Raw genomic sequence first — 109,508 nt, 5'->3', positions numbered from 1 at the left:
AAAGAAGTGTCAGATTTGGAGATGACAAAGCCAAATTCAAGGAGTTTGCTGCTCAGACGAGCATACCATGCATGGGGGGCCTGTTTAAGGCCGTAGAGAGCGCGATTAAGCTTGCAGACATAAGTGAGAAATTGAGGATGAACAAAGCCACTTGGTTGAGACATAAACACTGTTTCATCCAATGTACCATGAAGAAAAGCATTTTGAATATCTAATTGATGAACCGACCAACTGTGAGAGAGGGCAATGGAAAGAACTAACCTGATGGTTGTTGGTTTGATAACTGGACTGAAAGTCTTGGAATAGCCCAAGCCCTCGAGCTGACTGTAGCCCTTGGCAACAAGTCGCGCTTTGCGTCGCTCGACCGAGCCATTTGACAGGTATTTGGTTTTGAAGATCCACCGGCAGCCCACAACATGCTAAGAGGGGGAGGGAGGAATTAGGGTCCAGGTATTGTTGGAGAGAAGGGCTTCAAATTCGGGTTGCATCGCGCGACGCCATTCCGGGTATTTTGAAGCTTCAGTGACAGAGGAGGGTTCATCGGGAGGGACACGGGAGGTGAGGAGGGCGTGAGGAGGCGGCCAGGCAACGATACCGTCGGTCCGGACTTTGGGAAAATGGAGGTGGGATTTAGATCGGGTGTGCATAGAGTGAGGGCAGGGAATAGGGGAAGAGGAGACGACGGAAGACGCGGGAAGTACAGGCTCACGAGGGGGAGATGAGGGCAGTGGTAAGAGGGGAGAAGTGGGTCGAGCTGGTGAGGTATGAGGAGGAGGGGAAGGTGCAGTGAAATCAGGGGAGGAAGGAGTGATAGGATTGGGACTGGCAGTGGGAGAGGGTTGTAAAAGGACAGAAGAGGAGGGCAGAGGAGTAGGTGATGAACGAGAGGGGAGGGATGGGAGGGATTGAAAGGGAAAAACAGTTTCATCAAACAAAACATCTCGGGAGACATACATACGAGAGGTAGGGAGATGATAGCATAAGTAGCCATGGTGATGAGGGCTGTACCCAAGAAAGACACAAGGAAGAGACCGATAGTCCATTTTGTACCGATTATAGGGACGAAGATTAGGCCAACAGAGACAGCAAAAAGTTTTCAAGAATTTGTAATTGGGCTGACGGTTCCACAATTTTTCAAAGGGCGATTTGTGATCTAACACCGTGGTGGGTAAGCGATTAATTAGGTAGGCAGCAGTAATGAAGGCATCAGACCGAAATTTCTGAGGAGCGAAGGAATGGGCAAGAAGGGCAAGACCGGTTTCGACAATATGGCGATGTTTCCTCTCCATGGAACCATTTTGAGAGTGGGCATAAGGACAAGCCAAGCGATGTGAAATGCCAAGAGACTGTAAGACAGTACGAAGGGAACGAAATTCACCACCCCAATCAGATTGTAGGGCACGAATTTTGGTATGAAGTAAAATTTCAACTTGAGACTTGAAGGATAAAAATATTTTGACGACATCGGATTTACATTGTAAAGGAAAAACCCACGTAAACCGACTGAAATCATCAACAAAAGAGAGGTAGTAGCGAAAACCCCCCTAGACACAGTGGGGACAAGACCCCATACATCAGCAAATAAAAGTTGGAGAGGAGCAGTCGTCCAAGATGGAGAGGATGAATACGGTAGTTGATGAAGTTTGGCCTGACAGCAGGAAGAGCATAACCCGGGTTGTGGAGAACGCGTGACTGGAAGTGAGAGCTTGGAGATGATGCGGTGGACTAATTGCATGGAGGGATGACCCAAACGAGTGTGCCATTGAGAGGGAGAGAATCGGGACCCAGTATGAGCTTCATAAGAAGTGGCGGGAGGGAAGACATACATGCCTTGACTAGTAGGTCCGCGCAGAAGAATTTTCTGGGTACGACAATCCTTCACAAAGAAACAAGAGGAATGAAATTCAAAAAATACAAAATTATTTTCACAAATTTTTTTAACAGAAATTAAATTCTTAGAAATAGATGGAACATGATACAGATGAGGGACGAGAAGAGTGCCCGAATTGGATGGAAGAACAGAGCTGCCAACATGATGAATAGGGAGAGATTTACCATCACCAATGCGAACTTGATCATCGCCTTTATACTCCGTAGGATTGATGGATAAATTGGAAAAGTTATGAGTAAAGTGATGAGTCGAGGCCGAGTCAGGATACTAGTTGTGATCAACAGGAGGAGTAGAAGCATGGGAGGGAGGAGTGTGAGAAAAAGGGGCAGAAGTAAGGTGGGCCGCTAAGGAAGGAGGTGGGGCCGCCTGATATGAATGATCAAAGCGGTGGTAGCAGTGTAGGGCCAGATGACTTGGACGGTGACAGATTTGACACGGTGGACGATGGGGGGAAAAAGGGGAAGACGGGGCACGACCGCCAGAGTGACCACGCCCACGGGTGCGGGAGCCCCCTCTGCCGCGAGAGCCGTGTCAGTCGAAACCCCTGCCTCTGGTGCTGGGGTTCGACGGGAGAGACACAGCGGCATTTGCCGAAAATTCAGGGGAGGTCGGGAGGAGAGTTTGGTGATGGAGGAGGCGGGATTTGTGGCTAAGGAGATGGCCGTAGACATGGGAAGGCGAAAGGGGATCCAAACAAGTCGTGAGGGACGTTACAACAGAATCAAAATCGGTTTTGAGACCAGCCAGCAGGTAGGTGATGAAATCCGAGGAGGAGAGGATCTTGCCGGCCGCCGCAAGCGTGTCTCGAAGGAGTTTTGCTTTCTGATAATAGTCGGTGATGGAATCCGACCCTTTTTTCAGGGTCGTGAGTTGATATTGTAGGTGCATCACGCGAGCCTGAGATTTGGAGGCGAAGAGATTTTCAAGGATGAGCCAGATGTCTTGGGAGGTGGAGGCTTCGACGACATGGGCGATTAGGGGCTCAGAGAGGGAAGAAATGAGGACAGACATGAGGGCTTGATCGTGTTGTTTCCAAATGGAATAGGAGGAAGGGTGGTCGGCGGGAGAATCAGCGAGAGCTTTGGGGGCAACGACGGAACCATCAATGTAGCCGAATGCGTTCTGACTGTGGAGGTAAGGCATGAGCTGAGCCTTCCACAACAGGTAATTTTCGTGGTTGAGTTTGACAGTGAGGAAATGGGAGGGGGGCGGGAGGGAGAATGTGGGGAGATTTGGGGATTCAGCCATGGGTGACGATGGACGTGAGTCCTTACATGGCTCTGGATACCATGTTGAAAGAGATGAAGATACGATGGATCAATTGATAAAATTGTTTCCCTCATTAGAATCTGATTACAAGATGATGTTTTTATACAATACAGAGAGTACTCTAGACTCTTCTGGAGTACATTACATATGATACAGTATTCTAGACTTTTCTGGAATGCATGGCTCGTTGACACCTTCGGGATTCTTCTGGAGGAGCTACTGAGGTGGAGAGCTGAGTGTTGTTGCTGTTGCTGAGTTGGCCTGGTGCTGCTGAGGTGGAAGTCTTCATATTGCTAATACTGTACCTTCGCGATGACCTCCAACCATCTCATTTCTTTTGAACTCCAGGCAGTGTCGGGCGACCTGAAGATGAGTTCAGATCATTTAGAAGAAACAGAGGGGGGGTTAGTCCACAATGAAGTGGAATGAATTCCCCTCGCATTACTTAGTTCATTAAAAAACTAGCGTTAGTGTAGAAAGACTTGAATTGAAGTGAAATTACACCATTTCATTCGCTCAGGCAAAAACGGGGGAAAGCTGTCTCCCACCTATTTTGCGAATCACCAGCTTTCCACGCGCGTTGCTTCTTCCCCCCCCTCCCCCCCGCTATTCTGCTCTCCCTCTCGTCGGCCTCTCCAGACGATCTCTGCTCCCTCCGCGATCGTTCAGCAAAGTATTTTTTCCTCCCTCTGCCCCCACCCCCGTCGGCCGTCCTCCCTTTGCCCCCACCTCCGTCGTAGAGCCCCTCGGCCTCCCCCCCCCCCCCCCCCCCCCTGCGATCGTTCAACAACGTATTTTTTCCTCCCTCTGTCCCCACCCCCGTCGGTCGTCCTCCCTCTGCCCCCACCTCCGTCGCAGAGCACGGGAGACCGAGCCTCTGTCGCAGAGCCCCTCGGCCTCCCACTCTTTCCCCCCCGTCGGCCTTCCTTCCTCCCTCTCTCGACCTCCGTCGAAGATCACCCCGTCGGCCTTCCTTCCTCCGTCGCAGAGCCCCTCGGCCTCCTGGCTTCTCTTCTCTCTCGGCCTCCCTATTTTCTCCCTCTCAGCGTACCGTCGGAGCGTCACCTTCGTCGCCGTTGCCCGCCGCCATCGCCGTTGCCTGCTGCCGTCGCCGTTGCCAAGCCCACCGCAGAGGAAGACGAAGATGATGTTTAATTTTCATCATCATAATTGGTTTAATTATCCAATTAATTAAACCATTAGTTTTTCATTTTTTGTTAATATATTATTAATTAATAATATTTAAAATATATATTATGTTATTGATAAATTAATATATTTATTTATTTATTATGTATTTTTTATTTTTTATTAAAATAGTGAGTTTTAATGTTATACTATATCTTATGTTATTACAGAATAATTTATTTATTTATTATATTCACTTATGTTATTTTTAAGTTTTTTATTTATTTTAAATAATTTATTCTAGTCACGCGTAATTAGTATATTAATTTATAATAAACTATAATCATTAATTGGTTTAATTATCCAATTGTTATAATTAATTAAACCTATTTATTATATTCTCTTGTGTTATTTTTTTATTAATCTTTTATAATTTATTCTAGTCACACGTAATTATTGTTTTAATTTATAATAAATTATAATCATTAAGTAATATAATATAGTTTTTCATTAATTAGGATATTAATATATTCTAATACTACACGTTAAATCACTTATAAGTGTAGTAACCACATTTATTTTTGTTAATTATATGTTTAGGTATATGTTCTATTTAAGTATACTATAAAAGGTTACTTATTCTCTTTTTTATATCATATTTTTCATTTAGGGGCACTAACACTGGAATTTGTTTTCCAGCCACTTGAACTCGTCTATACTAACACCCAAACATGAGTTGAAGTTGAATCAATTCATTTTACTTCAATTCAATTCAAGTTCATCGTAGACTAACCCCCTAGAAGAAGAAGAAGAAGAAGCGATTGAGGAATAAAGAATGTTACCGTGTTGCTTTCGTGCTTAATATACAGCAATCCGATATTGTGATCCTCTCTTGGTGATTTTGACATGCGGAAAAGAACGTCTATTAGAAGATGCGGAAGCTGGTTTTCCAGCAGCATCTGATCATTACTCAAGTCAATCAGGGGAAAGGGATTTGAGCTTGAGTTTGATCTAAACATGGGATCATTGTCGCAGTAATCAAACTGAAATTTTGGATCGCTTCCATGGTAAACTCGATTTATCTCTATGAAAAAAATCCCATCAATCACCATTAGTTGTAGGAACTTATCTGGATCAGTTGTCCATCTATCATCTAAATCACTATACGACTTCATTAACCGCAATGTCATAGGCCTCAATGCTGCCGCATAATCTTCAAAAGTTTTTCTTGATCTCCGGAGTACATGCGATAGAGCTCTGTGGTTGTGTTTCTCCATGGGCATCAGGTGAGGTGCGCCGTAGTGGTAAGGGCCAAACGATACCAGATTGGGCGTATAAGCCTCGGGATTTTTGTTTCTTATATAAGTGGGTATACGGTAAATAGAGCACTCTCCCCATTCTTCCAACATTTCCTGTCTAGACATGTCGACAATGGTATCTGCCTTCATTGTGTTAGCAATCTGCCTCTCCTTTAGCTGCACTTGGGCGCGGCAGATTTGTTCCATATCATTTCTTAATTCCTCATAACAGGTTTTGGGACGCGAGATCAAATCATGCCGCAGCTTTTGCAGAAGCTCCACAACCTTCTCATTATTGGGGAGGTCTGTGTATATGATTCCTTCGGATAGAAGAAGAGAGACATCCTCGGCCCTCTGGGCGAGAGAGGCAATGAATTCTATGTAGGCGCTAATTTCATGGCCTGCACCTGGGTGTAGACGCTCAAAGGCTACCATTACATCAGATCGATACAGATTTACTCGTGGCAGGCTTAGAATTCCCGTGCCCTTGATGAACTTGATATCCATGACAGAATTCCACTCATCTTTCTTCTTGATCATAATGCCTGCTCTGTGTAATTCAGATGCAGATCTAAACCTCTCAGCTAGTCCTTGTCCGCCTTCGCGAGTCCTAGAGTCCAACCCACGTCCTCCTTTCACGATCCAGGTAGTGTAGGTAGCCCTGAATATGAATTTGGAGTTGAATGGACTTAAAAGAAGAAGATTGAGGAATCACAAGATCAACTCTGTTTTTCTAAATTTAATTTGTCATTCAGTAAGTATAGAGTTGACATTGGTTACCTCCTTGCGGCCCTGCTTCTCTCCCGCTGGCATACCTTGTCTGAACATGTCGGCGAGCCATAATAATAGGAACTCTGGAAGCTGGTTTTCCAGCAGCAGCATATCATCAATCAAGTCGGTGAGGGTAAAAGGTGATAAGCTGTAGCTATACACGGGATCGTTTTCACAGTAGTCAATCTGATGTTCTGGATTGTTTCTATATTGATAAGCTCGAGTTGTCTCTATGAAAAAGATCCCATCAAGCACCATTAGTTGCAAGAACTTATCTCGGTCCTTCCATTTCTCATCTAAATCTCTGTACGACTCCATTAACCGCTTGGTCATGGGTTTCAATGCCGTCACATAATCTTCAAAATATTTTCTTGACCTCTTCAGTACATGCGCCAGAGATCTGTGCTTGTGCTTTTCCATGGGCAAGAGGTGAGGCATACCGTGGGGGTAAGGGCCGAAGGACACTAACTTAGGCGTGTAAGCTTCATGATTTCTGTCCCTTATGTAAGAGGGTATACGGTAGATGCAGCAATTTCCCCATTCTTCTGCTTCTTCCTCTGCAGACATGTTCATCAGCTTGTCAAGTAGCTCCATGTCAACAATGGTGTCCATTTTCCTGGTCTCAGTGATTGGCTTCTCCTTCTGCGTCACGTGTGTGTAACGTTTCTCTGAGTAGTCTGCAGTTTCAACAGAACGTTGTGTCTCTAATCTCTTGGTCTCCTCCATCTCGATCGGTGACAGCAGGAGCAATTTGGTACTGTCCTTTCTTCTCCGTCTCCTAAGTGATGATTCTCTTATGTAGAGAACTCACCCCGGCCAAGAGCAGAAAAGAGGCCGACGCCGATCCAGAGCACCCACTAAACGATGAAACAACTCTGCACTAATTTTTCTAGAAATCTGAGAGATAGTTTTGAACAGATACAGAATTCGGCCTCTTGCCCCGTTTTTAATATGAGGAGACTATGAGTGATTATTTCCTTTCCTGCAAATCGTAAATTCAATGTGAACGCAGCTTCTTCTTTCTTTTTTTTTTCTTTCTTTTTGTCTTTTTCTTTTTTATACAGAGATGTTTGCCACTTCGTTGGCTGATTGGACTTCTTTTTCTCTTCCTTCTTCTTTTTTATAAAGAGATGTTTGCCACTTTATTATCTAGATCGAATCAGCCTTTTGTGTTTCCCACTTAATGCAATAATTGAACGCTTCCAAACCACCAACTGCAAAATTATCAGCAATCAATACATCTTCCTTCCCACAATCAGGATTAGACATTCGTTTGCTCTGTGAAGCTCCTCCCCACTTCTCTTCTTCCTCCACTCATCTCTCAGGACAAATCTGGAAGAAATGGATCGTGGTCAATGGGTGTGATAAGACAGAACTGCGTAGAAAGTGCTGATCAGGGTGAGGACATTTAAGACGCCCATAGAGCTAACAAAATTGATCATATCCCACGGGCTCTTGAAGTACGTCTCTTGAAGTTGTTTTTTCCACAGATCAAATCGGCTCGGCCTCATCTTCATCTTGTAGTATTCCTGTATTTCCGACAAGTACTCCAGGTTGTAACGTAGCTTTTGCTGGAAAACTGCACTCTCGTCGTTACCTGGAGAGACGAAGAAGATGAGATAGGCACTAATTTCGTAGCCTACACCATGTTGATGCTCGAATGCCATCATATTCAGCAACCAGATTTCACTTGTTCGATTCACCCAGAGTTTTCGGTGGCTTTGGATCCCGACTTTCTCAGAAAACGCACTGCCCATCAATGGAAGACTTTTATCCTTCCTCCTGAACACGATGCCATCTCTAGGGTAGAATCCAATCATCCGTTTCCTCTGGTAATCCAGGAAGTGTAGGGGCTCCTGGAGGTGGATCCAGTTGAAATCCATTAGGGATTAGTGGGATGAATCAAATAACATCAATCTACTCTCATGTTTAATCTCATACCTTGCTGATAAGCTCCTGATCAAGCTCTTGCTCTTCCGGTTTGACTTTCTGGAGTTGTCTTTCCCATCTTTCAAATTTCAGAAATTCCAGCACTGCCTGCTCCTTCTCCTCTGACTGTTGTGCAGGTTCTTTTGTTAGGAGAGAGAGACTTTCCAGTAGAAAATTTGGTAGCTGGTTTTCTAGCAAAATCATGTCATTTAGCAATTTACAGAGGGCAAAGGGTGCTCCACTGGAACTGAACAGTGAATGATTTTCGCCATAATCAAACTTCTGGTGTTGATCTTTCTCTATATATACACGATACATCTCCAACCAAAAAACTCCATCAAGCACCATCAATTGCAAAAACTTATCCTGCTCTCTCCATTTGTCATCTAAATCTCTGTACGACTCCATTAAACGCTTTGTTATGGGCTTCAACAGTCTCAGATAATCTTCGAGAGATTTCTTTGATCTCTTCAACACAAACGCCAGGGTTTTGTGCTTGTGTTTCTCCATCGACAAGAGGTGAGGTGCGCCGTGGTGGTATGGTCCGAAGGATACCAACTTGGGTATGTAAGCCTCGGGATCTAAGTCCTTTATGTAAGAAGGTACACGGTAAATACAACAAACGCCCCGTTCTTCCGCCACTTCCTCTTGAGATATGCTCGTAAGCTTCTCCAGCAACTCGATGTCTATAATGGTATCCGCTTTGGTGGTTTCTGCAATCTGCTCTTCCGAGTGATGTGTTGTTTCGACAGGAATTTCTGTTTCCTTCGATAATCTCTTCGTCTCCATTTCGATGACAGCAGGTAGCAATCTGCCACTTTTTTCTTCCGTCTCTTAGCTGATGAGTTCCCCAACCAGATGACTGTGGCACTTCAAGAAATGAAACATCCGATTGCAGCCACTGAATCGTGAAACATGACTACATTCTTCTAGAGATGTGATAAAACAATTTATAAACAGCCAGAATTGGATAGCGATAGCTCCTTGTCTTGGGTCAAAAAATTGGCTCAGGAATTGGTCTATTCACCACATGGTACTGATAATAGATTAGGTGTGCTATGGCACACGAAACTACACTTGATTGCATGCACGTTTTATGTTGTGATATGAAATGGGTAAACCGAGAAACCTACTGGGAGTCTGGGAAAAAATTTACATGGATCTACCTATTGCTAATTTTATTATATGTCTGTGTTCGCATACAAAGGGGATCGTTCATGAAGAGGTGTGACGGTAAGTACAATAATAAGGAATTTACAAAAAATTACGGTGTGCAAGGGTTCTATCTCTAGTTTAGTCCTTTTATTTAATCTCCTCATATACTAATCTTTCTTTGTCCTGTACCTGATCCAACAAGAGGACTTGTGTGATCTACCCATATGGTCAGAGGAGAAAGGACTAGTTGACGATTCCCAAAGGTGGGTGCTTCATTTCTTGCTTCGCTTTTTTTTTATGTGATCAAGAAGGCCATAATCAATCTATGTCCTTGATACTCTCACAAAATAATCTCCTATGAGAACATGAATGCTTATCTTCAGTCAAATTCTTGGATAGGATTTAAAAATAGAAGAGGCTTCAAAATTGATTTCAAATGGTCACAACTACTCATAATGTCATGGGAGTTAAATTTGATCTTAAAATTACTTGGTACACATTCAACAAACTGAGATATAAATATTCAATAAGGATTTTAAATGAACAAGCACTAAAGTACTTAGCTTAATGAAGAAAACTATTGAATTTGAGAGAGAGAGAGAGAGAGAGAGAGAGAGAGTTTGGGGTTAAATAACATGATTCCCAACATTAAAAAACTAGCTATTATAAATGGATAAGGCTATTTTTGGTATTTAATAAAAATAATGAAACTAGGTCCAAAAATTATGAAAAAGATAATCAATAAATCCTTATTTTTTCTACTGAACATATTGATAGGTTGTTTATAAAGTTTAAAACCTACAACTTTCAATTATTGGCCTAACATTTAAAACCTTTGAATTTCTACAATATAGGGTTCAATCCTTTTCTCTGTGTTTCACTCCTCTTGCTTTTGCACCCTACAAGGGTCGAGTCTCTTTTTTTGTTCCAAAACTTTTTGTTAGGTGCATTTAAATCCTTTTTTTTCTTCTATTTTTCACTCAAATAGGGTTGAATGCTCATGTTGGAAGATGGGTCCAAGCCCACACCAAAGAAGGCCCACACGTCCAAGAGAGGTGACATCATGGTAAATAAGAAGAGTTTTTATAAAGATGGCATAAGGATGTAATTAGTTAAGGAAGAACTTGTTTACTTATATCTTTTCTTATATGAAGCTTGTAGCCCTAAGAGCCTTATGGACATCGTAACATCCTCTCAAAAATTATAAGTAGAGGCTCTTAACTTGGGGTAGAGCATTAAAGCTCTCTCCCCTTCTCTTAAGTCATTCAAGCTCTCTCTTAGTCTAAAGACTCTCTCTCTCTCTCTCTATCTCCCTTTCTCTCTTCTCTTCTCTTCCTATTTTCTTCTTCTTTCTCTCTCTTACTTTGCTCAAGACTCTAATCATAAGATCCTAAATTCAAGATGGTATCAGAGTGGGAAAATATTTGAGATGGAAAAGGAAAAGAAGATGGAGAAGAAAGGGAGAAAGAATAAAAAGAAAAAGAAAAAAGGGGAGTTTCTCATTTTTCCTTTAGTTTTCTTTACCAATTCATGTTTTTCATTGGATGTTTAACACTCTTATCGTATGTTACATATAGAAAATTATATATCGTCGGAAAGATATTTAAGTCTAGTTTCCAAATCAAAAATAATATTTGAGATCAGATTTATCTAGAAATAGAAATCAATATCTAAAACAGCAAAGGTCAAGGACAAGTTTTGTGTAGCAGCAGAAAGCTTCAACTTTCGAGTCGTTTTATGCCATAAAGAATGAGACTTTATATGGAGAATTATATATTAAAATAAATATATGTAAGTCTATTTTCTTACCTATTCAACTAATTCTCAATCTAAATATTTATATGGAGATTTTGATCTTGGAAGAGTCAATGGTCATTCTAGCCAAAGGAGAAAGAGTACTCAGTCCAACCAAATTACAAAGTCTGAAATCTATGAGATTATTTATCTCAAAAGAAGTATATTTTATTAATATATGTTATACTTAGATGAAAGGTATTTAAGTCTAGTTTCATAAAGAGAAAATTTTATGTCCATCTGTTATATATTTAAGGAGATATTCGCATTGAAACAATCAAAAGTCATGTTGGTAACTTGTTGCATGTGAAGATCCGAACTTAACCGAATTTTTTGCTTCATTTTTTGAGTTGTTGTTATTGATCAACAATATCAAGAAAATATCTCATAATCTACCCTTGGAAATTTTCTGTTTGTTAGCTAACAATATCTAGAAAAAATTGTTAAGCACCTAGCTTATACTACCCAAAAGACCGACCTGTTAGGTAGCGGAAAACCAAATACTTAACCCAGGACCATAACATCACACCCACCTTCATGAGCCGACGCCCACTCTTGCGACATTGGCCCGACCCACCTTTTGTGACCCTAATTTTAATCCAACCTCTAGGTCGCCCCCTCAGCTAGGTCACCCCCTCTGCTAAGTTTGCTCACGCCAGGATTCGAACTCGCGACGTGAGTGCCCGCTCTGATTCCAAATGTTAAGTACCTAGCCAATACTACCCAAAAGATCGGCCTGTTAGGTAACGGAAAACCAAGTACTTAACCCAGGACCATAATAAGAATCTTTAGAAGATCATCTTATTTTCATAAACTTTCCTTGATTTATTTGTCAACGAGAAGAAGTATTCCTATTCTAAATTATGAACCTTTTTGGCCAACCACGAATTTTGTGAGATTTTGGTTGTGATTTGGAAATATTACAAGAATCTAATTTGATATCCTTGATTATTAAAGCAAGGGAAGATTGATTTTTGGGTAAGTGGTGCCATAATACAAGGGAAAGTTTCCTTATTTATATTTGGAAGTGGCGTATTTTATGAAAGATCTTCTCAAGATCATGATTTAGTGGGTAATTTGATTATCATCCTTTTGATTAAGAAATATATGATTTTTGGCCAGCCAAGAGTTTTCTTAATTAAGTGCATGATTAATTGACTAAAGTCAATAATTGAGTTCAAGTTGAAATTAAAAGATTGGGCTTGGATTGTTCCTTGAGTTGAGTTGGTTCAAGTTGTGACTTACTTGGGAAACACTTTTTCCAAGGAATTTTTATATTCGCTAGGAAAAAAAGTACTTTTCCTATGCATGTAACATTTCTCCTTGGTTACTATATGCATGTAATACTTCTCCTTTGTTGCTACGTGCATGTAACATTTCTCAGAAAGATAGGATGCTTCTACCATAATTTTGGCTTGCTTTAGAGATCTCTCCATCTCCATTTCGGTTATACAAACATCACCAAGGAAAATGATTTTCCTTCTTATTTATTCCGTACTAGTCTGTATATAAATCAAACTCTAGAAAAGAAGTCGAGCAGATGAAGCACTGAATAGTTTTAAATATCCAAGTCTCACATCCAACCTTGAGGAGTCTATATGTAAGAAGTTTTTTATGAGAAACCACGTGTGTAGGGGTGTCATGGCTAGTACATAAGGAGAACTTTCATAAAGATGACATAGAATTGTAATTATGCAAACTAGTATATGTCCTTTTATGTCATTTTTCTTTTAAAGCATATAGCCCTAAGGGTATTGTAGTCATTGTAAACACATTCACACAACTATAAATATAACCTCAAGGATGGGGTAGAGCATTCTGGCTCAAATTCGTCCATACACCTCTCTTTTTTCCTCTTCATTCTCTCCTTTGGTTTCTTCTCTCCTCTCTCCCAAGAGCTAGAGTTCCACTCCTCTCTCCTTCCCTTGGGATCTCTTGGGTTTATGTGTTGGCCCTAGAAATCAACATGGTATCAAAGCGGGAAAAATCTGAGATGGACAAGAGAAGAATATGGAGAAGAAAAAAAAAATAGGAGTTTCTTGTTTTCCCTTTAGTCTTCTTTACCGGTTCCTGTTTTTCATTGAATGTTTCACTCTAGTACTTTGTATTTCATATATCAAATTATATACCACTGAAAAAATATTTGAGTCTAGTTTCCAACTCAAAAAGAATCGTTGAAATCAGATTTTTCTAGAAAGAGAAATCAATATTTCAAGTCACAAAGGTTAAACAGTAGAAAAATTTAGTATAGGAGCAAAAAGTAAATATAATTTCTGTTTGCGGTTTGCGTTTGCCCCATTTTTAATGTTACCTTTCAGAATTATGATGTGAACTCAGCTTCCTCTCTCTTTGTTTTCTCACTGGAATAAGTCATTTGTGGATATTTTATGTATTTAAAAACAGTGCCATGGACCAGAGATTTTCGACTCAGAGTTAGGACTCTGATTCGGATACAAAAAAAATCCACAACCGAATCAGACCGACCTCTTGCAAATGTCATATGAACGCACCTTCCTCTTTCTACTTTACAAAGTAAAATATCATGGTTAACTTCAAGTCTTCTTTGTTTTTTTCACTGGAATCAATCCACTTGCCTCATTTCTCCATATCTATGTATTTAACAAAAATACTGGGAGAGTCTTCTGCAGATCTTCCCTCCCCCTCTTCCTCTCTTTGTTATTGCTGCCCTTCTCCGTCCCCATTATGAATAACGACGGAGGAGCAGCTGAAAACCTAAAAAGCAACATTCTTGTACAGAAATTTTAACAGAAATTGCCAAGCAGAGAGTATTTATTATAATCATGTCAACTCTACAGAAGGATGTGATCCCACTTTTTCAGCCTTTCATCCGACCACCCTCTCTGCGTGTCTCCAGAGGCGGAGAGCTTCCAAATAGAAATCAGTAGAGGTTTCTTCAGAATCACTACAATGGAGACGACGGGCATCATACACTTTCAAGATTAAAAATCATAACTTTTTTTTTTTTTTTTGGGTTATGTAAATGCATTCTCAAAGCAGCATTAGGTGATAGAAGAAAGCCAGCTAAAAATGAGAAGAAAAGAGATTATTAAATCTAAAATAATAAGGGTAGAAACATACCATCAAGATTTAAGACTTGTAGTAGTTACGGACAGTGTAGTTGGTGCTAAGCGCAGAGAGAGCTAAGAGGAAAATGGCTGCACCAAGAGACATGAAGCTCCATGGACTCGTAAAATATTTCTTTATAAGGTTAACTTTCCACTCACGGAGCCGTTTGTTCCACTTCTTTATGTTCTTCTCATAGTATTCCTTCATATCGACTCTTAATTCCTCATATGAGGTTTTCGAGGTGTACCTCATTTCATGACGCAGCTTTTGCAAGTACTCTGGAATCTTCTCGGCATTTGGATGGTCTGAGAACATTAGTCTTTGAGATTGAAGCAACCGAACATCCCTAGGCGTTTGGAGGAGAAAGCCGATGAACTCTATGTAGGCACTAATTTCATGGCCCTTGCCTGGGTGTAGATGCTCAAAGGCCACCATATTCAGCATCCTACTTTCAGCTGACATTCTAACATGGACTAGTGGCAGGCTCAGAATCCCCTTATCCTTATCGAATGTGATGTCCAAGTTGGCCAAGCGGAGATTTTTTATATCTTTCTTCTTAAATACCACGCCAACGTTGTGTAATTCAGATGCACTGTAGAACATCTTGCTCAGCCGTCGTGTGCTTTGGCGATGGGGTCCGACTATACTGTTTCTTAACTCATCAAGGGAGTGTAGGGGTCCCTGAAGTAGGGAGTTGAAGGTCATTGAGAGTCAGCTTTCAAGTTTTAATCAATGGGGATTAAAGATAAAACTTATCTCAGATTTATTTTTCTACATAAAATTTACCTTGCTCTTTACCTGCTCAATGCCGTCTTGCTTCTCCTGCTCCTCTGTTGGTTGCGTTGTCTCTTTTGATGCGAGGGAATTTGTTCTGGTCGAAGATCCTGGGACTTGCTTCTCCTGCACCTCTCCCGATTGCATCGTTTGTTCAAGCCTTCTAATTAGAGATCCAGGGAGCTGGTTTTCCAGCATAGCCATATCATCATCCAAGTCAGTGACTGCAAAGGGTGCAGCACTGGAGCTAAATATGGGATCATTTTCACAGTAATCAGACTCGAATTTTTTATACTTGTTTACATATACTCGTCTCATCTCCAACCAAAAGAATCCATCAAGCACCATTAATTGTAAGAACTTATGTGGATCCTTCCATTTCTCATCCAAATTTCTGTATGACTCCATTAAGAGCTTTGTCAGGGGTTCGAGTACTTTGACATAATATTCAAAAGATTTTCCAGATCTCCTGAGTACATGAGCCAGTGCTCTGTGCTTGTGTAATTCCATTTCCATGAGGTGAGGTGCACCGTGATGGTATGGCCCAAAGGATACTAGTTGGGGTGTGTATGCTTGAGGATTTCTTTGCCTTACATACCAGGGTACACGATAAATACAACATTTTTCCCACTCTTTCGCCTCTTCCTCTTTGGACATAAGCTCCAGCTCTTTCAGCAGGTCCATGTCAACGATGGTGTCCTCTTTCGCAGGTTCATCAATCTGTTCCTTCAGCTCTTTCAGCAGGTCCATGTCAATGATGGTGTCCTCTTTCGGAGGTTCAGCAATCTGTTTATCCTTTTGCATTACATGTATGTAACGTTTCGGCAAGTGATCAGCTGTTTCTACAGAAATCTTCGTTTGATTCCCTAATCTCAGTGGCTCCATCTCAGCCGGTGAAGAACTTACCGCAACCAGCAAGGTAAGGGATTTGAGCAATCCGGTGCTCTTGCTTCGTCCCTCTCTCGATTCGCGTATACGGAGAAGTCTCGGAGCAGCAGTCGGCACCTACTGAATAACGAAAGTGGATTCGTGTTTCTTGAGATCTGAGAAAAATATTTTGACGACAGAGAATCAGGCCACTTGCCCCATTTTAATATAACATGTGAACGTAGCCGCCCCTACAACCTTCTTCCGGCCTGCTTGGTCTTTTTTTTCATACGAGAAGAAGAGTAACTCAACTCTAGTCACCTGCAAATAATAAACAAAATGCGAACGCAGCTTTGGTCTCGTCGACTTGTATCATTTCTAGATATTCTATGTTCAACGGGGCTTGGCCTCTTATCCATGTCATGATACCCAAGGAAAGCATAAAAACGAAATGACCCAGCCAGTTTTTGTGGTTTAATAGACAAACGGCAAAAAACAGCCTGTTCTTCTGCTTCTACTGAAATCTCTGTTTGCTCGAGTAATCTGGTATTTTTGCCAACAAATTTTTAATTCGATGAGAAAAGGAATTCTTGAAAAAGTTTCCCGCTTGTGGGAAACACTTTTTCCAATGAATTTTAAGCGAATTTTGGCTTGCTTTAGAGATCTCTCCATCTCCATTTCGGTTATATAAACATCACTAAGCAGAATGAATTTTTCTTCTTATTTATTCCGTACTAGTCTCTATATAAATCAAACTCTAGAAAATAAGTTAAATATCTAAGTCTCTCCTCCAACCGTGAGGAGTCTATATGTAACGTGTGTAGGGGTGTTATGGCTAGTACATAAGGAGAACTTTTATAGATATGGCATAAAATTTTAATTATACAAACTAGTGTAGGTCATTTTTCTTTTAAAGCATGTAGCCCTAAGGGCATTATAGTCATTGTAAATACCTTCACACAACTATAAATATAACTTCAAGGCATGGGGTAGAGCATTCAAACCTCTTCCTCTTGGCTCAAATTCGGTCCATATACGTTTCTTTTTCCTTTTTATTCTCTCTCTTGGTTTCTTCTATCCACTCTCCCAAGAGCTAGAGTTTCGCTCTTCTCTCCTTTCCTTCAGATCTCTTGGGTTTATGTGTTGGTCTTAGAAATCACATGGTATCAGAGCGGAAAAATATTTGAGATGGAAAAGGAGAAGAATATGGAGAAGAAGGGAGGAAGAAGAAGAAGAAAAATAAGAATAAGAAAAAGAAAAAGAAAGAAAAAAAAGGAGTTTCTTGGTTTTCCCTTAGTTTTCTTTACCAGTTCCTATTTTTTATTAGATGTTTCACTCTATTACTGTGTGTTTCATATATCATATTACGTACCATTGGAAAGATATTTGAGTTTAGTTTCTAACTCAAAAATAATAGTTGAAATTAGATTTTTCAAGAAAGAGAAATCATCATCTCAAACAACAAAGGTCAAGCAGACTAAAAGTTTCATGTAAGAGTAGAAAGCATGTATAATTTCTTTTTGCGGTTTGCATTTGCCCCATTTTTAATGTTACCTTTCAGAATTATGATGTGAACTCAGCTTCCTCTCTCTTTGTTTTCTCACTGGAATAAGTCATTTGTGGATATTTTATGTATTTAAAATCAGTGCCATGGATCAGGGATTTTCGACTTAGAGTTAGGACTCTGATTCGGATACAAAAAAAATCCACAATCGAGTCAGATCAAGCCCTTGCAAATGTCATGTGAACGCAGCTTCCGCTTTCTACTTTACAAAGTAAAATATCATAGTTAACTTCAAGTCTTCTTTGTTTTTTCACTGGAATCAATCCACTTGCCTCATTTCTCCATATCTTGTGTATTTAACAAAAATAAATGGGAGAGTCTTCTACGAATCTTCCCTCCCCCTCTGTTGTTCTCCTTCCCCATTATGGATAGCGACGAAGGAGCAATTGAACACCTAAAAAATAACTTTCTTGTACAGGCCTTCTAGATATCATATTTTTAAAAACAGTTAAAAAATAACTTCCTCGTACTCAGCTTCCTCTTTTCATTATAGAGATTAAAGTAAAGGGTTTTTTGACCAAAATAACAGTTTGAAAAAACTTATTTCTAAAAACAACGATGCCATCAACTTAGTTGCAAAAATACCAAACTTTGACCGGTCCACTGTACATGTGGACAGTGAAAGACGACACGTAAGCTGACTACTTATGTGTTGCCATGTCATCAATGTGATACGGTATATGAACACATATGTTGCCATGTCATTACATTTGACACGTCATCTGCCATGTCAGTTGCCACGTCATTGCATGATAAAATTTTAAATAAATTTTAAAAAAATAAAAAAATCAAATACACTTTTTTACCTTATATATAAAATAATAAATTATTACAAATTTTAATAAACAATTAAATTTTTAACTCTTACTTATTTAACACCATTTAATATCAATTAAAATATTTATTAATGAAAAAAAATTATTGTTACACTTTTTATTACTTTATATTTTAAAAAATAAAATAAAATAAGTAAAATAATTAGATTTAAAATATTTATAAATAGAAAAAATCTTACTCTTAAGTCTTACCCACATATTATAGATTTAAAATATTTATAAATTAAAAAATATATATAAAAAACTATTTTAGAGTTTAAAAATATAATTTATTTGTATACTTTTTGTCACCTTATTTAAAAAATTATAATATTTACAAATTTAAAATACTTATCAATAGAAAAAATCTAACTCTTACCCATTGATTATGGATTTAAAAAATCTTACTCTTAAGTCTTACCCATATATTATTGATTTAAAATATTTATAAATTACAAAAATATACAAAAAAAAAGTTATTTTAGAGTTTAAAAATACAATTTATTTGTATACTTTTTATCACCTTATTTAAAAAATTATAATATTTATAAATAGAAAAAATCTAACTCTTACCCATTTACTCTGGATTTAAAATATTTAAAAATAAAAAATATATAAAAAATTTATTTATATGCTTTTTATTACCTTATTTACAGAATAATAAATTATTAAAAAATACATTAGTTAATTAAAAATCTTACAACACCTTTTATTATCAATTTAAAATATTTATTAACTAAAAAAATTAATGTATCGATAAATTTGTAGGTTTAAAGCCCTCGATGGAAGCATTGAAGCAAAAAATGTTAAATTTTGGTCAAAGCACAAAGGAAAGTAAATGTTGTATAATGATGTCAAAGAGATCGTTAATGGGAGCCATGGCGTCCCAACATATTTGACATGGGTTCAAAAGACTGAAATTACATTTCTTGAACCAAGTTATAGCACACCCAATTTTTCTAACAACCTTCAGAGGACGAACCAAATAGACTCAAACTATAAAGCAAACCCAACATAGAGGACAAGCCTCATTTATTTAGCAAGATAAAATTATCTGCAATTGACAGAAATTTCATTAACATAAAATCAAAAATTAAACAGTAAATCACAAAAAAATAAATACAGTAATTAAACACCTAAATTCAAATCAACATTATAATTAAACACAGTAATTAGATTCAATTAACAAACGCCCTAAAAAATCACCCTGCTAAATCGGCTTCTGAAATTCAAATTCGGGTTTGGAGGGTGAGTAGGACTTCGGTTTTGAGAGAAAGGGCGGCGAGAGAGTAAAATAATAGGGTATTAAGAGAGGGGGCGCTAAGAGGAAATTATAGGGCTCGGTTTTGAGAGAGGGGGCTACGAAGAGAGGAAATTATAGGGTTCGGTTTGGAGAGAGGGGGCGATGAAAAGATGAAATGATAGTTTTCAGTTTTGAGAAAGGAGCGGCGAGAGGATGAACAAAGGGGAACGGAGAAGAAGAATGAGAGATGAGGCTGAGACGAAGTCTGGGTTGAGGCGAAGAGAGAGCGGTTGAGAGGGGGGTGTCGACCGGCGGCAGCAGGGGAGCGGCCAAGGACGAGCGGCGGCAGCAGGGGAGCGGTGAGAGGAGAGGGGCTGAGACGAGAAGCAAGGAGAAAGATCGAGGAAGAGATTAGAACGAAAAACATAAGTGAGGGCCGCCTACGTGGCCCTAGATGACAGGGCAAAAAGACAGTAATATATAATGACGTGGCAGATTACGTGGTAGCTCATGTGTTGGAATAATAACGTGGTAGCTCATGTGTCGGAATAATAACGTGGTAGCTCATGTGTCGGGATAATAACGTGGCAGCTTATGTTTTAATCTACTCACGTTATACTGATGATGTGGCGATATGTAAGCAGTCAAAGTTTACGGGTCGTCTTTGACTGCCCACATGTACAGTGGACCGGTGAAAGTTCGGTATTTTTGCAAATAAGTTGATACCGTCGTTGTTTTCAGAAATAAGTTTTTTCAAACTGTTACTTTGGTAAACTCTAAAGTAAATGGTAAACTCAAGTCTTCTTAGTTTTTTTCATTGGAATCAGTCCAGGTGCCTGAAGTCTTCTTTGTTTTTTTCATTGGAATCAGATGAAAGCGCTTTTAAATACGTCTGAAAAAGAAACTGAAGTCTTCTATTGCAATTTCAGCTTGATTTAATAATCTCTCCATCTCGGTTATGCAAACGGCAGCAAGCACGATAAAAAAAATTTCGTATTTATTCCACACTGGTCTCTATATAAATCTCACTCTAGAAAAGAAGTCAAACAGCCGAAGCACCCAGTAGTTCTAAATACCCAAGTCTCTCCTCCAGCTGTGAGGAGTCGAAATACCCCAAGTCGCTCATCAGCTCATTTCCTTCACATTTGTTACTTATTCGATTTGGCATCCTACCTAACTCCATTCAAATTCCATGAATTCTAGCTTTTCCGATTGGCTGCATAACATTTATTCCTTCACTAGCCTGTTATAAAACCTTGAAACATGACTACACCTTCATATTTTATAAAACAATTTTTAAATAGCCAGAATCCAGCCTGCTTGGTCAGTTTTTTAATGCGAGAAGATGACCCAGCCAGTTTTTTAATGCGAGTTTTTTCAATGGGACTTGGCCTCTTATCCATGTCAAGATACCCAAGGAAAGCATAAAAACCAGATGACCCAGCTAGTTTTTGTAGTTTAATAGACAAACCGCAAAAAGGCCGGTTCTTCTGCTTCTACAAAAATCCCCGTTTGCTTCAGTAATCTCCGCCTCTCCATCTCAATCGGTGATTAACTTACAGAAACCAGCAAGATACGGTATTTGAGCAATCTGGTGCTCTTTCTCCGACTCTCTCTCAATTCGCGTATACGGAGAAGACTCGGTCCAAGCAGCAGACGACACCTACTGAATAATGAATGCGGATTTTTGTTTTTCTTGAGATTAAAAGAAATTAACCTGTGAACGTAGCTTCATCTTTCTATCGTAGAGATTAAAATAAATGGTAAACTGAAGTCTTCTTTGTTTTTTCACTAGGATCAGTCCACTTAGCTTAGCTGAGTGACTTCACCCGAAATCCTGAATTTGCATTGTTAGGATTGCTACGTTGTTTGTAGCTCTGTTATAAAACCTAGATGGAATGGGCTACTTCTAAAATCTGGACAGGGTGTGAAGTTACCTTTCAGAACTCAGCTTCCTCTCTCTTTGTTTTCTCACTGGAATGGGTCATTTGTGGATATTTTATGTATTTAAAAACAGTGCCATGGACCACTGATTTTCCACTCAGAGTTAGGACTCTGATTCGGATACAAAAAAATCCACAACCGAGTCAGATCGAGCCTTTGCAAATGTCATGTGAACGCAGCTTCCTCTTTCTACTTTACAAATTGAAATATCATGGTTAACTTCAAGTCTTCTTTGTTTTTTCACTGGAATCCATCCACTTGCCTCATTTCTGCATATCTTATGCATTTAACAAAAATACTGGGAGTGTCTTCTGCAGATCTTCCCTCCCCCTCTTCCTCTCTTTGTTATTGCTGCCTTTCTCCGTCCCCATTATGGATAGCGACGGAGGAGAAGCTGAAAACCTAAAAAACAGCTAGATATCATATTTTTAAAAACAGCTAAAAAATAACTTCCTTGTACTCAGCTTCCTCTTTTCATCATAGAGATTAAAGTAGATGGTAAACTGAAGTCTTCTTCGTTTTTTTCATTGGAATCAGACGAAAGCGCTTTTAAATTCGTCTAAAATATAAACTGAAGTCTTCTACTGCAATTTCAGCTTGATTTAGTAATCTATTCAAACTTCATTAATTCTATCTTTTCCGATTGGCTGCGTAACATTTATTCCTTCACCAGCCTTTTATAAAACCTTGAAACATGACTACACCTTCATTTTTTACAAAACAATTTTTAAATAGCAAGAATCCAGCCTGCTTGGTCATTTTTTAATACGAGAAGGCGAGTGACTCAACTCTGGTCTCCTGCAAATAATAAATATAATGTGAACGCAGCTTTGGACTGGATCACTTGTGTCATTTCTAGATATTTTATGTTCAACGGGACTTGGCCTCTTATCCATGTCAAGATACCCTAGGAAAGCATAAAAACCAGATGACCCAGCCACAGTTTTTGTGGTTTAATAGACAAACCGCAAAAAAGCCGGTTCTTCTGCTCCTCCGGAATCCCCATTTGCTTCAGTAATCTCCGCCTCTCCATCTCAATCGGTGATTACCTTACCGAAACCAGCAAGATATGGTATTTGAGCAATCTGGTGCTCTTTCTCCGACCCTCTCTAGATTCGCGTATACGGAGCAGACGGCACCTACTGAATAATGAAAGTGGACTTCGTTTTTCTTGAGATTAAAAGAATGTAACCTGTGAACGCAGCTTCCTCTTTCTATCATAGAGATTAAAATAAATGGTAAATTGAAGTCTTCTTTGTTTTTTCACTGGAATCAGTTCACTTAACTGAGTGCCTTCACCCGAAATCCTAAATGTATTCCAAATAGTTTTGTATGTCCCAAACTTTGATTCTTCTATTTTTCCTTTAAATGGAGAGAATTATATTGAGTGGAAGGAGAAAATTCTCCTAATAATTATCAGGGTGCATGGATATTGACTTGGCACTTCGAGTGGATGAACCTCCAAATCCCACGGAATCCAGTACCCAAATTGAAAAAACATTATTTGAACTTTGGGAGCAGCCTAATAGATTAAGTTTGATGTTTATTAAGTCTCATATTGGGAAGAGTATCCGTGGATCCATTCTAGAATGTGCAAAACCCAAGGAATATCTTCAAGTTATTTATGAATAGTTTGAGACTTCCAATAAGGCATTAGCGAACACCCTGATAACCCAAATGTACTCCTTTCTCGGGTGAAGCATATAAGTTTTATCAAAAGTAACATCTCTACTAATAAGAAACTTGGGTGACTTTGGATCAGTACACCATAATCAGTACCCCCCCCCCCCCCCCCCCCCCCCCCCCCCCCCACCCCCCACCAATTGTGTAATTCAGATGCAGAGTAGAATACATTGCTCAGCCGTCGTGTGCTTTGGCGATGGTGTACGCCTATATCGTTTCTTACCTCATCAAGGAAGTGTAGGGTTCCTGAAGTAAGGAAAAAAAAACAATAGAAAGAGCGATCTCAAGATCGTCGCTCTGATACCATGTAAAATTCTTTATTTCTGATATGAAAATATACATTCAGAATACGTTTACATATAAGGGAACGAATCCCGTTTAAAATTACAGATCCGTTCTTGTCGGATCAAGACCAGTTAATCTCAGATCGTAAGACCCGTTAAGTTCGGATCTTCAACAGAGTGGAAGGAGAAAATTCTCCTAATAATTATCAGGGTGCATGGATATTGACTTGGCACTTCGAGTGGATGAACCTCCAAATCCCACGGAATCCAGTACCCAAATTGAAAAAACATCATTTGAACTTTGGGAGCAGCCTAATAGATTAAGTTTGATGTTTATTAAGTCTCATATTGGGAAGAGTATCCATGGATCCATTCCAGAATGTGCAAAACCCAAGGAATATCTTCAACCTATTTATGAATAGTTTGAGACTTCCAATAAGGCATTAGCGAACACCCTGATAACCCAAATGTACTCCTTTCTCGGGTGAAGCATATAAGTTTTATCAAAAGCAACATATCTACTAATAAGAAACTTGGGTAACCCCCCCCCCCCCCCCCCCGACACCCACAGCCGTCGTGTGCGCCTATATCGTTTCTTACCTCATCAAGGAAGTGTAGGGTTCCTGAAGTAGGGAGTTGGAGGTCATTGAGAGTCAGCTTTTAAGTTTCAATCAATGGGGATTAAAGATGAACTTATCTCTGTTTTATTTTCTACATATAATTAAAGATGCAGGGAGCAGGTTTTCCAGCATACCTATATCATCTTCCAAGTCAGAGACTGCGAAGGGCGCAGCGCTAGAGCTAAACATGGGATCATTTTCACATAAATCAGACTCGAATTTTTCATCCTTGTTTACATATACTCGTCTCATCTCCAACCAAAAGAATCCATCAAGCACCATTAATTGTAAGAACTTATGTGGATCCTTCCATTTCCCATCCAGATTTCTGTATGACTCCATTAAGAGCTTTGTTAGGGGTTTGAGTACTTGGACATAATCTTCAAAAGATTTTCCAGATCTCCTGAGTACATGAGCCAGTATTCTGTGCTTGTGTAATTCCATTTCCATGAGATGAGGTGCACCGTGATGGTATAGGCCCAAAGGATACTAGTTTGGGTGTGTATGCTTGAGGATTTTTTTCCCTTACATACCAGGGTACACGATAAATACAACAATTTTCCCACTCTTTCGCCTCTTCCTGTTTGGACATAAGCTTCAGCTCTTTCAGCAGGTCCATGTGAACGATGGTGTCCTCTTTCGCAGGTTCAGCAATCTGCTTATCCTTTTGCATTACATGTATGTAACGTTTCTGCAAGTGATCAGTTGCTTCTACAGAAATCTCCGTTTGGTTCAGTAAACTCTCCGTCTCCATCTCAGAATGGTTTTACTGAGTCGTCGTCTCTCATTTGCAGAGAAATCGCCCCCAAGAAAGAAGTTGGCAGGACCCGTTGATTGAAAACTTTGCAGCACACCCTGAAGACAGAAACTATACATCAAAGGTCACTGCTTTTCTTTCCCGTCTTCTTTATTCCTTGCATTCGCTTTTAATTATTGAGAAATACTCCAAGCATTCTCAGCCTTTTCGTTTTCTTTCCATAAAGTGATGTTTGCCATAAAGTGATGTCTCAACAGTCCTGTTTTAATGGTTAAACTTTTTCACATTGTGAATTCCCAAATCTTTGAAATTTCTTCAATTTATATGGGAATCTTACCATTTTAGACCCTTTATACTTATTTTCAAGTGTTTCTTCTCTACAGCTCTGCACCAGCGAAAATCTTAGGAGAGAGAGTGGGGTTCTCCGGGGGAGGCGGAGAGCCTCCCTTCCATGTTTCCAGTCATACGCCCAACAAAGAGTTCCCATGAGATTACGTTATCTTGAGCTTAGTTAAAACTCTTGCTTGGTTGTAGCATGCGTTTGAGAATCCTCCAACTAGGGGTCTATGTTCGAGTAGAGTTTAATTTAAATATTTCGAACTCGAGCTCAAGCCGAGCCTAGCCTCAAGCCTAAAATTGTTATCAAGCTTGAACCCAATAATTTTAACCGAGTTCGAGCCGAGCTCGAGTTTCAACATTCATTTAAAACTTTTAAAAAATTACATGTCTCGAGTTGAAACTCCAACATACATTTAAAATTTTTCAAAAAATACATATCAAATAAATTGTATATAAAATTATACATACGTTTTACATAAAATTGGGCATAAGGGTGGCATCGAATCCAGTTGAGTCTGAACCTTTCTGTGTTCAAGCCGAGCATTGATTTAAAGATTTCGAACTCGAGTTCGAGCCGACCTAGCCTCGAGCCTAAAATTGTAATCGAACTCGAGTTCTAACCATGTTCGAGGTTAACCTACATTTAATACTCTACATAAAATATATGTCAAATAAATTATCTATAAAATTATGCATACATTTTTAAAAAAAGAATGATAGGGGAGGTTCGAGATTGAATCTCGATAATGGATTAGAACTCACCAATATTAATCTTTTTTACCCCAAATGTTGTCTAGCTTATTTTGTAATTTTTGGCCATAAATTTATTATGGCCTCCTTAGTGCCCCTGATTGAAAATTTATATTCTAGGAAAAAGTAGAGATGTTTTTCCTAGGATACATATTTCTAGAAAAACCTTTAAATAAAATCCTATTACTATTAGAGACTTACTAGAAAATTACCAGAACTATTTTAAAATTTTATCAGGAAAGTTAAATGGACCTCTTATTGCCTCTTCTAGTGAAATAAATAAAAATTAATAAGCAATCTAATATATTACTATACTTATTGATAAAATTTTAATCAAATAAAATGTCAAACACAAAATTGCTATGAAAATTGCATCATGTTAAAAGTATTATAGCATTAACTGTCAAATACTTATTCAAAATTTTTCTATACGGTTTTCTAGCCCATCTTGGCAAGAAAATTTTACTTAAAAATTATATAATTTTTTAATAAGAATTTCTAATTAGAAAAATATTTTCAAAAAATGTGAGGCACTAATAGTCCTTATATTTCTACTACAAATATATTTTCAATATTTATTGAAAAACTCACTAATAGTTCTAGAAACATATTTCTACTAAAATGTCTGTTCGATTTCTTGAAGAGCCATGATGAAGGGACATATCTCACACGTGCGAAAATCGTCTTCACGAGGGGGGGGGGGGGGGTGGTTATATTTCCCAACACGGGTCTCGACTCTCACTCTGGTTTTCTACCGAGACGATGCGGAACGAATTGGACGGTTTGCTATGGTTTCTTTTCTAGTGCATTTCCATGCTTCTTTGTTACCTTTCGTGGACCTAAACTCTTACGTCCATAGCAGATTAGAATTGCATTTAGTGAGACGCATAAATTATGGAATCGTAGAAGCTGGTTTGAAGAAAGTCTGAAGTTTAAGAATCAAAGTTAAAGAGTCTGAAAAATCCAATCCAGAACAGGAAATTATGTGACCCGGAACCACATGACAGAAATTTATTAGAACTGCAGCAAGAGATGAACTTGAAGAGTCTTAACGTTGTCGTGGACTGCACAGTCGAGAAGCAACCCAAGAAAAAAATGATGTTTTAAGGAATTGTAGGTTCGAGAGATGAGGAAACTTATAGAGAATAATAAAAACTGACAAAAGCTAATAATGCATGAATAAAGCAGCATATATAGGCCCTGGTAACGTTTACAACAAGTTCAGATAAAAGTGTGAAAGTATAACTGGTCAATTTTATTGAAGGAGGACGAGATAAAGGAGGGGGAAAACACATTGCATAGATGTCTAAATGAACATCTACAAATACAACTTAGATTGTAAAAGGATCCACATTAAGCCCATTACTCTGGTCAATTAGGCATTAGCGAACACCCTGATAACCCAAATGTGTTCCATCAAATTTACTAGTACCAAGGGTGTGCATGAACACATCTGCATGACTGAAATCGAAAGAGATTGAGATATTTGAGTTATTTTTTGTCCACTTCATCCTTAACTCGCTTCCGTTTGCATGTGCACCGTAAAAAATCTCTTATAACACATATAAGGATAAATGGTCAATTAATTAACTTTTGACCATATGTGTATAAGAGGAAGAGAGGCTGCATCAGGAGATGATCGAAAATGTGTATTTGACAACTCGAGCTAAGAAAATGATCCTATTACATTTTCACTGGTCATGAGTTGGACATAAATCTTCATTATGGAATGATGTCATAAATCTACATTATTAACGAAGTGTTCTCGTACCAATAAAAATTATAAGAAACCAGAATTTCTAATGAAACCATTGTTAGCAAAATTGACCGTATCCCATGGGCTCTTCAAGTTTTTTTTTTTTTTTCTGACATATCAAATCTGCTCAGCCTCATCTTCATCCGGTAGCATTCCTCTATTTCCGATTGGTACTCCAGACTGTAACGTAGCCTTTGCTGGAAAACTGCGCTCTCCTCATTACCTGGAGAGGCGATAAAGATGAGAAAGGCACTGATTTCTCCATGGTTCCGCTCAAGCCAACTCTCTTTATTTTCCAGCTACCCCAAGTAGGACAGATATTTAAAAAGGTGGTTGGAACAATACGTAGCTCATCCGAAAGAACTCAATGGATTCATCCAGCTTTGAGGTCAATTCAAATTTTGAGCAAGTATTCAAATCATGCCAAGGCCAAACATATGCAAGTTCTAGTTTGGCTCACCTCGATGCCACCCCACCCCTAAATAATTTTAAACTTAAATAGGTTTTTTAATATTCTTGCAGCCAAAGGACAAATAATAAGTCACCACCACGCATCTCATTTTATAAATCACTGTTTTTTATAAGAAAGAACTGTGTAGTAAGTGCTGATCGTGGTGAGAAGGTTCAAGAAAAATATAGAGTAAACAACGTCGAATAGAAGCCATGGTTTACTGAGGTAATTCTCTAGAAGTATTTTTTTCCACTGATCAAATCTTCTCGGCCTCATCTTCATCATGTAGTATTCCTCTATTTCCTTTTTGTACTCCAGACTGTGACGTAGCTTTTTCTGGAAATGTGCAGTCTCTTTGTTATCAGGAGAGGCCACGTAGATGAGATAGGCACTGATTTTGTAGCCTACACCATGTTGATGCTCGAATGCCATCATATTCAGCAACCATATTTCACTTCTTCGATTCACCGAGATTTTTTGGTGGCGTTGGATCCCGACTTTCTCAGAAAACTCACTGCCCATCAATGGAAGACTTTTATCTTTCCTCCTGAACACGATGCCTTCTCTAGTGTCGAATCCAATCATCCGCTTCCTCCGGTAATCCAGGAAGTGTAGGGGCTCCTGGAGGTGGATCGAGTTGAAATCCATTAGGGATTAGTAGGATGAATCAAATAACATAAATCTACTCTTACCTTGCTGATAAGCTCCTGATCAAGCGCTTGCCCTCTCGGTTTGACTTTCTGAACTCGTCTTTCCCATCTTTCAAATTTCAGCACTGCCTGCTCCTCCTCTGACTGTTGTGCAAGAATTTCCAGTAGAAAATTTGGTAGCTGGTTTTCTAGCAAAATCATGTCATTTTGCAATATACATAGGGCAAAGGGTGCTCCACTGGAACTGAACAGTGAATGATTTTCGCCATAATCAAACTTCCAGTGTTGATTTTTCTCAATATATACACTATACATCTCCAACCAAAAAACTCCATCAAGCACCATCAATTGCAAAAACTTATCCTGCTCTTTCCATTTGTCATCTAAATCTTTGTACGACTCCATTAAACGCTTTGATATGGGCTTCAACAGTGTCAGATATTCTTGGAGAGATTTCTTTGATCTCTTCAACACAGACGCCAGGGTTTTGTGCTTGTGTTTCTCCATCGACAAGAGGTGAGATTCGCCGTGGTGGTATGGCCCGAAGGATACCAACTTGGGTATGTAAGCCTCGGGATCAAAGTTCTTTATGTAAGAAGGTACACGGTAAATACAACAAGCGCCCCGTTCTTCCGCCACTTCCTCTTGAGACATGCTCGTAAGCTTCTCCAGCAACTCGATGTCTATAATGGTATCCGCTTTGGTGGTTTCTGCAATCTGCTCTTCCGAGTGATGTGTTGTTTCGACAGAAATTTCTGTTTCCTCCGATAATCTCTCCGTCTCCATTTCGATGACAGCAGGTAGCAATCTGAAGCGTTTTTTTCTTCCGTCTCTTGGCTATCCAGATGACTCTGGCGACTCAAGATATGGACTACATTCTTATAGAGATTTGATAAAATCAAGTTTTTTTAACGGTCAGGATCCTACATGAGTACTACAGTAAAAACTGACTGCTTTTGACTGATTACATAATCCACGTCCACGTCATCTGCCATGTCAATAATTGACACACAAAAACCCTTAAAAGTCAGTTTAAAATATTACATTTATCTGTACATTTTCTACTACCTTATATTTATTATTATAATAATAAAAATAATAATATATAATATGTAATATATATATATATATATATATATATATATATATATATATATATATTAACTAAAAAATATTACTCTTACCTATTTAACACCTTTTATTATAGATTTAAGATATTTTCTAATTTAAAAAATAATTAGTAATTTATTTTTTTTAGGTTTCAAAGATCTTTTTTGTCATAACACATTTCATTAAATTTAATATTAAAATAAAATATAAAATATAAATATTAAATTTTTAAAAAACGTCTTCAAATATGATTATCGATTTAAAATATTTTCAAATTTTAAATTTTAATGAATAAAATTTTACTCTTGCTTCGTCCTTCTCTCTATTTCGCGTATAAGGAGAAGTCTCGGAGGAGCAGACGGCACCTACTGAATAACGAAAGTGGATTCATTCGTCTTAGAGATTAAAGTAAATGGTAATCAACCCACTAGCCCCATTTTAATATAACATATTTAAAAGAAAGTTCAACCTTCTTCCATGGAGTATTTTAAAATAGCCAGAATCCAACCTGCTTGGTCATTTTTTAATACGAGAAGACGAGTGACTCAACTCTCGTCTCCTGCAAATAATAAATATAATGTGAAGACGGCACCTACTGAATAATGAAAGTGGACTTCGTTTTTCTTGAGATTAAAAGAATGTAACCTGTGAACGTAGCTTCCTCTTTCTATCATAGAGATTAAAATAAACGGTAAACTGAAGTCTTCTTTGTGTTTTTCACTAGAATCAGTCCACTTAGCTGAGTGCCTTCACCCGAAATCCTAAATTTGCATTGTTAGGATTGCTACGTTGTTGGTAGCTCTGTTATAAAACCTGGACGGGGTGAATTTACCTTTCAGAATTATGATGTGAACTCAACTTCCTCTCTCTTTGTTTTGTCACTGGAATCGGTCATTTGTGGATATTTTATGTATTTAAAAACAGTGCCATGGACCAGGGATTTTCCACTCAGAACTCTGATTCAGATACAAAAAAATCCTCTTTTCATCTCAGCAGTCCCCTCCCTTCAACCTTCTTCCATGGAGTATTTTATAAAACAATTTTTAAATAGCCAAAATCCAGCCAGCTTGGTCATTTTTTAATACGAGAAGACGAGTGACTCAACTCTGGTCTCCAGCAAATAATAAATATAATGTGAAGACTGGTTCACTTGTGTCATTTCTAGATATTTTATGTTCAACGGGACTTGGCCTCTTATCCATGTCAAGATACCCAAGGAAAGCATAAAAACCAGTTGTGGTTTAATAGACAAACCGCAAAAAAGCCGGTTCTTCTGCTCCTCCGGAATCCCACTGCTCCTAGAAATGTGAACGTAGCTTCCTCTTTTCTATCGTAGAGATTAAAATAAATGGTAAACTGAAGTCTTCTTTGTTTTTTCATTAGGATCAGTCCACTTAGCTGAGTGCCTTCACCCGATCAGTCCACTTAGCTGAGTGCCTTCACCCGAAATCCTAAATTTGCATTGTTAGGATTGCTACGTTGTTGTTAGGTCTGTTATAAAACCTGGTCGGGGTGAATTTACCTTTCAGAATTATGATGTGAACTCAACTTCCTCTCTCTTTGTTTTGTCACTGGAATCGGTCATTTGTGGATATTTTATGTATTTAAAAACAGTGCCATGGACCAGGGATTTTCCACTCAGAACTCTGATTCAGATACAAAAAAATCCACAACCGAGTCGGATCGAGCCCTTGAAAATGTCTTGTGAACGTAGCTTCCTCTTTCTACTTTACAAAGTAAATTATCATGATTAACTTCTTCAAGCCTTCTTTGTTTTTTCACTGGAATCAATCCGTTTGCCTCATTTCTGCATATCTTATGTATTTAACAAAAATACTGGGAGTCTTCTGCAGATCTTTCCTCCCCTCTTCCTCTCTTTGTTATTGCTGCCCTTCTCCGTCCCCATTATGGATAGCAACGGAGGAGGAGCTGAAAACCTAAAACACAACATTCTTGTTCAGCCCTTTTAGATATCATTTTTTTAAAACAGCTAGTAGACATGTATTTTTAATTGTAACCAAATTTCAAATACGACCCCAGAAATTTTAACAGAAATCACAAAGTAGAGAGTATTTATTATAATCATGTCAACTCTACATCAATCGACCTTATCACCTCTGCTTCTGTTCTCGACATTTCTGATCTCCATCCACTACCATCCAAACCAAGATGAACCACACGTACAGAAGAAGGATGTGATCCCACTTTTTCAGCTTTTCCTCCGACTACCCTCTCTGCTTGTCTCCAGAAGCGGAGAGCTTCCTAATAGATACCAGTAGAGTTTTCTCCAGAATCACTACAATGAAGACGACGGGCATCATACACTTTCAAGATTAGAAATCATAACTCTTTTTCTTTTTTGGGTTATGTAAATGCATTCTCAAAGCAGCATTAGATGATAGAGGAAAGACAGCTAAAAATGAGAAGAAAAGAGATTATTGAGTCCAAAATAATAAGTGTAGAAACATACCATCAAGACGTAAGACTTGTAGTAGGCAAGGACAGTGTAGTTGGTGCCAGCAAGTCAAAACAGCCGAAGCACCCAGTAGTTCTAAATACCCAAGTCTCTCCTCCAGCTGTGAGGAGTCTAAATACCCCAAGTCTCTCATCAGCTCATTTCCTTCACATTTGTTACTAATTCGATTTGGCATCCTACCCAACTCCATTCAAACTCCATGAATTCTAGCTTTTCCGATTGGCTGCATAACATTTATTCCTACACTAGCCTGTTATAAAACCTTGAAACATGACTACACCTTCATTTTTTATAAAACAATTTTTAAATAGCCAGAATCCAGCCTGCTTGGTCAGTTTTTTAATGCGAGAAGATGACCCAGCCAGTTTTTTAATGCGAGTTTTTTCAATGGGACTCGCCTCTTATCCATGTCAAGATACCCAAGGAAAGCATAAAAACCAGATGACCCAGCCAGTTTTTGTGGTTTAATAGACAAACCGCAAAAAGGCCGGTTCTTCTGCTTCTACAAAAATCCCCGTTTGCTTCAGTAATCTCCGCCTCTCCATCTCAATCGGTGATTAACTTACAGAAACCAGCAAGATATGGTATTTGAGCAATCTGGTGCTCTTTCTCCGACTCTCTCTCAATTCGCGTATACGGAGAAGACTCGGTCCAAGCAGCAGACGACACCTACTGAATAATGAAAGTGGACTTTCGTTTTTCTTGAGATTAAAAGAAATTAACCTGTGAACGTAGCTTCATCTTTCTATCGTAGAGATTAAAATAAATGGTAAACTGAAGTCTTCTTTCTTTTTTTCATTGGAATCAGTCCAGGTGCCTGAAGTCTTCTTTGTTTTTTTCATTGGAATCAGACGAAAGCACTTTTAAATTCGTCTAAAATATAAACTGAAGTCTTCTACTGCAATTTTAGCTTGATTTAGTAATCTCTCCATCGCCATCTCGGTTACGCAAACGGCAGCAAGCACCCAGTAATTCTAAATACCCCAAGTCTCTCATCCAGCATTGAGGAGTCTAAATACCCAAAGTCTATCATCAGCTCATTTCCTTCACATTTGTTACTTATTCGGTTTGGCATCCTAGCTAACTCCATTCAAACTCCATTAATTCTATCTTTTCCTTCACCAGCCTTTTATAAAACCTTGAAACATGACTACACCTTCATTTTTTATAAAACAATTTTTAAAAAGCCAGAATCCAGCCTGCTTGGTCATTTTTTAATACGAGAAGATGAGTAACTCCACTCTAGTCTCCAGCAAATAATACATATAATGTGAACGTAGCTTTGGATTGGTCCACTTCCTTCACTTGCGTCATTGCTAGATATTTTATGTTCAACTGGACTTGGCCTCTTATCCATGTCAAGATACCCAAGGAAAGCATAAAAACCAGATGACCCAGCCAGTTTTTGAAGTTTAATAGACAAACAGCAAAAAAAATCGGTTCCTCTGCTCCTCAGGAATTCCCGTTTGCTTCAGTAATCTCCGCCTCTCCATCTCAATCGGTGATTAACTTTCCGAAACCAGTAAGATATGGTATTTGAGCGATCTGGTGCTCTTTCTCCGTCCCTCTCTCGATTCGCGTATATGGAGAATATTAGACTTGATGTCTAATAATAATATGAACATCATAGAAAATAGATCTTAAATCCTCCATAATTCCATTATCATAAAAACCATACATATATCATAGAATTGAAATAAGAAGAATAAAGAGAGCGTACCTTTCATCTTGAAGAATATAAACAGAACTTGAAGTGCACAAGATAATCTTTTATACTTCGTTTACAAGTGATAAGCTTGCTCCCGTTCAGCCAAACCGGGTGTGCAAATAGCCTTAGCCTCACTTGTAAGACCATGGAGGTTTATATAGATTTTCAAAGGGTGCACTAATGACTTTTCATAAGGATACATCCTCTTAGAAGAGATACATCCTCTCAGGAGGGATACATCCCCTCAAGAGAGACATATCTCCTTAGTCCCAAGGGATGTGTCCACTAAGTCAATGCACCCATTTAATCTACCTCTACAGGGGGATGTGCTGGCCATTATTCCCTGTACTGAACATCCAATGACGACATCTAGAAGTGGGCCCCACGCCTCTAATATCATGGTAATTTTATTTTATAAATTATCTATTTGAAACCATAATTCTAACAAACTCCCACTTGGTTTCAAATCCATTTCAAATTTCGATTTTCAAAAAAAATCATGAAAAATCAATTTTTGACACATAAAACCATACCAAGACCATAGGCATTACCTTAAACACTTTAATATACATGTGTAGTTAACCCGGGCCTACACAATATATATCTTAGATATCCAAGGCTGGGGAATAAACCAAATTCATACTTGTCAAATTTGCCAATTCAGCGGTCTCCATTCATAGCATACTCGGACCTGAACTCAGGGTAAAGCTCTGTACCAGTTCGAGTATTAGCCACTAAGGTAACTGTGCCTAATCAGTACCATAGGCCTGAATAATTTAGACATCCAACCCTACCTTCCTATTGAGACCCTTTCGTATATACATACAAGTATATACCTAATAGAAAAGTTGGACATCAAGGCATCTCACCGTCCATAGCATACTCAATACTTGAGGAGCTCAGGGTAAAGCTCTATACCAGCATGAGTATTAACCGTAAAGGAAACTGTGCATATGCAGTCCCATTGGCCTGGATAATTTAGAGACTCAACCGCCATTCCCTATTGAGACCCTCACATATACACGTACAAGTGCATACCTAATAGGGAAGCTGAATCTCAAGGCATACACTGAGTACTCATATTATCTCACAAAAGCATATGCATTCTTTCATTCCATGGAATATAAATCACAATGTCATAACATACATAGTATTACAAATCATTGAGACCACAATGCATACAAAACAATGTTCTCCCACTTGGTCTCATCAATTATAAACAAATCAAACCCATGTTCCCCACATGGAAAGTGAAACTGGTCACGGGAAGACACTTGGTTAGTGGATCAGCTAAGTTATCCGGAGAAGATATCTTATAAAGAACAACTTCCTCCTTCCTCAGCATGTCTCGTATGTAGTGGTATTTTTCTTCGATATGTTTAGCCTTGGAGTGACACTTCGGATCTTTTGTGATAGCAATAGCAGATTCATTATTACAAAAGAGAGGAATAGGTCGCTCCACACAGTCTACCACTAGAAGACTTCACAAGAATTTACGAAGATAGACAACTTCCCTTGTAGCTAAGTTCATAGCCACATATTCTGCCTCCATGGTGGATTGCGCGACACAATCTTGCTTCTCCAAGAAATAGCACCTCCTCCAAACATAAAGATAAAACTAGAAGTAAACTTTCGGGCATCAACACATCCTTGATAATCTGAGTCGGAATAACCAACCAATTCCAACTTGTCCGCTTGATAAGTCAAAGCATATGACTTTGTTCTTTTTAGATTGCGCATTACCCATTTTACCCCTTCTCAGTGAGTGAAACCTGGATTAGCCTGAAACCAGCTAAGAATCCCAACAGCATAAGCAAGATCAGGTCTTGTACATAAAAGAGCATACATAAAACTCCCCACAGCAGAAGCGTATGGATACTTAGATTCGTCCAACTTATCTTTGAGGCAAGAAGGACAATCCACATGGCTCATCTTTTTAGTGCTATCATAAGGTACTTTACCTTGTATACAGTTAGACATGTGAAACCGATCCAGAAGAGTGTCGATATACTTCTCTTGAGACAAACTCAATTTTCGCAAAGATCTACCCCGTAGAATTTTAATGCCAAGAATATAAGAAGCTTCCCCAAGGTCTTTCATATCAAATGTCTGAAACAACCATGTCTTTATACCTTGGAGTAACTGAATATCATTCCTGGCTAATAAAATATCATCTACGTATAAAGTAAGAAAAGCAATGCGATCTCCCACTGTTTTTATATAAACACAATGATCTTCTGGATTTTCGAGTAAAACCATATGCTGTAATTGCTTTATTGAACTTGATATTCCATAATCTTGAGGCTTGTTTCAAACCGTAAATAGACTTGTCCAACTTACACACTTTTGCTTCAGTTCCAGATCTAACAAATCCACGTGGTTGTTCCATATAAATCTTCTCATCCAAATTTCCATTTAGAAAAACAGTTTTAACATCCATTTGGAACAACTCGTAGTCATAATATGCTACCAATGCCAGGAGAGCTCGAATAGATTGTATTTTTGCAACAGGAGAATGTTTCATCATAATCAATCCCGTATTATTGAGTAAAACCCTTGGCAATAAGACGAGCTTTGAATCTTTCAACTTTACCTTCAACATTTCTCTTCCTTGTAAAAATCCGCTTGCACTTAATGGGCTTAACTGATGTAGGAGGATCAACAAGTTTCCAAACTTCATTTTTATACATAGAGTCCATCTCTTCTTCCATTGCCGACTTCCACTTGTCGGAATCCACATCAAGGAGTGCTTCCTCGTAAGTGTCAGGATCAGTAACATCTTCATTCAACCTTGTTCTTTCATAAGTTTCTCCAGCATAGGTATAAAAATCTGAAGATGATAAGAGTTGACTAGGTTTTCTTTCTCTAGTCCCTCTTCGAATATCCATTTGGGTAGAATTTTCTATATTAGAAGGAGATTCAGAAGAAGACATTTCAACACATTCTTCCAAGTGAGACTTCATACCTAAATCTTCATCACAATCAAATCTATCCTCAATGAATTTTACATGTCTACTTTCAATAATCACCTCTCCTTAGGATCATATAACCTATATCATTTCGAATGTTCAGAGTACCCAACGAATAAACATCTTCGAGTCTTAGCCTTCAATTTGTCCTTAGGATCAAGTTTTAAAACATGAGCAACACATCCCCATACTTTAAAATGGTTAAGACTAGGAGTTTTGCCTGACCATACCTTATAAGGTGTTTTCTCAACCGACTTTAAAGGCACTCTATTTGAGATATAGGTAGCTGTCAATAATGCTTCGCCCCAAAAGGATATTGGCAAATTTGCAAGTGCCATCATAGATCTGACCATCTCTAGTAAGGTTCGATTTCTCCTTTCAACAATACCATTCTGTTCAGGTGTATAAGGCATGCTAAACATATGGATAATCCCGTTTGACTTGCAAAATTCAGAGAATAACTCCGAACAATACTCTCCACCTCTGTCGGTGTGCAATGTTTTGATATTCTTTCCTGTGGCATTTTCTACCTCCAATTTGAAGGTTTTGAAATAATCTAAGGCCTCATTTTTTCTATGCAGTAAATATACTCTTCCATATCTTGAGAAATCATCTATAAATGTGATAAAATACGAATGACCATTACGAGTATTCACATTCATATGTCCACACATATCAGAATGAATAATATCCAAAACATGAGAACTTCTTGAGCCTTTGGATGGAAAGGGTATCTTTGTCATTTTCCCATATATACAACACTCACAAATAGGAAAATCATTATGTGAAAGATTTTTCAATAATCCTTGTGTCACAAGTCTTATAATTCTATCCTTGTTTATATGCCCTAGTCGTAAATGCCACAAATACAATTCATTTTCTTTAATATCCAAAGAAGTAGAAACATTGAACACCATATTTCCACTAAGTTGCAATTGATATAGACCAGAATTTCCAAAACCTCTCAAAATAACTTTATCATCTTGTAACATAAGAAACTTTCCATTTCCAAAGTAAAATGTAAATCCAAGTTTCTCAAGACAAGATACAGATAATAGACTTCTTCTCATAAAAGGAGCATAAAGACAATCTTCTAAATCAAAAAACTTATTATCAACAAGCTTTAGCCGGTAAGTTCCCACGCCTTCCACAATGGCCTTTTCATCATTTCCCATGTAAATAAAGCTTGTTTTGTCCTCAATCTTTCTTAGCTTCTTGAAACCCTGCAACTCATTCGATACATGAACAGTTGCACCAGAATCAGCCCACCAACTAAAAGGCTTGATATAAATAGTACAAGTTTCAAGAGATAAGGACACACTGGTGTTGTCCTGTTGCCCTTCTTGCATGGTTTTTAAAGCACTACAATACTTCTTTATATGTCCTGGCTTATTACAGAAGAAGCAAACACGTTGATTTGCATGTACTTCAACCCTTTGTTGATTGACCTTTTTGTCCTTGAAGTTTTGAAATCGAAAGTTCTTTCCCTTCTTCTTAAAATTCTTTTCTTCGGCTTCAAAACTACATTAGCACTAGGTGAAGGTTTGTTTAACTCAATACTTGGATTGAGTCTTTCGGACTGGTGGTCGATCATATTAACCAAATCAAATATAGTCCACTTTGTCTTGGACAAAGAATAAAAGTCTTGAATATATTTGAGAGATTTGGGTAAAGAGTTGATAATGGTGACCACTTTAGTTTCTTCATCCATTGGTCTACCATGATATTGTAACTCATCTGCCATGGCAAGCATGTCATTTACATGTTTTCTCACATCAGCATTTTCTTCCCATTTGGCACGAGTGAACTTTTGCCATAAGTTATTGATGTGAGTAGACGACTTTTTACCATATTTAGCCTCAATCTGGTCGAGAACCTCTTTTGTAGTGGGGACATGAAAATAAGTCATCAAGAGAGTCTCACTTAGAGCCCCAAGAATATGTGACCTAGAAATTTCATTAGCATTATCCCATTCCTTGAATTTTCTGAGGTCCTTCTTATTCTGTTTCAGATTATCAGGGTAGTTTATTCGGGAAGGTCTTTGAGGAGGAGTATCCACTTTGATAATCTTATCAAACCTATAGCCTCGTAGCATTAAGTCAACCCGTTGTGACCAGTTCACATAATTAGTCCCATCAAGTACATTTTTCTTTAGGGACTTAGCACAATTATGTCCACTACTGGATATTCCTGTCATCCAGAAAATATTTCAATATTTGGGAGAACATACATAATTATAGAATCATTTCAACCATCTAGTACTCCCATTTACCCTTTGGGGATTCATGAGAGTTACTAGGCAAATCATTTCACACATGATAAACAACCAACAATCACAAACCAACAAACAAACAAATAAATTAATTCATACTTACCCTTTGGGGATTCATATGAATTAATTTACAACATACTAATCTAATTATACAATTCGCATTACCCTTTGGGGATTTTGCTAATCATATAATAAAATTAGTATAACTCATAAAACAAATTATACTCAAAATAAACACACATAAAATTAACTTAATTATATAATTTACAAAATCCCCAAAGGGTAATGCATTTTTTATAAATTAAATTAATTTTCACATACAAATACATAAATATATAACAAGGCATGCAATAACACTAATTATAAATACTTTAAATAGCCAAATAATATGGAAATCCTATTCAAAATACAATTCTGGGTAATAATAAACCCTTAAAACACATTCTGGTTCATTATATTAGTAAAAACCCGGTTTGGTTCATGGTTCTGGGTCATCACCGACCCGGACCGCACAAGCCTGCACCGGCAGGCCCGCGCACAGTAGCCCGCGCAGCAGGCCCGCCTGCGGCGCCAGAATCCAATAAGCCTAAATTAGGCTTATTTTCATTCACTAATAAATAGCCAAAAAATCCAAAGAAAAATATGGAAAAAAATAGAAACCTATAATCTATCTCTATGATACCAGAAGAGGCATTAATCACTTGTATTTGTTAGACTTGATGTCTAATAATAATATAAACATCATAGAAAATAGATCTTAAATCCTCCATAATTCCATTATCATGAAAACCATACATATATCATAAAATTGAAATAAGAAGAATAAAGAGAGCGTACCTTTCATCTTGAAGAATATAAATAGAACTTGAAGTGCACAAAATAATCTTTTATACTTCGTTTACAAGTGATAAGCTTGCTCCCGTTCAGCCAGACTGGGTGTGCAAATAGCCTTAGCCTCACTTGTAAGACCATGGAGGTTTATATAGATTTTCAAAGAGTGCACTAATGACTTTTCATAAGGACACATCCTCTTAGAAGAGATACATCCTCTCAGGAGGGATACATCCCCTCAAGAGAGACATATCTCCTTAGTCCCAAGGGATGTGTCCACTAAGTCAATGCACCCATTTACTCTACCTCTACAGAGGGATGTGCTGGCCATTAGTCCCTGTACTGAACATCCAATGACAACATCTAGAAGTGGGCCCCACGCCTCTAATATCATGGTAATTTTATTTTATAAATTATCTATTTGAAACCATAATTCTATCTGCCCAAGTAGCAGACGGCACCTACTGAATAATGAAAGTGGACTTCGTTTTTCTTGAGATTGAAAGAATGTAACCTGTGAACGCAGCTTCCTCTTTCTATCATAGAGATTAAAATAAATGGTAAATTGAAGTCTTCTTTGTTTTTTCACTGGAATCAGTCCACTTAACTGAGTGCCTTCACCCGAAATCCTAAATTTGCATTGTGAGGATTGCTACCTTGTTTGTAGCTCTGTTATAAAACCTGGACGGAATGGGCTACTTCTAAAATCTGGAAATCTGGACAGGGTGAAGGAGCGGTTCCCTGTGTCTCCTTATATTAAGGCAAGATCAGAGGAAAACAATTTACCCCTATATACTATTTCGTCAGCTCCATTCAATCGCGGTTAAATCTAGTTGAACCTGATTGGACCAGACTCAGTCACCTCATTGGAATAGTTCATCCCTTTTAGATATCAATTTTTAAAAAACAGCCAGTAGACATGTATTTTTAATTGTAACCAAATTTCAAATACGGCCCAAGAAATTTTAACAGAAATCGCCAAGTAGAGAGTATTTATTATAATCTTGTCAACTCTACATCAATCGACCGTATCACCTCTGCTTCTGTTCTCAACATTTCTGATCTCCTTCCACTACCATCCAAACGAAGATGAACCACACGTACAGAAGGATGTGATCCCACTTTTTCAGCATTTCCTCCGACCACCCTCTCTGCGTGTCTCTAGAAGCGGAGAACTTCCAAATAGGAATCAGTAGAGTTTTCTCCAGAATCACTACAATGGAGACGACGGGCATCATACACTTTCAAGATTAGAAATCATAACTTTTTTATTTTTTGGGTTATGTAAATGCATTCTCAAATCAGCATTAGATGATAGAGGGAAGACAGCTAAAAATGAGAAGAAAAGAGATTATTGAGTCCAAAATAATAAGGGTAGAAACATACCATCAAGACTTAAGACTTGTAGTAGGCAAGGACAGTGTAGTTGGTGCCAAGCGCAGTGAGACCTAAGAGGAAAATGGCTGCAACAAGAGAGATGGAGCTCCATGGATTCTTAAAATATGTCTTTTTAAGGTTAACTTTCCACTCACGGAGCCGTCTGTTCCACTTCTTTATATTCTTCTCATGGTATTCCCTCATATCGGCTCTTAATTCCTCATATGAGGTGTTCGGGGTGTACCTCATATCATGACGCAGCTTTTGCAAGTACTCTGCAATCTTCTCGGCATTTGGATGGTCTGAGAACATTAGTCTTTCAGATTGAAGCAACCGAACATCCCTAGGCGTTTGGAGGAGAAAGGCGATGAACTCTATGTAGGCACTAATAACATGGCCCTTGCCTGGGTGTAGATGCTCAAAGACCACCATATTCAGCATCCTACTTTCAGCTGACATTCTAACATGGACTACTGGCAGGCTCAGAATCCCCTTATCCTTATCAAACGTAATGTCCAAGTTGGCCAAGACGGGATTTTTTATATCTTTCTTCTTAAATACCACGCCAACGTTGTGTAATTCAGATGCAGTATAGAATACATTCCCCAGCCGTTGTGTGCTTTGGCGATGGCTTCCGACTATAATGTTTCTTACCTCATCAAGGAAGTGTAGGGGTTCCTGACGTAGGGAGTTGAAGGTCATTGAGAGTCAGCTTTCAAGTTTTAATCAATGGGGATTAAAGATAAACTTATCTCAGATTTATTTTTCTACATAAAATTTACCTTGCTCTTTACCTGCTCAATGCCGTCTTGCTTCTCCTGCTCCTCTGTTGGTTGCGTTGTCTGTTTTGATGCGAGGGAATTTGTTCTGGTCGAAGATCCTGGGACTTGCTTCTCCTGCACCTCTCCCGATTGCATCGTTTGTTCAAGCCTTCTAATTAGAGATCCAGGGAGCTGGTTTTCCAGCATAGCCATATCTTCATCCAAGTCAGAGACTGCAAAGGGTGCAGCGCTGGAGCTAAACATGGGATCATTTTCACAGTAATCAGACTCGAATTTTTTATCCTTGTTTACATATACTCGTGTCATCTCCAACCAAAAGAATCCATCAAGCACCATTAATTGTAAGAACTTATGTGGATCTTTCCATTTCTCATCCAAATTTCTGTATGACTCCATTAAGAGCTTTGTCAGGGGTTCGAGTACTTTGACATAATATTCAAAAGATTTTCCAGATCTCCTGAGTACATGAGCCAGTGCTCTGTGCTTGTGTAATTCCATTTCCATGAGGTGAGGTGCACCGTGATGGTATGGCCCAAAGGATACTAGTTTGGGTGTGTATGCTTGAGGGTTTCTTTCCCTTACATACCAGGGTACACGATAAATACAACATTTTTCCCACTCTTTCGCCTCTTCCTCTTTGGACATAACCTTCAGCTCTTTCAGCAGTTCCATGTCAACGATGGTGTCCTCTTTCGCAAATTCAGCAATATGTTTATCCTTTTGCGTTACATGTATGTAACGTTTCTGCAAGTGATCAGCTGCTTCTACAGAAATCTCCGTTTGCTTCAGTACTCTCTCCGTCTCCATCTCAGAATGGTTTTACTGAGTCGTCTCTCCTTTGCAGAGAAATCGCCCCCAAGAAAGAAGTTGGCAGCACCCGTTGATTCAAAACTACGCAGCACACCCTGAAGACAGACTCTATACATCAAAGGTCACTGCTTTTCTTTCCCGTCTTCTTTATTCCTTGCATTCGCTTTTAATTATTGAGAAGTACTCCAAGCATTCCCAGCCTTTTCTTTTTCTTTTTCTTTCCATAAAGTAATGTTTGCCATAAAGTGATGTTTCAACAGCCCTGTTTTAATGGTCAAACTTTTTCACATTGTGAATTCCCAAATCTTTGAATCTTCTTCAATTTATATGGGAATCTTCATTCTTATTTTCAAGTGCTTCTTCTCTTAGTAACAGCTCTGCACCAACGAAAATCTTAGGAGAGAGAGTGGGGGTCTCCTCCGCCTCCCTTCTATGTTTCCAGTCATACGCCCAGGAAAGAGTTCCCTTGAAAATCAACACTCCACTACGAACACAAATGTACTATAAAAACTTAGACATCATTTATAAAAAAAAAAAAAAAAAAACTTGTAAATAAGAGATCGATACGTGTATAAACACCAAAACACTTGGATAATTCCCATCTTTTGTAACAATATTTTATCTAGAGGTTTCTTAAAAATGTGAATTGTAGAAAAAAATATTTCAAATCAGGCGCATTAAATTTCTAGTGTCGTGTTTGTATTTCCATCTTATCGTTCTTTGATTTTTCTCACCCTCCAGAAACTGATGTTCGTCTTGTCCTTTCATCCTTGAAAAGCCTGTCCAATCTAACTTTTTCTTTTGCCCCATTGTTTTTCAATAATTGCCCTGCCCTGATCCATCACTCTCCTTCGTATTTTCTGAATGTGAGAGGGTTTAAATCGTATCTGTAACAGGGAAGAAAACAGAAGCGATTAGTTAACTCCTTTGCTCCCATGATCATGCCTTTTTATTTATTCATTCATGGTAACGTAGCTTTTGTTGGAAAACTGCACTCTCGTTGTTACCTGGAGAGGCGATAAAGATGAGAAAGGCACTGATTTCTCCATGGTTCCGCTCGACCCAACTCTCTTTATTTTCCAGCTACCCCACGTGGGACAGAGATTTAAAAAGGTTGCTGGAACAGTACGCAGCTCGTCCGAAAGAACTCCATCGATCCACTGATCACAGCTTCGATCGGTCAACGCACTGGCATCCGCTTCCTTTCTTCTTCCGTCGAGGAGCATGGGACCAGGGGCGGAGATCTGCCGGAAGCCGCCGTTCTTCGCGCTCGTGTGTTGCTTCTATTATCTTCTGCTTCTCGCGTCGGCGCTGCCCGTGACCCATCCGCTCCGAGAAGTGGTGGAAGAGGTGAACGCAGACGGACCTTTCGTCGGCGTCGTGATGGCCTACGAGGCGGAAGAGCGCGCGCTCTTCGACTCCGGATTCTTCCGGCCCCGCAGGCGATTGCCATGGATGGATCTCTCTGGTCAGTAGATCCCTCACTTTCACCCCTGCCAAAAAAAGGCGTAAATCTTGCTGTCTCTTTCGGTTGTCTGATCGAGGAACATTACAGGGCGGAGATTCCACGTTGGAACCATTTCGGACGTAGATGTCATTTGTGTAATGTCTGGACAAAGAAGGGTATTTTACTTTTTCTTTATTTATTATTTTGGTTTAAGATTAAATAAAAAAATATTGTATATTTAGATTTCTTGATTTGTTCATTATGTAGTTAAACGCGGGAGTTACTGTCCAAATCCTGATAGACGTATTTGATTTGAGGGGAATAGTGCATTACGGGACCGCCGGAAGTTCCAATGATTCCTTGTCTTTCGGCGACGTTAGCGTCCCCAAATACATCGCCTTCACCGGCTCCTGGGCGTGGATGGTGAATCCTTTTTCGCACTAAATCGATGCGAATTCCCATCCAGTTCTGATCGGAATTGCTTCTGGGTTTCTTCTGACTTGTTGTTTTTGCATTGCATTGTCCACAGAAATTAAACTCAGACAAGGCCGAGCTGCCGGAGCTCACCATTGGGGCTTACAACATTCCCGCGGCAGGCAAGAACTTCCTCTCGCGGGTGCAGTTCAAGCCGGAGGAATTCTACTCCGTCGGACGATCCATGGAGGAGGTTTTCTGGCTCGAACCCGATGCTTCCTGGTACCAACTCGCGGGGACGCTTCGGGTAATTAAGTAGACGGTTTATCATTATTCCCGACCTCCGTTTTTCTTTTCTTAATAAATCGCTATTTCTGTTCTCACGAGTCGGTTCGATTTGCGTTTTCAGGATTTGAAACTGCAGCAGTGCGAGAACGCGACATATTGCCTGCCGGAGACGCCCAAAGTGGTCTTCGGGCACAGGGGTTCGACGGCCGATATTTTTGTTGATAACGCTGCTTATCGAGACTTTCTTTTGAACACATTCAACGTCTCCACTGTCGACGAAGAAAGCGCAGCCATCGTCATGGTCCGTCGCCTGTCTCAGCTCTCTCTCTCTCTCTCTCTCTCTCTCTCTCTCTCTCTCTCAAACCGTCACTCCCGAGTTTATTTACCAGTTCCGTGTACGCCTAATTTGTTCTTGTCTCCCTCGCTTTTTACTTGCAGACGGCCAGGTCCAATAGAGTTCCCTCTATTGTCTTCCGAGGAGTATCGGATTTGGCTGGAGGAGGTTCCACTTGGTCATCAACGAGTCTCAGTTCCTTGGCGTCGATTAATGCTCTCACCGTCGCCGTCGAGTTCATATCTCTGATAAGCAAAGCTGCGCCTGCTTTATAACCTCTCCTAGGAGGAGAAGACCTCCGACTGTTGCCGATTATCAAGCTGAATTTCACGTAAAGCTGAAACATTTGTCCTCACCAGATCGCATCTTCTGGCGAATCAAATAACGCCTCGCCCTTATCCGGATTCGGCTGGTCAGTCTTCATCCCGGATCTGATTTTCTCCCCTTAATCCAGAATTCGGATTCTCACCGCCCAAACCGCCTTTACCTAATCCAGCCGGTTCGCGAGTAGCCCTTGGTTAGAACCTGGCTGGGTTCAGCTCGATTCTAAAGCATTTCGAATCGTGTTTGAACAGCTGTTCTCACTCGTTTTATGTAACTGAGTCGAACTAGAGTGAGCCGAGGTTTGGTGCACGAGCTTGTGAGCCAATTTGGTAACTAAATAAAAAAAAAATCGCCTTTCGGGACTTGTCAGCCACGGGAGGGGAGCTTCGTTTTTGACATTTCGTTTTGATTTCGAAATCGAAATTCTCAGTCTCATAAACTCTCTTTTGAAACTTTATGGACCAAAATTGGCAATGCATGTTGTCATATTTTAAGATGATGGTGTTGATTCAATTTTGGATCCAATGGTCAGATTAAGATTAATTGAAATGTGTTTTCTAAAAATATTTCTTTTACCTCTTTATCTCTCAATCGATTGTAACTAACTTTTGGTGTTGCCAAATAATTATTTTTACCTAAAAGGTAAGTTTCTCCAATTTTTTCCTTAAAATTTTGAGCTAAGGTCTGGTTTTATATAAAAATCAATTTTTTCTTGTGTCATCTATTTCTCCTTTATCATTGCTATTTTTCGTTATATAAGACTCTAAGGTAGCGAAATTATTTCAGTCATTAATATTATTTCAATTTGTTGATGGTTGTTGGTTTAGTTTTGGATCTAATGGTCAAATTAAGATTGATTTAAATATGTTTTCTAGAAATATACTATGTGGTGAAAGCTATACTGAATATTAATTTAGTTGAACGAACCTTATTTGAGATTCATGATTATTTTATAGCCGTGTGTAATGTGGAAATTAGTAATAGATAAACTATTTTATGTTTTAACTCTACGAGTGTTTCCACAAGTCACATGTCACGTTCTTCATGAAATTTAAATTGGTTAAAGTTAATGACTTATGCGGAACATTGGAAAATTATTTTGAAGAATGTGTCTATAATTGTGAAGAAACTTCACAATATATTTTTTTATGTTTTAGAATGGCAGAAAGTGAGTAATTTCATGAGATAATGCTATCAGTTACTTGATTTTTTGTTTTTTTTCTTAGCTCAGTAATTTACTATTTATATAGAATTTTATGCAGATAGCATCGCAGTCAAATTTATACATAATATTTTGTACGATTTATTATATATATATATATATATATATATATATTTTTTTTTTTTTTTTTTTTTTTATATACAAAATTTAAAATATAGGCACCTACTCGAACTAAAATTATTTGGCAGCTCTGATGCCACCCCTAACGATGAGTCACGCATCACCATCCTCCATCCATCCTGCAATGATGGGCCATGTCGGTGCGGTACCTTCCATGGATCCGCTCTCAAGTCAAGCCTCTTCTTCCCCTACTAAATATCCCACGTGATACACGCTGCTAACTGAACGCAGGTGTGAATCATTAAAGCTGCGATTGGTTAATGGATCGAGCTCTATCAGGTACCTTTTTAGATCTACGTTCAGGAATCCGGATTTACCAGTAGTCTAAGGGTCTTAGCACTGGAGTCGAAGAATCTCTTCGTTCATTGACGAAAATGGAACCAGAGGCGAAGTTCCGTCGGCCGCCACTGCTCGTATCTCTGTTCTTCAGAATCTGTCTTTCAGAATCTAGACTTACTAGTGATACTCACTTGCTTCCGCTTCCTCTTCTCTTCCGTTGAGGAGCAAGGAACAAGAGGTGAAGATCCGCGGCCCCGGTGCTTGGATTTTTGTTCTTCAAAGCTGTGCTTCTTCCTGCCTGCGAATTCCTTCCCACGGTTCGAAGGAGATAGATTTTGCAATATCCGTACGAACAGAGTGGTTAGTTCATAACGAATTTGAATTGAAGTGAATAATTGAATTGAAGTGAAATGAATTGATTCAACTTCAACTCATGTTTGCGTGTTAGTACAGGCGGATTCAAGTGGCGGGAAAACAGATTCTAATATTAGTACACCCAAATGAAAAATATGATATAAAGAAGATAATGAGTAACCTTTTATAATATACTTAAATAGAATATATACCTAAACATATAATTAACCAAAATAAATGTGATTACTACACTTATAAGTGATTTAATTTGTAGTATTATAATATATTAATATTCTAATTAATGAAAAAATATATTATATTACTTAATGATTATAGTTTATTATAAATTAAAATAATAATTACGTGTGACTAGAATAAATTATACAAAAATAACATAAGAGAATATAATAAATACACATAATGGTTTAATTAATGATAGAAATTGGATAATTAAGGGGGGGTTATTCCACAATGAAGTGGAAATGAAGTGGAAAATTGAATTGAAGTGAGATGAATTGCTTCCACTTCAACTCATGTTTGGGTGTTAGTCCAGGCCAGTTGAAGTGGCTGGAAAACAGATTCTAGTGTTAGTGCTTAAAAAACAAATTCCAGTGTCCTTTTTTAAATAAATAAGAGAATGAGTACATAATTAACCAATTAATGATTACAATTCATTATAAATTAATATACTAATTACGTGTGACTAGAATAAATTATATAAAATTAATAAAAATTAAAAAATAACAGAAGGGAATATAATAAATAAACATAATAGTTTAATTAATTATAGCAATTGGATAATTAACCAATTAATGATTACAATTCATTATAAATTAATATACTAATTACGTGTGATTAGAATAAATTATATAAAATTAATAAAAATTAAAAAATAATATAAGGGAATATAATAAATAAACCTAATGGTTTAATTAATTATAAAAATTGGATAATTAACCAATTAATGATTAAAATTCATTATAAATTAATATACTAATTACGTGTGACTAGAATAAATTATATAAAATTAATAAAAATTAAAAATTAACATAAGGGAATATAATAAATAAAAATAATGGTTTAATTAATTATTGCAATTGGATAATTAACCAATTAATGATTAAAATTCATTATAAATTAATATACTAATTACGTGTGACTAGAATAAATTATATAAAATTAATAAAAATAAAAAAATAATATAAGGGAATATAATAAATAAATTTAATTGTTTAATTAATTATAGCAATTGCATAATTAAACCAATTAATGATTAAATTTTATGATAACTTAATATACTAATTACGTGTGACTAGAATAAATTATTTAAATTACATAAAATAGTTAAAAATAACATAAATGAATATAATTAATAAATAAATTATTTTGTAATAACATAATATATAGTATAAAAATACTTAATAAATTAAAATAAAACACATGACAAAAAGGTATAAAATGACAAAAACTTTCCTTGCATCCTCAGTATAATGACATTTGCCATATGCATCGATAAGACTATTTGTGACATAAACATCAGACTCCAACCCCATTTTGATAGCATATGAGTGGATCTCTTTGCTCGCATCAATTAACTGCAAGCTAGCAATTGATTTCAAAATAGTGGACAATGTTGTCTGGTTACAGTTAAACCCTTATTTTTGCATCTCACAGAAAAGTGATATGACTTCTTCATCATTCAAATTTTGTATGTAGGCTGAGATTATAGAATTCCAAGAAATTAAATCCTGCATAGGCATCAAATTGAAAACCCTTCTTGCATCCTCCATAAGACCACATTTTGAGTACATATCAACAAGTCCCACACAGACAAATACATCAGTATCAAAACCCACTTTGATCAAATGTGAATTAATTTGCCTACCCAAATCGATCATTCCCATGCCTGCACAAGCTTTAAGAATACTAGATAGAGTGAACATGTTTGGAGTTGTGCCTAACACTTTCATCTCTTGCAACAATTCCAGTAACGATCATGGAAACCATGAAGAGCACAACCTGCAATAAGAGTGTTCCATGAAACAATATCAGGTAGCAAAATTTTCTCAAAAACCATCATAGCAGCTTCGATATCTCCTAATTTAGCATAAATATCAACAAGTGCATTGGCTGAAAAGGAATTAGCATCATATCCAAGTCGTATCAAAGATCCGTGAATCCTTCTACCCTGAGATAGGTCCTCTGAACCTGTGCAAGCATTCAAGCCGCTTGAAATACTAAACTCATCAGGCATCACTCCAAAACTAAACCCTAAACAAAAGCAACTCTTCAAAACTAAACCCTAGACCTTAAAACCCTAAAAGTCCCAAACCCCAACTCTAATCCCGAAATTAAACCCTATCAACACGAATTTGAACCCTAAATCCCATAAACCCTAACCCTACATCCCAAAATTTGGCCACAATCAAGATAAATTACGCACGAAAATTCAAATTAACTCAAACACAACACTAAATTAGTTGAAAAAAAATTAGGGTTTCGGATTACCTTCTAAAATTTGGGGGAAATCACCGCCGAATGGGGAAATGTAAGCCCAATGGAAGAAATCGACGCCTAACTGTCGAAAATCGAAGAAGATTGAAGGAAATCGAAGGATATCGAAACCGAAATAGGTTAAATCAAAAGAAATCGGGGGAGGAGGAAAGAGCAGAGCGAGAACGAGAAGGAAGAGGGAGGCTGAGAGTGAAAAGAGATGGAGGCCTAGAGGGAAAAGAGAGAGGGAGACGAAAGAGGGAGAGGGAAGAGAAAGGCCGAGAGATAAAGAGACGAGAGAGGGAGATGGGGCGAAAACGAAAGATAACAAGAGAGAGGGAGCAGAGACAGCAGAGGGAGCAAAGAACGAAGACGAGAGCCGAGTGAGACGAGCAGACGAGCGCCAAGCAAGAGGAGCAGAGCGAGCAGAGAGAGCGAAAACGAAAGAAGAAGTCGGGCGAAAAAATTCGTCGGGAGACGAAGGCTGAGCGAGAGGAGAGGAGAAGAGGAAATGGGAGAGATTTTTAGTTTCGGGGGGGGGGGGGAGAGAAAGAAGCGATGCCGTCGCTCGCGGTAAGTGGATGATTTGAAAAAAAGGGCGGAATCAGTTTTCTGTCGTTTTTGCCTGAGGAGATGAAACGGTGTTATCTCGCTTCAATTCAAATCATTCTGGACTAACACCTTATTTGTGATGACTTAGGTAATGCGAGGGGGAATTCATTTTACTTCATTGTGGACTAACTCCCCCTAAACCAATTAATGATTACAGTTTATTATAAATTAATGTACTAATTACATGTGACTAGAATAAATTATTTAAAATAAAATAAAAATTAAAAATAACATAAGTGAATATAATAAATAAATAAATTATTTTTTAATAACATAAGATATAGTTTAACATTAAAACTCACTATTTTAATACAAAATAAAAAATACATAATAAATAAATAAATATATTAATTTATCAATAACATAATATATATTTTACATATTATTAATTAATAATATATTAACAAAACAAAAAAAACTAATGGTTTAATTAATTGGATAATTAAACCAATTATGATGATGGTTTAATTTTTTCTAACTTAAGAAAAATTAAACATCGTCTTCCTTAGTGTTGTCTTCTTCAGCGGCGGGCCAGCGGGCAATGGCGACGGCGACGGCGGTGGACAACGGCGACGTTCCGATGGTACACCGAGAGGCTCGGGCTCCTGTGCTATGCGACGGAGGTCAAGAGGGAGTGGAGGGAGAGGAGAGGGAGGCCGATGGGGGTGGGGGAAGAGGGAGGAGAAAAAACATTGTCAGGATATGAAGTCCTTTTCGGGGGGGAGAAGCAACGCTCGAGGAAAGTGGTTAATTCGCAAAATAGGTATGAATCAACTTTCTCCCGTTTTTACCTGAGTGAATGAAATGGTGTAATTTTACTTCAATTCAATTATTTTTACATTAACGCCATTATTTGATAAACAAGGTAATTCATTCCACTTCATTGTGGACTAATCAAGTGGTTCGATGAAATCACTAAGAAAAATTATGAGTATGAGCCAGGCGCGAAGTTGGGTAAAGGCAATCCTAAAATGATTAGTTATTATTTTTTTAATTAATAAATTAAAGATATGATATTATGTGAAATTAGTCGAATATCCATCCAATAATGATTAGCTAATTTAAAAAGTTTATTTTTTAACTAATAAAATTAAGATAAAAATAAGAAATATTTATTATTTTTAATAAACAATTATTTTTATTAAAAGCAAAGTGTTTAGGATTACTTTATTTTCAATTTTTATTCCGTAAAATATAATACCAGAATTCGTTTGAAAATGTAAGAAAGTATGAAAAACTATTTAAGTCCGTTCCGTTCCTGGCTCGTGCTTAACCGAAACGCCGAAGAAGGCATTCGCGGGACCCATCTTACGAACCTATAAGAGAATCTTCATCATTATCCCTTACGTGTCGCAAACGTATTGCTTTTTTCCTAGTCTTTTTCCGATTTAACGTTAAAACCAATGGAAAAACTCCACGTGGATCATTGGGGTCCACGTGTTCTTAGTTCATAAGGCCCAGCTTCGTGACTGGATATTAATTCCACACGTGCCTTACGTATACGGACTTCCGAGGTCGTAATCTCCCGCGCTCAGTCCCCTCTTTAGCCGCCTTTTTTCTGTCCTCTCGCTCCTCTCAATCTTCTCCGTCCCCCCCCCCCCCCCCCCCCAAAAGTGAAGTTTCCTGGCATTGTGCGTAATCTGTTCTCTTCTCGCCTGTGACAGAAACCTCCGACGTCAGGCGATCATTTTACGTGCCTCGAAGAACTCACCAAGAGATGCTGGAGCATTTGTCAATCCCGAGAACAATGCTTATATAGAGGGAAAAACAGACTCTGCCAAGGAATGAGTGCGAATAATATGATTTAACTAGGTCTAGGGTTTGTGTTTTCCTTCTCTGGAAGTTGTTGAATCTGATTCTTTACTCGGGAAGCCGTAGGTATCGGTGCAGCTGCGAGCTACGGCTCGGAGATCAGTTCAGTGAGAGGGAACGCTGTTGTTGGTTTCGAATCGAGTTGTGTTGGGCTATGTGGATCCTTCCAGCTTGTCCGTCGGTTTCCGGCTTGTGTGTGAATGTTAGGGTTTCGCATCCGTCCATTTGGTTGGCGAGGATTTCTCCAGGCTCGTGTTCGTTTTGTGCTCGTTCCGGAATTCAGCGAGGCATGACGCGTGTGCCGTGTAATTCCAATTCCACCTCGAAGTTTAGAGCGATGGCAGAGCTGGTAGAGGACAAAGAAACTACGGAAAGGATTGTTGCTCCTAGAAGAGGGGCCATTCTTGCATCAGATTTGAGGGCAGATGACGAAGTCGAGCACTCAAGGACATTCCTTGAAGCCCGGACAGAGGAAGGTCAGTTTCTTTCTACATTAAAATCAAGGGTGTGTCATTCCTAAATTTTTGTTTGGAGTTATTTTAGTCATAATGGAACCTGTGGTCTATTGAACTGTGATGGAGTTTTTCTGTACTTGTGTCGTGACAAATTGTTCGTGCGTACCCAATCCCCTGATCCATCTTACGGGATGGTTATTAGGTAGATTGAGCCTGATGCTTCTACTTGCCAGATGGTTGAATGTGAGAGGAGCTGAAATCCAGATGAGGGCACTGACTTTAAGAAGGATAAATAACTGCTAAAAACTAACTCGAAGCAAAATAAAACAGGTATTGAAATTGGTATCGTGAGGTGAATTTCTTGATTCTTTGGTTTTGAATTCAATCCTATTGTGTGGTTTTGGTAACTGACTCATGGCGACTTGGGGCACTTTGTCATTGATGTACTGATATAGAATCATGTTAAGTAACTGCTCAAACTGAAACCAATCACTCTATTATGTGTTGAGTTTGTGAGGAAATATGTGCTACATTTGTGTGTGGGTAACACCCCCTGAATCCTTTCCGTGCATGCATTCTGCTATGAGGGAAGAGCTAAACAAGATGGCAGCTGATGTGATCGAAGAGGTCCTTAATCGATTGTGACTGTTGGCCACTTATCAGTGGTGCAGTCCACCAGCAAAGCTTGCGGAATTTGTTCTCAGTTTTTTCCAATTTTAATGTTGCTTACACACACAACAACCCTTTCCCAGGTGAGAGTTGAACCCAAGACCTCACAATAGAAACTCCCCTATAAGGCCATGCCATTGGGCCAAAGGCTCAATCTACAATATGTTCTCAAATATGACAAGTGCAAATAGGTTCACTGAGGTGGACCAAGCCACAGAACAATCTGATAATTTCTTTCATTTATCTTTCTTTGTTTGGTTCGTTCTTCTCCATTCTGCGTAGAATTGCTGCTCTGTACAAAACATATCTGTTGGTTTTTCTTTATTTTTCCCTTGGAATTTCATACTTTCTCTTCCTAAAGTCTTCAAATGTCTACAGTGGAGCCGATGGTTGTGGTTGGTTAGTGACCCCTTCTGTCACATCAGACAAGCTTTCTCATCTGGCTCTTCAATCATATCTCATTCGGTCTTTAAGACTTTTTCATTGATGGTAGTTTATCCAAATACTCATTTTCGCAGCTGTGGGTTGATCCACAAAACTTTGCAGAGTTGCTTTCTGGGATTACGAAGGAGATAGAAACTGGTAGGCTGCCTCCAAGTATTGCTTCTGGGATGGAGGAAGTATACCGAAATTATCGGAATGCGGTAAAGAACTTACTTTCTAAACCAGCTGGATGACTGAATCATATGTTATCAACTTGAAGCAGTTTTTAGGACCAGGATGCTTCTTATATAACGTCTAAAATTATTTCTCTATATCTACTAAAATTTGGCATCCCTTTAATCTACATCTTATTGATTTGCTTCGAGATCTTATGGGATTTCTTTTGTAACATTCAGGTTTTACAAAGTGGGCATCCTGAGGCAAGGGAGTTGATACTGTCAAACATGGCTGTTACATTTGACCGCATCCTATTGGATGTTGAGGTTCATCCATTTGCTTAGTGCTTTTCATTTAGTGGTCATTAATATGTGTTGGCCCATTATCTTATGGCTTGGAAATGATACTTTTTCTTGATTTCCTGATAATATGTGACATCTTTTTTACAGGATCCTTTTGTCTTTCCTCCTCACCATAAAGCCATCCGAGAACCCTTTGACTATTTCATGTTTGGTCAAAAGTATATCCGGCCATTGCTAGATTTCAGGTTAGTTTGAGAATTTCTGTAGGTTTCAGTAATGTTAATCTGCTGCTCTGGTTGTGAAAGTTAATGTTTTTGGTTTGGTAGCATGTATTTCTGGAGAAACACTTGAATAATTTGCCTTGTAGATAGCCCAACTAATTTGTTCAATAATTTTTTTCCATGGCTGTTTGAAGCAATTGACTGATGCCTCTCAGATTTGGGCTCTAATTCAGGATGAGTTTTTTCTTGACATTTTCAAAGAAAACTATGTTTGAAGTTTCTCTCTCTGTGTTTATGACCATGATATTTATTTTACTGCTTCAGAAAATCATATATCGGCAACGTCGTGCTTTTCAACGAAATTGAAGAGAAGCTTCAACAGGTGCTTATTTAAATTTATTTTATGATGTTTGTTTCAAAGCAATCAGAAAGTGAATTCATTGGGAAAGTTCAAAGAGACCGAGTATACTTGAGAAAGAACAATGCGAGTGAAGTGCAGAACATAGAGAGGATATACAAGATTTAATAAAAATATCACTAGCATCTTAGTCAGGTGAGTTTGTACCGCTGTTGGCACATGGTTTATCACATGATTATAATAGAATCTTTTAGATTTTTTTGAAAACTAATTTCTTTTAGGGTTTGATCACATGGTTATAGTTGATAATGGCATTAATCATGTTTAGACCTAAAACCATGGGTAATTATATTGTATTTCAATACGGTAACCTCACCAGAATGGGATGCAAATTATTCAAATGACCTGATCACCCATTTTGATGTGCAAGTCAGTCTGGATCTTATTCTGTCATATTCACACTCAGAACTCGTCAAAAAGGGTAAAAATAGCTATGGCACATCCAAAATAGACGAATTAAAAAATTAAAAAATAGAATATACCGGTAATTTTCTCTTATGCGGCTTAATTAGCATATTTTTCCTCATATAATTACTTCGATGTTGTATTTCTCTATTTTCCTACATTCTAAATGCAGCAAATGAAACCCAAGTGTCTGCCAGGGGTATAATTGCCTTTTCTCTTGTTTTTATGATGGACATTTTTATATTACAAGTGTGGCCCCACCTCGTCTCCTGGTGTCAGGAGAGAGTAGGGGCGTAAAGTTGTATTCCCAATTTGCCATGGAAAGTGGGGGGATTCATTGCAGAGTAGCTGTACAGAAAGAGGGCTAGGGAGGCCTTTCACTACCCCTTCATTCAGAATGGGATTCGAGGGGGTTGAGAGGCAGAGAAGACAGCCCCACTCTCTTGGCTCCTTTCCCCTCTCTCTTAATTGGTGAGGAAGTAGAGGGGGTGGACAGTTTATCCAACCATAATTTTAATTTCAATTTGATTTTAAAAAAAAGTAATATGACTTTTTGCTATATCCTTGTGGTACAGTAAGGCTGAGGCTATATCTGGCCTGTAACGTTTAATTAGAGTATCATTTTTGAAATACAGTATCTAAGAGTCTACTTGGAATTATAGTGTCTGACAAGCTCTGTTTGTAAATTACTCTGGAACGTCTTAGCATATTCTACATTTCTTCTGAACTGACTTCATTAAGGGTTTAGCAACTGGCTGCTTAATGAAGAATCACTTGCTATTCTTCATTAATTATGTTGAGTTTTATGCTTGTTATATTGGAATCTTCTAAATTATTTGTCAAAACACTCATAGGTAATTGCATCAGGCTTTAGATATCAAATTGGAGCCAAAAAATAGGATTGCTTCTTCATTTACTTCAGTTTTTGTTTTCACATTGGCACTTTTTAGCATTGGTCGAACAGTTTTCATTGGCCCAGAGTCCTCATAAAAGATCAATTGATTGAAGCATTTATTACAGTACTTTGTTGATTCCTTCGTCCTGAATGTTTATACACATTTATTACTTTCTTCCTCTAAAAACTTGGTAAGTAAGGAGAACATTTTCAGTTTCCTTAACTGTTTGCTAATCTCTGTTATTCTGAAACCTTCTCATCTATTCCGTCTGAAATCGCTGGAATCAAACTTGTGATCTCTTCTTGGAAAGTCCAATTCAAATTAAAAGCAAACCTTACTCTAAAATGGGTATAGTGAATCAAAATCACATGGAGCTGTTTTTCGTAGGATGACAGTGGGTGGGGTAATTGGGGAACCAATCCCACTCTGTCTAGTGTAAATCATGGAAATTTGGGTATAGTGAATCAAAATCACATGGAGCTGTTTTTCGTAGGATGACAGTGGGTGGGGTAATTGGGGAACTAATCCCACTCTGTCTAGTGTAAATCATGGAAATTTGGGATTTTACCATGGGGAAAAGAACAATGTTGGAGAATGTTAGGGTCAGACTTGTGGGCTTTGTTCTAGTCTTTTTAAAATCCAATGAATCGGGTATAATGAATGAACTTGAATTAGCAGTTTTTTTTTATTTTGAAGGATTGAAGTAGTTTCTTAACATCCCCTTTCAGGATGCATAATAACGTTTGCAATTTAGATTATGTTTTGGAATGGTCATGTCATGAATTCAGGAAAGCAATGACACAAGAGAGAACAAGAGAAGGATTGAAACTGCAACATTAAGAGAAAAAAGGCAAAGTGACAAGTGCTGAGGATGTGGTGAGTCCTGGTCAACAATGAGCGGTTGCTGACCAGTGTACAATCTCTCCCCTTATGCCCCGAGGCTTGAGGCTTTGCCCTCCCTCCAAACTCTTCATTTTCCCCTTATTTCCAATCGATCCTGCATGTCCACAAAATCACTAACTATCATTTTTAAAAAAAGTTTAAAAGGGAGTGTAATAAAAGACTCTACATTTAACAAAAAATTAATGCAAAGGTGATTATGTTTGGCTCCTTCATATTGTTCTGGTACTGCAAATCCAATATGTTTGGCATGGTTTGTGGTACATTTCTACAGCATTCTATGTGTGACAATCTTAACCGGAATACCAGCATGTTCTCTTACTGTTTAATCATCCACGCGTTACAGTGACCAAGTTCTTCATTTCAAATGTAACAGTTTGGAACATGCTTGTAAGTTTTGAAATGTAGATAACTTGTCAGTTCTGAAATGTGGATAAACTCGTCAGTTTATCTTGAACATACTTGTTCATTGTGCTCCAAAATCTTATCTTTACGTTGAGGACGACCTATTAATATGTCGATTCTTATCTGGATAATGACATTTTCCATCACACAAATTTGGAATTTATTTACTAGTAACTACTGAAAAATTTAAAATTGTCTGTTGACATTTTTTGAAATCTTGCATCTGTCACTGATTTTCCTAATGCATGTATGAATGTATAATAAACATTTTTGGTTACAGGGACACAATATAATTCTAATATCTAACCATCAGACTGAAGCAGATCCAGCAGTAATTGCATTGCTGCTTGAGAAAACACATCCAAATATTGCTGAAAAGATGGTAGGAATTTTTTTCCTGACCTATTGATGAAAAGCTTAGCAATTTTTGAGGCAAATTACCTTGAATAACTGAAATCTTCTGCCTCAGACATTTGTTGCTGGTGATAGGGTTGTGACAGATCCTGTTTGCAAGCCATTCAGCATGGGAAGGTGATCACCAGTTCTTGCTGTAATTGAAGCAACTCTTGTTGTGTGTTTTGTCTTTATTGAATGCTAAAAAGGCAACTGGTTACGTATTTGATTACCAGAAACCTCATCTGTGTGTACTCAAAGAAGCACATGTACGACAATCCTAAGCTCACTGAGATGAAGACAAGAGCTAATACTCGTAGCCTAAAGGAGATGGCTTTGCTTTTAAGGTATGCTCCTCATGTGGGAGCTTTATGATTTTTAATTTGAAATCATTCTTATACTGACAGCTTTATATAATCATGGTTGCTTCTTTTATTTATTTATTCTCTTATTTTATTGTATGTGTGAGTTTTTATACCCATTTGAATTATGTTCTTACTGATGAAGGTCTGGATCACAAATAATCTGGATTGCTCCAAGTGGGGGACGAGATCGTGCAGATCCTACAACTGGAGAGTGGTTTCCAGTAAGTTAACCTGCATCTTGTGTGGGATATGATTAAATACTTCTGTTGTGTTTCCTTTTTCTCTTGTGTTATTATGGAGTGTTTTCAAAATTACAAGCCATAATCTCGTTCCAATCAGTCATGTTTCTTTATTGATGTCGTGGATCACATCATAGAATTTTGTGTTGCACTTTTTGCTAGTCGTTCTTTTTCATTATATCGTGAGAAGTGTCAAGTGGCTTTTGTTTCTCCTTGGGATTAACTTATTTGAAGAGAAATTCATGTCAATGTTGTCAGAATTTTGTTTTATTTGATTGTCAGTGGGAAATGATGACACTATGAAGAGGGACTATCTTACTAATGTGGCTTGCCAAGCGCTGCTTATTGTCCATTAGACTATTTGTGTGAGGCAGAGTTAGACTTTTAGAATACTTTTCTTCTAGAAAGCTACTTATCTGTTACTTAAAGTACACATCCAATATGGGAATTCCACTAATGCTGTCATTTCAAACTTGCAGAACTGTAGTTCTTTTCTGAAATAAGAGATTGGAAGGCAAAGTAGCTAAAAAACTGTCACTATAAATTTCTAGACAAAATCTTCGAAGTATGTAATTTATTCATCTTCATCCTCTCACATTTCAAGATATCTCTTGTGTCAAATATATGATGATTTTATGCAGAGAAATGGCCTAATATATCTTAGCCAATAAAAGGAGAAAAGTACTTTTAATTACAAAGAATAGAAACAAATCCAAAACTTCATCAGTCGTCCTTAAGTAATTGAAACTCAGAAGTTTTTCATGTTATGTTAATCTATGTGAATATGGCTAGATTTACATTCCTGATTAAGTGATTTTTACAATTACCCCGGATAAAGCATTAGAAATATACATGTGAAGTGGTAGTACAATCCCAAAAACATAAGTTTTTCATTTATCACAGTAAATCAGATTTTATAAGACTATGGAATTTGTTGCTAGATTTACATACCTGATCAAGTGATTTTTACAATTACCCTGGATGTCGCATTGGGAATATGCATGTGATGTGATATTACAAAGCCAAAAACATAAGTTTTTCATTTATCACAGTAAATCAGATTTAAAAAACTGAAATTTGTACAAAATTACATCAAATTTAAAAGACACCAGTATGCCCATAAATTTCAAAATAGATAAGATTACTATTTGATCAAATCCAGTAAAATCGAGGAAGATAAACTAGAATAAAATAAAAATTATAAAAATGATTTCAATCATAATTGGTGGGTGTATTGGGGCCCGAAGGGCATACTGGTGTCCCCACCAATTCTCCTGCTGTTGGAGAACTTGACCCCATCGAGTTTGGCATGGGTGTTTGGATAAGACCTCAACAAAAAGGATCCTGGATTTATTCGAATGCAAACCAAAATTCTCAATTGTGTAGTACACTAGCAAGCACAATTAGACCAACGGTACTGAAAAAGGTCTTGTTGATGTTATGTAATACTGTATACAATAGTAATATTCCATGTGTGTCATGTGTTGCTATGATTACTGCTTAAAATACTAAAATGCTAGGACCTTTTAGCATCAGCAGTTAATACCAGGTAGACATCTTATATGTTAGCAAACTATACTTCAGGTAGACATCTTATATGTTAGCAAACTATACTTCAGGTAGACATCTTATATGTTAGCAAACTATACTTCTCTACAACTTAGATGTCCCTAATACTTAATAATTAGAATTATTGTGAAAATTGTAGCAATGCCATGATAAAATGTATATGCTATGTGCTTCTCTGGAAGTTCTCTGAGAACATCTTTATGGAACATGTATTGTGCTTGTTTGATATATTATTTATTTTATTGACTTTCTGCCATGTCTTTGCCAATCACAGTACAAATGATTCTGTAGAAGCATAACAAATTCTTGTTTTTCAAGATTTAAATCTTATCCATTGCATCTAACTTCACAAGCAACACTTGTGTTAGACTTCTTATTCACTATGTATTCCTCATGACTAGTTTCTTTCTGTGTGATTCCTCTATTTTTTTGTGGTACTGATATAAAGGGAGACAGGCACCTTTTGATGCATCCGCTGTGGACAACTTGCGGAGGCTTTCATATCATTCTGGTGTACCAGGGCATGTATATCCTCTAGCACTGCTGTGCTATGATATCATGCCACCACCACCCCAAGTATGCTCCTCTCTATATTCTTGTGTTTTTCCTTTTATTTTGCTCGGCAACTGGCTTAGTATGTAGCATATTTTCAGGTGGAAAAGGACATTGGTGAACAGAGATTGATTTCCTATCATGGTGTTGGGTTATCTGGGGGTCAAGAAATGAACTTTGATGACATTACAGCCGGCATTGAAAACCCTGAAGAGGTTAGTTTTGTTTTTTTCATTTAAGGATGTGCAGGTGGTGGGTCACTGAAATTCATTTTGGCTCCTACTAGTGGCACCACCCTCTCTAATCTGGCAATCGAATAAATGTCCGTTTTAACATGTCTTTCTTAGCAATTACTTAAGAGAGTAAAAGGAGACTGAAAAAATATTGGCCATCAAATGTTTTCGGTAAACTCACATTGATGGGACAATGGCACATTGTGAATCATGTGTTCTGTGTCATACATTGCATTCAAGGACGGAGTGCATTTATTTTTTCTATGAGACAAGATCATGGTGTTTTAGCAAAATGGTCTGCCTGAGTTCAAATTATTTTCTTTGGTGATTATGCTAGATTATGGTTCCAGAGATGCAACAATAACTAAGTCAATGTATCTCAAAATGGTAATGAAATTGCAAATAGACCTGCAACCTTCAATGGCGGCAAGCTGAAATATGAGTACTATGTTTTCTTTTCAGGCTAAGGCAGCTTTTTCACGAGCTTTATACCGTTCGGTGACGGATCAGTACAATGTACTAAAGTCTGCTGTGCATGGCAACCAGGGATTTAATGCGTCAAATTCAGATGTCTCATTATCTCAGCCATGGCAGTCTCCATGAGGGGCTTGCTTTGCCTTAGGTACCATCCTAGCACTTTTCCTATTTAACATGGTTCTTAAGATGATAACAAGGCACCGAAAGTAACATCGGAACACAGCTGCTAAGCATTATTTCTTCTAGACCTCTGAGTGCGTTGTTTGGATCCTCTCCTCAACGCCTCAAAGCTTGTGGGCATTCCCAATTGGACAAAGCCCCATGTGGAGAACTGTGGACAAAATGCTGGAAAGGGTCGTCTGATCTTCTACACATTTTTCTACTTGAAATCTCAACACATTATTTGTTTCTAATTTTTATTTCCTCGTCCACCAATGCAGGTGGAATTATCGTGTAAAGTTTGTACTGTATATAAGCAGCATAGAATTTGTTTGTTAAAGCTTTGAATTAGTTCAAAACTCTTTCCAATAAATTCATTCATTTTGTTTTTCCTGGAATTGATTAAACGTCCCTTTTCTGCTAGTTGGAAAGCCTGCGACCAGGTCTTCGATGTGAGGCCTGAAGAGATATTAGTAATTGCTGGGACAAAGGGGGTCTCACCCTTCTTTTATTTTGGCAAAGAACCCTAAGAGATACGAGGAAGGATTAGAAGAAATCGATACTGGATTTCACCAGTAGCTACAAATAGGAGGAGAAAGATGAATTTCTCGTCACTTAAACGAGATTTGCAGACGCCATAACAGGTTCAAGAACACTTACAGATGGAATAGAACTCAAAAGGGAGACATTCAACTGATTCCAAAATCGAGAATACAAATACTATATTTTTTACTCCATTTTCATTGAACTAAGTATTTGAACTTTCGATTCTCCAAAAAAAAAGAAAAAAAAAGAAAAAAAAAAGGGCAATGAGTGCAATGGAGTTGGAGTAGGTTGAAAACTAACATGGGCCTGTGCATGTGACATGGAACATGGAACTACTCGCTTAACAAGTTTGGGATCAACGAGGTAAAATGTTAGTGAGCACTTGCATCCTATATGGGCCAATGTATCTCATGAGCTTGCTACTAATATTTCGCACAAATCCTCTTAATTATATAGAATAATAAGTGACATATTATTTAATAAAAATAATTTTCTAGAAAATAATTCTTTAATGGATGTCTTGAGTTGAGAACTCATAACAAACCCGTGGGCCGATAAATGGGCCACGCTCCCCTCCTGGATCTTACAAAATGGAGGGAGAACAAACTCCCCTTGAGGCCCATAAGTTGGCCTATCTGTTTTGTAAATAATTCTTCAAATTTAATGAAAATTATATTAATTTTTCAAATAACATGATATGGAGGTCATATTTAGAAATTACTTAAATTATTAATTACTGTAGGATAAAGTGGCCGAACCAGTGAGTCACGTACTCGCCTTATCAATGGCCCAAACGTGAGCCCCACCTCTCTGAAAATTAGTTTTCAACCGCCGAGTGTTCTCACTCGAGCGCGTCTTGTTTGCGGAATTTTTCGACACGTTTAGCCGTTTATGGTTTACTTTTAATTAAATACACAGACTATCGAACGGATGAGAACAAAAGTTGAGATCATCCAACGGTGAAAAAGTTAATCTTTTCGGTGCCTTTAAGATGATACAAGTTAAAGACCAAGGTGACGTATAAGAGCAGACTGCAACTCCGAGAGAGAGAGAGAGAGAGAGAGAGAAGAAGAGAGTCTCTCCGTTGTAAACTTCTCCAATCGTTCTATCGCATTCTTCAAGTTCAAGGTACAATTTATCTCCAAATTTTTCTTTTTCTTATTTTCTATGATGAGTTTTCCCTGGTCAGTGGTTTTGAGTGGTGGAAATTGTGATTTCTTTCAGTTTGTCTGAGTAATTTGTTGAATTTTGATGCTTTTTGTGGGAATACTTGTTTGTGTGGGACTTGGGTTGGTAGAATTGGTTGCAGAACCGCCGGAAGATTTGTGCTTGGTTCTTCTGAATGCATGTGTTTGTGACATAGGTCTTCTTTTCAGTACCAGACATTGAGTTTATTGGATCGGTGAACCTTTTTTTTTTTTATCTTTTTTATCTAGCTTCTTCTCCGATTTTATTTGTGGCTTTCCTGCTCAGCTTGCTGTGTTTGCTGGGTATGATCGCGAGCGAATGGTGGTCTCTTGTTCATAATTTTACTTGTCTTATAAAAAATTCTGATGCTTTTCGGGACTTTCTGGATTTTGTACTCTTAATGGTTTTGGAATTCTCAGAAGTTGGAATGTTTGGAATTTGTGCAGGTTTTTCTGTGCCGACGGCCCTTTGGAACCTGATAGAGATTAGGGTTTCCCTTTGGTGGCTCGACAATGAGTGACAATCTAATGGAGAAAGTTAGTGCCTTTGGCGAGCGCTTGAAGATTGGTGGGGCTGAGGTTGGTAGGAAAATGTCAGCTGGCATGACATCCATGAGCTTCAAAATGAAAGAGCTCTTCCAGGCACAAAACCAAGCGGACAAGATTGTTGAAGAGGCAACATCCGAGAACCTGGATGAACCTGATTGGTCTACAAACTTAGAAATTTGTGACATGATCAATACCGAAAAGATCAACAGTGTCGAATTAATTCGTGGTATCAAGAAACGAATCATGTTGAAAAATCCCAGAGTTCAGTATTTAGCTCTAGTATTGTTGGAAACGTGTGCTAAAAATTGTGAAAAGGCTTTCTCTGAGGTGGCAGCTGAGAGAGTCTTGGATGAAATGGTGAAATTGATTGATGATCCTCAAACTGTAGTCAACAACCGGAACAAAGCTCTTATTTTGATAGAAGCATGGGGAGAATCAGGGAATGAGCTTCGCTATTTACCAGTTTATGAAGAAACATATAAGGTATTGAAGTTCTTATATGGTTATGAAGCATTAATGTGCAAATTGTTGTTATTCTCATTATTACTGTTTTGGGTCATTCTTTTTATTTTATACTTATGTTTTTTGTGTTGTCTTTTTCTAGAGTTTGAAGTCAAGAGGTATTCGATTTCCTGGGCGTGATAATGAGAGTTTGGCACCTATATTTACTCCAGCACGCTCTGTTCTGGAGTTAGAAACAGATATGGGTGTGTTTCCACAGGCCCCCACTGAGGTTGCACCTCAAAGTTTTACTCCAGAACTGACAAAAGAAGCATTTGATGTTGCTCGGAACAGTATTGAACTTCTTTCTACAGTTTTATCGTCTTCTCCACAGCAAGATGTTTTGATGGTAATTTAGTTTTATTTGATAGTGTTATCAAATTATAGATATTCCAGCGAAAATATTTTAGAGAGCTGACCACCATATACCTCAAGGTACATGTGGAAAAGAATGGGTCATGGAGTTGGAAATTTGAACTTATTTTGACTTCTGATGGAAGTAACAAACATAATACTTATGCATTTGCATAAAAAAGTAACACTTTATCAGATGTTTCAAGTGATATGACCTTTTTATAAAGAAAAGATGTATATCTAAACTTTGTTGTAGAAAAAAAAAGTATATTCAGATCATTTATCAGCTTATTGCTGCCATACTGTTGATATTGATGCAGTATCGAGATTTTCACATCCTTGTCTGCTTGTGAATGTGGAATGAACAGAAAAAATAGGACTGCAGTTTTGAAGTGCTATAGAAACTAACATGTTTAAAAGAATCTATCTTTTTGTTGTTATTCTATTCTATTCTTTCTTTGTACAGTGGTTAATACATTAATTACCCTTGGCCCAGGTCAGGATTAGTTTCTGGTTCTTAGGCTTATCTTATTTTCCGGTAACAGGTCAATGCCCAAAAAAAACGAAACTGTAGAATTTACTTTTCTACATGAGGCCTATATTAAAGTCGGAAGGAGTGTTGTTCATTACTGCGGTTTCCTTTCGATAAGGTTTGGTTTCTTAAAGCTGACTAGCAGTTATTTTTGTAATAGAAATGCTTTGCATATAACTATTATTTGGAAAGCTTATTCGGTGAACCACTTTGGTGGACATCAAAGGCTCTTGTTCACACTCTAAAAGGTACAAACATTCTCACTTTGAGGTCATTCAAACTGTTTTTGTGGTAGCAAGAGGACTTCTCTCTTGTTCTTTATCTATTTATTCTCTTTCTGCTGGAACCATCAACATCTTTCTAAAACCTAATGTCAGAAAATAAATCTTGCCAAAATCACCCATCTGAAAACCTAATTATCACTGGGAGTTAAGTCTCAATATCAAGGGGTTTTACAAATATAGAACCAAAAAAACCCTCAATTATTTTGCTGTTTGAGTATTTTCTTTGTTTGTTTGTCTCTTCATTAGATCATTCATTTCAATGAAAGAAAACAATGCATGGAAGAGATGGAAATAAAAGACGAAAGAAAGTAGGAGACCTGGTTGGTCCACTACAAATTTGACCCTTGAATGGGGCCTGCCACCAGCACTGTATCATCTTTATTTATTTTTTAAACACTGACAAGGAAGGTAACTTTGAACAGGACAATTAGAAAAAATGAATCCATATTGATATTAGCTCATGGACTTAATGTAGAAACTGTTGGAGACCATAATTTCATGATTTTTCTAGTAAGCTGGGGAACCTCAAGGTTTAGATCTTGGAGCTACAACTCTTTTTCTAGTGCTCAATATTTGGTTCTTGAATATTTGTGTCTCTGTAGAGAATAGAAGGTTTTTTCTGTGAAATAGGTGAAGCCTTTCTATGTCAGAAAGAAGGATGATAGCTTATTTCAAATCATTAACATGCTGTTTGAGCCATTTTCTAAGTTTCATAAATAAATCAAAATATTTTTACCAAAGTGGTGTCTGAAGTTTCAGTTAATGGAAGGAGAGAGAAAATTGAGCTTTTCTTTCAGTACGCCAAAGTTGCAGAACAAGTTGCCCAAAAGTGCCCATGCTTATTTTGATAGAGACTCGGAATCAACTCCTATACAACCTGGCATCCAAACAGTATCTTGATTGTCTCTGTGCATTACCTCTATAGCCCTCCTTGGTTTTGAGTAACACATGGATCTTGTTGCAAGTTTGTGAAAGACAGTCTAGTTTCCTTGTGCCTTTCAAGCATTACATTGATGTGAATACCTTGTTCCCCATTTTTTTGACCTTGTACATCTAATTTAAATATTAAGTGTCAGATACAGATGTATTTGCTGGAGTTCCTGCTGACCATCATTAACAGATAATTTGACATGATCAATAATTTTTATTTCTGTCTCTAGGTGTCTGATTTCTGATATTAATTTATAGGTTGGCTGGAATGCTTTAATTATCTTCATCATACTTTGCTTTAAATGAACATGTACAATAATAAGTAGTACCCATCTCACTTTCTTTAGAAAAAAAAAATATACTGGTAACATGTTGTGTATCGGTTTCTTGGTGGCCCTTTATGTTCTCTTTCTTTCTAACCCCAAGGCAATTTTAGTTGTAGTTTGCATGGTTTTTGCCCAATTTTCTGGTTATGTAGTTGCATGGTTTGCTCTTTGTGGTGATTACTTCTTGCTTTGAGGTCCAATGGTCATCTCATTGTGGAGCTTGATGATCTTCTGGGACAACTTCATATGTTTTCATTGACATGATTCAAGTTGCAACCCTCAGAAGGAAAGATTAGGTTCATCCAGTAAAGTAAATGCTCTGGCATCTGGGATCCGTTTAATTGACTTTTTTTTTCCAACATGCAGGATGACTTAACAACGACTCTCGTGCAGCAATGCCACCAATCACAGTTCACAGTCCAAAGAATCATAGAAACAGCAGGTGACAATGAAGCCTTACTCTTCGAAGCACTGAATGTGAATGATGAAATCCAGAAGGCCCTCTCCAAATATGAAGAACTGAATAAGCCTTCAGCAACTTCCACAGAGCCAGAGCCTGCCATGATACCTGTTGCAGTGGAACCTGATGAATCTCCTCGCATGGGTAAGGAAGAAGCTTTAATTAGAAAACCTGCAGGATCTCGAACTCGTGGGGGAGAAGAGGATATCTTAGATGATCTTGATGAGATGATATTTGGAAAGAAAGGTAGCTCGTCGGACGGCCAGGGCCCCAAGAAGCAGCAGCAGAAAGACAATGATCTCATTAGCTTTTGATGTTTCACCCCCATCTCATAGATTGTAGGTCTGTGGATATTGAAACTTATAAAAGCTGCTTATTATCAGAAATACGTCAAGAGTGATGGCTCATTGGTTTTAGGGCACTGGGTGTTGGTTTACAATTTTCCCTTTTACATTGTTGATTTGGATGTTAAAGATGAGCAAATACTTGAACCGATTTGTGTAAATTCTTAACCATGTTACTGGTATATGGTAAAAAGACAACACTAGATCTCGTCCTGTCTGTGTTAAGAGTTGTTTGTGCCCGCAGTGGGGGATCCTCTTACAACTTATACTGGGAAATACTTAGAAACAGAGGCTAAACTGTGTCTTCTCTCCCCTTTGGAAGTAATGATGGGTTGAAGGAGAAAATTGCCCTAAATAAAAAGGTGGAGTCCCAAGAGGAGAAACAGAGGCTAAACTGTGTCTTCTCTTGCTACAATGGTTGAAATGTGAATTCAGTTCAACTAAGTAGTTAAACCTGGTAAATCAAATTTTCAATGGACTTGACACTACTAGAATTGAGGTAAATGCCAGCTCGATTTTCCTGGTGATCTAATGTCACCAGAGAGATCAAGGTTCTCTACTAATTTCCACATCCCCATCACTATATGCAGATGTAGATTCGACTCACACAGAAGGGAGAAAAAAAATCAGCAAAAAGGCAAAATATTTTAATGGATTTGGAAGTCGCCAGTTGCCAGTTGCCACAAGCATAAGCCCGAGCTCGCTGCCAATTGAGAAGAAGACAAGCAATTTATATTATTTTTCTTCGAACCAGGTTCCACGACAAAACCAGAGCGCTTCTCTATAATATATGTTGCATGCACGAGGTTTTCGAATAATCGCACTTCTCCATGCAATTAAATAAACCCCGTTTGCTCTGTTATCTTCCACAAACATGTCATACTTTAACTGTTTCCCCCATTCTCACGTTGGATGATTCAAAACTTTGAATCACGTTCACATTTTTCTAAATCTCCTGTACCATTTCTTGTTTACCAGGAAAACGTTGCCATGGATGGAGTCCACACGGCCGTTGCTTTCTTGCAGACAACCTACTCGACGATTTGCTATTTACTGGGTTCCACATTCTCACGTTGGATGATGGAAAATTTTGAATCACATTCACATTTTTCGAAATCTTAATCATGATTATTGCTTACCAGAGAACGTTGCGATAGATGGATCCAATCTGTCGGGTCGAGTCGACTCAGTTTTGGAATTCTTCACGCCGTTGCTTTCCTGCAGACAACCTGTTCGATGATTTGCGCAAATGGAGATAAGCAGCGGATTCTGATGTCGGGGCGAGCTTGAGTTGACTCCCACCCAACCAACATATTCATCACTCTCCCTGCAACTTTTCCGTTCCCGTTCGCACGCCGTTTTATCCTCAAAATCCTGGATTGAAACGCTGATTATATTTTGTTAATCTTTGAATGATTCCTGGCCATGAATGCAGTCTCGGCTGATCCGTCTCGTCTCCACTTTCAGTGGGGCTTCTCGACGATGACCAGTGCTGAGTGGCAGTTGGAAAGTCGGGAGCTTCGTTTTGTTTTGTTGCTCCCCGCCTCGTCTACGTGAGCATCATGACGAGAGGACTCGACAGCCTTTAGGGTCTCTTCTGAAATCACAAAACGTGTAGACGACCACGTATCTCCATGTGCTCATAGCCTAATCCTTTACCATATGAATACCAAAAATAAATGGATCTTTATTTAAATCAATGTTTATATATTTTATCTATATTTATAGTATTTTTAAAAAATTAAAATTTTCAGTTATTAATGTCAAACACCTAGCGAATACTCTCGAAAAAGACCTATTAGAGACCGAAAAACACAACACTTAACCAAAGTGGATGGAATCACTCTGACACCCACCGTTCTCGGGTTCATTATCGCTTCTTCTAGGATTTGAACACAGAATTCTGATACCATGTCAAACTTCTAACCAATACTCCCGAAAAAATCGACCTATTAGGGAACGGAAAGAACTACTCTGACAATTAAATGGTATAATTAGGGATTTTTTTATGGGATAACACGATAAAAAATATTTTTTTATAAAAATATAATTTTAATTTTGAAATATTTTCTTGCATTTATGTTTATTTATTATTTTTATAATTTAATATTAGAGAAAGATTTAAAAAAATTCTCTCTGTGATGTGAAAATATTCTCATCTCTTAAAATTTAACCATAAATAAATCTAATTAGATAAACACATTTTTACATGCATTTTTCTATGATTTCTTGACTTAAAAATTATAATAAAATCAAGTATAAAATGTCTATATTTTTATTGAAATTTTAATTTTGTAAAGATGACATGTACATATTAGAACCCTAGGCAAACTGACCCAATTCAGGGTGGCCTTAAAATAGATGTTATGATGGTTTGCCCTTAAATGGGTCCCTTGGTGCTGGAGTGCTTCTTTTCTATCATCTTTTCTCAATCCATTCTCCACTGCTTCCAATTGCAGGGTTAGGATTTACAAATCGGTGGGACCTACTTGTAGTGGATAAGGTGGACATGACCCACCGATGTGAAATAATTTTATCAATTAAAAAATCTGGGCTTTCCCATCTCGTGGTCTAGTTTTCAATATCTCGAATCATATGATGTTGAATGGATTAGAGGAAAATGGACGGTTGTGATCATGGATAGAAGACTAGGAGAGGAGAGTTCATGCAAGGGAAAGGCGATTAGATCAGATAACGTATCACGTTTCATGTGGAGGTGTAAAATCAGTGAAACGGGATGTACGCTTTGACCTGACAGACAAGTGTAGCGGGTGCTCGGAATTGGATTTTCTCACTCTCTCTCTTCTTCTGGGTTCTGCCGCGGTCTGCTGTAGTCTGCTGTAGTCTGCTGCTGCCACTTCTCTCACTGGCTCTCATCCTTGAGCAGAAAAAACCAGTGGAAACGCCACATGCAGTGCTGAAAACCCTAAACCAGAACCACTCGTCTTTCTCGTGTTGCTTTGATTGTCGTCTCTCTGGTTTCAGTGAACCGGAAAGACCCAGAACACCAGAGCTTTTCTTTCTTCGTGAACGTTGGATCCTGGGTAGGAGTCCGTGTGCAAGCATCGGTTTTTGGTAGCTCTGGTTGCTTCGTTTTTTTTTTTTTTTGGGATTTTATCCGCTCATGTTGAGAAGAGTCTTTGTTTCAGGAATCCCAGTATTCGGGTTGGACTCGGTTAGTGTTTTTGGAACTGCTGCTGGACGACTTTGGTGAACCTTGTCATAGGAGTTATCGATCTTTTGCTTCTCTGGAAACCCATCTGTAAAAACTTTTTTTTGGTGGTCTCGGAGCCTATGCTTATGCATTTTGGTTTTCTCATGTATCAATGAGTTGTCCGTCCGTTAATGTTCTTGGGGGAAATGGGTTGCTGTTTCTCGCATTTGGCGGCGAAGTTTGCCTTCTTCCCGCCGGATCCGCCGACGTACAGTGTCAAGACAGAGGAGGACGGGAGAGTGGTGGTTTCGGGTATTCCTCACGACAGTTCCACCGATGTTCTTCTTGTTGACACCAAGCATGGTAACAAAATCGTTGCTTTCTATCTGAGAAACCCGTATGCTCGCCTGACGGTGCTCTACTCGCACGGCAACGCAGCGGATCTCGGCCAGCTATATGATCTCTTCGTGCAGCTCAAGGTTAATCTCAGGGTTAATTTGATGGGGTCAGTTGCTGTTTTTACTACTTCTCAGTACCTGTTTCATCATTTTTTTTTTCTGTTGACTGCTGCCCCCCTTTTACCACCGTCATCCAGTTTTTACCGTATCTTTGAAGTTTGATTATACTGCTAATATCAGTTCTTGCTCGAAATTGTTGGTTTGTTTTGTTTTGATCATATGTTGAAGGAAGGATGTGATTTCTTTCGAGGTTTCTCAATGGTTTTTATGTTGGATGATTCTTTTTTTATTTCTCTGTTCTCTTGTAGTTTAAAATGGTTTTTGTAACTGTTTTCCTTTTGGCTATTCTTTGAATCGATTTAATGATGTTGTTTCTCTGTGATTCTGGTTCTTCCAAACCTAAAAAGTTTTTCCTGCTCTGGTTTAAGATGGTTTTGGGGGAATTTTCCTTTCGACGTGTTATTTGGATCAAGTTGATGATAGTGAAACTGTAATTCCGGCTTTTCCTGTCACATGAAGTCACAGCTTGCTATTTTTTTCCAATGGAAATTCTTCTGCGCTTTCTTTTACTTTTTCACCGTCATTCTCGTAGTGGGTACTTGAGCCCGTAAAAGTACTCATTATCTCTCTGTTTTTTCTTCGCCTCCTTCTTGGTGAAAGGTCTCTTTCCGAAATGTAGTAATTTGCTTTTCTTCACCATCGCTGTCATTTTACTTTATTAATCTTCTGTATTCTCTCTCATCGTTCATTTGTTGTTCGTACAAGGTGAATTGTAACGTGCTCAACTTGTTGCATTTGAAAATAACATTTTTTTGTTCGTCGGAAAGGAAGTCGTCTTTGAACGACCATCTTCGATTTCTGTATATATGATCAACTTGTCTCTTTGTGTGTTTCTTGCTTAATCCTGTTAGACCTGTCGATGTCATCAGCTTTCACTTTTACCTTTAGCTTTCGACTGTGAAGGATCGTTTGTCACGGCTCTCCTCTGGTTTTGAACCAGTCGAAGCCTCGGATACTGGGATTTTAAGCAGTCTCATCTATCGTTACGATATGCTTGCTTTGCTTTTTCATAAATGTTGTTGTGTTGCTTAATAATGTGATGGGACTTTATCTTTTTAATCTGTCTTCTTTTAGATCCAGTTACAGGGTTCATATGTCACGCCGCGGATTGTTTTATTTACTGATCGAATATATTTTCCTGGTTGATTAAGTATTGACTGATATATATTTTTTATGAATTTTTCACACATGGAAGATTTTGTCATCAGTTTACATATGTTTCTTCAATAGGCATCGCCTGTTTCACTTATTTCTGTTCTGTTTTTATGAATTTGTCACTGTTTTTAAATTATAGCTTAAGTTCTGTATTCTCTATTTCAATTAAACTGGGTAATGTGTGTAGGAATATTTTGTCATTCTTTAACTTTTTCTTCATTGAAGATCACGTTTTTTTCTGGAAATCATGATTCATGGATTTATTAAATTTTTAATGCCATTATGAACTGCTTATCCTTGCTTTCTCCTCCCAAGAAAAAGAAAAAAAAAGCAAGCTGTTTGTTCATGTGGGGCTGTGTGTTTCTTGTATATGTGCCACTTTCTTCTACTGATCTCTGATTCTTTTTTTATATGTAGATACGACTATTCTGGTTATGGTGCCTCAAGTGGTAAGGTATGTTTTTTCCTCCTTTGTCAGTTCTCTTTTGTGCTTATTTTGTTGAAAATTTGGTTTTTCTATGGTTTTTCATTCACTCTCTTTTCTGTCTGTCTTTATTCTGCTGCACTTATTGATGTACTTACACTAATCTGTTGGACAAGAGCAACTTATACCGACTTCTGTTTCATTTGTGGGCTCAGCCAAGTGAGTCCAACACATATGCAGACATAGAGGCAGTCTACCAATGCCTGGAGACCCAGTATGGTGTTAGCCAAGAGGACTTGATATTGTATGGGCAATCTGTAGGTAGTGGACCAACATTGCACTTGGCAGCTAAGTTGCCTCGGCTGAGAGGCGTTGTTCTCCACAGTGCAATACTTTCAGGCCTTCGTGTACTCTGTCATGTTAAGTGCACCTTATGCTTCGACATTTACAAAGTATGTCCTGTTATAAAAGCCATTCTAATCACCATTCGTATATTTTTCTAGTTTTTTCTATTATGGAATGCTAAGGTGTATCTTTCAATTGCAGAACATCAACAAAATCACCAAAGTCAAGTGCCCAGTACTTGTTATACATGTGAGTATTGAAAACCTTTACTCCTTTCTCTGTCATTCTTATATTGGTAACTATGTTTGATTGTATATTATGAAGTAATAATAAGCACAACTGTCTCTTTGCAAATTAGTTTTGTGGTAGCCAGAGTCTATTTCAGTCAGCATGTCTCTGTTTATTAGTTAACAAGACGGATGTCAAAGAAACATTCATGTTTTCTTTCTTGAGGTTGAGGCATTGCGTAATGAAATAAGTGATTTGCTTCAATAATTTTACTGTATAAGTTTAATGTTGATTCTGCAGATATGTTGTTAGCAACTAAACTTAAACATGAATAGGCTAAAGCTTGATTGGTGAATTAGAGATCGTCCTGGATTTAGTTATTCATTTTTTATGGCTTCGCAGAAGGCCTCACAGAAACCTAATTAAAGATTATAGATATGGTAAAAAGCTAGCAGTGATAGGAAATAAACTATTATAGTCGTGGAGGGCCTCGGAGCCTATATTATCTGGAATCTGAAATTGCTTAAAAAAAAAAAAGCAGTATTCTGAAATAAAATTGGTAAATTACTAATTGTTGACGTTATCCAGAATGGCATAAAAGTTCAGGTCCCAAGATATGACAAATCAACTTCTATGAAAAATATTTGGAGTCTGCTATAGATGACTGTAGGAGAGTACCAGATTTAATTTGGGTTTATTAAAGTGTTTATTAATGTTCTGTGAGTTTTACATTATATATTTATTTTCCAACAATCAGTAGTTCAGGTCACTTGAGAATATCATGTTAAGAGTATAAATAATGTTGTGCAAGAGATGATCTATGAGAGAGATTTGTAAGAGATGGTTTAGTGAATACATGCTCTCATGAAGAAAGGCATAAGAAACCTAACTTTTTACCTACTTGGGTTTAAAAGATGTATTAGCATCATCTAAGTTATCACTTAGTTAAATTATTGAAAATAAAAAAATGGGACCATAAAGAATGAGTCTCAGAGGCAAAGTTACCTTCTCAACCAGATAGGCCAAGCCTGATATGACTGGTCTAGTTCCAAGTTGACTAGCCATGACTCATATAACACTTGAAAAATTCTCCTAAATGAATTCGTCCTTTTGCACATCTTCGTATAGTTCAATGAGAAACAATTGCATTAGTATCATATGAGGCATTTATTTTTGCACCTTTCAATATTGACAAAAAGAGTAGAAGCTGAGAGATGATTTTATTTGGTTTAGACCTTGAACCGTTTGTTGGTCTTTCTTGCGGTAAGTGTCTGACAACAATGGAGCCTTTTGATAGTAGAGACTAATGTGCTTCTATATATAAACTTGAAATTTGGTGAGGGCTGCAAGGTTTTTCCTAATTATAACAGCTTTAAAGATGCATTACTTCACATTTGTTCGTTTTGTGGATGGGGTACTTGTGAATGAAAGAAGCGTTTAGGAGAGCATTTATCAAGAAACTGTTTGCTGTCGTATCAAATGCTCATGAGATTTATGTACATGTTTGCTCCTTTTTTATTTTTATGAGTGTAAAACAGCCTTCTCGATGTTGTTCCCACTAACTACTGGCAAAGATCTCTGTTCATCTCTTAAAGGATTCAGATGCATTTTCTGATGATTTGCTACAAATTTAGACTGGTTATGAACAGCTATAACCTTAGTTGAATTTAATTTTTAGCTTAAAATTTTCAGTGCTTGTTGTGTGCTAATCAACTTTAGCCTTCTGGGACGATAATTGTAACTTTTTGTTTTTGTCCTTATCTTCCTTTCCTTTGTTAGAGTGGGAAAACCTAGCAAAACAGGCAAAAGCTGTATGTTTTTAAAATCAATTTAACTGTTTTGTCATGGCTATCTGCAGGGCACTGAAGATGATGTAGTAAATTGGTTTCATGGGAATGGACTATGGCAATTAGCAAGAGATCCATATGAACCCTTATGGATCAAGGGAGGTGGACATTGCAACTTAGAGCTGTACCCTGATTACATTCGCCACCTTAGCAGATTCGTTCTGGAGATGGAGAAAATAACCACTGCCACTCGACTCAAAAAGATCAGACAAGACCTTCAGGGACCAACAAATACTTGTTTGCCAAATATATGTTGTTGTAGATTAAAATTCAAAAGACCCAAGTGTCTAACATGCCCGAAATGCCCGAAGTGCCTAATGTGCTCAAAGTGCCTGAAGTGCTCGACGTGCCTAAAGTGCCCAAAGTGCCCCAAGTGCCCTAAGTGCCTTAAGTGCCCCAAGTGCTTTAAGTGCTTTAAGTGCCCTAAGTGCCCTAAGTGTCCCAAGTGCCTGAAGTGTCCCAAGTGCTTGAAGTGTCCCAAGTGCTTGAAGTGGCCCAATTGCCTGAAGTGTCCCAAGTGCCTGAAGCGTCCCAAGTGCCTGAAGTGTCCAAAACCAGGATGTATTACAATATCTTGCTGGCCATGTGATTGTTTTTGTTGTGAAGGAAAAACGAGTTGTTGTTCATGTTGATTTGTGATGTTTGTTGTACAGTAATCATGAAAGAGTTACTAACTTTTCCTTGCAGGGAAGTGTCACTGATGTAATAGGTGGAAGAGAATTGGTGAGCAAGGGGCTGTAAGAAACAATCTGTAGGGATAAGAGAAAAGCTATTTTTCTTGATTTTGATGTTGTACTTTCCATGACCTTTCAAGGGGAATATCTTTTGTTATCTCTTGTGCATTCCATCAAGCTTTTTTCACAGGGAATTGAAGAACCAGTCTTGCCAAAAGCAAAACGAAACCAGGTATGCAGCTGTGGAAACACTCCAAGCATGACTTGAAAATTTTCTGCAAATTGCTGTTCTTGATGTCTGATCAGATACGTGATCGTCTTTCCTGTTTGTTCTCTCTCCTCTCCCCCGGCAATGCCCCTGTCCATGCAAAACACCAAATAGCTCTTCTCTACGGTCACCGAGTTGCTTTCTACAGGATTGCCTCAAAAGGTGTGCTATTCTTTCGACATTTTTTGGGAAACGTTTGAGCAACCCCCTGAAGGGAATCGTACTTTCTGAAAGACGAGCTTCCCCTTCCAACGGTCCCTTTCAGTAGTGGTAAAAGAAGTGAAGTAGCTCCAGAAATCCGAGCAGCAGCTTCAAGAAACTCCCAACTCCTTCGTACCTTGTTCCAGCAAAAGCCCAAGCATTTGCAACCTAAAGCATTGCTTTGTTTCTGCAAGGCTGAACTAAGCTTGGAATCTGACCACCTAGCCAACCTCCACAAATGACCCAGAAAGGCTTCGTGATGGATCATCGTTGTAATCTGTTCGTCGATTTCTAGCTATCTATCTTGTGAATCAGAACAGCAGACAAGTTGGGTTAGGAGGTTTGAGTCGACCCTTTCAGTGAGATCCGGCTAGGATTTTCCATCCTAGAAAAAAGAAAAAGAGAAAACCCCTAGAAAAAAAAAGAAAAACTGAAGGATTACAAAGAGAAGAAAAGAAATTTTTTTGCCTAATCCAACAAAAGGGTAGACATTTTCCTGATGTTCCAAAAAAAATTTATTTCAGTAAATCCCAAACCATGTGTTTGAGTGTTAGAATTCCAAAATCACAAGAAGTGTCTTAGTATGATGTTAACTAGTCAATAAAACGAGAAGGGTATGGTGTGCTTACCGTGTGAACCAAATCGTTTGACAGAAGCCTAGGGTGGGTTCACCAATTCTCCTTTGACTACGTTTGTTCTTCTGAGGTGACGTGCTTCCTAGCCTACCCAAGATTAAGTGGAAACCGTGTATCCTTAGTCAAATTTTGGAGAAAAAAAAATCTTATTTTTTAATTATAGTTGTCTACGAATAGTCTAACATGGATTAATAAGAATAAATATGTTAAATTTATTAATTAAGAAATAGACTAATCATTTTGGAATAGGTTTTTGGATCCAATTTCGTAGTCTACTCTCGTCTCATACGACTTCTTAGAATAGAATAGTTACTTCTTTCCCTTTCCTGTCCTTAAAACAAACTTGACTTTAGCAAAAATGGTAAGAAGCGTGTTTTTATGTGAATTGTCACAATTTTTTTTTTAATTTTATGATTTTTAAATATTTTTATTATTATTCTATTTATATATCCAATTATTCATTCTATGTATATATAGGAAAATAAATCATATATAATTTAATTATTTTATATATTGATATATTATATAGCAAATGAACTCATATATGTTAAATAATTTTTTTATTCTATTTATATATAGTTTAAAAGTGTTAAATTTAAAATAAAAATACAGAATTAAAAAAATTAGTGGTTTCTGAAATTTTCTCGTTTCATGCATAAATAGTTTTTACGACATGTGAGGGCAATCAGCATTATTCCACATCGCATGTGACAGGTTGGAAGGCACGTGCTAGGACCAAAGCCGTTAAGTGGGGTCCTAAAGGTCGAAAAATAGGCCCACACGTGAACAGGGGCTTGATGTGGGCCCCAGTTCAAGCTTTTTTACCAGACGTGGAGACACGACCGAAGTGGCGCCACTCGACCAAACGTCCCTGCAACGCGGTTTGCGCCGGAACAGCGAATCTTGATTCCGTTTCGCCACCACTACTAGCGCAAATCATAGCAGTCCAGATAATCAACCCTGTATGTTCCGTATTTAACGAAAATGCCCCTATGTAAAATGACCAAAATTTCGCTAAACGGTAAAAGACAAAAGTACCACTCTATGATTGTGGTCACTCTTTATTAGTCATTTTCCACTCCTTCCAAAAAATGACATAAATTACTTCTATTTCTCTTTAAATTTCTATTTAAATGTAAATTCTAACATTTTTTAAATCTCAAGTAAATTTATTAAACCTGAAAATAAAGATTTGAACTACATGAGAATTTTTTTATTAATTTTTATCTAAATTTATTTAATAATTTTTTAAAGGGTAATGTATCGTTTTATTTCTTTCGACCGAAAGGTATGTTTGGAACTCTATAAAAAAAAGAAAATAAATAAAAATTTACCATTATTATTCTAAAAAATAGTTAATATTTTTTTTAAAATATTATCTCATTTTTATTAAAAAAATTAAAATAATAATAGATAAATTCTCATTTATTCTTCTTTTCTAGGGATTATTTATTTAATAATCGTTTAAAGGGTAATGCATCGTTTTATTTCTTTCGACCGAAACCCTTAGGGTCTGTTTGGAACCCTATAAAAAAAGGAAAATTTACCATTATTATTTAATAATTTTTTAATTATTATCTCATATTTATTTAAAATATTAAAAATAATAATAGATAAATTCTCATTTATTCTTCTTTTCTAGGGTTCCAGACATACCCTAAGCTTCTCATTTTACTGAAATTCCTTTTATAAGGGGGGACAGGGCACGACACCCACCCCTGAAACGATAGGACCTCATTGAGTCTCAAGAGACTCGTGGATGTTCCATTTTGGTAGTCCAAACGCGGTGTTTGTGGCAACAATCCCGCTACCAAAGCAAAAAAACAATAAAAAAAATGCAAAGGCCAAGGCCATCGTAATGATGCTTTCCCACATTGGCCGGCCATCCCTACTCACTACCCCCAAAAGTTGGCGTGATTTCATAAATTACATTCTATGCCATCCATTGGCCTCCTTTTTTACCCCCCGCCTTCTAGAAACATTTGACCTTCTTAATATCAATCCTAGACAATTTTAAAATTTTTATTATTTAAATAAATCATGGGTAAATTGGTAATTTATAAATAAATAATTGAATATAATACATACAAATGAACCGTCAGTTATTTCAGACGCAACCTACAAATCGACGTCAATCAAGCTGGCCACGCCCACCAATCGACAAGGTCATTTTCGTAAAAACATCACGTCACACCAACGGTCGCGTCTTCTTTGCTTCGCTTTCGCCATCCGGATTAGGGTAACAACGAGAAAAAAACCAGAATATCGCATTTCTGGTTTCGTAATTTCCACTACTGTCAAGGGGTATTTTCGGAAACGTATGAAGTCGTGCCAACGTTCCGAGAACCTGCAAATGACAGCCGTACGACAGCCCACTCCACCACGTCAGCAAATGCCCCACCGCCACGTTTCACTTCCTAGCGCCGCTATAAACCCCTTCGTAAATCCCTGAGTTCTGCCTTTTACCACGCTGACCTGCAAGAAACCAAAACACAATCGATTTTTTTTCCTAGTTTACAGGTTGAATCATTTCACTCTCGCTGCTCTCTCTGTGATCGTTATCGCCTATTTCTTTGCTCTTTGTTTCTTCTCTCATTTGCTGTCTCAATCCTATCTGTTTAGTCCTGCAACGAGCTCTGGTGTTTGCTGTCGGAAAAAAAACACGATTTTTGGTGCGCCGGCGAGTTTTGAAGAGGCCTAGGGATAAGTTTTCGTGTGAGGAAATCTGTGTCTGAAACACGTAATGACGCCTTCTGCGGCTTTAAAAAAAGCTTGAGGCTGGCGTCTAGGGCTTGGACTTTTGCATCGGACCGAGTCGCCATGAAAGGTTCTCACATCTGGAGTGTGGCTTATCTGTGTGTCAGTTGAAGGATTCAGACCGCCGGTTTCAGCTGTTTCTCGCGGAATTTGGTGGAGAATCGGTCGGGATCTGATATATAAGGTATGCAACGCGCCTCATTTGGATGAGTTTGGTCGGAGAATCAGTTTGGGGGGAAAATGGTGCTGTTTACTATAAAAATCGTTCGTTTTTTATTGTGCATTGAGGTAATTGTGGCTGTTTTATAGAAACTAGCTCGATTTCTGAATTGTTTCGGAAGTTCTAGTGATTCTTGTTAGCCTTGGCTGTGAGTGTTGAGTTTTGAAAAGGTTGGGTTCCGAGGCTGGTCGTTCTTTGCTTTTTCTGGTAAGCTACCAAAAGTTTTTCTTTTGAACGGATTTTCAGCTTTTGTTTTTGGAGAAACTGTTTTGAACTGATCTCGTTCTACGGAGATTTTTTTTTGAAGCTTTGCAGTTGTCCTCATTCATTCCTTTTTTCTAGCTTTTACGGACTTGATCTTTCACGAGCTTGTTGGAGATAGTAGACTAGTCAGTTTTTGGTATGAAAGTTAGAGCATCTGAAGTAATGATTTAACGCTATTGCCTGAACTCTTCTTTTCCCAGCGTTCTCTACTTTGAGTTACCAATAAGGAATCTTCTTGTAACTCCATTTTTTTCTACTGCAGAATTCACTGATCCGCTGGTCGGTGTTCCGATATGGAATCGAGGTCCTTCAAAGGAAGCCGGTCCTCTCGATCGCTTGCGTCTGAGGCTGATTACCAACAGGGGAAGCCTCCTTTTCCTCCGACTGTCACCTTTGCACGTCGAACTTCCTCTGGCCGGTACGTCAACTATTCAAGAGATGATCTCGACAGTGAAATCGGCAGTGGTGAATTCACAAACTACACCGTTCACATCCCGCCTACCCCTGACAATCAGCCAATGGAAGTGTCGATGGACCCCTCCATTTCAGCCAAAGTAGAAGAACAGTATGTTTCAAATTCTCTCTTCACTGGTGGATTCAACAGCGTAACCAGGGCACATCTCATGGACAAGGTAATTGACTCAGAGGCAAACCATCCTCAGATGGCTGGCGCAAAAGGGTCTTCGTGTGCTGTCCCTGGTTGTGATTCCAAGGTGATGAGTGATGAACGAGGCAATGATATCCTTCCCTGTGAATGTGGTTTCAAGATCTGTAGAGCTTGCTATCTGGATGCAGTTAAGGGTGGCGAAGCTAATTGTCCAGGCTGTAAGGAACCTTACAAGGCCATGGATTTGGATGAGATAGCACTTGATGGCAGCCGTCCTCTTTCTCTTCCACCTCCTAATGGGATGTCAAAGATGGAAAGGAGGTTGTCCATGATGAAGTCCACCAAGTCTGTATTGATGAGGAGTCAGACAGGTGATTGGGATCACAACAGGTGGTTGTTCGAGACAAAGGGAACGTATGGATATGGAAATGCTATCTGGCCAAAAGAAGGAGATCTAGGTAATGGGAGAGATGATGGTGCTCCCGAGGGTCCCTCTGAGCTGATTAGCAAGCCATGGAGGCCACTGACTCGGAAGTTGAAGATTCCTGCAGCAATTCTCAGTCCGTATAGGTATCATCCTTGGCTCAATTCTTGACTCTTGTTTCTAATAGGAACAATAGAAGTTCTAGTTTTTTTTCCGATTCTCTTGTCATAAGATTTCAAATAAGTAGTTTTGAGCATGCATACTTGAGAACTGAAAAATGGGAAGGCTACTCATGATGAGAAAACATAAAGGGAGGAGAAAAATGTCTTCAGGGAATGAAACACGTCGGAATGGGTATTGTTTCCGCTCTGCACATGAATGTTTGTGATGCTTGTGTATGTATAAGAATCATAAGTAAGTGTTTTATTTATCTATCATTATAGACAATCCCATACAAATTCTCTATGGAATTCGAACCTGAACTCTGTTTATGATTTCATCATTTCTATCTTATTGGCCGTTGTTCCTTATTTATAAGCATATTTATTGATTTCTTCCTATTTTCTTTTCTGGGATTTATTTACATATACAACATGTATCGCTGTTAAGAGTTAATTTCTTATTCTGTTTAGATTCAAAAATAAGAAAAAATTTGCAAAACAAAGATTGGGTTGAACCATACATATGAAAGAGTATACAATAATGATGTGTTTGGCGAATCAAATACCATGGTCTAATAATGAACATGAACCATTTTAATTGATTGATAATTGATAATATTTAGTTGATAATTTTGTGAAAGATTCCTGTCCTGTGAAAAATTTCATTCGCGCCTAATACATGTACATGTCGAGTAGACCTTGTCGTTGTGATATTGAATTGTAATAGTGCTTTTCTCATATTATTTGGTGTATATAGTCTTTCGACTACTATTTCTTTAATCAATATCTGACATTCCAAACAATTGTTAGCAAGATATCTCAGCATTCTCCTGTTAGGGCTTCTCAACCAAAATTCCTCTCTTCCTTTATTTTTACCATTTATATAAGAATAACTTTGTGTCACTTTAATTTATAAGGCAAATATACACAAAAAGGTGTCATATGAAATTTCTGTCAAGCAACAGCATCTGGAACCTCAATATTTGTGCTTCTTAGTGAAAAACATGCTTTCTAAAGGCTTGTGCATGTAACCAGGTCCCAATCCATGGGGGTCAGCAGGAAAGATGCCCATCCAAACTTTCGATGAGAAAAAAAATCAATACTCTATTTGAATGTATTACTTGTGTATTCACAATAAGTATATATAATATGAATCAGTACCCCCTCAAAGAAAATTCCAGAAAGCTTCCTATTATTCACCTTTTTTTCTTAATGCTGGAGGTCCTTAAAGAAATTTGTGAATTGCAATGCTATCCGTTCTTATTTTGTCCTCTGGAACTTATTAATGTTATATTATTTTATCTTGGTTCTGCAGGTTGCTTGAGTTTTCACAATAAGCATATAACTTTTTATAGTCTGAATCCATACCCATTTGAAGAAAATTCCATAAAGCTTCATGTTATTCACCTCTTTTTTTCTTAATGCCGGAGGTCCTTAAAGAAATTTGCGTATTGCAATGCATTCTGTTCTTATTTTGTCCTCTAAAGCTTATTAATATTATTTTCTTTTATCTTGTCCTACAGATTGCTCATTTTTGTTCGAATAGTTGCCCTGGGTCTGTTTCTGGCATGGAGAATTACACACAAGAATGACGATGCTATTTGGTTGTGGGGTATGTCCGTTGTCTGTGAGATTTGGTTTGCATTCTCTTGGTTACTTGATCAGCTCCCCAAGTTCTGCCCCATTAATCGGTCCACTGATCTTGCGGTCCTTAAAGAGAAATTCGAAACACCAAATCCGAACAATCCTACTGGAAAATCAGATTTACCCGGAATAGATATATTCGTCTCAACGGCAGACCCTGAAAAGGAACCACCATTGGTCACTGCAAACACAATACTTTCAATACTTGCTGCTGATTATCCTGTAGAAAAACTTGCATGTTATGTCTCAGATGATGGAGGTGCTCTTCTGACATTTGAAGCCATGGCTGAGGCTGCCAGTTTTGCTGATCTATGGGTTCCATTCTGCAGAAAACATGATATTGAACCCAGGAACCCTGAGAGCTATTTCAATTTGAAAAGAGATCCTTACAAGAACAAAGTTCGTCCAGATTTTGTCAGAGACAGGAGGCGCGTAAAGCGTGAGTATGATGAGTTTAAGGTTCGGACAAACGGACTCCCAGATTCTATCCGGCGCAGGTCGGATGCATATCATGCCAGAGAGGAGATAAAAGCCATGAAGCTTGAGAGGCAGAATGCTGGTGATGAACCAGTTGAACCCGTCAAAGTCCCGAAAGCAACTTGGATGGCTGATGGCACTCACTGGCCAGGCACTTGGTTAGTCCCCGGATCGGAGCATTCTAAGGGTGATCATGCTGGAATAATTCAGGTAGTGTTCAACCCACTTAATTTTTTGTGTTGGATGTGATGTTTTGCAGTTTGGGTTGCCTTAAATCATAATCAAATCATCTGAAAGCAGATTATGTATAAAATTCTTCGGTCTTTTATTGTGACAGGTTATGCTGAAGCCTCCAAGTGAGGAGCCACTTCATGGGACTACAGATGACAGCCGCCAGCTTGATCTTGCTGATGTGGACATTCGCCTTCCACTACTGGTTTATGTGTCACGTGAGAAACGGCCCGGCTATGATCACAACAAGAAGGCTGGAGCCATGAATGCATTAGTTCGTGCCTCGGCCATCATGTCTAATGGACCCTTCATCCTCAATCTTGACTGTGATCATTATATTTACAACTCCCAGGCTATGAGAGAAGGCATGTGCTTTATGATGGACCGTGGTGGGGATCGCATCTGTTATGTCCAGTTTCCACAGCGTTTTGAGGGTATCGATCCATCTGACCGTTACGCTAACCATAACACTGTCTTCTTTGATGTCAATATGCGAGCCCTTGATGGCCTCCAGGGGCCAGTCTATGTGGGGACTGGGTGCCTCTTTCGTCGTGTTGCCCTATATGGTTTTGACCCACCTCGTGCAAAAGAGAGCCACCCTGGTTGTTGTAGCTGCTGCTTTGACCGGAGGAAGAAACAGAGAGCTGTACATGAAGAAAACCGTGCCCTGAGAATGGGAGATTCTGATGATGAGGACATGGATCTTTCTATTTTGCCGAAGCGATTTGGAAACTCAAGCTTCCTCATTGATTCAATCCCGGTGGCTGAGTACCAAGGCCGGCCTCTTGTCGATCACCCAGCAGTGAAGAATGGCCGTCCACCAGGGGCCTTAACTATTCCTCGTGATCTTCTTGATGCATCAACTGTGGCAGAGGCAATTAGTGTGATCTCATGCTGGTATGAGGATAAGACTGAATGGGGCCAGCGTGTAGGTTGGATTTACGGATCCGTAACCGAAGATGTGGTCACTGGTTATCGAATGCATAATCGAGGATGGAGATCTGTCTACTGTGTGACTAAACGCGATGCATTCCGAGGGACTGCACCAATCAACCTTACTGACAGGCTCCACCAAGTGCTGCGATGGGCCACTGGCTCTGTGGAGATCTTTTTCTCTCGCAACAATGCTCTGCTAGCAAGCTCAAGAATGAAGTTCCTGCAGAGAATTGCATATTTGAATGTTGGTATTTACCCATTCACGTCTTTCTTCCTGATCGTCTATTGCTTCCTTCCAGCACTCTCTCTCTTCTCTGGCCAGTTCATTGTCCAGACTCTGAACGTCACCTTCCTTTGCTACCTTCTCATTATCACCCTCACTTTGTGCATGCTTGCTGTGCTGGAGATCAAGTGGTCCGGGATTGAATTAGAGGAGTGGTGGCGTAATGAACAGTTTTGGCTTATTGGGGGTACAAGTGCTCATCTCGCTGCAGTACTCCAGGGGCTCTTAAAGGTGATAGCAGGGATTGAGATCTCTTTCACTCTAACTTCTAAATCGTCTGGTGATGATGATGATGATGGCTTTGCTGATCTTTATATTGTCAAGTGGACATCTCTGATGATACCACCAATCGTGATCATGATGACCAATTTGATTGCCATTGCTGTGGGAGTCAGCCGAACCATATACAGTGTGATACCAGAATGGAGTAAGCTTCTGGGAGGAGTCTTTTTCAGCTTCTGGGTTTTGGCTCACTTATACCCTTTTGCAAAAGGGCTGATGGGTAGGAGAGGGAGGACACCCACAATTGTCTTCGTCTGGTCAGGCCTCATAGCTATTACTATCTCACTCCTTTGGGTGGCAATTAATCCTCCGGCAGGTTCTAATCAGATCGGCGGATCATTCACGTTCCCTTGAAGACTGTTTTGACTCTTTTTGTGAAGTATTCTTTTATCGGGCCTAGCTGGTGGATTGGTCTTGCTGCCCGTCTCAAAGCCAATTTTCTTGAGGCCTTGTACAAGCAGTTGGAGCTCTTTCTGCAAGTATTCCTCGCATTCATCAAGTCATTAAAGTAGGAGAGCCACCACCGCTTTCTCTCCTTTCCCCTCTTTTCTTATCTTAAATTCTTTTAGTGGAGTTTCATTTGTCAAGAACAATGGATTCGTTTGTCTACTGTGGACACAGGACGTTACAATGTAGATTCGTTTGTAATTTAGAGATGTGACAATGTAAACCGATTAATTATCCTGTTTGTCTTGAAAGCAATTTTCATTGGTTTGGAGGCAGGGATTCTATTAATGGGTTGACTTGTAACATATAAAACAGAGAAGAAGAAGAACTTTCCCCTTTATTTTTATTTTTATTTAAAATATTTATTATTCATTAATTGGTGATCAAATCTAGTGAACCGGATCGTGAACCTTTCTATAAAAAGTAAAATTTTAATTTTAATTATAAAATTAAAAACTACCCTAAAGTTTAACGTTATTATTTTCCAAATTTAAATTATAGGAGTAGCAATAATTTTACCATTTTAATGATTTAATAAAGCTAAAATTTTTTTTTTTTACAAACCTAGTCCCGGCCCTCGAGAGGGCAAGTGGATAACGGACACCTTTATTACGCCTTTATTTCTAGTTTCTAGATAACGGTAAATTAAGACGACAGAAAATGTAATTTCCACGACTTCAAATTCCCGCCAACGTTCCTTGAACCAGTACCACGGGCCCCCTTCGCGCTACGACCCAGTCCAGCGCTGCCACGTTTCACTCCCTCTCGCCGCTTTAAATATCTTTGTCGTTCCATCAAAGCAAAAAAGTCCGAAGAAAAGTAACTATCCGTTGGAGCCTCAAGCGGTCCACGGATTTCAAATTTCAAATATCTCGATTTCTTCTTCCTCTTTGTTCCATTCACTGTCTTGAGTTCTCCCTATGAAGTCCTGCACAACGAGCTAGATTGAGTTTTCTGATAAACTCTCTGAAGATATTTTTTAGGGGTTTGAGCTTTTGCATAAGAGCTAGCTGCTATGGAAGCTTCTTAGAGTTGGAGTACGTCTCATCTGTCTCTCATTTGAAAATTTCAGACTGCAGGTTTCAGCTGTTTGGTGGAGGATCGGACGGGATTTGATATTAAAGGTATGCGACGAGCCTCATTTGGAAGAGTTTGGTCGTGAATACAGTTTAGAAGAAGGTTATGCACTTTTCTGTAAAAAATCCTTCGTTTTTTAAATACATGGAGGTGATTAGGCCACTTCATGGAATCTAGCTAAATTCTGAAGGGTTTTTGGAACTCTACTGATTCTTGCTAGATTTGAAGCTTTTCTGTAATTGGCCTTTTTTGTTTTTAATTTCTAGTTACATGCCAGAGATTTTCTTTCGGAACGGATTTCTAAAAAAATATATGGAGAAATTGCTTTAAACTGATCTTACACTACCGATATTTTATTTTGAAGCTTTGGGTTGTACTGATTCCTTTCCTTCTCTCGCTTTAAGAACTTCAGTTTTTGGTAAGGAATTGGAGCTTTTAGTCGCTGATAATGCCTGAATTTTTTGTTGTGTTCTCTATTTAAAGTGCAGCGATTGGAATATTCATTTACTTCGAATTTTTTCCCATTTTCGAATTTCAGGATCTGCTGCTGGTATGGAGTCGGGGTCCTTCAAGGGAAATCAGGGAAAGACTAATCTTGCGCCAACAGTCACCTTTGTCCGACGAACATCCTCTGGCCGGTATGTCAATTATTCAAGAGATGATCTCGACAGTGAAATTGGCAGTGGCGAATTCACAAATTACACAGTCCAAATCCCCTCTACCCCTGACAATCGGCCCCTAGATGAGTCGATGGACCCCTCTATTTCAGCCAAAGTGGAAGAACAATACGTTTCAAACTCTCTCTTCACAGGTGGATTCAACAGTGTTACCAGGGCTCATCTTATGGACAAAGTGATTGATTCGGAGGCAAACCATCCTCAGATGGCTGGTGCAAAAGGGTCTTTTTGTGCTATCCTTGGTTGTGATTCCAAGCTCATGAGTGATGAGCGAGGGGTTGATATCCTCCCCTGTGAATGTGGATTCAAGATCTGTAGAGCTTGTTATCTGGATGCGGTTAAGGGGGGTGCAGCTAGTTGTCCAGGCTGTAAGGAACCTTACAAGGTCATGGATTTAGATGAGATGGCTGTGGATGCTAACCGTCGTTCTTCTCTTTCACCTCCAAATGGGATGTCAAAGATGGAAAGGAGGTTGTCCATGATGAAGTCTACCAAGTCTATGTTGATGAGGAGCCAGACAGGTGATTGGGATCACAACAGATGGCTGTTCGAGACAAAAGGGACTTATGGATATGGCAATGCTATCTGGCCAAAGGAAGGAGATCTCAGCAATGGAAGAAATGAGGATTATCTGGATGGTCCTACTGAGCTGATTAGCAAGCCGTGGAGGCCCCTAACTCGAAAGCTGAAGATTCCTGCAGCGATTCTAAGTCCATACAGGTATCTTCCATGTGATAAGTTTTTACTCAGTTTGGTGGTTTTACTGATGGGAATGTTAAACACAATGGAACAAGTTGAGAGAGAGAGAGAGAGAGTCAATTTGGGATTCTTTTTACTCCTCCTATTATCTTTTTATTAGACATACTTTCTATGGCTTCTGCATGTAATCAGGTGCTGATACTAGGGGGGCCAGCAGGGACTATGGCCGCTCTTAGCTTTCAAAAGTAAACATTGTTTTCAAATATCTATACCTCTTGCTTATACTAAGTAAATATATATTTTGCTATATAATGAACTCTTTGCCACCCAAAGAAATTTCCAAGGAACTCCCTGTTGTGGTCATTTTGGCCCTGGAAGAATTCTCCAGATTGCAGCTGTGTATGCAGTGATCTTTCCTGTCTGATGCTTATTAACATTCTTTGTTGTCATCTTGATCCTACAGACTCCTCATTTTCATTCGAATAGCTGCTCTGGGCCTGTTTCTAGCATGGAGAGTTACACACAAGAATGAGGACGCAATCTGGTTGTGGGCTATGTCCGTAGTCTGTGAAATTTGGTTTGCATTCTCTTGGCTGCTTGACCAGCTTCCCAAGTTCTGCCCAGTCAATCGCTCTACTGACCTTGCTGTACTTAAAGAGAAATTTGAAACACCCAGCCCCATTAATCCTATTGGAAAATCTGATCTACCGGGTATTGATGTATTTGTCTCCACGGCAGACCCTGAGAAGGAGCCACCATTAGTCACTGCAAACACAATACTTTCAATCCTTGCAGCTGATTATCCTGTAGAGAAACTTGCTTGTTATGTCTCAGACGATGGAGGCGCTCTTCTGACATTTGAAGCCATGGCTGAGGCTGCAAGTTTTGCTAACCTATGGGTTCCATTCTGCAGAAAACATAATATTGAACCCAGAAGCCCTGAGAGCTACTTCCATTTAAAAAGGGATCCTTACAAGAACAAAGTTCGTCCTGATTTTGTGAGGGACAGGAGGCGTGTAAAGCGCGAGTATGATGAGTTTAAGGTTCGGATAAATGGACTCCCAGATTCTATCCGACGCCGATCAGATGCATATAATGCTAGGGAGGAGATAAAGGCCATGAAGCTGCAGAAGCAGAATGCTGGTGATGAACCAGTTAAACCCGTCAAAGTCCCAAAAGCAACTTGGATGGCCGATGGCACTCACTGGCCAGGAACTTGGTTGGTTCCAGGACCAGAGCATTCTAAGGGTGATCATGCTGGAATTATTCAGGTATCCTTAATATTTTATGCTTTATTTTGGTTAAGTTTTTGCATTGCTTCAAGTTATCTGTAATCATAGTAGAATCATCTCAAACCAGATAAATAGAAATTCGACGTTCTTTTATTGTGACAGGTGATGCTGAAGCCTCCCAGTGATGAGCCACTTCATGGGACTGTTGATGACAGCCGCCAACTTGATCTCACTAATGCGGACATTCGCCTTCCTCTACTTGTCTATGTGTCTCGTGAGAAACGGCCTGGTTATGATCACAACAAGAAGGCCGGAGCCATGAATTCATTAGTCCGTGCTTCTGCTATCATGTCCAATGGACCTTTCATTCTCAATCTGGATTGTGACCACTATATTTACAATTCTCAAGCTATGAGGGAAGGGATGTGCTTTATGATGGACCGTGGTGGGGATCGCATCTGTTATGTCCAGTTTCCACAGCGTTTTGAGGGTATTGACCCTTCTGATCGCTATGCCAACCATAACGCTGTCTTCTTTGATGTCAACATGCGGGCTCTCGATGGTATCCAGGGACCTGTATATGTGGGCACTGGATGTCTCTTTCGTCGTGTTGCCCTCTATGGTTTTGATCCACCTCGTGCAAAGGAGGACCACCCTGGTTGCTGCAGCAGCTGCTTTTCTAGGAGGAAGAAACAGAGTGCTGTACATGAAGAAAACCGTTCACTACGAATGGGAGATAATGATGAAGAAAACACCATTCTTTCTACATTGCCAAAGCAATTTGGAAACTCAAGCTTCCTTACTGATTCAATCCCAGTGGCAGAATTCCAAGGCCGGCCTCTTGCTGATCACCCGGCAGTGAAGAACGGCCGTCCACCAGGGGCCTTAACTATTCCTCGTGATCTTCTTGATGCATCAACTGTGGCAGAGGCAATTAGTGTGATCTCATGCTGGTATGAGGATAAGACTGAATGGGGCCAGCGGGTTGGTTGGATTTATGGATCTGTAACTGAAGATGTAGTCACTGGTTATCGAATGCACAATCGAGGATGGAGATCTGTCTACTGTGTGACTAAACGTGATGCGTTCCGTGGGACTGCACCGATCAACCTTACTGACCGTCTCCACCAAGTACTACGATGGGCCACTGGCTCTGTGGAGATTTTTTTCTCTCGCAACAATGCTCTGCTAGCAAGCCCAAGAATGAAGTTCCTGCAGAGAATTGCATATTTCAATGTTGGTATCTATCCATTCACTTCCATCTTTCTGATTGTCTATTGCTTCCTTCCTGCACTCTCTCTATTCTCCGGTCAGTTCATTGTCCAGTCTCTTAACGTCACCTTCCTTTGCTACCTTCTCGCCATTACCCTCACCCTCTGCGTGCTTGCTGTGCTTGAGATCAAGTGGTCTGGGATTGAATTAGAAGAGTGGTGGCGTAACGAACAGTTTTGGCTTATTGGGGGTACAAGCGCTCATCTTGCAGCAGTACTTCAGGGGCTCTTAAAGGTCATTGCAGGGATTGAGATCTCTTTCACTCTAACTTCTAAGTCTGCTGGTGATGATGATGATGATGAGTTTGCTGATCTTTATATTGTCAAATGGACTTCTCTGATGATACCACCAATCGTTATCATGATGACCAACCTGATTGCCATTGCCGTGGGAGTCAGCCGAACTGTATACAGTGTAATACCTCAATGGAGTAAGCTTCTGGGTGGTGTTTTTTTCAGTTTGTGGGTTTTGACTCATCTCTATCCATTTGCAAAGGGGCTGATGGGAAGGAAAGGAAAAACACCAACGATCGTTTTCGTGTGGTCTGGCCTTATTGCAATCACCATCTCACTCCTTTGGGTAGCTATTAGTCCACCATCTGGGTCTAATCAGATTGGGGGACCATTCACATTCCCTTGAAGAATCTCATCTTCAGGTTCTAAATGAAGAGTCGTTTGACTGTCCAGTATTCTTTATCCAGTCGATGTTGTGCTCTGCTTTTGCACCCATCTTAAAAGCCAATTTTCTGGAGGACTTGAACAAGCTGTTGATGGTCCTGTTTGTAAGTATACACATGCTTTCAGGTCAGTTATTGAGGTAGGAGAGTGACTCTCGCTCTCTCCCTTCCCTCTTCTGTTAGTTTTTTAAATGCTTTTCATTAAATTTCAACTGCCATGGACAATTGGAGGTGGTAAATGTATTGTATTGTTTACGATCTGTTTCAATGTAGATTTTTTGTTGGAGAAATTTATTTGCTTGTACTTTATAGAAGTGATAATGAAAACTGATTGAATAGCAAAGAGAGTGATCTAGATGATTGATTAGTCTCTTTTGTCATTCGACTCTCGACCTGTCAAAGTTGAGATTTACTGCTGGAAGACAAGCTGCAAGTCATAGATGGAGCATCTAGTTCAATTAAAATATGCAGCGCCTAAATTCCAGCCCGACCCGAATTGAACCTGGTCCGATTTTGAATTTTGCAAACCGATCTGTTTCAGTTCTTGCCGGTCTAATTTAATTGAGCCTTGCCTTAGAGTTGAGGCTCAAATTTAATTATAAGAGTTAAGTGAGACTATTTTAGTTATAAATAAGAGTTTATTTAGCACAAATTTAAATAGTCCTAATTATTATAATACCCGATTTAACCTACATGGATTTAGTGATGACTGATGGACAGAATCAACGTGTCTACAAAATGAGGTGAGTGGATCGATTCTATCGTAAATACAAGAGAATGAGATGAGGTATAAAGGGTATGCCCATGATACGAAATAAACTATTTTCTATACTATTTTGGTATTTTATATCCATTTCATGCGTTTATTTCGGTATTTTAGGTTTTAAAAATAAAATTTATAAAATTAATTTTAAATTATAAAAAATTTAAATCAATGATAAAAAGAAAAGGGAAAAAAAGGGATGACATGGTGAGTTTCTAATGTGGCAGATTATGTGTATAAATGAGCTGGTGACATGTAAGATGATGTGGTAGATGTTAGGTGTTTTTTAAATTAAGTTTCTGTGTTGGTTATTTTGATAAATATTTTATTAAAATTAGTTAATTTAATCAAATTCCCTAATATTAAATGAAGTTGCGTGAATATGATATTCAATATTTTTTTATTATTTGCTGAAGACTGGACGAAGCCAGTCGTCTCCTCGTATTTATCTTGAACAAGTGGTTGCATTTCCACCTTTGTTTGCAAATTATTTTCTCAGATCTTCAGAAACTTAAAGTGTTGTTGGTTGCTTTGATTTAGAGCTCGCCGAGTACTTTCATCCAAGACTCGGCACTCAAAGAGACGGAAGAAGATGGAGACAGAGAGATTACTGAAGGACACAAGAATTTCTGTTGAAGCTACATATCTTTCGGAGAAACGATACATACATGAAGCGACGAAAGAGCATCTGCAAATTGCTGAAACAACAAAAGTCGAGACCATCGTCGACATGAAACTGTTGGAGAAGCTAAATAGCATGTCTGCAGAGGATGAGACTGTAGAATGGGGAAACTCTTGCATTTACCGTGTTCCGCCTCACAGTAGGGACATAAATCCATAGGCTTACATGTTGAAGTACCTACCCAATACAGACCGACCTATTAGGAGCGGAAAACTAGCGTACTTAACCACAAGACTGGGCCGAACGTGATATCTTAACACGTCCCCTCACGCGAGGCTCTGGGCCTGTCTTCCACGCCCGCCTCCTCTACCCTCTCGCAGAGCGCCCACTTTGCCTTTAGCGGGATTCGAAGGCGTGACGTGCCCAGCTCTGATACCAAATGTTGAAGTACTTAGCCAATACATCCCAACACACCAGCCTATTAGGAACAAAAGATTAGCATACTTAACCACAAGACCGGGCAGAGCGTAAAATTTCAACACGCCCCCTCATGCGAGGCTCCGGGCCTGTGCTCCTCGCCCACCTCCTCTACCCTCCGGCAATTGTTGAATAAATTTTACATACACAACCATAACACTCCTAATCTATTTAGTCCACGTACTGAATACAAACCATAACATTTGGCAAATACACATCCTCATAACAGAATATTCAAAGAGAGTATTAAACAGAAATAAAACTTGAAGGAAAGGAACCTCCTTTAGCTGAGACGCTCTTTGACTTCCTGCTCGGGGACGGTGACTGTCAGCACACCGTTCCCTGTGGCCGTCTTCCCTTGAACCACCTTCTCCCTCCAACAGTCGAAGTCGTCTCAGAAACTCGTCACAACTTCTCTTCATGAAGAAACTCGTCACGGGTTCTCTTCACGCACTTTTCCTCTTCGGTGTCCTTGCCCTTCCTTTCTATTTCTCTGTTTCTATCCCGCAAAATCGAGCCCCTTTCTGTTTCTTCTCTCGCCCCACGCAGCACAAAAACGATTTTCCACTTACCCTAATTTATTTCACCCTTTCTGTATCTAACCCCCGACGTACTGTGCGTCTACAGCTTAAACAAAAAAATAAATGGGCCCGCTAGTGTTGATTTTCAACACTCCCCCTCAACACCGGCTCTCATGCCTAGATCATGTATTATCAACACAGTCACACCTCATGACCTCCTTTTCCTTGATTTTCTGTCAAACGCATTATCAGAGCCACTGTTTTCATGGTCATCAAATAAGTCGGGGTTCTCACTTTTTCTGCCTCTAGTAGCAGATGAAGAATGCCTCCTCTTATCTCGTCTCTCAGAATCCCTACCATCTCCATGTGTCATGGATCTATCTTCCTTGTTATCTTTTTCTCATTCCCTTTTTTGGTTGCTTCGGTCTTCTCTACCATTAGAAGACTTCTCAATTGCTGCCTCTCTTTCTTTTCTCCCAGCCTTTGAACTCCCATATTGAAGGGGTTTTATTGGATCTAAGTCCCTTAATTTTTCTCCTGGCTTAACAACTTGATATTTCTCTATCTCCTTAAGATCTTTCACTTCTTTTATGGAACCTTTATCCCCCTTACCAATGTCTCTTTCCATCTTCTTAACGTTTCTATTTCCCTTACTGTTATCACGGTGTCCAGAAGTCAATTCAGATTTCACAAGGGTTCCTCCAATAGCAGCATCTGAAATAGATTCAATAGCATTTTATGAGATTTTACCTTGGGAACCTTTACTTTTCTCATCCTCATCCTTCATCTGGCAGTCATCGTAAACTCCTGAGACCCCACCTCTATGAGCAAATGGTCCTGCCTCTCCATTATTTACTCTTGATTCTGGTTTTGTAGGATTCCATTATGACTAACATTGCTTCTCTCACCATTCTCAGACATCTGACCTCCATTGGTCTCCTTGTTCAATGCCTTAGACACATCATCCGTTCTCTGCTCAGTAAACTGAAGTACTCCAGAGCAATGAATCTCATCATCAAATTCATCATCATCTGATGCATAATTCCCAAGACCCAATACATCACCAGGAGAGCTAGAAATAGAATTTCCTTTTGAAGCTTCATCTTCAATAGCATCCTTCACTTATTTAATAGCTGTGACTGGGACTAAAAACTTTGATGAAGCCTTTTGTGTGGGGACTGCAGGGGGTGATTGAGATGCCGTATGGTTTTGATGAAAAATTGTGTTATCAACTTCAATCTCTAGGCCATCCTCTTCATCCCTCTCAAATTCCTCTTCTCTTCCCCCTTTTTTCAATTTATCATCACTTATCTGTTTAGTAGTTGTAACAGTGAGGGCTAATTCTTCTTCCCCCATAATCAAGTGTCATTCTTCTTCCTCCATAACAAAATGTGCTTCAACATCCCACTCCTCTTCAATCTTCTCCTAAGATGTGTAAGTAGCAGTGTTACCTTCAACAAATTGTTTCTAGGACCAACAATTTTTTGCTATGTGGGCCATCCTCCCGTAGTTGTAACAGTTAACATCAAACTTTCTACTATTTTCCCTCTTCTTGGTAACTCTTCTGATGAGAGTTTCCCTCTTCTTGATGGCTTTTCACCTTGTCACCATCCTTTCTAGACCCACTACCAGTGTACCGTTTGACATTACCTCTACTCTTGCTAGTGTAGAGTGTTTTTGCCTCACCCTTCAGCGAGACTTCTCCCATTTGTTTAGTCAAAGTTTCCTGACCAACGAGTAAATTTTCAAACTCAACAAGTGATGGTGGAGTCGGCCATCCCTGTATAGCAGCAATGAATCCTCGATATTCGGGTCTCAGACCATGAGTGATTATCCTCTTCATCCTGGGTTCCCCAATGGGAGCTTTTGGGTCTAATTCTGAAATTTCCCGACATATTGACTTCATCTTGTGAAAATACTCAGTAATAGTCATGTCATGTTGTGCCGTTGATAGCAACTCGTTCTCAAGCAGTTGCAATCTTACATCATTCTTCTTTGAGAACAGTGCAACTTAATTGTCTCATGCTTCCTTCGGTGTTTTAACATCCCGAATGTGCTTCATCATTTCTTCTTCAACTGTGGTCTTTAAGGCAAACATTGTTTTGCCTGCTTTAATTTTCCATTTTCGCAAGATCCCATTGGCAGCCTCTGCCACTAGTTGTGTAGTTTCACTGCCACCAACAACCTCCCACAGGTCTTGACCTTGTAGGTAAAACTCAATACATGTTGACCACGTATTATAGTTTTTGTGGTTGAGCTTCTTGACTCCTCCACCCACATGAAGGTCATTCATCATGCTGGCACAACTTCACTCTACCCAACAACCTTGCAGAGTACCTTACTGCTCACACCTCAAGATAGTTTCACCTAAAAATAACGGTCCCTGACCGTCCCGCTCTGATACCAATTGTTGAAGTACCTAGCCAATACATCCCAACAGACCGGCCTATTAGGAGCGGAAGACTAGCGTACTTAACCACAAGACCGGGCCGAGCGTGAAATCTCAACATTACACACCCAAATTGGTATCGTTCGGCCCGTAACACCATGGCGTGCCTCACCTTGCACAAATGGAAAAGCACAAACATAGAGCTCTATCACATGTGCTCAAGCGATCAAAAAAATCTTTTGAAGATTATCTCACTGCATTGAAGCCCATAACAAAGAAATTAATGGAGTCATATAGAGATTTGGATGAGAAATGGAAGGATCCAGATAAGTTTCTGCAACTAATGGTGCTTGATGGTATTTTTTTAATTGAGATAAATCGATTTTACTTTAGAAATTATCCAAAATCGGAATCTGATTACTGCCAGAATGATCCCATGTTTAGCTCTAATGTATACCCTTTTACTTCTGTTGACTTGAAAAATGACAATATGCTACTGGAAAACCAGCTCCTGTGTTGTTTGTTAGATTGCCTCTCTGACATGTCTGAACAACCTATGCCACGGAGAGAGCAGCAGGGGAAGCAAAATATTAGAACTAAGGAAGAAGCAGATGAAGGAGGGCAAGAAAGCAAGACAATCTCCTTACATTACCTAGATAATAAAAGGAATAAGATGATTGGAAATCATCAACTAGGCACACTAAAGATGAGTTATATCTGCTACTCTACATCTGAATTGCACAAAGCTGGCATCATCTTTGAGAGAAAGGATGAACATGATTCTGTTTTGGATATCACGTTTGATAAGGAAAAGGGGATTCTGAGCCTGCCACGGATAGATGTCAACAGGTCCATGGCAAAACAATTTCTGAATATGGTAGCCTTTGAGAGTCTCCACCTAAGTGTCGGTCGTGAAATTAGAGCCTACATTCAGTTCATCATCTCCCTCACCCATAACGTCAATGATGTTTTGTTGCTTCATTCTAAAAGAGTCATATTCACAAGCCTTCTAGACAATGAAAAGACTGCAGAGCTCCTGCAAAAGCTACAACATGATATGGCTTACCGTCCCAAGACCTGTTACGCAGAACTAAGAGTTAAAATGCATGATTTCTGCCAGAAGAATATGAAGAAGTGGAATAGAAGATTTCGAGAGTGGAGAGTAAACCTCAAAGAGACATATTTCAACAATCCATGAAGTTTCATATCTCTCTTTTGCTGTAGCTGTTTTATTATACATCACTGTGTTGGGCACCATCTACACAGTTCTATCTTACTATAAATCTGGAAAATAAGAAGGTAACATACCCATTGAGATTCAAGAGAATGCTTATACTGTATTTGTGTTACATAGGGGTGGCGATTTTACTCGTTTACCCATTTTATCGTATTATCCTACCGTATGTGTATACATTAGTGTGTAGCAAAAATCCTTATCCTTTTAAGAATTCGAGTACTTGGGTATTGTTAAGGCTCCATGCAAGAAGCATGGTTTGCCTTGTGTACATGTCCCTTGAGGTTAAGAGTTATTGTTGTTAAACTAGGAAGAGCATTTCATCCGGATTTTGTGGTGCTATCATAACTTGGGGTGATATTACAAAATACATTAGTTGGTGTTGCTGAATTTCAATTGCAGGAGTTACAGATTGTTACTATGGATTCCTTATTGTGAAATATTGAGAGAAATAGAGTCAAGAGAGAGGGAGGAGAAGAGACGACTTCTCAAGAAGAGCATAAACTCTGGATTGGGGGAAAAGCACGAGCTCCATATATACAAGTCCAAAAATTATCAAAATTAAGTAAGTTGGGAAAAAAAACAATTATACCCATCATACATGTACACCTTATATCTCCATATATACAAGTCCAAAACTTATCAAAATTAAACCATTATTACTTTCCTTGATGCAATTTAGACCCACTTAAAATGACTAAACTACCCATTTTTAGTATATATAACATTTTCCCTCGAGCTGGAATGTATATATTTTAGTAGTCCCAATTTGTTACAAAAGATCCCCCACTCTTGCCTGCCTAAAGCTCTAGTGAAAACATCACCAAGCTAATCGAACATGAGTGCCAACCACAAATAAATACTAGAATTGATTTTTATTTCACAAAACATGGAGACCAAAAAAAGAGAAACAAGTGCTAAAAATTGGATTTTCACAAATTGATTTTTTATTTCACAAAACATGGAGACCAAAGCTCTAGTGAAGACATCATCAAGCTACCTCAAGCTGGACTTTCAGACTAACCTTTGATTTTTCCAATTATGATATATTTCTCTTGAAAATCTGATTGACAAATGGTTTGTTAGGTTAGAAACCGTTTTTACACTTTTGATATAGAATTTCATATATAAACTCTCAATCTTATTGATACAAAATGTCCCGAAAATTGAAGCTTCCAGTTGTTGATTGAAATTTTATTTTTGTGTGACCTTTGTTGTTTTAAATGTTGATTTTTTTGTCGGACTTTTTTTTGTCGGAAACTTAAGTACCTTTCTGGCAATATATAATTTGTTATATAAAAAGTGTGGTAAGAGAGTAAGAAATATAATTAAAAAATAAAAATTAGGAAAGAAGAAGACTAAAGGAAAAACAAAAAACTCTTTTTTTTTTCTTTTTCTTCTTCTTCTTCTTCATCCTTACTTCTCCACATTCTTCTTTTTCCATGTCTGAACCTTAGCTGCTCTAATACCATGTTAAGTTTCAAGGTGAAAGCATAGAAGTGATAGAAGAAGAGAGCATAGAAAAGAAAGAGAAAAAAAAAACTAAGAGAGCACATATAGATTAATATATGATGAAAAATATGAGAGAGATGTTACGCTCTCTTACATCATGTCTTTTTATAAAGTTATCAACTCGAATCCTACTAAAAATTAAACTTTCTTAAAGTTTCCAATTACAACCCAAATATAACTCGGAAAATCCTCTTTCATTTTATCTCTCTCTTGTGCTTGTTTATCTTATGAGACTCGTCTTGCATAAGATTCACCTTAGACTCCTTGATATGACTTCTTCAACAATGTTCTCTTTACCTGATTAATATTTGTGTTTGATAAAAGGACCCGATAATGGTTTATTATTCAAAAGAGCAAAAATTGGACCAAATTGGTCTAGCAAAATATACTTGAACTCAACAAAATGCTTTTGTTTTTTATTTTTACTATTTAAAACTATTTATTTATTAATAAAATGTGATTATATTCAAAATTACATTATCTAATACACAAATGAAAATATGATACCTGGATGATTGTATTTGGAAATTACCAATTTTTAAATAATTTAATCTAAATTTTAAATTTTTGGGAGGGTAGAGAGAGAGAGCAGAGAATTTGGGAACGGAGGGCCGATTACCGTCGTTTTCCCTCCATCATGGGAAGAGCCGAAAGCTCCTAGGCTTTTTGACAAACACCCTTCTCTGCTCCCTTTTCAGATGACATTTACCCGTGAATGCTCCCTCCGCAAAGCCTATCGTTCTCATGGCGATCACCGGGTGTTTGTCTAAATGCCCAAATCAAGGATGGCCTCGGTACTAGTTATCCGCCGCACATGAAGCGAGGATTTTCATTGGGTTTTGAACCTCACGAGAACCGAAATCTTGTTTGGTCTTTCTTCTCTTTTCAATTTTCGAGTTCCAACTGCTCTTGGCTTCAAACTTGAAAGTTGAAAGTGGAAACCCAACCGTCGGTTGATCTTTTACTTTTCCTTTTTCTTTGTCTGTAATCCCATTACCAGACGCAAGGCTGGATGAAGTCAAAGATTACCAGAAGGTGAGAACGACTAAAAAATTGATTCAGATATGTAAAATATGAAGACAGTTAGATCGACTTCTGGAACTTCATGAGACCGTGTCTTCTTCTCTGAAGGCAGTATATGAAGACTAGGTCATTCGAATTGATTGGAAACCCCCGGAATGAATGGATCGATGCAGATGAATTCCAAGGCATCACAATCACTTTCTGTTCATGAGAGATGTTAAACTTAAATCTTATAATCTTACGAATTTCAGATTATTCGTGTGAGAGAATCCTGGAAATCCAATTCCCAAAATCTGAAGTTTTTTTACCCTTGAAAAATCTGAGGTTTTTACACGGGAAACCCTCTCCCGTTTGGGCGTTAGTGTATTTAGAATTGTATTCTAAGAATATATTTTTTAGAATTCTATTACTTGAATATAATTTTTAGTATTAATATTTTCGCAAAACAAAATTTTGGCCCTAATTTGAGAAATGATAAAGGTCATTTTTCGACCCGAGTAAAATTAGGGTTTAGGGTTTTAGAGTTAGATGTCATTTATGGTACACCCACCCCATATGAAAAAAATACAACGTAGTACTACATTAATCATGATGTTAAATACGTGACATATGTGTCATTTTTTTACCAGAGTAATTTTAGGGTTTAGAGTTTTAGAGTTAGATGTTACTTATGGTACACCCACCCCATATGAAAAAATACAACCTAATATTACATAAATCATGGTGTTATATGCGAGGCATGTGTGTTTTTCGACCTTGAGTAATATTATGCCATTTATGGTACACCCGCACTATATGATATGAACCACGTCAACTCGTGACGAAACCCGATACCAAATCTGGTAATCGTCCCCAAGACCTTTCAAGTTTGGATGGAAACCGCGACTCGTTGCTTAGCAAAGCAAGAACCTTGGTATAGTGAAGACGCCACACAAGGGGATGGACAATCCGTTTGATAAATCGTTTTGAACGCCACAAGAAAAACCCTGATATGTTCGAAAGTTCCTTCAAGAACTCAAGAAGAATAATTTCTCGATAAAAAATTATCAAAAGTCCTCAAATCCGTGTACAAGTCCCCTATTTATAATGGAGGACTTTGAAACCCTAATTACATTCAATTAAAGGAAAACGTAAGGTATCTTAACGTAAATAGAAAACATAATATATTCCCACATGATCTTCCAAGATTTAGTTGCCAATTCGTGGATATCCTTGTGAATTCCACGAGATCTTCTAATCACATGCCCTTCCTCAATGCACGTGTATGGCTGTTGGACTTTCTTCCGGATCAACTTTGATAAGTGAAACCAACCTTTTTTCCCCTTCTGTAGTGACCACACTCTTTTCTTGTTGTATAACTCTCTAGACTAAGTTATTCAACATCTCTTTGAATCTTTTACCTCGTGCCTTCATCACTGGACCAACTGGAACTTTAGTTGGTTCATGACTATTCCATGTGCAGGCTCGATGTCCTCATCACCATATGAAAAAAATACCACATAGTATTTACATTAATCATAATGTTAAATATGTGGCATATGTGTCATTTTTTTACCTGAGTAATTTTAGGGTTTAGGGTTTTAGAGTTAGATGCTACTACTTATGGTACACCCACCCTATATGAAAAAACATGTGGTATTAAATTAATACTGGTGTTATATACGTGCTATTTGTGTCATTTTTCGACCTGAGTAATGTTAGGGTTTAGGGTTTTAGAGTTAGATGTCACTTATGGTACACCCACCCCATATGAAAAAATACAATATAGTATTACATTAACCATGTTGTTAAATACGTGGCATGTGTTATTTTTTTATCTAAGTTATATTAGGGTTTAGGGTTTTAGAGTTAGATGCCATTTATACACCCACACCATATGAAAAAAATACAACATAGTAATTACATTACTCATGATGTTAAATAAGTGGCATATGTGTCGTTTTTTTACCTGAGTAATGTTAGGGTTTAGGGTTTTAGAGTTAGATGCTACTTATGGTACACCCAACCCATATGAAAAAATACATGGTATTACATTAATCATGGAGTTATATACGTGACATCTGTGTCTTTTTTCGACCTGAGTAATGTTAGGGTTTAGGGTTTTAGAGTTAGATGTCACTTATGGTACACCCACCCCATATGAAAAAAACACAATATAGTATTACATTAATCATGATGTTAAATACGTGGCATGTGTGTCATTTTTTTACCTGAGTAATATTAGGGTTTAGGGCTTTAGTGTTAGATGCCATTTATACACCCACACCATATGAAAAAAATACAACATAGTAATTACATTACTCATGATGTTAAATATGTGGCATATGTGTCATTTTTTTACCCGAGTAATTTTAGGGTTTTAGAGTTAGATGCTACTTATGGTACACCCACCCCATATGAAAAAATACAACGTGGTATTACATTAATCATGGTGTTATATACGTGACATTTGTGTCTTTTTATGACCTAAGTAATGTTAGGGTTTAGGGTTTTAGAGTTAGATGTCACTTATGGTATACCCACCTCATTTGTAGCTTAACTTCCATAGTCCATTTTTACATGCATTTCAATTTTCATGTCAACTAAAGTAAGGTTGAGTTGTTCCCACAACTTTCAGTGGTTGGCCTAATCCCAAACCACCATCCACCCCTCAAAACTTACAAGTTCCATGCAATAATGCTTCATTTTTTTCATACCCAAAATGAAGCTGCCACCATTACTTACCCAATCTAGTTATCCTAAACCCTAATTCCTACAATCCACCAACCCTACTCCACAGTGACAACCAAATCTCATTACTCACAATAGAAACCTTCCAAAATGCATAGACTTCAGTGACCCATTACTCCATATGCCTGATGGAGAAATGGATTATAAATGTCATAATCTCATTATTTTGAAGTGGGTATATCAAGTATCAGACGATATGTATCGGATTTTGGGGTATCAGTGTTACACTCAATATGGAGTGTATTGTTATATGTTATTTAAAAAAAAACACTCAAAGATAGCTTATATGGTCTGATATATTTATAAATATCAGCCGATATATATCGAATTTTAAGAATTCCAATGCTATACCGGATAGAGTTATTGAGTCCAAACTCAGTAGCCAATAAACATGTTGAAGATGGAAAGGAAATGATTCAAAACCTATGTTAGCCCCTAGAAAATATTAAACATTTCATTAGTAATAATAATAATTATTATTATTAAATAATATTTATGTCAATTAATTGATAGATCCAATTAAATATTTGTATTTTATTTATATTATTTAAAGATACAAATAAGAATTCGAGTTAGGAACCATTTTAATCAATTAAAACCATAAAAATAAAATATTATTAATTTGTACGCCTTCTCATGACAATGAACCCCAAGACAAATAAGAGAAGGAAGAAATTCAATAAATCAACTCCCATCAACACCCTCATGCAACAGATCATACATGTAGCCGGACGAATATATCTTCATCTAACTTTACATGGCGGAATCGCCGGCGGTCTTCGCTGCCGCTCTGCGGCTCCTCTTCGAGTGTCTATGATGGCGGTGGCCACCGCCGAAGTTGACCCTCCCTGTGTCCTTGAACCGCCTCTGCTCCGACGAGAGGATGACGCACTCCGGCGGGGGAACAGGGTACCTCAAGGTGTCGTAGCAGTAGGAATAGGTCACGTATCTCTGCCGGAACTTCCGCATGGCCACCCGTCTCTCCGGCGTGAGCACGGCGTAGTCCGCACCGTTGAGTTTGACGCACTCGTCATCGCAGTCGTCGGTGGTGGTCTGCAGGATGGGATTGAGTCGGCAGCCGCGGAGGGTGAGGTTGTGGAACTCAGAGACGAAGGGGGCGTACTTGTAGTCGACCTTGTAGCGGCCGCCGGAGGTGGCCCAGGTGGAGCCGTCCCAGATGGTGGCGTAGAGAGACATGGGCTTCGATGGGTAGTCGCTTCCCATAGCTTCGCAGCGAACGATCTCACGGATTGGAACCTCGTCGATGTAGAAGCTGTTCGTGAAAACAAAAACTAATTAATATTTCCTTAATTTCACCCCGAAAATTAAAAAAGTAATCTATTTATGACAAGTTAATTTGAATAATGGAATCTCAGTCTAAACAAACACAAAGATAGCTGTAATTTCAAGATTACAACTAATGAAATTAACTCAGCTCGCCATGGCTCTGACTGTTCCTCACCGTTAATGAAGAATTTTCATCAACAGTGGAGAATTGAAGACTGGGGGGAGCCTTCGCACTCAAGGCCACCGAAGACGACTTCAGCATGAAGCCATGACAGCAGTAAATCCTGACCCGGAACTTCAATTTAAACGTTGAACGATTCAGATTTCAGTCACAGAAGAGTTCAAATTCGACGCCCCCCTTTCTGAGAATTTTCAGTTTAATGTCACGAGAATCGATTCTGATGAAACGGAAAGTCACGTTTTTCATCGAATGATCGTAGACTCGTAGCGGATTACCAGTAAAAGTTTCAGAAATTAAACGGAAGAGTTTGATTGTCAGAAAGACGGGGCGGATGGGAATTGGAAGAAGCTTACATGATGTTCGTCTCCGTCCAGAGAATGCTGTACTGATGAAATTCCTGGGAAGGGTCGAACCAGAGAGTATATCTCTCTTCTCTTCCTCTGTTGGTGCTTCCATTGCCGTACAAATTCGTCTGTAGACGCCATTTTCTATCTCTTATGTTACCCAGAAACTCGAAATCCAATTCGTCGTGGGTCTTCTCAAACATATCTCCATTTGACGTCTGCGCAAATCCAATAAAAGGATAGAGGAAAAGAAAAATTAGTACTGTTATCATAAGAAGAAAATTTTGAAATTGAATCCTGATAAGAGGAAAAAAAGAAAGCAGTGAAAACAAATGGAAAAAAAATCAGATTTGCAGCGGACATATAAAGCAAAACCGCGTTCCGCTTTACATGATAGAATGACCAATGTCACGAAAGGACCCAATTTCTGCTCGACAGACGATAGCAGAACCAGCCCAGGATGAAAAAATCAAGCTAACATATTCAATCTTGACAACCTACGTGAAAATTTAAATAAAAAATCAAAATCCAATAAACGCACATAGAACGCGACGACGACTCCTGCTGTGTAATCAGACGGCAGCTTAATGGAAGCGCTGAAGAACCCATGATTGTAATAATCAGAAGAGATAAACCCAGACCCTGAAAACCAATCCAAAAGGAAGAAATTAGCACAAAAAAAATCCGCGTCGAGAACTTCTCATTTTTCATTCTGAAGAGACTTACCCGTGAAACGATCGAGGAGGAGACTAACTGAGTTTCCGTCGGGAGCCTTGACGAGGTTCCCGTCGCCGAAGAGAGGCATCAACCCTTCATCGAAGCTTATGGTGGAGACGTTAAAGGCGAGAGCGGAGGATACGAAGACGGAGAGAGAGAGCAGAAGACCGAGGGAAGAAGGAAGAGGACGACGAGCCATTTTCCCTCTATAGAATTTAATTTCTTTTCTTTGTTATCCTTTTCCTTCTGTTTTCTTCCTCTCTCCTCTCTGCCTAATATCAAACAGATTGGAATTATAAAAGGCTTAGAGATAGAATGAGAGGAGAGAGAATGAGACGGTAGGGGTGAACTGTCTTCCACCGTTGTTTATGAAAGAACAGCCAATGTTTCTCACTCTATGAAAATGACCAAATTGCCCATCGGTCTGCAACTATTTTCTAGGGATTTCAGAGGTGGGAAAGGAGCTCTTAGGTTTTCTTTCCCTTATTTTTTGAATATTTTATTATTTTGTTTTTAATCCAATTCTCCAATATTTTCTAAATGGAGAAGAAATCAAGAAGAAAATAAGGTCAGCTGGTCGTTTAAAAAAAATTAATATTTTATTTTTATCAATTTTTGGGTTTTTTTCTATTTTTAACTCTTTTTGGAGATAAATTTTTTTTATTTGACATAAAAATAAAAGTTTCCTGTGTAATAGGTTCCGACAAACGAAGGTTATCCAATCATATGGGTCCCATATAAATAGATGGATCGGATTCTATTTAATATTGAGACCTGAGTAAGGAACATAAGCAAACTCGGTTCAAACGGCTCAATCTGATGCTAGACTCAGCTTGCTAGGTTGAAGGAAGCGTGACCTAACGCTACTTAGGAAAATTTAATCGGGCTACAGTGTTGCCTTCTTCTTTGCTTCCGATTTCGAAGGGTGTTGAGAAATTTAAGGAAAATTGCTCTTATTTTTTATAATTTTAGATATTTTATTTTTTTATATTTAGAAAATTAAAGTGTTTTCTATTTTAAAATTCTTAATATGAAGAGATGAAGCTTTTTTTTTTTCTCCACAACCAATTTCCTCCAATTTTTATAGAGTAGTCTTCTTTTTTTATTTTTGGAGTTTTATTTTTGCTGAATTATATTTTTAAGAGATAAATCATAAATGTTTTTACCACGAATATAAAAAAAACTCTTATTAGGTATTTAGAAGAAGACGAGGGGTTTTTAGACATTTAAACAGACGCGGCTTTGTTGTTCACAGAAACAGATTACCAAAGCAATCGTCTATGTGCGGTGGAAGAGTTAATGAAAGAACGCTCTCTCTGCATTGACAAACGTACCCCCGTCAGATCCCTTTTATTACATGACACGAAAGAAAAAAAGGGAAATTTGGCCCGAAACCGCGTCCTAAACCCAAGCTTCCAAGCTAACTGCGAGCCACGCTGGCATTAATCATGCCACGTCATCCATTTTGCTCAATATAGAAATCTGTCAAGGAATTCCAAGTTGTAGCCACCTTCATTTCTAGGAATCTGAAAAACCATTTATCATTCATACATGCGACTTTCAAATTTAAAGTTTATATTTAAATTTATATTTTAAATTAATAAAATTATGATTAAGGAGATATTTTAAAAAATATAATTTAATTAACTCTTCTTTCACAATTATATTCAAAGTTCGAATCCAATTATATTTTTTTATTTAAAAAAATTGGTATTATGGGCATTTTTTTATGAAAATTTAAATTATTTAAACAAAAAATATTATTTTTATAACCGAAATGGGTGCATCAGTTTTGGATTTAATAGTAGCAACTTTATTTTATTTCAAAATTTAAAAATTTTTGCAAGTTTTTTTTTAATTTAAAATAAAAATAACAAAATGAACATAAAATTTGTAAACTTATGCATATTTTGATCTTTAAAATATCCAACTTTAACCAATCATCTGGACATATATACAATCCAAGACAACATGTCAGCTTTGATCGTTTATGTGATGCCAGGTCAACATGCCACATCAGCAATGAAAGGATTAACACAATATCTAACACGTCATCACATTACCACGTTATTGGACATGTGTACAACATGTCATCAAAACACGCCGTCAATGCGCCAAATCAGTATACATTTTATCTCTCTTTTTTTTTTATTACTGATTTAATTTCTTTTATAATTTAAAAAATATTTTAAGAATATTAATTTCATGTTTTAAAAATCTTACACATTTCATTACCTTCTATTTAATATAATAAAAATATAAAATTAATTATTGGTTATTTAAAAATATTTTTAATGTAATTAATACCTTACATTATTGATTTAATATATTATTTAATTAAATACAAGATTTTGTAAATAAATTTGTTTTTTTAAATCTTTTTTTTCATACATATTTTATTACCTTAATTTTATTATAAAAATATTAATTTTCTATATTAATTAATTAAAATTTATATTATAATCTACTTAGTACATTTCATTATTGATTTGAGATATTTTTAAATTTTAGAGCATACCCTTGTACTCATGTTACGTAACATACACAACATAAAATATTCCCTAAAAGATACAATATACCCTCCTTAAAATCTTCATATCTATTAATAATTTATAATATAATTTTTCAAAATACAAATAAAAGATAAATCATAATTAACGGTAGATTTTTATTGGTTGATTTGAATTGGCTTAATTGATTTTTTTATTAAAAATGGTGAAAAAAAAATTATTAGAGGATTGTAATATAGAAGATTAATTATTGTATTTTTTATATAAATAGGAATTTGGTTTATTATTATACCTGATCCATTAAATGATTTACTCTATGTTCAATGTTTTAGTAATATTAGTATTTAATGGAGATATTTAAATTTTTATATACATAAATAATATTAAAAAATAGGGTACCACCCTAAATGTAGGGTAGGTCAGTTTTCTTAAGCAACAAGTGTCCACTATCAGACCGTTGGTAATTTATAATTAATATATTACTATATAATATATATTAATATATCTCAGTATCTCATGTTGCTCCAACAAATTTTGTAGAAGTTTTCTATCTACTGACTTTAAAAATATTTGTGCAAATCAATCATAAAATATTTAAAATATTTATTGTTTTATAGTATTTATTTAAAAAATGAAATTTTCTTAAAGAAGCAAGGGAAACTCTTTAGATTTTTATCTCTTTAGAAACTAAAAAATAATTATTATTTATTAATTATATATTTTTTAAAATAAATGTATAAATATAAGCTAAATTAGCATGTAACACTTAACAACAAATTAGCACGAAACACTTAAGTTAATGTTACACATTTCCAAAAAACCTTCAGATAAAATTCTATTAGTGCATTACTAGAAATTTCAAACGAAAATTAAATAATCTTTGATTTTTACAAGGAAATAAATAAAAATTAATAATCAATCTTATACATTACCGTATTTATCCGATAATTTTTCAGTAAAATAAAATGCCAAATAGAAAATTATCTCGTCATAAAAGTAATACAACATCAACTATCAAATACTTATTCAAAAAAAATTTATATGGCTTTCTGGTCTACCTTGGCCTAAAAATCTTACAGGAAAATAATATGATTTTTCTAGTAAGAATTTTTAAGTTTAGGCACTAATGATCCTCGAAAACATATTTCTTCTATAAATGTTTTTCTAACTTTTTTTCGTAAAAGAACTCAAAGAGAGAAGAGAAAAAAGAAGCCTAGATCGAAACTAAGAGTAGATAAGATATCAAAGAATTTCTAACA

The 109,508-nt window shown here is 38.1% G+C and overlaps 14 protein-coding genes across 18 annotated transcripts; 7 read left to right on the top strand and 7 right to left on the bottom strand.

Moving 5' to 3' along the window:
• Window positions 1-5,076: 5,076 nt before the first annotated feature.
• On the bottom strand, window positions 5,077-6,975 carry LOC137934226 (uncharacterized). Its single transcript, XM_068778499.1, has 2 exons — window positions 6,367-6,975; window positions 5,077-6,247 (listed from the first exon to the last, which is right to left on the bottom strand). Exons 1-2 carry the CDS (start codon window positions 6,471-6,473, stop codon window positions 5,077-5,079), a joined length of 1,278 nt encoding a protein of 425 aa, XP_068634600.1. The 5' UTR covers window positions 6,474-6,975.
• Window positions 6,976-7,709: 734 nt separating this feature from the next.
• On the bottom strand, window positions 7,710-9,075 carry LOC137934223 (UPF0481 protein At3g47200-like). The gene is made up of 2 exons (XM_068778498.1): window positions 8,299-9,075; window positions 7,710-8,213 (listed from the first exon to the last, which is right to left on the bottom strand). The coding sequence occupies exons 1-2, from the start codon at window positions 9,073-9,075 to the stop codon at window positions 7,710-7,712; spliced, it is 1,281 nt and encodes a 426-aa protein (XP_068634599.1).
• A 5,268-nt stretch (window positions 9,076-14,343) lies between these two features.
• LOC137934222 (UPF0481 protein At3g47200-like) lies at window positions 14,344-15,981 on the bottom strand. The gene is made up of 2 exons (XM_068778497.1): window positions 15,121-15,981; window positions 14,344-15,003 (listed from the first exon to the last, which is right to left on the bottom strand). Exons 1-2 carry the CDS (start codon window positions 15,979-15,981, stop codon window positions 14,344-14,346), a joined length of 1,521 nt encoding a protein of 506 aa, XP_068634598.1.
• Window positions 15,982-28,286: 12,305 nt separating this feature from the next.
• On the bottom strand, window positions 28,287-29,605 carry LOC137934221 (uncharacterized). Its single transcript, XM_068778496.1, has 2 exons — window positions 28,862-29,605; window positions 28,287-28,790 (listed from the first exon to the last, which is right to left on the bottom strand). The coding sequence occupies exons 1-2, from the start codon at window positions 29,603-29,605 to the stop codon at window positions 28,287-28,289; spliced, it is 1,248 nt and encodes a 415-aa protein (XP_068634597.1).
• An 11,498-nt stretch (window positions 29,606-41,103) lies between these two features.
• On the bottom strand, window positions 41,104-43,238 carry LOC137934904 (UPF0481 protein At3g47200-like). Of its 2 annotated transcripts, none has more exons than XM_068779488.1 (3): window positions 42,345-43,238; window positions 41,572-42,240; window positions 41,104-41,398 (listed from the first exon to the last, which is right to left on the bottom strand). In XM_068779488.1, exons 1-2 carry the CDS (start codon window positions 43,149-43,151, stop codon window positions 41,581-41,583), a joined length of 1,467 nt encoding a protein of 488 aa, XP_068635589.1. In that variant the 5' UTR covers window positions 43,152-43,238; the 3' UTR covers window positions 41,104-41,398; window positions 41,572-41,580. The 2 variants fall into 2 exon arrangements, with proteins under 2 accessions (XP_068635589.1, XP_068635590.1); XM_068779489.1 differs by having other exon boundaries at window positions 42,357-43,238.
• Window positions 43,239-44,187: 949 nt separating this feature from the next.
• Window positions 44,188-46,323, top strand: LOC137934580 (bark storage protein A-like). Its single transcript, XM_068779006.1, has 6 exons — window positions 44,188-44,622; window positions 44,710-44,777; window positions 44,869-45,024; window positions 45,131-45,322; window positions 45,425-45,604; window positions 45,742-46,323. The coding sequence occupies exons 1-6, from the start codon at window positions 44,379-44,381 to the stop codon at window positions 45,910-45,912; spliced, it is 1,011 nt and encodes a 336-aa protein (XP_068635107.1). The 5' UTR covers window positions 44,188-44,378; the 3' UTR covers window positions 45,913-46,323.
• A 3,268-nt stretch (window positions 46,324-49,591) lies between these two features.
• On the bottom strand, window positions 49,592-50,190 carry LOC137934220 (putative pentatricopeptide repeat-containing protein At3g23330). The gene is made up of 2 exons (XM_068778495.1): window positions 49,956-50,190; window positions 49,592-49,842 (listed from the first exon to the last, which is right to left on the bottom strand). Exons 1-2 carry the CDS (start codon window positions 50,188-50,190, stop codon window positions 49,592-49,594), a joined length of 486 nt encoding a protein of 161 aa, XP_068634596.1.
• A 2,456-nt stretch (window positions 50,191-52,646) lies between these two features.
• LOC137933976 (glycerol-3-phosphate acyltransferase ATS12, chloroplastic-like) lies at window positions 52,647-63,051 on the top strand. Of its 3 annotated transcripts, XM_068778135.1 has the most exons (13): window positions 52,647-53,329; window positions 54,524-54,621; window positions 54,817-54,903; window positions 55,027-55,124; window positions 55,425-55,482; window positions 58,405-58,506; window positions 58,594-58,655; window positions 58,754-58,864; window positions 59,025-59,103; window positions 61,147-61,266; window positions 61,344-61,457; window positions 61,938-62,097; window positions 62,536-63,051. In XM_068778135.1, exons 1-12 carry the CDS (start codon window positions 53,008-53,010, stop codon window positions 62,076-62,078), a joined length of 1,392 nt encoding a protein of 463 aa, XP_068634236.1. In that variant the 5' UTR covers window positions 52,647-53,007; the 3' UTR covers window positions 62,079-62,097; window positions 62,536-63,051. The 3 variants fall into 3 exon arrangements, with proteins under 3 accessions (XP_068634236.1, XP_068634235.1, XP_068634237.1); XM_068778134.1 differs by lacking the exon at window positions 62,536-63,051 and having other exon boundaries at window positions 61,938-62,501; XM_068778136.1 differs by lacking the exons at window positions 61,938-62,097; window positions 62,536-63,051 and having other exon boundaries at window positions 61,333-61,455.
• Window positions 63,052-63,694: 643 nt separating this feature from the next.
• On the top strand, window positions 63,695-68,327 carry LOC137934548 (TOM1-like protein 1). The gene is made up of 4 exons (XM_068778963.1): window positions 63,695-63,785; window positions 64,292-64,876; window positions 64,998-65,243; window positions 67,687-68,327. Exons 2-4 carry the CDS (start codon window positions 64,358-64,360, stop codon window positions 68,092-68,094), a joined length of 1,173 nt encoding a protein of 390 aa, XP_068635064.1. The 5' UTR covers window positions 63,695-63,785; window positions 64,292-64,357; the 3' UTR covers window positions 68,095-68,327.
• Window positions 68,328-70,887: 2,560 nt separating this feature from the next.
• LOC137934427 (uncharacterized) lies at window positions 70,888-76,642 on the top strand. The gene is made up of 6 exons (XM_068778751.1): window positions 70,888-71,168; window positions 71,274-71,783; window positions 73,369-73,405; window positions 73,591-73,827; window positions 73,922-73,969; window positions 75,807-76,642. Exons 2-6 carry the CDS (start codon window positions 71,470-71,472, stop codon window positions 76,425-76,427), a joined length of 1,257 nt encoding a protein of 418 aa, XP_068634852.1. The 5' UTR covers window positions 70,888-71,168; window positions 71,274-71,469; the 3' UTR covers window positions 76,428-76,642.
• A 3,422-nt stretch (window positions 76,643-80,064) lies between these two features.
• On the top strand, window positions 80,065-86,646 carry LOC137934426 (cellulose synthase-like protein D3). The gene is made up of 4 exons (XM_068778750.1): window positions 80,065-80,514; window positions 81,077-81,991; window positions 83,530-84,337; window positions 84,465-86,646. The coding sequence occupies exons 2-4, from the start codon at window positions 81,108-81,110 to the stop codon at window positions 86,211-86,213; spliced, it is 3,441 nt and encodes a 1,146-aa protein (XP_068634851.1). The 5' UTR covers window positions 80,065-80,514; window positions 81,077-81,107; the 3' UTR covers window positions 86,214-86,646.
• Window positions 86,647-87,169: 523 nt separating this feature from the next.
• LOC137967158 (cellulose synthase-like protein D3) lies at window positions 87,170-92,283 on the top strand. 2 transcript variants are annotated; one of them, XM_068813622.1, is made up of 4 exons: window positions 87,170-87,430; window positions 87,922-88,780; window positions 89,223-90,030; window positions 90,154-92,283. In XM_068813622.1, exons 2-4 carry the CDS (start codon window positions 87,936-87,938, stop codon window positions 91,900-91,902), a joined length of 3,402 nt encoding a protein of 1,133 aa, XP_068669723.1. In that variant the 5' UTR covers window positions 87,170-87,430; window positions 87,922-87,935; the 3' UTR covers window positions 91,903-92,283. The 2 variants fall into 2 exon arrangements, with proteins under 2 accessions (XP_068669723.1, XP_068669724.1); XM_068813623.1 differs by lacking the exon at window positions 87,170-87,430 and adding an exon at window positions 87,463-87,485.
• A 4,609-nt stretch (window positions 92,284-96,892) lies between these two features.
• On the top strand, window positions 96,893-97,909 carry LOC137934219 (UPF0481 protein At3g47200-like). Its single transcript, XM_068778494.1, has one exon. The coding sequence runs from the start codon at window positions 96,893-96,895 to the stop codon at window positions 97,907-97,909; it is 1,017 nt and encodes a 338-aa protein (XP_068634595.1).
• A 5,934-nt stretch (window positions 97,910-103,843) lies between these two features.
• LOC137934218 (probable xyloglucan endotransglucosylase/hydrolase protein 30) lies at window positions 103,844-105,938 on the bottom strand. Its single transcript, XM_068778493.1, has 4 exons — window positions 105,749-105,938; window positions 105,564-105,664; window positions 105,032-105,240; window positions 103,844-104,483 (listed from the first exon to the last, which is right to left on the bottom strand). Exons 1-4 carry the CDS (start codon window positions 105,936-105,938, stop codon window positions 103,964-103,966), a joined length of 1,020 nt encoding a protein of 339 aa, XP_068634594.1. The 3' UTR covers window positions 103,844-103,963.
• Between the last annotated feature and the right edge of the window lie 3,570 nt (window positions 105,939-109,508).

The sequence above is a fragment of the Aristolochia californica genome, unplaced genomic scaffold (assembly GCF_029961685.1).
Source record: "Aristolochia californica isolate CCGP_79_NKW_82.1479 unplaced genomic scaffold, dmAriCali1.0.hap1 SCAF_6, whole genome shotgun sequence".
NCBI classification, from domain to species: Eukaryota; Viridiplantae; Streptophyta; class Magnoliopsida; order Piperales; family Aristolochiaceae; genus Aristolochia; species Aristolochia californica.
This window is presented reverse-complemented; position numbering and strand designations above follow the sequence as displayed.

Coding starts and splice junctions, on each gene's coding strand:
- LOC137934226 (XM_068778499.1), bottom strand. CDS start 6,473: ATGATATGCTGCTGCTGGAAAACCAGCTTCCAGAGTTCCTATTATTAT. Junction 6,248..6,366: donor AGAAGCAGGGCCGCAAGGAG/GTAACCAATGTC, acceptor ATTCATATTCAG/GGCTACCTACACTACCTGGA.
- LOC137934223 (XM_068778498.1), bottom strand. CDS start 9,075: ATGGAGACGAAGAGATTATCGAAGGAAACAGAAATTCCTGTCGAAACA. Junction 8,214..8,298: donor ATCAGGAGCTTATCAGCAAG/GTATGAGATTAA, acceptor ATCCACCTCCAG/GAGCCCCTACACTTCCTGGA.
- LOC137934222 (XM_068778497.1), bottom strand. CDS start 15,981: ATGGAGCCACTGAGATTAGGGAATCAAACGAAGATTTCTGTAGAAACA. Junction 15,004..15,120: donor AGCAAGACGGCATTGAGCAG/GTAAAGAGCAAG, acceptor TCCCTACTTCAG/GGACCCCTACACTCCCTTGA.
- LOC137934221 (XM_068778496.1), bottom strand. CDS start 29,605: ATGGAGACGGAGAGATTATCGGAGGAAACAGAAATTTCTGTCGAAACA. Junction 28,791..28,861: donor ATCAGGAGCTTATCAGCAAG/GTAAGAGTAGAT, acceptor ATCCACCTCCAG/GAGCCCCTACACTTCCTGGA.
- LOC137934904 (XM_068779488.1), bottom strand. CDS start 43,151: ATGGAGACGGAGAGAGTACTGAAGCAAACGGAGATTTCTGTAGAAGCA. Junction 42,241..42,344: donor TTGAGCAGGTAAAGAGCAAG/GTAAATTTTATG, acceptor TCCCTACGTCAG/GAACCCCTACACTTCCTTGA.
- LOC137934580 (XM_068779006.1), top strand. CDS start 44,379: ATGGGACCAGGGGCGGAGATCTGCCGGAAGCCGCCGTTCTTCGCGCTC. Junction 44,623..44,709: donor GCCATGGATGGATCTCTCTG/GTCAGTAGATCC, acceptor GGAACATTACAG/GGCGGAGATTCCACGTTGGA. Junction 45,605..45,741: donor AAAGCGCAGCCATCGTCATG/GTCCGTCGCCTG, acceptor TTTTACTTGCAG/ACGGCCAGGTCCAATAGAGT.
- LOC137934220 (XM_068778495.1), bottom strand. CDS start 50,190: ATGCCTGATGAGTTTAGTATTTCAAGCGGCTTGAATGCTTGCACAGGT. Junction 49,843..49,955: donor ATGGAACACTCTTATTGCAG/GTTGTGCTCTTC, acceptor AAGCTTGTGCAG/GCATGGGAATGATCGATTTG.
- LOC137933976 (XM_068778135.1), top strand. CDS start 53,008: ATGTGGATCCTTCCAGCTTGTCCGTCGGTTTCCGGCTTGTGTGTGAAT. Junction 55,125..55,424: donor CGGCCATTGCTAGATTTCAG/GTTAGTTTGAGA, acceptor TTACTGCTTCAG/AAAATCATATATCGGCAACG. Junction 55,483..58,404: donor TTGAAGAGAAGCTTCAACAG/GTGCTTATTTAA, acceptor TTTTGGTTACAG/GGACACAATATAATTCTAAT.
- LOC137934548 (XM_068778963.1), top strand. CDS start 64,358: ATGAGTGACAATCTAATGGAGAAAGTTAGTGCCTTTGGCGAGCGCTTG. Junction 64,877..64,997: donor TTTATGAAGAAACATATAAG/GTATTGAAGTTC, acceptor GTCTTTTTCTAG/AGTTTGAAGTCAAGAGGTAT. Junction 65,244..67,686: donor CACAGCAAGATGTTTTGATG/GTAATTTAGTTT, acceptor TCCAACATGCAG/GATGACTTAACAACGACTCT.
- LOC137934427 (XM_068778751.1), top strand. CDS start 71,470: ATGTTCTTGGGGGAAATGGGTTGCTGTTTCTCGCATTTGGCGGCGAAG. Junction 71,784..73,368: donor CTCAGGGTTAATTTGATGGG/GTCAGTTGCTGT, acceptor TTTTATATGTAG/ATACGACTATTCTGGTTATG. Junction 73,828..73,921: donor TATGCTTCGACATTTACAAA/GTATGTCCTGTT, acceptor TTTCAATTGCAG/AACATCAACAAAATCACCAA.
- LOC137934426 (XM_068778750.1), top strand. CDS start 81,108: ATGGAATCGAGGTCCTTCAAAGGAAGCCGGTCCTCTCGATCGCTTGCG. Junction 81,992..83,529: donor GCAATTCTCAGTCCGTATAG/GTATCATCCTTG, acceptor CTTGTCCTACAG/ATTGCTCATTTTTGTTCGAA. Junction 84,338..84,464: donor ATCATGCTGGAATAATTCAG/GTAGTGTTCAAC, acceptor TTATTGTGACAG/GTTATGCTGAAGCCTCCAAG.
- LOC137967158 (XM_068813622.1), top strand. CDS start 87,936: ATGGAGTCGGGGTCCTTCAAGGGAAATCAGGGAAAGACTAATCTTGCG. Junction 88,781..89,222: donor GCGATTCTAAGTCCATACAG/GTATCTTCCATG, acceptor TTGATCCTACAG/ACTCCTCATTTTCATTCGAA. Junction 90,031..90,153: donor ATCATGCTGGAATTATTCAG/GTATCCTTAATA, acceptor TTATTGTGACAG/GTGATGCTGAAGCCTCCCAG.
- LOC137934219 (XM_068778494.1), top strand. CDS start 96,893: ATGGAAAAGCACAAACATAGAGCTCTATCACATGTGCTCAAGCGATCA.
- LOC137934218 (XM_068778493.1), bottom strand. CDS start 105,938: ATGGCTCGTCGTCCTCTTCCTTCTTCCCTCGGTCTTCTGCTCTCTCTC. Junction 105,665..105,748: donor CCTCCTCGATCGTTTCACGG/GTAAGTCTCTTC, acceptor ATTGGTTTTCAG/GGTCTGGGTTTATCTCTTCT. Junction 104,484..105,031: donor TGGACGGAGACGAACATCAT/GTAAGCTTCTTC, acceptor TTTCACGAACAG/CTTCTACATCGACGAGGTTC.